Genomic DNA, 135,374 nt, shown 5'->3' with positions numbered 1-135,374 from the left:
TTCTGAACATAGCCATACTGAGAAATACAGAGAGAGTTTGGTGGAGCTGATAGTCTTAATTAGCTTTGTATCAACTCATTTGGCAATGGCTTGAATGTAACGGACGTTAATATAAAAATGTTACGCACTAAAGCTTTAACTTAACATGCTTATTTTAGACAACATGACTCCAGAAAAAAAATAATTTATGTTTACTAATGATTTTTAGTAATGACTACTAATGTAATCTTGATGTGTCTACTGCATCAACTTACCACTCTCTGTTAATACAACTTGACCTGTTAAGTTTCAACTTGCGTAAAAACGTAGATGTTTTTGGTAACGGGTTTGCACGCAAATTTCTAGTAAAGTTAACTAATTCGGGATAACAGTGTACCTCAATATAAAAATGGTCTATGAGTAAATGTCCTGTATTCAAAATTCTACGGGATAAAGTTAAAATGTAGGTAGGTATATACAAAACTATATATATATATTATTATTATTATTGATTAATATTTGTGATGCATCAACATGTAAGCAGAATTCAGATGTTCTAGCTTGAGGTGGAGCTAATATTTCCATTATCATCTTATTATATAGTATGGCATTATATTTTATAAGATGATTATGTGATAATGGATTGTCTGAATCTGCAAAGTTACAGGTATAGCTTTCAAATAAATGTAGTGCAGTTAAGATATAAAGGGGCATAAATTGGTTAGTAAAATGCAAAGATCTCAAAATTGTACAATAATAGTGCTGAAATGATGATTGAGTTGATTGACAGAAAAATAATTGGCAACTATTTTGACAATTGTTTTCTTTTTCGAGCAAAAAAATGCCTCATTCCACCTGCTGTTGTGAGGATTTGCTGCATCTCGCTGACCAATCTGACTATTTTTGCAGCGGAGTTTAGCACCGCCCATGACGGTTCTGATTGGTTTAAAGAAATGCCATTAAACCAGAGCACCTTTTCCTCCCATCCCCGAATGCTACGTGGAGTAGCCAGACCCTCCTTCAGCGTGCTTTGGAGGAGGATCTGGCAAAGCAAGACTACATCTTTCCCAATTCATTGTCTATGGAGCCGTTCCAGACTTTATACTTAATAATATCACAAGTTTGAGTTGAAGCACTCTAGTTTTTGGATTTGGAAGAGAGTTGTTCATGTTTACTAATATTTTTGGACTGTCTTAGACCATAGGAATAACATGGATGAATTTTGAAAATGGGCATAGTTCCCTTTAATGTCTTTGGGTTTTGGACTGTTGGTCTGACAAAACAAGCTATTCGAAGATTTCACCTTGGGCTTATAGAAATTGTTTTTTCATTATTTTATGTTGCCATGAAAAAATTGGTTGAGGCTATGTTCCTTCATTTGCTTGATGGTGATCTGTTGTACGCCTCTACCCAATGCTTGCATGGGCTGGATACGGTGTACCAATACACTCTGTGGTTTGTCACAGGCTGCAAAGCTCTCACTCACCATTGCACCCTAACCATTGCACTCTATGCCAGAGTTCAGTGGCCTTCATTGGCCTTGCACGGACTCACTCACTGGTACATGGAGTATTTAGTATTTAGTCCATCCTTGGTCTGCTCCCCTCTTATCTTTGTGGGTATAACTCACCCTAAACTAGTAACTATTGTTTGCGCTCAAATGAAACCCTCTTACAGTCTGTCACTAAGGTCTGCAACTGAAATGGGCAAAAAGACCTTTATGTTCTCTGCACCTGCAGCCTGGAACCACTTGGCTGATCCCAATGAGGGCATTTAAAAATGTAGTGAAGGGTTTGGAGGATCATTTAATTATAATTTGTAATAGTTTCCTCCTGTCTGTCTTCTTAAGCATATGATTCTGAGTTTGATTTGTGCTTTTTATTTTTTATTTTTTTATTGATTTTTGAGCTCCCTTTAAAAAGAGATTTTGATATCTCAATTGGACTTACCTGAAAAAAGAAAGAAGAAATAAAGAAAAAGAAAAAGAAATAATAAATAATACTTTTATGACTGAACAATTAGCTGATAAATTGAGAAAATATTCCCCAGATTAATCAATAATAAAAATAATCATTAGTTGCTGCCCTTGAGAACAGTATTTGAGTTACATTCCACCACTGCACACAGCAGAGTGCATGGATTCAAGCTTTGTGTCAATAAGCATGTTGAGGGCACTGGCTCCCTGCTCCCTGCTCTGCAAAAAAGTGAAAAGATAATTTTCTGATATGACTTTAAAAGTATCACATTTTTATTATCATTATAAATTCTTCACTATCTGTGATGGTAGGATTCAGGATATTGGCGAATTCTGCTCTTCACTTACAAGTCACACTATTTAACAGCATCAGGAAAGCCAAAACTGTAAGGAAAACTGAATGACGCAAGACGGTCTTTCAAAAGGGATTCCACATGGACATGAATTTTGAGCTCACAGTGGAGATTAATCTGGATCTAAGAGACTTATTCCATCATTTATGATTAAGCAAATTGGGGGGGAACCTCACCTACCTCAGCAACATTTCTGATTTAGTGGTCAAATAGATGGATATTGCCTCTATTAGTCCTTATTATTACTGTAAATTCTGCAATACCGCCAGGTCGGCTTGGTAGGGATTATGGACCATTATGAGCAGAGTGGAGACAGAGACAGAGATGCCTTCTCTACCAGATGTAGAGCAGGCAAAGTGGAAGTGCAGGGAAAAGGAATGTGACCAGGCTCCATATAATGTTAATACAGGAGACAGAGCTCTGATTCGGTACAACACAGTCCCATTCAGCTACACTTAACAGCATCCTCCATAACATCATCGCTCGCTTCTGAGAGCCAAATGGCTGGATTCACACACACACACACACACACACACACACACACACAGCTTGCCCTCCAAATACCAGTGCATTACTTCCCTGGCGCTCATTGACAGAGCTGCCACTCACCACGAAGATGGATGCTCCTCCTGGGACAATTCCAAACCTCCTTCATTGACTCATTTGTTTTGCTGATCTAACTACCTTTGAACACAACGCTGAGGTGAGTGTGTGTGCTCTTGAAGAGGGCATCAGTGTTTTGTGTGTTCATTTTTGTGCCAAAAAGTGACCACAAGTTCACCTCACTCTGCATTGGTAAAACACTCTCATGGGGCCTGCTAACAGTCGGTACAGAATTAGAAAGCCTACAACCAATCTTTTCTCCCTTTAAACTTCAAGTGATGCTCTCCCTCATTAGGTGCTTCAAAAATAAGCCCTGATGCTCATTTATGCATGTTTCCCTCCAAGTTCCTTGATTAAAAACATGTAAATGACTGGTCTAAATTCCCAGCTTCCCTGAGGATTATATTAACCTAAACAAGCCTTTAAAATTTGCATTTGCATTCGATTCGAGGAGGCTCAGGCATCCTCCAGCCACCAGTCTCTGTTCCACTTCACACCTCCAATAACATCTTCATCTCCTATCAGTCTCTCATTGGAGTGTGTCACGACCATGGACTACACACGCATCTCAGCAGACAGCCCTGCATTCATCACACACTCCCAGCCATGTCGATAGTCACCAGGCTGAGCAGGCTCATAATGAATTTGAAGAGTTGCACACCTATAGCAAAGTCATTTACTTTATCAGTCTGATAAAAGGAAGTGATAAGATAGTGGCTCAGCACTGTTAGAGTATCAGCCTCACTCCCTATTCATCTCACCAAGATCTACAAATGGCAAAGCTCATCCCTCAAGGCAGCTTCACAGAGTCTTTATCTGTAGAATTTAAAGAAGGGCTAATATCTCATAAGAACGTGTGCTTATGAAAACCATCATTTCCATATCATTATCAGCCTAAATATCTGACTGCCATACTAAGAGGCCTCTCTCTGTATCTATTCTGCTTCTGGTTCAGGAACTGCTGGGAGAATACAGGTGCAAATATGATTTGGGCCTATTCCTCTTATGAAGTTGACCCCCTGTAATTGACACAGACACACTGGCAATTTGATTAGCTTTTCCTGCTGCTTGAGGGCATTTGACCATAGCAACCTCATCGTCTGTTTCATGTACATAGCTCCACCTATTGGTGAAGTCAGGGAACAGCAAACAGACCAGAATAAACCTGAGTTGCCTGATTCACATGGAGTTTGGAATTTAGCCACTGGGCCAAATCCAAGAATATTTAACATGAAAGGCCACGGCTGAACCACACACCTAAACCAATTAATGATGCAGGATCATCTCTGCAGGAGCAAGGCTACATAATACATTTGGAAATTAATGTTTTTCATTTTTGTCGAGTGTTGCATGATCAAACAATAAAGATTACATTTCTTACATCTTTATTATTTCTTCTTTCTCATGCTACAATACTTTGCATGCCGATTTGGGTGTGTGGGTGAGCAGTGTATTCACAGCCAGCCAGTGTGTATGTTCCACTAAAAGTAGTTGATCCCGTTATTACAAAGAGAGCTGATAAGAGCCTCTTGAAACACTTGAGATAAGCTTGCTGGCTCAAGTGCACTGACATTGTCACCAAACATGCAAGGCATAGGAATACAAGTCAAGAAAAATGGGAGAAAAAACACACACAGTTCAAAAGTAGTAGTCATTCACAGCACCAAAAAAAGAATGTGCACAATAGCAAAACAGTGTGTCACATGAAGTGAAAATTACTGTACATCCATTCATCAAGATACATCATTAAAGCTGTCAAACATCAAAGGCCCTCACAGCTCATTCTTGAGAGACAACGATAGCCTCATTTATCATATTTGTTTGAGCAATGAGAGACAAGAGTGAGGCAAGATGAAAAAGAGACAGGAAGAGACCGAAGAGAGCGCTAAGTGTAAAAGCCAGATAAAGAAAAGGAAATTAATGTTTAAAGGAATAAAAATGAAAAACTTAAATAAAGTGGAATACATGAAACAACAGAAAGATGAACAGAAAAGACAGCAGAAGCATCTGAGAAACAAAAACACAAAAGAGAAATATAGAAAGTTTGTGATTAGATAGATCATATGAGAGATAGTTAATCAGCAACATCTCTGTTTGTAGTGGGACACCACCTGGACTGAGGCCTAACCCCTGAAGCTCTCCAAGCTAAGCATGCTGGTTCAGAGCTTCACACACCTGCATGCAGCAAAAATGTGCACAAAACACTATCTCCCGTATTATTTTTAATATCTGTATCGCTCACTCTCACCTTTATTTGACCTTGTGAGGCTTCCAGCACATCACTCACTTTAGTCCAGATTTATTATCATTTATCACTTTATTAACATGGGAAACATTTTAGGGGGAGATTGTATTGCTAATTTCTATCCAAATAATGCTTGTAAGAGGACATTTTTAAAGTTTATGTGGCTTGTGATCAAATGGTTTTTATATATCCCCAGGCTCTTGTATTCTCCAAATTGCTTCAATAAATAACTTGTAAGTCTAATTATGCAGCTATTAATTGCAGCCAACATGGAATGCCCATCAATCTTGTAACTTGAAAAAGTCTTTTCCAGCACAGCCTGGCAGTCCAAATAAGAAATTTGATTAGATTTTGCAAGCACGTATGGGGATTGTGTGTGTGTGCCAGTTTGTCATTATGTGTGCATGTGAGTGTGACTGTGTGTGTGAACATGTGCGAGTGCCCATGGAGGTTACAGCCAGATCACAGAAGAGAGAGCTCCATCCCAGCAGCTCTCTGCAGTCTGCTCTCTCTGCCGTCTCGTCCAGTTGCTATGGCAGCAGCAGTGAAGGCTGTATCCATGGCCAAAGGAGGAAGCTGGCATCCCCCAATAACAGACCTTCCACCCCTCCTTTCTCCACGTCTCCCCCCGCCAGGCTCCTGACCCGCTGGTGAACCTGCCTGGGGGTCGGAGGTCAATGGCTCAGAGCTGCCGAGTGACAGTGAGGGATGATGAGGGAGAGAATGAGAAAGAGAGGAGTTACACCACACAGATGGGGAGGAGAGATGAGAAAATGAAAAGATGAGACCAAATTTGATTACTATCAAGAGGTGGGGGTGTGGGTGGCGATTCCGCATTTTAGAAAATGGCTGCTGTTTTGCCCATTGTCTTTAAAATGGAGGTAGAATACTGATTGTGTTGGACTTTGTTTTTGTTCCATAATTTTAGTGTTGCGTATTGTCTTATGGGTGCATGTTGAGCTGAGGGGGTTTGAGGGGCAGGGGACACAGGAAGGAGACAGGCAGGTTGAGATGGGGGGGGATGGATTCACAATCACTTCCACGTTTTGGTTTATTGATTGTATGCATGTGTTGGGGGCACAAGAGAAAGGGTTTCTCTTCTTGACTGTGTACAACCCGTCTGGGGAGAGTAAAGGTATGTGTGAAGGGAGTTTAATGTTTAGTATGTAGTCAAAGGGGTTGATATGGTTGAGGGTAAAGGGGGGGGGGGGTCAAGTGAGTTGACCCCTGACTCTCTGCTTCTGAAAGGTCAGACAGTCTTAGGTTAGCTCAGAATACAACTTCCTCACCTTCAAGAGTTGTGTGGTTTTGATACCTAGGGGCCTTTTAAAGTATGCAGTTGTTCATCAGCATTTGTCAGCCGCAATTTCCCAAAGCAAAGATTTCACATCCTTCTACTTTTTTCCACTCAACAATGAAATGTGGTTTTAATTAAACTGGGTTTACCTGAACCTGTGCATTGAATTATTTTTGAAATAGTATTTAATTTCAGTGTGCGTGGCCTCACACATTGGTTTGGTAAAATCCTTAAATGATCAAGAAAGAAAAAGGATTCATGAACCCCACCTACAGACACACACCACCTGCAATGCTACAACCTGTGATCATACATTATCATCAACCCTGCTGCCAATATGAACTAGGAAATCACCCACTACTGCCTGAGATAAGCACCACAGTTTCATTGGAGAGCACAGTGGCTCCTTTGAATGCTGTGAGGATAACATTACCCCCTAGTGGCTAATGTTTGCAACTGCACCCTGAAACTCATGGGTATGAGTGAATGTCAACAGCCAACCATACAATCAATCTCCATCCTTGACACTCTGTGGTCCATACAGTAGCTATATGGAAGAGAGACTCTAACACTGCCTATTCCATCTGATACACGCAATATGTCAGCGCTATCAGACGTAACTATATAATTTTCGTCCATCTTTGTCATTATCATGGGCTGGTGTGTAGTGCAGAGTCAGTCAGGATGCTCAACCAGAGACCCACACAGTAGCAGAGAGGGCATGGCAGAGGGTGTATGTTTGTTTCCACACATAAACACACACACACACACACACACACACACACACACACACACACGCTCAGGGTGCTATGCAGACACTTACACAGTGTCTGCTGCATCTTTTTTTTCCTGCATGTTCTCCAGATGTCGTGTCCTCTTCGTCACCCCGTTCCTCCGCTCTGCTCCACTCGGTTCCCCCGCCCGGAGACTTGTCACAGCCCCTAACCGCATCAAGAGCACTGCTAGATTGGATATACATGATCTGTCCATCCATCAATGGAGAGAGAGAGAGAGAGAAAGGTTGTCTATCTGTGAAGAGTGAGATAGAGAGGAGAGGAATTGGGATGGAGTGTCATTTGCAAAAGACACTTAAAAAAGAAAGAACATTTAAAGGCAGACATATTCAGAAACATAATTTAAAATCATATTCTTACACAACGCATACAAAGTTTTTATAGGACAAATCAATATTCTCTATGCAGTGTAAGTGATCCTTGGATTCTCATTGCTGTTATTAGTCACTAATGTGATTAGTGATAATGTACTTCTGTGGAGAAGTGGACTGGTTGTGTTGCCCTTCTCCCTGAAAAAGGAAAGACTTCATCCGTGTCTTTATGTCCCCTCATAATCTGTCTCTCACTGAAGGTGTAGCTGTTGATGCTGAATCACGTCTCCATTTTTTGCTCCTTCCATTCTGTGAGCTGAATGAGCTGGAACACGTGTGTTATGGCCACTGTAAAATGTGTTACAATGTGGGCTCACATAGTTGAGACCTGTGGGAGCTGAGCTAACAGTTGATTTTTGTGATATTTGTTTGATATTTGTTTGTTGCAGAACATATTAATCAACCAAAGTCTGCCAAGAAAAGCTGAAATGTGTGATATGTGTCTCAGAATTTACCTTGAGGTTCCATATGTGTTTTGCATGTGAGCTATGACAATGGTAATTATGTTTGACATATTATAGGTTGTCAATTTAAATCAAAGTCTAATATTATATGTGACTATAGACCTTTGAGGGTTTCCACAGCAGCAAGTGAACATAATTCTGGAGATGCTACCTTGCCATCTGTAAGAGTGTAGATCAGGGGTGGCGAACCTGTGGCTCTTGAGCCATATGCGGCTCTTTGCCTGCTCCTGTGAGGCTCTTACTGTGTGGCTGGGGGCTGTGTCATTGGTTGATTGTTGTTTTTAACTTTTCTGAAACATACAGTATTTCAGATAAGTAAAAAAAAAAACACATTTGAATGCATCTGCCAATACTGCCAATACATTTGCCAATTATTTTAAAATGGAAAATAATGCAGCAGAGTTTTGATGACAGATTCTGCAACCTGAGGAAAAACAGCGGCCACAGATCACCTTCCTCGTTAACCCTTTTACTGCTGAATCCGACTGTTTGAAAGCCCCTTTAGTGACAAATGAGTGAGAGAGTTGCTTCGAGTGGCCACAACCGAGTTCAAGCAAGACCTGAAAAGGATTGTGGATAACAAAGACTGTCAGGTTTCAGAGTCAATCTAAGTGAGAAAAAAAAACTATGAAAACTGCTATGTATTATGACATTAGATCTGGAAGACACTGTTGCTGTTGTAGTGTGGAAGTGCATGTGTTGTGTGGCTTTTTGCTATGGTGCGTTTTTTTTTGTGGCTCTTTATACCTAACTGGTTGGCCACCCCTGGTGTAGATGCAAATGACAGACATGTTTTCTTCAGCTGTCAAATAAATGAATCAAAATGCAAAACACAACACCTGACTGCAATAAAAATAGCACTGCTCCAACCATGTCCACCATGTACTGTCATATATTTGTTTGATGTTGAATATATACTATACAGAGGGTTCAATCTGAGGTTGCCCTAACACTCTATCGTTTTATCTGGTGATATTCATCTATGTCTGCTCCTCTATCTTTTCCATACATTTCCAGGTGATGCGGTATCTCGAGCACATCTGCACACTTTCCTTATTCTCTCAGTCTCCTTCCCTCTCTCCTCTCCCTTTGTTTTTCCTCCCACCTGCCTTCTCCTATCTTTCCTTCCATTTTCATACTGACGCCCCCCACGCCTCTCTCTCTCTCCCTCCATCCCTCTCTCCCTTTCTCTCTGTCCCCTCTCCGCTCTCCCTCTCTCCGCTGTGCTCTGATGAATTGCCTTCCCCTCCCGGTGAACTCGACCGATAATCCTGGGGAAGCAGTAAAAGATCATCGATCAGCCCTGCAGACAGGCCCACAAGCCACAGCACAGGAACAACACGCTAACAACAAGCCTCTGCACTTGGCTCCCAGTCTATGTATATATGTGCATGTATGCGCAGGCATGCATGCATGTGTGTGTGTGTGTGTGTGTGTGTGTGTGTGTGTGTGTGTGTGTGTGTGTGTGTGTGTGTGTGTGCATGTGTTTGTATGCATGCAAGCATGCATATAGGCTACATTTGCACACTTAATGCATGCATGTAGAAAGTTGGACACAATACATAATTTGTAAAGTCTATCTATGACTGCTGGTCGTGTTTCATGTGCTATGTTTAGCTCAACAGGCATGTGTCACCAGCATGCTTAGCATACACCGAGGAGAGTTCCCTCTGCTTATCCTGCTTCCTCACGTGATCAGCCCCCTGCTGTGTGTCATCCACTTGGAATGTGTGCATATGTGCTAACGTGCATGTCTATGTGGATGTTTGTATGTGTTTGCCTCTTGAGTGTGTATGCTTGTCAGCATGTGTGTATAGTATTTGTATATGTATGCAGCACACACAGAGGCCATAAATCATCTGGCATTCTCCAGGCTCATCCTGAAGGAGAAGGGTAGAGAATGCACATGATCTTGGGCAAAGCTTGATGGCTATGAAATTGACCAATTGATTGATTGAAACAATTAATTTTGAACCATGCTTTTATAGCTGAGAAGCCAAGTGATCATTAGTTTGCAACAACCAAGTGAAGACAGCCGGATCTTTTTATAATTTCCACTGAAACATAGCAAAGCACTAGCTACTGCTCCAGGCTTAGGATAATGATAAGCTACCAGCTATTGGTTTAAGTTATATGACATGATATGATAGCTTGGACTGTGCAAAGTCATGTATGAAGTCCATTCGTCTTCATCATCCATTTTGCATAGAAAAATAAACCAGCTTGAGCGATTCAAGCACAAGGCAGCCAATGGTCATTATTCTATCCCCTTAAATATGACAAATGGAGGACTGCTTCTATTGAATCCCATTCTTTACATGCCATATTACAACGCACTGCTGTTCACCAGTGTGGAGGAGCTTGACCATAAAAAGCCAGTTGCTTGGAAAATAAATCTCCACTTTGACAACCGATGAACTGCTTTTCATTGAGGAAGCTCACCATTCATACTTTATCTCCCTTTTTATTTTGGAACTGTTTGTAAGTTGTCCTTCAATGCCTTTCTCTCTGCTGCCTTTGTTCCTAATGTACTGGCAAGGCTGACTTCATTAAGCCCTGTATGTGGCAAACACATTTATGTCCTATTTTGATTTTTCCTATTTCATTTTGCCTTGATACACCACAGCACTGCCACCAAAGCGGAAAATAAAGCCCCTTTCATGCTTAAAGCCATCTGCTCTTTGTGAGCAAGGTGACACCCTGTGGCCAAAGCAGAGAACCGCAGCTCCAGCTGAAATCCAGCAAACACAAAAGGAGGACCAGCTGACATACTGTACAATGCAACTTGTTCCCACCAGAGAGGTAGCCTACAATTATCAGCAATTTTGAAATGAGAGAATGAGTCCCATGTGGAACAAGAGCAAGGCATGCACACCACCCCACAACAAACCTCAAAGGACACCTGCAACAGGTATCTGAGGCATTTCGCAATAATGAGGAGGCGTTTCGGGCCATGATTCTTCTAATACTTGGGGAATGACTTAATGTGAGGGTGTGTGTGAAGGTACGTGTGTCCCTGTGTGTTTTCCTGAGAGTGAAACGCCACCATGGACATTGACAGATCGCAGGGGAATGTTCAATTGCAGGTTGTTGCGTCCTGCTGTCATTGGGCTCATCTGTCATAAGGCAAGGCTAGCTGGGAGGCAGGAGGAGGCAGGAGTGAGGGGCGTCACTCCTCCAGTAGATGATGATCAGACCGGGGCTCCTGCCAAGCAGGCTGCTGGCCCTGTCTTGCTCCTGTGGTCCCTTGGAATTCTTCACCTTCTCAGTCAGTTCCAGAGAAATAACACTATAGCTTTGATAACTAAGTGTAGACAGCACTATGAAGCAGACGGGGATTTTCCCACTTGAATACACTACACCTCTGTGTCTATATCTATCTATCTATCTTTTGGCCACAGTTGAGATTAATTTGGCAGCTCGGGGGATTATTTGGGCTGGATGTTGAGACATTTCTCGCTACAAATGCCACACACAGTTGCTCTGTTTCAGAGATGAGTCAATACAGAGCCCTACAGGAACATAACTGATCTGACCTGCTCTCTCTCTCTCTCTCTCTCTCTCTCTCTCTCTCTTGCTCTCTCTCTCTCTCTCACCACACACACACACACACACACACACACGTTTGCCTTACCTGTGTTGCACTCCAATAACCTTTCTTATGTCTTTCCCACATAACCATTTACTGTACTTCCTCATCCTTCCTTTCTCCTTAGTTTCTTCTTCCTGTAATCTGTTGCTGTCACACTGACACAAGGCCGCACTTTCACATGTGCACCCTCTACAGTCAAGGCTGGGAAGTGCCTTTGTTGTTACATGAGAACAGATACAAACAGGAAGGCCAATTACAGCCCAGCAGTCATCTATCTGTCAACCATTTGACAGGAACATAGCACAGCCAAATATATGACTCCCCCATAAATCATAGCATCTCACTATAACTAGCCTGTCTTGTGTGAGTAATTAGTAGTATCATGCAGAAGCATTTTGGTGTCCCGAAATGCCATTAGATCATTTTACTTTTGATTTTCAGTCACTTTTCTCCAAAACCCACACATTCAAATAGCCAAATGTTCCTGAAAATTATATGCATAAAACTGATTTAGGAGGCACTCAGGAAATCGATCATGCAACAGAATCGTTTAATGTTTAAGGAAGGGCCTTATGATTTGTGGATGTTGAAACAGAGTTCATATTCCACATTTGAAGATTAAAAAGAGGACCTTCTATTTTCATAGTGAGCCCTAACCGCCTTGTACCCCTTTGCAGCAGTCCCACCCCAAGAGCTCCATTGCTATTGCAGATGCTTTATGATGGGCAATTTAGCTTCAGCTGCTATCTGAGCCATCTCAGGAATGGACGCGCTTAGAATCAAGTGCAATAAAGCAGAGAAGGAAGTGAAGAAAAGAGAAGGGGGGGAAAAGAGCAAATAAAGAGAGACAACAAGCTTGTCTGGACAGCCCCTCTGGACAAAAGGTTTGGGGGTAGGGTGTCCTATGGACAAACACACACACACACACACACACACAAATAAACAAACACACACACACACACTTGGATAGACAAGGAAGAGGCATACCTGTTTGTTTTTACAGGAGCTTCCAAACAAGGCCAAGCATGCATGTGTGAGTGAATGTATGCACTCATGCAATGTATTTATAATGTGCACCCGTTTTTTCTAGGTCTATACATTACTGTGTGTGTGTGTGTGTGTGTGTGTGTGTGTGTGTGTGCGTGCGTGCGTGCGTGCGTGCGTGCGTGCGTGCGTGCGTGCGTGCGTGCGTGCGTGTGAAACATTTGGTCCTGCACCGGCAAGGCTTTGTTGAGTCTGCTGAGCCCCAGGAAATCTCCTGAGACGGGGAGACAGATTTACACCCTTTCCCCTGAGAGGGCTTTACAGCCTGGGACCCAGCAGAGCAATGGAAGGGCCAAGAGCGCAAAGTGAAGAGCAGGGTGATGAGACAGAGAGGGAGAGGAGAGGAAAGAAGGGAAGGATAAAGGGAGAGAGGACAGATGAAATATGTCAGAGATTCGGGGGGGGGGGGGGACTGTGATATCGATGGAATGCAACATGGCTGCTATTTGCTTGCTGCCCTTCGCCTCTACTCACATACACTCTTTCTCTTGTACCCTGTGTCTCTCACTCTCAATTTATTCCTACTGCTCCTACACACTCATGCATAGACATACATGCACAAAGAGAGGCCATAAATCTGCCACTGAGTGCTGCTGGGATAGAGACACCCAAGACAGTCTGATGCTGTGTTTGGAGAGAATGCAGATGTACCTGCCTCCAGCACATCATCCTCTGTCCCCCTTCCTCTCCCTCGTTCTCCTCTTCTCCACCCCTTCATTTTATTCCCTCGATCTCTATCAGTTTTCTGTCTCATGTTCTTAACCCCCTTCAACCTTAACTCGGCTCATCTCTCCTCCACTCTCCACTCCCTTTTCCCTTTGGTCTCACTTGAAGGACTGACGCTCTCCCACTTGGGGGGAACAAATCGCTCCAGCCGAGTCCCATGCCATTGTGCTGTGCTGAGACAAGGCTGAGCCAGAGGACGCACAATAGGGCGAACAGAAGTGGGGGGATATGGCTCACACTATAGGCAGGCACCTTGTGGGGGAATAATGTAACAAATACAGGGTCTATGCAACCTGTTTGGTGCAGTTCCTCTGTCTGAGAGCCAGTATCCATCATCCAGTGACAGCTCTAACTACCTGCTGAGTGATACCTGATGTCCTTAGATGGGCTACATTCACAGCTATCCACCTCTACATGATATGTCTGTGATAAAGACAGACAGCGACATCACAAAAGAAACAGGAAAAGTATTGAGTAGGTTTCATGTTCATAATGTAGAATGTTGATGGCAGGTGTAGGTTTTGAGGGGATCTATAAAAAGTGTCTTTGTTAGTCAGATAGCATAAAAACTCTATAACTATAGCTAATGTTTCAGCCCATCTGTATCGGCCGTGATGGCCTCCAGAAAAAACAGATCTACAAAGCCATGCACACGCCTTCCTATTTACACAGCAGTAACACCTATGCCTTGACAGTATCACAATCAGGCCTCACATATAGTCCCCCAGCAAAACACACGTAAACACATACCATCCAAACAGACGTGGCCTGTATGACCTGATTTACAGCGAAGTAAGCGTTTTAAGCCACACATCTCACTCCAACACCTAAACACCTGACAAGCCTCTCATAAATAAGGCTGGCCAGTGACTCCCACATAATTTACACCTTGGCTATCTCCTAAGCTAACATGTAACAGGTCTTCACTCCATTTTTCACCACCCAAAGCTCACCACTCACTGTAGAAGATAGAAGTGCAAAAGTTAGTCCAGAAGAAGGGGGCAGGGGAACTTCAAAAGCTTAGGAGAAAGGTCTAGATTTGGGGATGTGGTGCAGAGATTGAAGTTCTCTGGGTCTGGAGTCATGTGTGTGAGCATGTGAATGACCCTGGCCCAGGGCGTAGCCTAGCCTAGCCACAGCCCAGCTCAGATCAAGGCCCACAGCCAGGAGTTCCACTTCTATGTCTGCCATAAATCGTCCTGCCTTTGTCTGTTCTCTCTTTCACTGGCTGAAACTTATCCTCTTCCATTAAGAGTGATGGATCAGTACCTCTCAGGGCGTAAGAGACTCTGAGGTTACAGGTCCTTGCAAAGATTGTACTTTACACTGCAAATGTGAAAGAAATATACACACAGGCATACTTCCACATACGCCCCTAAACCAAACAGGCAACATGAGACATGAAATAAATTTCAAGGCAGGGATGGGAGTTGTTGAAGTTGTTTGATGTTGAAATAATTTCATAGCAGCTGATATGCATCTGCAGTGGTAATTCTTTGTAGAATGGGTACGAACAATGATGTATCTCTTCAATGTTTATGGTTCCAGCCTTGTGGTTTTTAATTGTCAGGTAACTCCCTTGGATTTAGCAGCATCTGTGCTCCCTCTGGTGGTTGCTCCCCGCCATGATCACTTGATATGTCTCCTCATAGTTAGACCCATATACTGTACATCTGTGTTCATTTAGTCTCAAACAATAGTCATTTAAAATGTACTACAAGATAACTTTCTGTGTCAATCATACATAACTTAACAATTAAAATGACTAAAGAACGCACTAATTTGTGTTTATTGTAATTAATATAGATTTAAAATTATAGACTACTGTTAAAATATAATGCATTATATCACTATAAAGACTGAATGCAATGTTTTTTTCCCAACCAAAGGAATGGCTAGGGGTATGAGGCTGTTTTCCTACTGCATGAGTGAGATAATAGTTTGGCAAGAGATTTGACAAAAACTTCTCCACATGTTGCAACAACGACCTCAGATCAGCAGCAGCAGTGTGTCTCTCTGTGTGTGTGTGTGTGTGTGTGTGTGTGTGTGTGTGTGTGTGTGTGTGTGTGTGTGTGTTTACTAAAAATTGTGTAATAACAAATCTGTTTTGCTAATCGTTAAATGGGGGTTGTTGAAAGATGAATAGCTTTATTATCATTGCAGAATATTTAAAATGTCAAAATCTGTACTATAAATTTGACTATTCTCTCATGAAAATAAAACTGGCCTCGCCCAGAAACGAAGCAAAATGCATTAGGATTCGTGGCAAACTCAGGAAATTGCCATATCCCTTATGCGTGAAAACAAAATTTAATGCCAAGAAAATTAAATGTTGTAGACCCCGAGCACGGACCAGATTCAAACAGGAGCGCATGAATATTCTAATACACAATAGTATTTGAGGACTGCGTGTGGTTGCTTCGGGCTGCAGTCGGGCTGAGTGATGTTGCCCTCCGGTGGTGAGAGTGGAAAACAGCAGCAGTGCATGTGAAGTCCATCAGCCAACTGAAAGATTCACTACTGATGCTCTCATCTGCTCGTTCGAATAGTACCCCATTCGTGTTTGAATGAAGCGTGTTTTTGATTTAGAGTGTGTGTGTGTGTGTGTGTGTGTGTGTGTGTGTGTGTGTGTGTGTGTGTGTGTGTGTGTAGTGTTGAGTGGCGGTTGTGTGGTGCGCATGCGCAGTGATCGGGTGAGCGGTGGCCTTTGTCTAAAAATGATGGCTTCATGCGCTTGCGCGTTGCTCCGCCGGACAGTGGAGGCACATAAAGCCTGGTAAATTGCACCAGGGCAATAAAATGGCAATAAAATGACAACAACAGTGCATTAATCCATCACCAGGGAGCGCTGAAGGTACTGTAAAGAGCTCTGGCTGAAGTCGGGAATGATTTCTAGGGTTTATCAGCTCTGCAGCGCCCATTCAGGATGCCAGGGGGCAGTGAGGAGCTGGGGAGGGCTTGGAGTCTCCCTCCCACTGGACTAGGCTTATATTAATCTCACGCAGGTAGGAAACAGTAATAAAAAGATGCAGCAACTTTATATGGAATGGTCCAGCTTCTTTTAATTAGAAGACAGAATTAATAAAAAGAAGGAATGGAGCTTTGATCTAACTAGGGGGTTGGAAATCCCCAGCTCTCTGCCTCTTTAGCTTAGCCTTATTTGGAGCACTTTTTTTCCATAACATGTTCTCACAAGGAGGCAGAGCTTCTCTGTTGTAGCAGCACCGCCCCTCTAGCTTGCAGCCTCCCCTCCGGCTCCCTGTGGCTCGTAGAGAAAGAGAGCTTTATTCAGGAGCACCTGGATTTATGTGGGGGAACAAGAATCAGCAGGTGATGGAAAATGCTGGCCCAGTAGGTTGGCTGTGGCCAGGGGGTTCTGGCGAGGTGGTAAGTGGACCCAGTGGGTCACACTGCCATTTCCTGTTTCTCTACCCTTTTACTCTCTTTTTTACCGTCCTTCTATCCCAGTCTGCTTCATCTACTGCCCCTGTTTCCTGCCAGAATCACTTCCTCCAATAGGAAACAGATGAGCAGCTTAGAGTCTGAGGTGGCCGTGCTTTGCCCTTTAAGTCATCAAGGCAACACATCTGACATACATTTTCACATAGTTGGGCCTAAAATATGCCTTTTAAAGATGACATTTTAAAGTAATGCAGCCTTGCTAACAAAAAATATCAAAGGATATTTCTCTTGGCCTGTTAACATCTTCATGAAACTTTCCTTCTTTTTTTTTTTTAAAGAAAATTGCTGCCTAAAGGTGAAATCATTCTCTTCAGGTTTTAACTTGGATACTAAAGCACTCATTGCCTGGTTTACCACTAACAACTGATTTTTTCTTAAAATTCAGAACGCACACAGAAAAACCTTTTAGAGAGAATCTGTGGTGCAAATATTTCGACCTCCTCTCCACTAATGAAACCACCAGCCGCTTTGCCGTCAGCTATTCCACAGAAACAGCATTCTAAACTGAACCAGGTGTGTACATGCCACAGTGGAGAGGTCAAAAGTGGAAACACATGATCCACCCTTTCGTCTTCATCCTGCTCTTCTTCCTCTAATAACAGATGCCTGGTAAAACAAAGAAAGAAAACTGTGCTAAAATGGACCATTAAACCTTGCAACAATGCTTGTGTAATGTGAAGCACAGTTAAATTAGAAGAGAGAGGGAATTAGACACATGGACAGTCAGGTAAAGTGGGGGATAGACAGCAACAGAGAACAAGGGGATAGGAGGTGTCTATGTTGTGGAAAGACATCTGTTTGGTCTGCTCTGCCTCCCATATTCTCTCACGTTTACTGGACCCCTGTCACATCGCTTTGCCTTGGTTTATTTCTGGCCAACATTTAAGATGAAGAACTCAATGTTTAGACATGAGCTGTTTGGATAAATCGGCTCGTATGTGTTACGGATCCTGTAAGTAAAGCCCTGTATCACTCCTGTGCCCTCAGAAGTATGACACCTCAGACACTTTATATTTCACCAAGATTCTACCATGAATCAGCACACAGACCATCCTCCTCTATTTCACTAAGTTTTATTACAAATGTGTTTACTGCTAATCAGTGTAATGGACTGGACTGTGAGCACTTAAATGTGTGTTTAACGTATATATCCTGTGGGCCTCGGGAGATGACGGGCCTTTACAAGGATGGTGGTTGTAATATTGAATTATAAAACCTATTCAAGAACCTGTCAAGAGCCCCTTTATTCAGTGTGGAGTAACATCTATGCCTTCTTTTATGTGTTAGATTTGTTATGCAACGTGGCTTTATAAAGTATTTATCAAGGCTTTATAAGCCACTAAAATTATAATCAGTCCAGGAGCCACCTCCAGCAGCAGACCAGGCCATGTAGTTGAAAGCTCTCTATTCTGAGGCCTGGGCAAGCCTTGCAGCATTATAAGTTCTGCCAGAGCTATTCCTTGTGGATCACTTGATATTAACTTCAACATCTCCTGTTGAAATAAATACTGCCACAGAAAATCCTAGGGATTTCATGGCCTCTCTGAACTCTAATCCATGATGGAAATAGAAAGGACTGAAACTTCATGTTCATTTGACATCCATACGATTAAAATGTAAGATTCTGTAGACAGATGTGATTTTTTTTTTTGCCTTACTCTGCCAACAGCTGGACTCTTCTCACTTGGTTATAAGCCTTGCATATTGGACCTCAGGCATATAATACTTCCCGTTCATATACAGTGTAACATTAGATAGTTTATGGCGCTGTATTATGTGGAGGCTGGCTATGGCTTGGAGCAGGGGCAGGGGCAGGGGCAGGGGCAGGAGAATGTTGTTGTCAGCGGTGGGTCAAAGACTGTCAGGGCTTAGGGCTGGCAGAAAGCCAGGCTGTGTACGTGTCTGCTCTGAATGTTAATGGATTAACGCTCACCACACATACAGCTAGACTGGGAAACCCAAGATGACTTTTAACGTGAAAGGCCGCCAAAAAGTCGCCATCATAAATTCAGGGACACATGCTGTCTGTAGCAGCGCGACAGTTAGGCATGTTTCCTCTGGGAGGTCAGGGCTGAGGGACTGTGTGATGGAGAATGGGGGAGCAGGTGGGCTCTACGTTGGCGGACCTTGCCTCTCAAGCCCCACAAGATATGATCAGAGTACACTGGCAGCTGTGGCCTTGCCTAAATAACACCCAAGGTATCATGTAGAGCAGGTACACCAACGCAGTTTCCACTGACAGACTACTGCTACTATGCTAGTCTTACTGTAACTTCACCCTCATTTACTTTACAACTTCTTGCAATCTGTATACAGTGTTTTAAACTCAGATCCTGCTGATTTAGCATTTTCCACCACAAGAAAAGCCCATTCTGTCACATCATTTTTCCCTTAATTGCTTTAACAAGTAACTTAGGCTTGTCTAATGTGAATTTCCACATGGCAAAGAGAGCAGCAGTTGTAGTGCTCAAACACTGTGCAGCGACAGCCACAATCACTGTGTAATTTAGCAGCAGGGGACAATGAGCTAATTTTGCAGGAGAGCATATACTCCCAATTTAAAATCAATCAAGATGCATTTGGTTTTTTAGGACCTCCACTTGAGCTGTGCTGTAAATAAGAGTTAGGTTTAAAGCTCACAATTGTTGTCTGCCTGCGTGGGGGGTCATTTTAAATCAACTGATGGATTCACAGCACATTTCACTGCAAAGTTTCACACACATTTTGACACTAATATGCCCCATTTTTCCTAATAATTTTGCTGCTGCACTGCAAGTAATTAGGTATAATTATGTCAGTGGATGATTTCTAGCCATTTATTGAAGAACTGACTTACAAGCAATCATTAGCAGCAGCATGGTTTTAAATACTTGAAAGAAAAACAAGTGGCACATGCAGGGACAGAAAAGTTATGGTGTTGGAATTTGTAATCCAATTATCTTATTCTAGTGAATAAAACACTGTGCTGTGGTTTCCTATGATTTTCTGTCTCCAACCACCGAGGACTTACTTAATGCCTTCAATCTTTCTTGCTCTCTCTCCTCTCTGCAAATTAATTTATGGTCTAATTACAGGACAAGCCTCCAGATATGAAGGAACACAAATCACTGGTCCTTACCAGATGGCAGAAAAACGGCACAGGATAATTGAAAATGTAGAAGTGGATCAATATTTAGAAGCCCAAGGTTACACGAAGTATGACAATACTATTAATATGGAAATATGATGCATTACATCCACAGGCAAATTGGTGTTATTTGATGGTGAATGAGTGCTGTCTGAAATGTTACTAGTGCTGGCTTCTCAATGACAAAGATCCCATACTAGCTTTATCACAGGTTAACCACTTCCATACACACCCTCGATTATCTAAAATGTACCGTTGCAGTCTCATGTGCATACCTCCAGCCATATGTGCACACTTACACGCATGCATACTGTTGGTCAGTGGTGTGCGGATCAGGTCTGGAGGTCCCCTTTCCACCAGAATGTACCGTGAAGGCTCAGAGCCCCACCGTGTCACAGACTACCTCTGGCCCACCCCACCCTCCTTTAGCATTTACCTCTGGCCTGTTAAAAATGATATCAGCTCATGGAGGGCAAGCATTAGCATTTGCATTTTATTGGAAGCACCGAGATTTAGAGCAGAGGATATATCAGCTCTGAGCAGACAGAATTAGTTAACAATGCATTACCTGCCTTTTATGGCAGCTATAACTCTTTCCCCTGGTGGGGAGAGGAGATGAAGGGAGGAGTGGGGGGTGAAGGGGAAATACAGCCAGCAGAGGGTTGGCGGGGAGAGCCGTGGCGCAGTAGAGGGGGCATTTAGAAGGAAGAAGCTTTGTCTATGGGCCTTTACTGCACATTAAGTGTGATAGCCACCAAAATTAGAGCATCACATCGCAATCACCTTCACACAGATCAGTGCACTGTGCGGAAAAATTATGCACCAGTCATCACTGCAGACTTTTTTCTCTCTGGTTGCAACAAGAAAATGGAGACACAGCTGTTGGGCAGCTGTGCCTACATGATCACAGCACGCGGAAAGTCCACATCAAATTACATCTGCCTCTGTCTGTGATACTCATGACTTACGACACTTTTAGAGAAATTTTTCACAGCTTCTCTGGGACACTAAAGACTACAAATCCTTTTTTCTTTCATATACAAGATACTCTGTGCTGTATATTATTTGTTTGCTGTTTTAGTGGTATTCTTGAACAAGCTGTGTAACAATGATGAGGCCCACTGCAGCAGTCCCTGCCATTGCCATAGCTCCCCCGACACTCATTTGGTGAAATGTGCTGCAAGACGCCCCAACTCTGCCGTGGGCAGTACCCTGAGGAACTCATTTGCACTAGATGTTACTGGTACAGAAGGGACTATGTTTGAAGTGCAGGGAGGCTGCTGTGAATAAATAAATAAATTTACACCAACAATGTAACTATATTTTAATACGTGATAATCATTGAGACAAAGCACATAGTACATTGCAAGACACACCTGGATAAAAAAAGGATTCTTGTTTATAATTAAAAAATACTGCAAGTTACATTAAAATATCTGTTAAATGTATAGGTATTCAAAATATCAAATCATTCTTCAGTGCAATGCCCAAAACCTATGCATAGGTCCTGAAAAGACAGACAGCTCCTTATTGACTGCCACACATACAGTACACACTCATTTTTAGCACGAGGCTTGAATCAGATCTCATTTAGATTTTTAGCTTCGGTAAAGCTTCACTCTGCACTCCGGTTGACCACGTAACCAGAACAGCCTCTACAACTGTATTTGCCACACACATCACAGGCAGAGCTCCCATGAGTGCCACTGTGGCTTTCCCAACCAAACCTACTGGCCTGGGTTTGTCAGCAGACAGCTCCAGGCTCCATAAAACAGCCTGATGCTCGCTCCCTTTGCCCAGCTTAATGGTCCCAGGGGCTGAAAATTTACTAGTGACCTTTGCATTCCATTTGGAGTGTAAAAGCCTTTTTGCTAGGAAAATTCCATCACTTTAGACGTAGCTGAGCAGCACTTTGTGTGTGTGTGTATGTGTGTGTGTGAGAGAGAGAAAGAGAGAGAAAGAGAGAGAGAGAGAGAGAGAGAGAGAGACACTAAAAGGCAGCAAAAAAGAAAAAGAGGGTGGTGAGAGAAGAGCAAGGATTAGATTCAACCTTCACTGCAGTTTATTACTCATACTGCAGTAGGGCCCCATTGCAGAGACACCAGTATTGCTTATGTGCTTTTGTTCCCTCGTTATATTCATTGAGTTACTTTTAAAATGAGAACAAAACTTTTCCTCACGTATTAAAGCATTAAATATTCTGTGCATTTGGTTTGTTATTCAAGCTGTTGTGGTGCTTACAATGAGTGAATATTTTTATGGCTGCATCATTACATCAAATGGAAGTGGGGTGCCTTAGTGGCCTGGGGATTTAAGGCGCCAACCATGCATGAACCATAATGTCCTCGGTTTACATCAGGCCTTTGTTGCATGTCATTCCCCATCTCTTTTTCTCTCTCCCCTCATTTCTATTGATTACTATCTCTAACTGCTTAAGGCATAACATGGCACAGACAAATTAAATCAAATCAAATGGAAATAATTATAAAAGTATGTGCATGTTCTTTATTTTAGACACATTCAGCCTGACACACTGTATCTGGTGACTTTAGAAACCCCACTAGACTTTAAAATACATCTGTGTGAGTTTGAACACAGTGATGTTAGTTGGTAAACACAACTTTAATTCATGCCCCTCTAAAAGATGCATAATATTCTATAAAGGCTGTTCAGAAGAGATTCATTTATGAATAGTTTGTGTTTAAGTAAGTAAGTAAAGTTTATTTCTATAGCACATTTAAAAACAGCTTGCGCTGACCAAAGTGCTGTACATAGCGCGCACAGGGTCATAAAATAAAATAAAATACACTTACAAATCAGTGATTTAGGCTAAAACGACATCAAAAGACAAACACTTAATTACAAACATAGCAGGATAAGACAATTAAGATGCCGGGAAGGCCAAATTTAAGTGTTTGAACTGTGAATGACTTGTATAAAAATGTTAGTTATGAGTTATGACTTTGCATTGGTGTTATTCAATAGTGCCATCTGCTGGGGGAGCGCAGTTGGTGCTCAACCAAGAAAAACAAACTGGTCTCATTTCAACAGAGGCCACATTAAACAGCTTTGGTCTCATATTTGTGACTTACATTTTATTATTCCCCCAGGACATATGGTTATTTTCCCCTCCTGATAATAAATTTCCTGATGTTGAGATAGGGTTTAGTGTACTTTATTTAATACTTGTTTCATCCAAAACATCAATGATTCATTATTACTTTTTTAAACTTCCCGGCTCACAGTAATTTATTTAATCCTAGGGTGTAGGTAAGTAACTTGTTCTGTCGGCAGGAGTTCCATTCAAATCCTAAAACAAAAGCCAACTGCCAGCAACTTTAACATTGAAAATGTTTATTAAAGGGTGCTACTGTACACATATTTGTAACATTTAGTCGACACAAGAAATAGTCTACTTTTTTTAAAAATTCTGCACCGGCAAAAACTGAGGACAAAGCTCAAGGGTGTGAAAGGACAAAATATATTTAATAAAAAAGGAAATTACCCCAAAACCATAATCTTAGTGATAAGGGACATGATAAATGTACTGTATGCATGAAAGGGAGAAGGTCACAGCCTTCATTTAGAAGGCTGATTAAAGCCAAAAAAAAAAAAAAAAAAGAAAAAAAAACCTCAGTCTGTAGACACTAAACATTTGGTCCTAAGAGTCCATGTTGGAAACCGGCATCCATCTTTTGTATAAGAATTGAGCTCTTGCCAGGTGGCAACTTCTTCCATCTGAAAAATGTAAATACTAGATGAAAATAAAATTACTCACCACAATAAAAGCCAGGATATGAATCATCTAATCAGAAACTGGTTTTAATGTTTCAAATCAACGATTTCAATGATAACAAATACTCCTAGCTAATTGCGGAGTGAATTTTTCCACTTTTCTCTGTTAATATAAAACTCTATCATAAATCACCAACAAGATCAAATACACCGTTAAAACTGCAGGGTTGTCATAGAGATTGGTCAATGGTCAAGAGACTTTCATTATTTAACCACAAGGTGGCAGACCCCAAAGACTGGTGATGAGTGCTGGTTTCATTCCATGTGGATACAGTGAAGATTGTCTAACTTGTGAACATGAGACTGGTCCAAATATAACACTGCAGTTTAAAAACAAAAAAAAATGGTTGAAAACAGAGCAACATTTTTTTTTGCTGTCCTTCTCTTTTACTGGTGACAGCGTAAAGAACTTAAAAACCACACGTTTACATATTAAACTTGGAAAGAGAAAAATAAAAAACGATATAGGATATCATCACTACATTAAGAGATAATTGGCCGGCATCATCTGCACATTTGCAAATTGAGTAGTTATGTCCTGGTAGAGAGGACAAACTGAAAAATCTACAAGAGATAAAAAGTTTGGTTTTTTTTATATTTTTTTTCTTTAAAGGAAGCGATTATGCAGTCAGGAAAGTGCTGCGGTGGTTGCTTCCTGAATATTGATACTACGGTTTTATCCTCAGTGGTGTTAGTGGGTTCTTACAGTAAAGAGGTGCACTGCCTGTAAAGATGTGATGATGGGGGTTGTGCACCTGCCATGGGGCAAGCTCATAGTTAGCACAGTTTGTACCAAGCTCTCAAGACTATGTTCTGACTTTTACCAGATGGCCATGTGCTCATAGATGCAACATACCTTACTGACACAACCGTATCTTGTAAGCACTAAAACATGTGTTAAGACATTAAAAAGAAGGTAAAAGAATACAAAGAGAATACAAAGACCGAACAGCAGAAACCCTCCCCAGTAGCATGTCACCCATGTCCACTACAGCTTCCCCTGTCCTCCAATGGGGCATGGGTGGAGATAACACGGCTGTGTTCGCTGTCTTTGTTGGACATGGTGAAGAGCAAGGATCGGAGGTTTGGGTGTGAAAAATGTCTGACTCAAGGCTGTCCCTGCAGTGGAGGTGGTACGGTTTCCTCCTGAGGTGATGCACTCATGCACTGACCACATCCTTCTCCTTCTTGTCGCTGTCTTCATGCCAGGTGAGACGTTCCTCATAGAACGCTATGACAATTTGTGGGCACTTATGATTGGCCTCCTTGGCAAGCACGAGATCAGCCTCATCAGAGTCTTTCCTGCAAGAGATAAAGACCAAAGTGTGTCTTTAAAAACTAGTTCAGAATTGTGAATCTCTGCAAAAGTTGGATATTACACTCAATAAAAAAAGATTCTATATGTAGTGTCTGTCTTGGAGCTTTTCAAAGATGGCAACTAAATGTTTTATATATTTTTATTAGGGCTGTCAGCATTAATGCATTTTTTTTTTTTTTTTTTTAAATCGCATGCCGCCATTTATGAATTTATTTTCACTTCACTCAGCTTCACATCGTGCCTAACAGGCTACTATTTCGACCCTTTGCCATACTTCCTCTAACACATCCTGCTGCTGCAGGCTGCAGGAATGATGGAGAAAGACAGCAGCAACACAATTCTGAATGGTGCTTTTTATTTTCCAAAACTCCCGGACGGGTCGAAAGTCATATGCACATTGTTTAAAGCCGAATTAAAATATCACTGAAGCACGTCAAGCTTGAGCTACCACCTACGAGCTAAGCATAGTAGTACAGTTAACGTGACTGGTTGATGCTGGCAGGCTCAGGCAAATCACTATTTTGGAGAGTGCTACTTGTCGACCTGCAGATGAAACCAAATCCAAAAAAAGTACTACTGCTCTTGAAAAATGGGTGGCAACTAACTGCAGACCTGTCAGCATCGTAGAAGACTCGAGTCTTAAAGACTACGGTTGGCATGTTCTGACCCGTCTTATACATTGCCGTCGAGGGTGACAGTAGTTTCACGCATACACAGCCTGTACGACACGGAGAAAGCAGCCAAATTGGAACTGCTGCAAAGGGATGCAAGATGATCACTGGACGTCAGTGAGTAATCAAAATGATTTAGGAGTTACTGCACACTATATTGACTCTAGATTCAAATGTGTGACTAGATTCACACATTTCTCTTTTGTTTACAGTAAATAAATAACAAATACAAATCTTAAAATCAAGTTCATAAAGTCACTTTCCTTGCATTCATTTGATTCCCAATCAAGATACACTGGTAAAAATTTCTTTCCATTGTTAATATGTACATAAACAGTTCTGAAATGCAAAATAATAGAATTTTAATCATGTGATAAAACATGTGATTAATCGCGATTAACTATAGAAATTCAACGATTAATCGCGATTAAAAAAAATAATCGTTTGACAGCCCGAATTTTTAGAAGTGTACATCATGAAAAAAATGGCCCTCTGTAAGCCTGCCAACTTTATAACTTCAATAAATAAAAATCAGCTGTCCTTGTAAAGGCCATTATAAAACCATTTTTTTTTTTTCACTATAAAAAAGGTTTTTAACAAGTCAGTGATATTTAAACCATCATTCAAAAATAATTGTTTTAAATTGTTTTGGTATTTGTGTACATTTTAAATCAGCATTTCATAAAATCCCTGTGTGGGATTTCTTTAACAGATGAGTTGGTTTGTTTGTGGTTTCAGGGCCCGAGCTAGCCCAACGGTGCCTAGCACAAAGTGCGAGGAACCTATTGCTTTTGTACAGATTATTATCATTAAAATGCGTCTCCACAAGTCTTGAGTGTCCACTTGTGATCGAATCTCACTTCCCTGCACTATATGCACATAAACCCGTAGTAAACACAGGGCTAATACGATTTAATACCAAAGTCAATAGTCCAGATTAAATTTAAAGTTTAAATTCCAGAGCAACATTGGGCCAAAACATGATGAACATGTTAACAAAACCTACCACTTCATAAGAAACATTAGATCTCCACACGAGTCAGTTGCTCCAATGATCTTCTCTGGCTCAAGTCCTCTCTCAAAGCCACGTGCAACTAGAATGTCATCCTGAAAGACAACGAAGAGAAAAACACATTTTTATAGTAATTCTTGCACAATTTTAACTAGCATAAAAATACACTCCAGGTAAATTATTTGTTTCACAGTCTCTCCATTTCTTAACCTACTGATTCAATATACATTTACTGCATGCCAAAGAAAACTAGTATACGTTTTGACAAATCAACGAAAAGCTGCTACAAGTGTGTCCTTGAAATGTATAAAAGATTAAAGTTTTTCTCTCTTCTAAAGCCCCTTTCTTTCCCTGAAATGTGCCAGGACATTTCCTGCATGGGGCCATGTGTGAATGGGAGCAGGGATATGCAGAAAATCTCCCCCACCAAGATGAGACACCAAAAACTGTTAACATACAAATAATGAGGTTTTAATCAAGAGCTAAGCTATGACTTCTAAGGGTGGAAAGCTACGTTTGACTCCCCAGGGTGCAGCACACAAAGCCTGAAAAGGGTGTCAACCTCACAAATGCAAGTCATCTAAACTGACTTTCAATGCTATTTAACATGTTTTTGAAACATGATAAAAACGACTGCACCAACACATTACATACCTCCTTCTTCTTCTTGGGCTTACTTCCACCCTCCTCATCATCATCAGAGCTTCTCTTCTTCGAGCTACTCGAGTCTTTGGAGCGTGCCAAGGAGGATGTGACTGATTTGCTGCCCCCACTGCTAGGAGTGGAGCTTCCACCACTGCTGCTGCTGCTTTTCTTGTACGTCTTCATGAATTCTGAAATAAGCTCAGGGCAGTCCAGATTCTTCTCTGGCTCCCAGGTGTTGTGCTTTCTGAGGAAGACCACAGTGCAGCAAGTCAGTACCAGTATAACCATAAGTCTTAATCAACAGCACTGATCAGAGATTATCTAATGGAAATAAACATTATAATATCAAACTTGATATCATCGGCAATGTCCATAACAACACAATGCATATTCTTATCTTTGTTTATTATTTCCTGGTCTTTAGGGCATTTTCTGAGCTTATTTGAATACTGTATCTGACTCAAATAGGTAGTGAATGCCCCTGCTGGCTTGGCTAATTAATTGCCAAGTAAGACTTACAATTAATTTTCCTTGGTGTCTAAGTGATAAACATTAATAACCGTTTTCCCATTTTTGTTTCAAGGTGAAACCCTCCAATGATGCACTCGAAATATATCAAATAATTGTGATATTTCATTACAACTATTGCCCAGCACAGGGTTGATGATGTAACGTTAGCTTGAATCTGTGGCGGTGTAAGTGCAAGTAACGTTAACATTACCGGTTAGCACACTGGCAGGGAAACAACTTACTCTGAATATCCTTTCCACTTCAGGAAGAACTCAACCCTGCCTTTCACCACCCTCCTGTCCAGCACCTTCTCCACCACATATTCTTCCTCATCAGAGGATGAGGAGTCCTCTTCGCGTGACTTTTTTCCCATAGCAAAGTTTGTTGCTGAACACTACGCTGTCGCAGGCCAATGGCACTTCCCTGTACAGGAAAACGATAGAAAGGCTAACGTTAACGTAAGATAATATGGATAATAATTTCTATCCGATACATTCGGTTGTATAACGTTAAGCGCGAAGCAGGCTTTGGTTAGATAAATACTATTGTATATTAACGAACGGCATAACGCTAATTATATTGTCGTTTATTCAATCTGCAACAGGCACGACAAATTTAAAAAAAAAAAAAAAAAAAAAAGCTAAACTAATTAGCGTGCTAAAGACCTCTCGGTAATTGTCCACTCTCAAAAATACTGAGGCGCTAACGCTAGATAACGTTATCCAAAAACGAATACGTGCACAAAGGAATGAAGATATGTTGTTAGCTAAGCAACTAGCTATTCAATGGGCATGATAGACAAACTTGCTAATCGAGGTAACGTTAGCCGGAAGCTAACGTTTCAACGAGCTAACGTTACACAACGTTGATACCAAATCGCAAATGTAGAACAATACTTGTAGCAGCATGAAGCACTGTGATGTGTTAACCACTTCTTACCCTTGGACGTGTAGACCGCCGATCTTGAACAGTTCACTTCAGGGATAACGCGTCTTTTGTGGTTATACGGTGTTCAAGGCTAACGCTGGGGCTACTTTAGCATCTAGCCTGCCCTGGATCACTTATGAAGGTGCTGTGCGTAGGCTAGTCTGTGCGTAGAAAAGCGCGCGTTAAAGGCGCACAATGAAAACACGCCCCTCGGTCAGTTGATGACCTACATACCTATCGTGATTATACCTTCATTTTTCAAGAGTTCGGAACAGGTTTATTGTAATACATTTACATTGTGTGTCTCGATAGAAAATGCACATTACATATAAAGGTGTGTATGTCAAGGTAGTGAAAGGTGTATTGGCGTGGCGTTGCTTCACTAAGAAAGGCACGGCTCCACCTCCACCCACATGTCAAAAAATCTGAATCATTTAATTGAATGTGCTATTTTCTGTGCATTCCGTCAGTGTATTTGTGGCCTTAGTATCCATTATGTTTTCACAGCATCGAGCACAAAAAGCCATATCTTACATATCCCTAAACACAACATAACATCCATTTTTTATCGTCGTGGTTGTGAGATGCACCGCCTACCTTCAGATTATTGGTCGTTGATTGTGACTGATTGGATTTGGACCAATCAAGATTCAACCAATGCTGACGACAGACTGCAGCGCGAACTACTGACCAATTGCTGTGTGAAAGAGGTGTTTCCTTTGCTATTTATTCTACTGTTGAGGAGCTGGGTTAGGTTCGACTGACGCAGATCACTTCTCTCCGGCCTGTTCACAAGTCTTCAAGGATTTGCTGCCAAGATGTCCAAAGATGTGAGTATTGCTTCGGGAAGCATATTATCCAATTTTCCTGCAAATTAGATTTCGATAGACTAGTTATTTGAAGCTATTGTGAAAAGGCTATGCTCAATGCGGACTGCGTTTTCATCATTGCTACCGCAGCTATGAAGCATTGTAAAGCCGCCATTTTATAGCAGCTGGGCCTCGTGGCCTTTTGTTCCTGCTGGTAGCTATGCACGAAATTCAGATATTTCACTAAACTCATGTATTCAGTAATACTATAAGAAAGAGAAACCCTACTTGAACGTGCATGCGTTTAGTGTTTGCATACAACTGCTGCTAAAATTACTCTATCATCAGACATGTCCGCTAACGTTAATGGCGGCGACGTCTCCTCCGCACTGACTCGATTTTTGATATGTTAACTAAGTTTGGATAAATACCGTTACTGCATTGTTAATTCTGGGGCGGCTTATTGTGGATATAGTCATTACCGAAATGGCACTCAACTGCTCCCGTAAGTGCTGGTGATTGTACCCTGATGCTAGTATCTTGCATTGTCCATTGTGTAGGTCCCACGTGAACCGGAGCAGCTTCGCAAGCTGTTCATTGGAGGTTTGAGCTTCGAGACCACAGATGAAAGCTTGCGGGCTCATTTTGAGCAATGGGGGAGCCTTACAGACTGTGTGGTAAGTGGCATCACCCCTTGGCACGTTTTTTGTATAGCATAAATGGAGAGCATGCATATGTAATTTGTGGGAATAATTGTATCTTAGGTCATGAGGGATCCCACCAGCAAGAGGTCCAGAGGCTTTGGCTTTGTTACATACTCATCAGTGGATGAAGTTGATGCTGCCATGTCTGCCCGTCCCCATAAGGTTGATGGAAGAGTTGTTGAACCTAAACGAGCCGTTTCCAGGGAGGTATGTTTGAGTCGATACATTTGACGAAACTTTCCTTGAGGAAATTACTTTAGCATGTAAAGGAGAGGCATGTGTAGTGAACAATGGCGAATGTCTTCACAGGACTCAAACCGGCCAGGTGCCCACGTAACAGTGAAAAAGATCTTCGTCGGGGGCATCAAGGAAGATACAGAGGAGTCACATCTTCGGGATTACTTCACACAGTTTGGCAAAATTGAGGTCATTGATATCATGACTGACCGCAATACTGGAAAGAAGAGGGGCTTCGCCTTTGTGACCTTTGATGATCATGATTCAGTCGACAGGATTGTCAGTAAGTACACGTTCTCTGCTACAGACTGAGATTTGCCTTTTCTAATGTCTTGAACGCCTACCTAATACGTTTTCCCATCACACAGTTCAGAAATACCACACAATCAACTCTCACAACTGTGAAGTGCGGAAGGCTCTCACACGGCAGGAAATGCAGACAGCAGGAATGGGTATGAGAGGAGGTAAACTTTTTATGCATTAACACAGATTAATCAATACACATCGCAGCACTTAACCTTATTCCATAGCTAATGGTTGTTTTTGGTTTAGGTCGCAGCAGCGGTGGAAGGCCTTATGACTACGACAGAGGCTTCAGTCAGGGTAAGACTATCTGATAACAGATTTGATTATTTAATACCAGTATAATATACAGCATCTGAAACCTGACACAGCATTTGCTTCTCTTTCAGGTGGCAGGGGTAGATATGGAGACGGTCCTTACAATTGCAACGGAGGAGATGGTGGTGGCGGCGGTGGTGGCGGCGGTAAGCAATTTTGTTGGCTTATGTGTGTGGTTTTTTTTTTTTTTTTTAATATAATTTGAAGCATGGCAATATACTGTGAATATGTATGTTGTAGGCTATGGAGGTGGTCCCGGTGGTCCTGGTGGATATAATAATGGTGGCAACCGGGGGTATAACCAAGGTTACAACCAGGGCGGTGGAGGAGGCGGTGGTGGGGGCTATGGAGGAAATGGAGGTTATGAAAGCAACGGTTATGGTAAGTGTTTTGGCTCCCCTTGACTGACTACTGTGTTCAAGATGTGGTTAACTAGTGTGGTTTTTTTTTTTTTTTTTTTTTTTTTTCAAATATCTCATAGGTAACTGTGGTGGTGGGGGCGGTGGTGGAGGCGGCAATAACTACAACAACATGGGTCACTACGACCCCCAGGCCTCCAACTTTGGCCCAATGAAAAACAACTTTGGTGGTGGTGGTGGCGGCGGTGTTGGCGGCAGGAACTTTGGTAAGATGGCAAAAGCAGATGGAAGGATGTATACTGTCATTTGGTGTAGTTTCTGTATGCTGAATATTTTTTATTTTCATTTCCAGGTGGCTATGGAGCTAGTTCAAACAATGGTGGATATGGTGGCCGTTCCGGAGGACGATTTTGAAATGTGAAGTAAGTATTTGATGGCATGCCTAGATTATAAATTTTATATCGTACAACCAGAGTTTGTAGTTGCAGGGACTCGTTAAGTGTAGATAAACATTAAAAAAAAAAAAATCACTCTGGATCTCAGGTCATACAAAGTCAGTGCACAGTTAACAATGTTGTTCCGTATTGTTCAACAGGACTGAGTACTTAGGAGAGGAGAGCAAGGAGAGGAGAGCAAGCGAAGTGACAGGGCAGCTGCAGGTTTACCTCCTAATCTGCTCAGCCAAACAGTTGTGGCAGGTTACAGCTGCTGCAAGAAGAGATGTACAGTAGATAAATCATGGAGGGTCTTCATTTAAACGTTGTTTTTTTTCATCAATGTGTTTATGGAAAGCAAGCATTCCAATGAGGTTTTATGTAGATTTTTTTTTTTTTCTTTAAGCCTGGTTTTTATTTGTAACTGCATCAAATCAAGCTGAAATAAACCATCATTCAGTTTTTTTACAAAGTCTTGTTAGCCTCTTGAGTGGTTTGGGAAAGGGAGGGTTCACTATTAAGATGCTGCACAATGTGGGATGAGGGACATTTTACATCAGCCAAAGAAATCCACCTGGGAAGCCCTGCACTAGTCACAACACACACCATAAATCAATGCCAATAAAATACTGGTAGAGGAATGAGAAGTGGTGCACAGATACTTCAATCATAAAGAGTCCATCACTTGGTACAGACTCTACCCTGAGTTCTGCAAAGACCAACTGGAGGATGCTAGCTTACATGCAAGTCTTTGAGGCTAGTCATGGAAGCCAGCTGAGGGAGAGAAGTAGCAAAACCATCGCCAGGATCATTGAAGCAGGGGAGAGTGAGAACAGAAGCCTGAGGCTAGCAGGCAGCAGCTACCAAAAGGCTTAAGTGCTGTCTGTAGGTAAGACCAGACTTCTCAACTACTGATAGTATGTCTTGCTTTTGTCATGTAGCTGGTAGTAAGTTGTGTAGCCAAGTAATGACAACTTATGTGCATCTTTTTTTATTATGTTGACTGGTAAAATTGGCCTCCTAATTGTGCATAGAGGCCCTACAACATTGCATGCTGTGAACATAAATCAACGCACTTTTTTGCAAAAGATTGCATTTTACTTATTTTGCATTTCTGCCCTCTAGGAAACCCACTACATGGTCTCGAAACCCTTGACTTCATTTCTGTGACAATGGCTCAGGTAAAAATAATCAAAACCTTGCACATCACTTTTCCCCCAAAGTTTTTTATTTTATTTAACAGATTTATGTTTCCACAGGTTCTTATTAATCATGTGGGTGCTGGAAGACTTCTTTTTTTTTTTTTTCTTTTTTTTTTTTAAACTGAAGACTGCTATGCAGTGTCTTATTTTTTTAATAAAGTATTTTTTTAAAGGTACTCAGGTGTGGTTCCAGTCAATTGTAAGAGCATTTGTTTGATTCATGTTAAAGTAATAACCACATGAACATGCAACTTCCAGTTGATATGCTTTCATTTGGTACAATCAGGCAGTATACCTTCTGTAAGGGTATTAAATAAGACTATCCCCACTTATTTAGCATTGCTCTCTCTTTTGCATAGTTGTGTGAGGTACTAAATAAATTTTACCATCGGGTGTCTGTTGTAGGGCATATTCATCTATTGAGTATGGCTGTCCATTTTCATCTCTTAAGTGAGAAAATACTTCTGAATAGAGGCCTGTAAGGCGACACTTAATAAAACCCAAGCTGCGCTGGAACTCAAGCCTTTCCTGTGCCAGGTGCTCTCTTTGGGCCTGCAGCTCGTTCAGTTCTCTTTCAAGGTGAATTATGCTCTCAAGCTTCCTTTTCCTGCAGTTCTGAGCTGCAACTTTGTTCTTCCCTCTTCGTCTAATGTCCCTCACCAGTGCTAGTTGATTGTCTGTTAGAGTGTACTGTGTCAGGAGTTCATTGAAGTCATCCACAGGTAGATTGATAATCTTCTCTGTGGGGAAGGGAATTTTCAACGACATGGCCCGCCTCTCATCTCGGCTCAGCGTACCTGGAGTGGAGTTACTTCCTTGTGGTTTTATATACATGTTATGTTGTGAGCTCCCTCTGCTGGACACTCCAGAGTCATTGTACAGGTTGCTCAGAGCAGAGGCCAGACCCTGCTGTTTCACTGCCCGAGGAGTCAGAGCATTAGGTTGTGACTGAGATAAAGTGGGTTGGGGTGAAAAATAAGGCTGTGTACCTGAGTGTAAATACAAGGAAGATTGACTCTGGTAGTCCATTGAGTAATGGATGTGTGCTCTTCTGGCATGCTCAGTCATGCTGTCTGGTTCACCATCACTATATGTCATGCCAATGTCTACACTCTGACAACCCGGTGCACCACCAACAGGATTATCTGGGGAGGCCAGAGGTGGACTAGAACCTAGAGACAGACCCGAGTCTGACTCTAGATCATCAGCTGAGCGAGCGTGTGAACTTTGTCCATGTGTAGTCCACAGCATGTGTCGACGTAGATCCTGAGAGAGAAAAGCATTGGCCCTCCTGTGCCCTTGACTGGTACCAGACATGTTCATCTGTTCCCTAAAAGCCATGTGTGATGGCTGTGTGTGAGAAGAGATGGGGAGCATTCTTTGATTGAGCTGAGCTTGTCCATACATTGCCTCTGTGTTGCTGCCTAGGCGATGACAGACAGGCACTTCTTCAGAGTAACATCCATCGTAAGTGTCTGCGGTGCCGAGCTCACAAGCAGCAGGAGGAGGCTCAGAATGTGACTGAGCCATCCCATATCCTCCCATAGGGACCATGGGCTCCATGGTTTGGTACTGTGTTGTTTCATAGGAGCCTTCACTGGGGACTTCAAACTCCTGTAACAAAAGTTATGACCGACAGCAGGTACATCAGTATACATGTCACACTGACAGCAATAAAATGATTGAAGACAATTATTAAATTTGCAAGACCTCTGAGTTAATTAGTGAAATGGTGTCTTTTTTGGCATTTCATCTGGCTCACTAGTTTGCCACCACTTTAGCATGCCACCCCTAGCCTATGAAGGGCTCTCATAGATGTGGTCAGGTTTCACCTGAAAACAGATGACTATTGTGCGGTGCAGGGGGCCGCAAGCAACATACAGCACTTGGCCCCTCTCACAATCTCTTCATCCTGCCATCACTCAAATGGGCCATTGTTGCCTTCCTCAGCTGTGTATTTGTTTTTCAACAGTTAGCAACACATGAGAAGTGGGAGATATGTATTTATTCCACTAGAATGAAACACGTTCTGTTTAGTAATTATAAATTAATTTTCATTTATGAACCATATTTTAACTGTTGTATTTCATACTCTTTCAACACGACACTGATAACTTTTGTCATTAATAAAATAAATATATAAAATACAGGCTGATATAGACTGTGGTGCACAAATGTGTAATTTTCTACAGTGTCCTCATGCATTTGTTAAAAAACCGTGGTGGAATGTAACGTAGTACATTTACTCAAGTACTTTACTTAAGTACAAATGTGAGGTACTTGTACTTTGCTTGAGTCATTTCTTGCCACTTTCTACTGCACTACATTTCAGAGAGAAATATTGTACTTTTTACTCCACTACATCAATCTGACAGCTTTAGTTACTTTAGAAATTAAGATGTTTTGCACACAAAACACATAGTTTATAGTAGTTTATAAAATACAATGTTTTTTATAAATTAAACTATCCAAAAATATAATCGCCTACAAGTGTAGCTAAAATGATTTGACTTTCAGCCCTTTTTGTCGTGCTTTTAATGCTCTTTTTAATGCCCAGTTTCTAAAGTGTGAGGCTTTTTCTGCATTGAGTACTTTTACTTGTAACAGAGTATTTTTACAGTGTGGTATTAGTACTTTTACTTAAGTAAAGAGTCTCAATACTTCTTCCACCACTGTTAACAATACAACCTGCACTTCCATGATAACACAGCATGAGCCATTGTGATAACACACAGTAATTGGCATATCTAAGACACACAACCTATAGTAACATTTTGCAATAAAAAAAAACTGACTTTTACAGTGCTCTCAGTGTGTCAGTGCTGAAGAGTTACCTGCAGCTCTGTGATGGCCATCAGCTCCTGCCAAGCCACATCCATCTCTGTGTCCTGAGGAGCTCCATGAGATCTGGCTCCAGGGAAATTAGTTGACATGGACACTCCACCACACAGCCTGCCTGGAGTGGCTAATACCTTGTAACAGAAAAGAAAATGAATTACTTCATTCACAAGTCTATTTTAGGCTTGATTATGTGTTTCTGTTTTCCTAGCTCTTAGACAGACGTACCTCACAGGTTCTCCTCAGAGGGAGAACATAGTTGGCAGTTGAACACATTCAGGAGAGGCTCTTGCTGCAAACGATTAACCTGGAAATTACACGGAACAGCAAATTGTCACCTACCCAGCCTCTAAACTTTGACACATCAGGAAGATGAAATACAAAACCGTTAAGTCACACCATGCTTTCAAACACATTTCTAATACATACAGTACATTACATATCTGTAGACCTGTCGGTGCTAAATAAATGACTGTTTGGGTGTTGTGTAGCTTCTTTTGGAGCACATGAAGGGTTCAGTTGAGTTGACTCCTCCCAACAGCTGTCCCGAGTGCAGCTATGCCGACCCCTGATAAGACAATCTGCGGGAAAACAGTGCTCTCTACAAGACACACTGGGGCCAGTGGCTGCTTTGGAAAATTTGGTGTAGGCCTGTGGCTAACATTTTGGCAGTAATCTTTAAACTCTTTTGGTTAAGCTCTGACAGTAGCCATTATTATTATATTTTTTTTTTTAAGTTTTAGCATCTCCAACTTGTATTTCAGAATGTAATGTTTTCAACACACAAATGAAACAGTGGCTTAAACACCAACAGGGAGGTGAACACTGAATACATTTTTTATGTATTCACTTGTCAAATGTACACCTGCGTACTGTATATTTATACTCACACATACTTGCACACGGTATGTCAGTGCCTTAAAAAGTCAAGCCTTTGTAAACACATAAGCGCATTCTGTTTTATCGGTTCTGTTGTTTTTTATTCTGAATCTGCTTGTTTAGATGTTTTAACCTGAAATAAAAAGCCTAACCAGGGATGGGGCTGCAAATTACCTACAGCTATACCTGTTGCGTTGTTTCCCCTTATGTAACAATGTAACTAACAATAAATAAATGGTAAGAGTCTGCCTTAACACTTAACTTTTGCATGGGCTAGAATAATGCTTTTATTCCCTACCTTTACAGTCCAAGGGTCACTTCAATAAATGTCATATGTCATTCCTAATACTTTGTTGATTCAATACATATGTTTTAATTTAGCGGGATTCCTCCCATCAATAAATGCAAAACGTGATGTCATGAAGTGGAAGCCTCAAGCTACTCCACTGACAATAATACAGAAACTGCTTTGTAGTTAATACACAGGGAGTGGTTGAAGGTACCTTTGAAGTTAGAATTATTTGAAATTTTAAAAAGTTATCAAAGTCAGGCTAATTGGAGTGGAGTATCACACTCAGATGTCACAGATTACAGTCTTGGTTCAATGAGTTTAGCCTTTGAAGAGCCTTAAATGGCCTGCATCAATTAAACTGTCTCTAATCTGAAAACAAAATATACATATATATTTGCAAAATGTGGTATATTTCGGTATGATATATGTATTTTTCAAGTAATTCTTTCTACTTGATGAACAAATGTGTTTTCTCATTTTTTATTTCAAGATTTTAATTACCTACTTACTGACCCTCAAAACTTTGTGCACTGAATTTGTAATATTGCTCATTATTTCAGTGGGCCCGTGTAAGGCTATTTGCTATCATCTACCATGTGTGAATTATTTTGTTATGTGTAAAGGTTCTGAAACATGGGGTTATATTTACTGTATCCTGCTATAACCGGCGTTGTGTTTCTTGACTGTAAGGAATCATAATTTACTTAAAACTACTCACTGGTTCAGTCAGTAAAATTAAAAAGTTGATAAAACAGTATGTCAAATTAAGTCAGCAGGATAAAACTTTGAATACAATTTGTGGATTTGTGGGAATCTATTTGTCTGTGTTATTACTGTAACTGTATTATTTAAAACTTAAATGGAAGCTTATGCAACAATATAATTACATTGTTTAATAGTTTAATTGTAGTTGTTACGCGGTGATGTGTAATGTCACATTATCTGAAGTGCTACATCTACCTAAATAAATATACTGCAATAAAGATTTAATTTAAGTGGGAACACTGTGACCTGCAGCATACAGTATAGCTTTACAATAGAAAAAGAAAAGATCTGATGAATCAGAAGAAGGAAAATGTGAATGAACATACCTGAGCAACATTCTCTGCTTCTTCAACAGGTGATGAGTGAAAAAAAATCTTCAGATGTGAAGCACAATCCTGGTGGTAAGAAAAAGAAAAAAAAATGAGTAAAAAGAGAGCTGTTCTTTTTCACATACAGTATATTGTGCTGTTGCTGACTTTTAACAGATCACAAGAAGTAAAACACACTAGGCCTCTTGCTCTATCTCAACTGTCTGTCTCTTTCTGTTCAACTACACATACAGCCAGCGGCATAAATGGGATGGCTCTGTGCAGCAAACGCAATCTTCCTGTAAAGCACCCACACCACAATTTTTTGCACTCTTGTATCCTTAATAGCACACTTGCACCCCAACCTCCAAATTTCCCTTTTGCCCACATGACAAACCACAAACCAACAGTCTGGCGTACAGCACGAAAATCATTCTGCCAGTCCACACTGAGGTAGGTAGATGTTTACAAAAATGAAAACCTGTAAGCAATTTTGATTCTAATTATGTAAAGACAATACACATAAAACAATCAGATTAAACAACTAAAAATGAGTGAAAACTAGCCGGATGGTTGTCTCTGTCTTGGCCAAACCGTACAAGAACTGTGTCCTTTCAAATCCTCCTAAACGAAAGGTATGAGAAGTAGGATGTGGAGCACCTGGAGCCGGCATTGCTGTGAGGGGCCTGTTCAAGCAGGGGTGGGTTGGAGGTAGGATTGAGACTTTAGTTTAGCAGAGATGGAATGTACACCCTCCAACAGGTAAGAAAGACTACATTGTTCCTCTATCTGGCAGAGCAACTGCCAAGGGAGAGAGAGGAGCAGGGGGAGAATGAAGGGGAGCGTGTCTTACATAGCAAGTGACCATTAAAATCCCTCACAAAAAATCCCCTCATTGCCCTGATCTCAAGCATTGTGAGCAGTGAACTCACAAAGGCTGTGTTATGTAGAACTGCACTATTGTGCAACAGCTTTCACACAATTACTGATAGTAGAGATGTTGCTTATTTACTGTACCATAGAGCAATTTATCTTTATGCACAGTGATAGATAGTCTGTCTCACAGCGACAATGATTTTCAAACTAATCAACATCACATTAAATATTCAAGACATTTTAAGCTCTGTAAAAGACCCCCTACTGTGTACACTGTGTACAACATAGTGGATAGATTTCCTTTTTAAAAGCATTTGTTGATTAAACCATTTGATGGAAATACTGAAATATGCATCTTGTTAATTCAGTTTCTGTGGCTACAAAATATGCTATAGCCTTCAGTCTTTGTAAAACAAGCAGATGTAAATTTATGTTTGTAGGATTACCTGGATTTAAGGGATTGTCGGTCCACTTTCTGAAAAGACAAGAAGTCTGCAGTAATTTGCACATCAAACAACTGCAGTGTGCAACAAATGCAAGTAGTGTATTTAACTAAGCCTGGCTGGAACTAATTATTTTTTCTCAGAAATGCAAAGCCGAAAACAGATGTCACAATCACTTTCTTCCTTAAATGAAAACTTATTTTTTTGACACTGTTAGACAGAAAATAAAATTTCTTAGAGTGGAAACAAATCTTCAATAAACTGCACCACACAAGTATACAGTAATTCAATTAACAAATATTCCAACTTTAGTACAAATACACAAAAATTGATATACAAACTTTCAATCAATTATGTTGTGTAAAGAACTAATTAAAAGTGTTCACCCTCTTTATTAACACATGTGATAAGTCTAAATGTATAAAATAATACAGATAAAAGTACAGTACAGTATAAAGGAGGGTTGAATATTTTTATAGTGGGTACATAAAAACTCTTATGCTCTATATGATTCACAGCAGCATTACACTTAAAAGAATTCAGACTTTCAGTAAGGCACTGTATATTCAAAAACCATGAGAACATAGAGGTTTTGTCTGGCCCATTACAATATCACATCCCACAGAGACATAAATCTCAATGTTTTCTTTGTCATTGTTCTAAGCTGGAAAAAGTAGGTGGCTGACAGAGTCAAGAAAGGTGAATGTCTACCAGGAATCAAAGAAGGGACTTCCCAACCCAAGTTCCTAGCACCCAGCCCCTGACTCAACCACTGCCCAAGCATGCCAAAGAGCACCCTGTTATTACTCCGACTACAGTGGTTTTGGATCTGGACACAGTTCCCAGGTCAACGCCCACTTTCCCTGTTGGTGTTTGTTTGCTTCAATTAGTCTTTGACATCTCTGCTTTCCAGCTTGCCTTAATTTAACCTCTCAGGGCTGTCAGCCTTTTCTTATTGTGCACCTCGGTGCTACGAACAACTCTACTTCAAAAATAGGCCGGACATGTTGGCTCGAAACTGCCCACAGTTGACTCACTTAGGCTTAAATTCTCTTAATGAGCATTAAGGTTGAGTATACTAGATGTGTTACATTTTCATGTGAAATGAATGGTTAAACATGTTTGTCTGTTTGGTTGTTCCCCACCTCCTGTATGTGTCCTGGTGTTTCCGTGGCTTAATTTGTTCATTAAAGATGGAGGAATGTGGCATCTTTGGTTAACATCCAAAAGGCTGTATCAGACATGAGCGGAAAAACCACCTCACTGCTAAACAAAATGAATGTGTGCCTTGGGTTGTGGTATCAAAAAGGGAATATTTTTGGAGTCAGCTTCTGGGAAAGAAAAAGAATAGAGAGGGCAGATGGAGTATTATTATTTTTTTCTTATATTTATAATCTAACTAGTCGTAATCTTAATCTGAAATGTAAAAAATAAGGAAATTTTACTTTTTTCCATCAATATTGAACTTCATAAAAACAACATTCATTGGACATAAAATGGTAATATGTGCAATTTCACATATTACCATTCTAATTTGTACATTTCTGATCTTTTTCAAATGAGAAATTATCTTTATTACACACAGTTCTCCTCAGAGCAACTGTAGATGTAGACAGAAATGGGATTCAGAGATAACCTTTCCATTGTTTTTCCTTAAAATGTCTGTCATGATGGTCACACATTATCACTACCTGAAACACAAGCAAATGAGGAACATAAACATGCAGCATCATTCTTCTGAATGTCTCAATAAGGCCTGCGCTTATCTCAAGATGTTTAGATTAAGATAACGTTTTTGTAAGAACAGTACTGTATTTCTTAATTATTTTCTGACTTTTTTTTGCCCCTTCATTTTTGTATTTATAAATTCACATATTATACAACTGGTATGGGGGGGGGGGTTGTATCAAGAAGATTTAACAGAAATAAGTACTTTTTCTAACTCAAGGGGCTGTGCAAGTGTTGTGTGTCTATACTGTACACAGGTAATTGCATAATGCAACAATGAACGTCAAGTCTGGTTGGTAATACAGACACAGAGAGGGAAGGTAAGGAAAGGAGGATGTTGGTTGGCGGAAGCTCTGCTTAATGCTGATAAAAGGAGCACTTGGTTCTTAGGAAGGGAACTGCTAACTGCTGTGGTTGCTGGCATAAGCTGAGAAGAGGGGAGCAGCCCATACTATCACACATTACTTAATTCTCTCTATCTATTGCTATGTTATTCATTTCTACTTTTTAATCTTTTCAAGCAATAGACAGGAATAATAATATATGGTAAATATTTGCTGAACTTTAAGCGACATAGTCTCTTGAACAGTTTTCTCACATCATGCGTTGAAGATTTCCTGAAATGTTTCTTCTCAATATATTCATTTATGATTAATTCTTTAAGATCCTTCAACTATGAAGTGTATACATTTTTTTGACATCTTACATTAGTGTGGTTCTATTTTTAAGCCAGCACCATTAAGTAACAGTCATTATATACTTTTTGCATGTTCATTCATCATGTATGTTGATTCACCGTTCAATTTTTATTCATCACCATCACCAACTCTGCCATCATCATCATCATCACTGTGATGGTTTTCAAATACATGTAAATGAATGTGTTTGACTTCTAACATGAGACAGCATGACATCTGAGCATATTTTAACCTATAAGTTTGAGCTATGTTCAAGGCGGCATAGCCTACTGTTTCCTCTGCAGTCGGGGTAATTTTGAAATCTTAGTGGCTGAATTGTGTAAACATAGTGCAGTATTGCAACATTTCATGGTTTGCCCGCAGGGGTGTTTTGAATGCATGTCAAAATAGTTTGTCTCTTTTCAACATACACTTTTTGCAGTTAAATAATAGCTGTACAGCACTTGCTTTCACTGCACAAATTCCAGTATTATTTAAAACTCAAGCCCAAAAAATATCTTACAGTAAGGCCAGTGATGTCATTTATGGAGTGAGATACAGGGAAATCCCCATCAGCCTGGGTTCCCAGATGCTTCCCAGAAGTGGGAACTAAGATAATTGGAGTTGGTTACATGTAGGAGGATCCTGAAAAAAGATGTTGATGAGTTGAGTACCAGCAAGCTAAAACAGCTGGTAGGCCTATGTGAATGTTTTTTTTCCTTTTTTTTATGTTACCATGCAGTCCTAAAAAAAAAGCAACTGCCTTCAGTCACCAAATGTATAATGGTTTATAATAATAATTTGGTTTCCCTATAGTAGGCTACCCATAGATATGTGAACACTGACATTACCCTCAATGGTAGACTCTAGTTCATAAGAATATGTAGAAAAGAGTCCCCGACACCATCACCAGGGAATTAGATTACATCTGGGAATTACAGAACAGATTCACTTTATGTTTAATTTTAATGATAAAAGGAACAGGGTTTGGGATAGTTGTAATGTTAGCAGAGGACAGAATAACACAGAAATAAGTTTCATGGAGAACAATGTTTGACTTTACCTGAGGGCCATTATCATGATGCAACTTTCCCCACTGAAGGGACAAAAGTGTTACAGATGCTGGTGAGTCTATATGTACTTTATAATTAGGCATATCCGTTCACTTTCGGTATTAATGAAATGTGTTTTTTTTCCTGGCTCCGCGCCCTGTGGTGAACTGCTCTTTGCCCTGTACGCATTACGCAGGGCCCTGCGTCAACCAATAGGAAAGAGCCTAATTTACTGTACGTGTTACGTAGCTTGCTGCTACCCTGCTAGCTAGTTGCTAACAAGGAAAAAGATGGATTCTCCCATACTGGTAATGTTAGCGCATGTATTCATTTGATACGGTATACGTGTCATTCAAGCTGTCAATTATAACTATTTCACACAATGATATGTTGTTTCTCGAAACGTAGCGAAATATGGTAATTTAGCTATGAAGTTAGCGTTAACTCGACAGGGAGCTAACTAAAGTAAACGGGTTGCCTGTGTTGGCTAACCCGATAGCCTCAGAGAAATTAGCTTCGTGTGTGTATGTGTTTGTTGGTGATGTGGAAGTGTCATGTCTTCCTTTTGAATTCGCGAATAAGCAGACATTTCTATTTGTATCACATTGGTGACTCTGACCGGATTAAGTTTGTTTCATTGTTTCATTCATCCCTTGTTGGCGCATCGGATTTTGACGTTACCAGTTCATTTTTTTGATTGTTGACTTCAAAATATGTTTGATAATCTAAGTTACTGATTAATGATACTTGCGTAAATTGAGTCAGTGCTTATGTCTCCTTTCTTAACAGGAACCGTCCTTGTACACTGTCAAAGCAGTTCTGATTCTGGACAACGATGGAGACAGGCTTTATGCCAAGGTATGATAAAGACAATTACAACAAAACTATCCTCATTAGTTAAACTTTTCTTATGCATTGGCTGAACGTCTTGAACGTCTCTTGACAAATAAATGAACCTTGTAACTAGGGTTGCAAAAGGTCGGACATTTTTCAAATCAGATAATTTCCCAGTAGGGCTGCGCAATAAATCGTTTTTTTAATGTCACCACGATATCAACTTACACAAAAAACACATCGCAAAAGACACTATACATATTGTAGTGAGTTGAAAGAGTATCAGTAGAAAACTGCACTTTAAAATGTAACTATCATTCTAAATGATAGTTACACTGGTGCCTTTTGTGTTCAGTTCAGTGTTCAGTAAAATAATGTTGGAAATAACTTCCTTTCAATTTATTTAATTCGACAAGCAATTTGTTTTATTTTAGCAGTTGACTAAAAGCAGCACAAAGGCAAAACTGAGTACATTTTAAAATACGTTTTATTTATTTAAAGTAATTTCGTTAACGTGATATTCAACAATGTTATCGCATATTTTCCATATATCTTGCAGCCCTATTTGCCAGCATCCCATTCAATAGGAATTCTGTAAAATTACAACCCTCTGCATTCTCCCATCACATGTGCAGCCTACATTACTGCACTGTCTGAGCCAAAGAACTACATGCTTTCAGGAATATATACACTATCGGTCAAAAGCTTGGAGTCACTTAGACATTTCCATTACAGACAGAATACCAGCTGAGATCAGTTGCATTGTTTTTTTAACCAAGGCAGCAGTTTTCAGATTACGTTATGTGCTTACATAATTGCAAAAGGTTTCTCCAATGTTTTCTCAGTTAGCCTTTTAAAATTATATCAGATTAGTAAACAGAATGTGCCTTTGGAACATTGGATGAATGGTTGCTGATACTGGGGAATGTAGATATTACATTAAAGATCGGCCACCCACTCAGATCAGCTGGTATTCTGTAATTCTATAATGGAGTGGAATGGAAATTTCTAAGTGACCCCAAACTTTTGAATGGTAGTGTATAATGGTTATATAATTATATATAATTTTTGTGATATGTCAGTTAACCAGTAGATAATAGCCTAAAGCAAAGATACTTTATTTATTCTGAAGGCAATTATTGAAAGTTCAAACATTCAAAGTACACAGATTATAACTTGTTGAAGGCCCTGAAGACCCACACAGGTGTTTTCAGTGAATGTGGCTGATTAGACCTCTTCCCAGGACTGTGTGGGTGTGTATAGACTGATTGATTGACATCTTCCTGAGTCTCATTAGCTTTGTTGCACCTGTTAGGGTGGGACAAATGACGGCTTTATCATTCTTATTGGTAGAAAAGATTTGTGACCTAATACATTTCCATCTGAACTCCTGGCCATTTCAACCAGAGCAGAGGTCTAATCAGCCACAATAACTGAAATCACCTGTGTGGGTGTTCAGAGGCTTTAACACCTTCTGCTAGATTTTGCTAGCGAGATGTTACCATGTGGGATGTAGCTTGATTGAGCATGCTAATTGAGAATTTTTAATTAATCTATTTCTATGCATTTTTTTTATTATAAAACATTTTTTTTTCTTACAAATGTGTTGTTGGCGGCTCAAATTTTCAAAGTACCTTTCCCTATTAGTTAACTTGCTAGCTAGCTAACTCACAACATGGCACATTTCACACCGTATCTATTTTACAAATGAATGGATTTATTTGGCAAACTAATTGATTATGTCTTATATGGTGAAAGGTTTGTTTCTATCTGCATCTGACATGGTAAACATAGCCTGAGCAAATGACTACTACATTTTGAGTCAATTCCACATACACTGTACCGATGCTGTAAATACTAGGGCAACAGCAACAGTGCTCTGTTTTAGGAAACTATTTCACATCTTTTTTTTGAAAAAATGTATATATATTTACTTGTTCAGTAAGAACGAATGAGCTCAGAACAGAATGAGAGTGTCAGAACAACGGGGGAAGTTGGAAAGTATTGAGAGATTGACTAATGCACTGTTGGTTTTGGTCTTTTTATTGAATTTATTGACAATAAGAAACTATTGTAAATATCGCCAGCCTTACCCTTTTTAATCAAAATTCAAACTAGTTAGTGTTTTTGGGTTATAGATTGATATATATCAACATATAAATAACGTCTTCACTTTAAATCCATCTACAGTATTATGATGATACGTACCCGACAGTCAAGGAGCAGAAGGCATTTGAGAAGAACATATTCAACAAAACACACAGGACGGACAGTAAGATGTGTTTACTACATTAAAGACTCACTTTCCTGCCTCAGTACATGTCTTATAACATGCATGGTTGCTTTTTGTGTGTACTTAGGTGAGATAGCATTACTCGAAGGCCTTACTGTTGTCTACAAGAGCAACATAGACCTCTTCTTTTATGTGATTGGAAGTTCCCATGAAAATGAGGTAAGCCTAATTTTAGGATTTTATAATGAACCATTCTTAAGTAAAAGGTGTAACCCAACTATTGAGCAATTTATGAGCAAAGTCACACAAACTACCAGGTCTACCAAAAGTTTTAATCCCATCCTTTCTCTTACAACTGGGGTAATGTTTTGAACTGTAGGAGATCAAACAGTAATTTGTGAATTGGTAGTTTCTGCAGTGTAATACAATATCCTGAAACAATTGCGCACACTCTTTTAATGAGTCTTAATGTCATTTTACACAGCCCATTCTGTAGTTTACATTTCCCAGTCCTTTAATATTTTTTAACTTTTCACCAACTGCAGTTTCGTTTCAAATGAATAGTTTGGCCTGCTGTCTTAGGGCCCTGACACACCAACCAGACGGCCGACCGTTGGCAGAAAAGCCAGTCGGACTGATCAGTCGGGTCCCGAGGTCCAAAAAATGCCTCAGAACACACTGAGGCGACGCCGACTTGAGCGTACGCTCTGCGCGTGCGCGAAACGTAATACGTCTCCATAGCAGCAGGCGGCGCTGCTCTGTATTGTTTCCATTAATAGAAAATGAAAACCGGCAGCTGATTGGACGAACGCGTCACGTGGTTCTTTTTTCTCCAGAAATTCACAGCCAGACTGTCATGGCGGCTTGTTCAGAATACGATCTCATATTGTACTAAAATAGTTCACCGAAACGTGTTTCTGAAAACATTTTAAGCGAGAAATAGGCCATGCAGTTGCTGAATCTGTCTTCATTTCAGATTGACAAAGGTCAGTTTAAAAGATTTTCGTCAGATTTTGAGCGGCTCATCCGCTCCCCATTTCCGGGTGAGTCCCGACTGCCCTGTCTCCGACTGAACATGTCGGGTTGGCCCAAATGAAGGCCGACGGCACGGGACACACAGAACAGACTCGAGTCATGGACCTCGCCAGACGGCCCGACGCCCGATTATCGGGCTGGTGTGTCTTCTCTCTTAAGTGATAGTTGAAGTGCCGTTACTTGGTATTTCTACATGTCACTTGTGGCGGTGGTGTTTTTTTATTTTTTGTTTGTGTTTTTTTTCTTCGATTCAGCATGACATTATTGTAGACAACAGATTCATGTTCAGTTTAAAAATAAATAATGGACCCATCATACAGATTTTTACTTTCATTAAAAAAAAAAATCTCAACAAGATAATGACCTTGTTTATATTGATCAGAGATGTTTGCCCTTTGTTTTAACTGGCAAATGTATTCTCTTTAGAGCTATTCAAGTGTCTCCTCACGGCTCAGATTATTTGGGATACCAGTGTTGTGGCATACAGTGCATGTTGAACTAATCTGTCTATATTTGGCTTTTATGATTATATAAAAAAATATTTTACCAAAAAATAATGCTTGTAATTAGAATTAATTTCATCCATTATAAAATAGGGTGTTATTTATACTCGATGTGTCTTTTATTTATAACCACGATAGTTGAGAGCCTGCACAGATGGATATCTGATGGATAAATTTGGCTACGGTAGAAAATATAAGAAATGATGTACCTTAAGGTCCAAAGAAAATATGTGAAAACCAGAACAAGTGATTACACACGTTATTTATGTTATTTGCTGAATGTTTTTTTTCCCCCAGGTGATAGAAAAAACAATGTGGGCTCATTAGACAATAATACAATGATAATCTAATATGTTCTTCTATTCTCAACAGCTTATGCTTATGGCTGTTCTAAACTGCCTTTTTGATTCGCTCAGTCAGATGTTGAGGTACGTTTTGGCAGCTGTTAATTATTCTACAACTTCAACTTTTTTGTACAGTCTATCTGATGTCTAGAAAGTTAAGCTTGACATGTATGCTTTTTTGTTACTCTGTAGAAAGAATGTTGAGAGAAGAGCTTTGTTGGAGAATATGGAGGGACTCTTCCTGGCTGTGGATGAAATTGTAGATGGAGGGTATGTACGAATTGAGAGGCTTGAAACTATTGATGCCAAGTCTTGTTAAAAAGACTACAGTGTTAGGACAGCGGGGGTTTTTTTTTTCTCTGGGATTACTATATGTTGGTTTGTCTCTGCTGCCTCCTGCAGGGTGATCCTGGAGAGTGACCCACAACAAGTTGTGCACCGTGTAGCTCTCAGAGTAAGCTCCTCTCCTCTCAGAAATATTCAACGCAGTTTGATGTTCGTTGTGTCGGATGTAAACATAACATAATTGTTCCTGCAGGGGGATGATGTGCCTTTGACAGAGCAAACAGTCACCCAGGTGAGAAAAACATTCCTTGCTCTTCTCTCTGCTATAAAGTTTAAAAGCTCCATTAGTTTATTGACTGTTAAAGCTCATTACTTTAGAATTAATGAATACAAGGGCATTGTTATAGCATCATTCTCCCCTACTCCTACTTTGTCACACGCCTCTAGCTTGTCAAATATTGCACTTCTGTGCATGACGGTGTACATGATTACTAATTATTCAGTGTACGGTGTTGGTAGCTAACAGTGGTTCCTGTATTGTAGTTCGAACACAAGTCTGCCTGTGTGTGTGAGCTTCTCTTGATTAATGTTGTCATTTAAGAGGCCTCAGACTGGCTATAGCCATCCCTCCTCTGGCCATGATTAATGGCGACACCCAATCCCTATACTTTATGGTTATGATTCGGCTTTCATGCAATGAATTAAGATGATTAATTGGAGCTTGCATATTTCTCTTCATTTACATAACTTGTTCACCTTCTATATGTACTTTTTTCTTTTTTTTTTTTCTTCTTTTTTTTTTAAACCCTTCTTCCCTTTAACCTCCTCAACAAGATACCACTCGTTTTTTCATTTTGTTTTATTTGATACTTTATCTCTTTCTGTTGCCATTCTTATACTGGCCAGTACAGTTTTGTTGTTGAAGTGATCTGCTTGGTCAAAACCTAGTTTTCCTCCACAGGTTCTTCAGTCTGCCAAAGAACAGATCAAGTGGTCACTTCTACGATAGTCACCCGTGCACCAGTCTACCAGTGAGCCACTGTCCAGTAAAGTCTTTGTGGCACTGATCTGCATACTCCTTTTCCTCTGATTTCCACTCCTTCAATCAAAGCTGTGAGGAGTACAACTGGCTGATCCAGTCGACACTCCCAAGGACTACTGCTCGACAAAGTTTCACTCCCCAATTTGTTTTAATTCTTTTTCCTTTAGGCTTTCATATGTGACATAATCAACACGAGCATAATATATGGTATACATTCCAGTACGAATACTGGCCTGTTTTGTTTGATTTTTCATTACAGCATCTCGGTGTTTATTAAACCAGCGTACCTGTCTATAAAACATTGATCATAGCCTGTGGCAACATTCCAACTGTCTCCTTGAACAAGAATTTTATCCTGTTTGATAGCCCCCTGTCTTACTGTACAAAGTATTGAGCCACTATATCATTTCATTTGCATGAATATTGTGATAAAGTGTACAACTAGTAGTGTAGTCATACCACTGATCACAGAGGTTATGTTTTGCATATATTTTGTCCGGGAATCTTCCATTCATCAGATACTTATAATAAATGTTTGTTGACACTGGTCTGTGAACTGCTGTGATACGTCTATATGTAGGAATGTGTAATTGTTGTGATCTGTAAACTAGCTTTCTTAGTAGTAATATGATTTGTCATACTTTTTATGTCTGCTAATGTAGCGGGCTTGTAAGAGATAGTGTTTCCTTATTTCAGAGCTGCCATGCTGTGTGCTCTTTGTTCTTCAAGACTTCAGCTAGAGCCAGAGACACTAAAGCAAGGGCTCCATCTCCTGGCATCTGCAGCGAAGTGCGAGGCTGAGGTACATAAATACTGTAGACAAGAAGGTAAAGAGGGGCTATGCCGCTTTGATTAGGAGCTTACACTGTACTGTTGCTGTGACATGGAGATACGTTTTATGGAGTCATACTTGATTCATTTCTGCTCTGTAGAGAGCCACTGTGTGCAGCATGAATTGTGTGCCTCAATGTATGCACCCCCAGCTTCACACACTAACCTCGTCTCATTGTAATGCAAATGAAGGATACACGAGCGAGAGAGAGAGAAATGGATGTGAGAAAGCGCACTACATCATGTTGGTACCTGATATAGGATGATAATTAATCTATCTGCATTCTTCCAGCTAGATAAACACATGTTCTCATGATGATTCGTTGAAGATATTTCTTGCTAGAAGAGATTTGTGTTGGCTGTGGAACAATCCAATCCAACCATGCCTAATTTGAACTACCTTAGGTAGCTGGTATTGTTACAGATGTGTCCCCTCCCTCCTTGTCTGTACTATCAGACACCACCTCCTACTGTACTTGGCATGCTGTGACATGTCTGTTGGCCTGAGTCAAAGGTAATTAAGCTACCGTTTGTTGCCTTTTCACAAACTGGCATAAAAACAAGTTTGCCTTTTTTCAATTTCTTTCTCGTATCTATATCTATGAGGCATTTGGCCTAGACGTCAAAGTTAGAAGCAGATGAAGTGAATGTTCTTGATGTAGAGATGTATATGGTCAGGAGCAGTTTGTGGAAAGGGCCATAAAGTGGTAATGTCAGAATGTAAATTACAGCATTTCACCTCTGTTTGCCGAACGTTAAAAGTCACACCTTTCACTGGCAAACAATCAGTTAAATCTTGCCTTTATTGCACCCTCAGTGAAATTTGATGGGCGCTGCTTTTCTCAATCACAGAAATGTTGGACAGAAAACAGCAGAAATGTAATGCAATTTAATGTGCACATACTGTAGGGTTTGTGGAGTCAAATTAAATTTTAGTTATTCTGGGCCTAACTAATAAATAGCTATCTGCATGTTGTGTATCAATCACAGTTAACTGCTGGCAGACAACAGCTGATACACAACAGGGCAACAGAACGTATATGTGTGGAAGCATGCATGTGGGTTGATGTTTTCACATAAAGGAGAGGAGTGTAGTCAATGAAACTGTTATGGGCTCTGACCTGTGGACCTATTGTCTTGGCTTTGCTCCAGTTTGATTCAGCCCTTGAATCTGTGGCTCTTTATGGCTGCATAGATAGCATGAATGGAGGCCATTGTTGATGCTACTTTCTAACCGTTTTACTGGAGAAAGAGCAGTAGGAATGAGAAAGGTAATCATTATAAATGGACTCCATTATCACACCAGTTTACTGTTATCGCACCAGTTTTCTGGTATAATGACGACAACTTCTGTCTCAGTATGTGGTTTCAGTAAGGGAGGGGAAACATGAAGGTTAAAGAGGACAAGGTTAGCAGAAGTAGACAGCAGTTAATGTGATTAGATGAGATCCCAGTGAGGGCACTGCGGGAAAGAGAGAGGGTTAAAACAGATCCCACCCAAGGCGCCTGTCCAGACCCTCACTTTTAATCTAGATAGCCCTGTAGCACCATCAGGGGCGCAGTGACTTGTTTTCATCTGCTAATTACAGTTGCACCATCATAAAAAAACAGCAAGGTAATTTATATTAATTATACAGGCATGAGTATAACAGTTTGAAACGCCATTGCTTGACATGCTGTACATAACATGCAGTAAAATTGTCAGAGACGTGTGGGCTAGAGCCTTGTAATTGATCGATGCATACAGTCAAAGAGTCACTCTCTTTCTCTTGTGTGTATGTGTGTGAGTGGACTGTGTGAATTAGTCAATAAATTATCATCATCTGTAAGCTTACAGAGTCTTTATGTCATAGTCAATGGGCCTGAGCACCCATCCAATGGCTTGCACTGCTGAAGAGAAACAACACTGGGGAAACCGATGACAGCATGTTGGATGCAACACAGTAAACATATTAAAGGAAGTGTCATTATATTGTCTGAGCAGGACAAAGGCCAAGACCCACATAATGTTTTATGACCCAGTGTATTAAAATTAACAAGGCCATTTTAGCTCTACTGCTTTCACATTTCATTTTCAGTAGATAATGCTTAAGACTTAACATAATGAATTTAACATAATGTCTGGAAAAACGACCTAAATTGGAAATCAGCCCATCCATTGTTGAGCTGCATTTATTCAGTTTTCAAAATAAACCTAGCCACCATCATATCTGCAGAATCATTGTAGACGTTACATAGCATTTCGATTTTAGGTCATTAAAAGCTGCTCAAAGTGCATGGGTTGTGTGTGTGTGAGAATGCAGAAAGCAAGTGGTATGGGCCCAGGCCTGCTCCCTTTGCCTCAGCAGCATCTCGGCAGCCTGACGTGGTTTATGGACCCAGTTGCCCCCTGTGGGTCTGTTTATGGATTTCCATAGAACAGAGAATCATGGCCACTCCAGGAAAAGCCAGCCAAAAACAACACCTCCACCGTTGCACTCTTTCCTGCCTTTGCCATAACTCAACATGCTTTTTATGTTTTCTGAAGAAAAAAAAAAGTATTCATAGTAATGACATAAGATGACTGTAAATTCTGATGCTAATGTTTAATTTTTTTGTTGTTGATGTAAGATAAAAATGTCACCACAAATGTGGCTGGTTTATTGTCTGTCGTTAGAGGTTGGTGAAAAGATTGTGGGCTTTGTTAAGGAAAAGCTTTTTTCTTTGGTTTGGAGTAACATAGCAGTTATTTTATGATACCTTAAGATTTATTACATGAAAATGTTCAACTTTGATAGGATAATGAAAGTACACCCCCAAGGGCATTGTTAATAGAGGAAGTATTCTACCTGATGTGTTTTCCCTCTGCTGTTTTCCCCACAGTTCTCTTGTGCCAGTGCAGTGCATTACTCTTTAATGAAAGCATGCTTTAGAAGACTGATAGTAGAAGCACTCTAGATGTGAAAATACTCTCTGGTCAAAGGTGGTAAGCTACTGATTGTGTTTCTCCGTGGTGAGATGGCAAAAGAAAATCCTCAAGCGTAGTTGCTGCTGCAGGTTTGCTGTGCTGCAGGGGCAACTCCATCATCCTCTGAAGCTGCACAACTGGGGCACATCTGGTTCGTGGATGGGCTCGACTGGACTCTGCCTGTAATCCAGAGGTTAGTGTGTAGCCGGGCGCCTGCCGCTGTCATGATGACAGTCAGAGGTTACTGGGTTACTGCTGTTATCAAACAGTCAACACTAAGCTTTCGTCTCGCAATGATGCAAAGCACTAAAGGAGGGTCATCCGTCATTTTCACTGTATACAGTTAACATCAGACATAGCCATGCTGGCCGTAAAGCTTTATGAGTGTTTCTGCTGGTGTTATTCAACTCCCACTGCTACCATCAGGGAAACATATTGTCTGTTTCTCTTTTTTCTGGCCTTGTTTAGTCTTGTTTTGCTCGTAAAAAAAATCCTCCGCAAGCCACTGTTTTACTACAGCATGTGTGTATGTAGTTTTGTGGCAGGACCAAAGAATGTTAAGAAAAGCATTTTCTGTTGCATAGCTCTGAAGCCTCCGTTTGTTCCCTCCTCCCTCTGTCATCTACTCTTTCTTACTTTCTCCCCTCCCTCCCCGTGGATTCCCCAACCACACCACAACACCGTTAACAGACGCAGCCCTGACAGATTTACTGCCATCGTCTTTCCATTGGCCGCTAGCGTGACAGCAGAGATTTAATGCTGCCTTCTCATTGGCCAAGACTTGACAGGTTAATTTATGGGTGCACTGTGATTTGATGTCTCCTGCCTTTGAAGTGAGTTACAGCTCTGTCGCTTATAGGACACAGAAATGGTGTCAGGTTGCAATCGTAAAATCTTAGCCCTGAAGGGAGGTGGCGCTTGAGTATAATAGTCCTGACGTCATGAGAGGAGAAGAGACCTTGTGAGCAAAGAGGAAAAACAGAAATGTGTGATAGGATAAAATGCTAGGTGTCTGTTCAAAATGTTTTAAATAGTTCACAAAATATTCTGCTAATGCCAAAGAGAGAAATCCAGTTGTGCTGCAATCTTTGTGCACGTCTGCGTGCATCCAGTTACATTTTGCCTCTGATTTGAGGTTTTTCTACCTGTATGGGAATGTGCATTTGTCTTCTTCTCTTCTCACATTCCACATCTCTAATGTTCAGCAGGTTTTTGCTTGACTTTGGGGTCAGAAGATCCTAAGTGACTGAGTAAATCACACATATATCTCATAGCTGATCAACAGCAGCAAACTGCCAAAGTTACTTTGGTGTCTGACTACTGTATCTGCTCACTGCAGCCCCAGCGTTCGTGCAACACCATCATCTATCTGCAGCCTATCTCTTCGTCAGCCTGACAGTTTACCCTGACAAGATCAAGAAGAGCAAGAGCGTGCAGGCCTGTAACAGCCTTGACCCATGGAAATCTCTAAGGGTAAAAAGCATGGCTGCCCCTGCCCTGTCTATCAACCCCAAGTGAATTCATGCTCCGTTTCCCTTGGATATCAAATCCCTCTCTTTACTCTTTCACTTCACACTTAAGGTCGTCTGCTCAAGTGGAAAATTGTCGAAAATAAAGAGACAGAGGAAAGCCCTGGACTTGCCTTGTCAAGTGGGATTGCATAATTTCATCAGAGACCTTCTCATGAACTTGATAAGTTGGGGTGACACACCTGCCCTCTGACAATGTGCCATGTAAGAGAGAGAAAACAGGTTTTACATCTTTAAGAGACATGATCCCTCTGAACTCAGAGGCATGATGGATAGTTTGTCGGTGTGTTTGAAGAGGTTGAGACAAATATACTTGTATAGACTTAACCATTTCACTGAGGTATTTTCTGTAGAGTCATGCTCTAGCTGTAAACCTTTGTCATTGTTGCTCTGCTGTTTGTAATATGGTTTTAATATATAATTGTAACTATTTTTCCACCGGCATCGTTAGCATTTTTTTTTTTTTACCAAATCTGCAGTTTTGAATTAATGAAAAATGGCTATTCTGATAAATTTATACTAGAGAAGAAATGTGTGGTTTTATTTTCATCTCTCCTGATATTTTTTTAAGTGTGTTTCTAGTATGTGAAACATAAAGGTTGTAGCTTCCCAGATAAATGTCTTTCCACAGTGTAGTGAGCATCCAGCACCTCCGAAGTCCAAATATGGACTCTTGTTGTGGATGGTTGGTTGAAGAAGCAGCTCAGTCCAAATGTGTACCAACAAGCTGTAGATTAATAGGGAGGCGTAAGGCCAAGGCATGTTAATGTACAGTTGAGGCCAAAATGATTAGCCCCCCAGAAATTATGGAACATTTTCCTAAAGATCTTCCCAATGTTTGTAGCATTGATAAAACCTGATATAATCAAACATTCACCAGTGCTATTTAGTAGCTTTTGGTACATTTTGGAATATAAAATACATGTTTAGGCTTGCTTTATGTCAAATATAGTGCAAAATGGGGTGGTCAAAAATATTAGCCCATGTGAATTTTTGCTTTTTAACCAATCAGCTTTCAAACCACACCTGTGCAGCCAATTGGCTTCCTAACAACACCTGAGCATTCAATCAGCGAACAGGGCACTTGAACACATTATTTAGAGGGACTACTTTTACTCACCATGCCAAAGACAAAGGAAATCAGTCTTGAGTTCAGAAAGAAGATAGTGGAGGCTTATGATAAAGGGGAAGGCTATACTGCCATTTCCAAGCGTTTCACAGTGTCTGGAACCGCTGTACGTTGCCTCATTACCAAGTACAAGGAGACAAATTCTGTAAGAAACAAACCTGAGCGTGGTCGTAAGCGCAAGATTTCAAGAACTCTGGAGAGGAAAATAGTCAGAAATGTCAGCAAGATGCCCTGGACATCTGCCAAGATGATTGTTGCTGACCTGGCCTCTTCTGGAGCTGATGTTTCAAGGAACACAGTTGTGAGGGCTCTTCATCGTGGTGGGCTTCAGGGCCATCATCCCAGAAGAACCCCTTTACTCAAAGAGCGGCACATCACAGCCAGACTGAGGTTTGCCCGTGAACATTTGAAAGGTAAAGATGAGTTTTGGAAGTCTGTGCTTTGGTCTGATGAGACTAAACTGGAACTGTTTGGGCACATGGATGTTGCTTATGTTTGGCAAAGAAAGGGACAGGCCTGCAACCCTAAGAACACAGTTCCCACAGTTAAACATGGTGGTGGGAGCATCATGCTGTGGGGCTGTTTTGCAGCCTCAGGCACAGGGAGCCTTGTTTGGGTGCATGGCATCATGAAAGAAGAAAATTATGTTGAAATTTTGAGGGATAATATGCAGAAATCTGCTCGTAGTCTAGCCTTAGGTCATCGCTGGGTCTTCCAACAAGACAATGACCCAAAGCATACATCGAAATTGGTCCGACAGTTCCTGAAGGATACCAAAACCAAGGTCCTGAAGTGGCCCGCACAGAGCCCAGACCTCAATCCTATTGAGAATCTGTGGCGGGTGCTCAAAGTGATTGTCCATGCTCGGAAACCACGCAAAAATCCCTCAGGAGACCTGTGCCAACCTAGTAAAGAACTACTCTAAGAGGTTGTTGTCAGTTGTGGCTCAGAAAGGGTACACTATTGACTATTAATGGCCAGGGGGCTAATAATTTTGGACGTCTCATTTTTGCCCTTTCTTGTTTCTTGTGTCACTATATCAATAAAATATCCTAATCAAACTTAGTGGACATTTTGTCTTTATTTTGGAAACAAATACACTATAAACACGTGTTGTTAATGATCATTTCCATGGAGAAATCAAGAGTTTTGTCTAATTTCATAAGGGGGGCTAATAATTTTGGCCTCAACTGTATCTGTCGAGGCTAAAGACACCTCTATTGGAAAGGGATTTTTACACAGTCGGCATGGTGTCCATCCTGTCTCTTTGTGAGCGCTATTACTAAAAAAAATTTAAATTGAGGCAGAAGATTAAGTGATGGTTTGAATTGAGGACTGGCAGTCCAGTACATTAGAAGATTTGAGTATTTCAGAAACTGCTGATCTACTGGGATTTTCACACCCAACCATCTCTAGGTTTACAGAGAATGGTCCAAAAAAGAGAAAATATCCAGTGAGTGGCAGGAAACTAAGGCTAGAATTGGCACGGGCTCTCCAACATTGGACAATGGAAGATTAGAAAAACATCTGCTGCAACATTCAAAGGGTAGAGTCAGAATTTGGCATAAACAACATGAAAGTATGGATCCAACCTGCCTTGTATCAACAGTTCAGGCTGGTGGTGGTGTAATGGTGTGGGGAGTATTATCTTGGCACACTTTGGGCCCCTTAGTACTAACTGAGCATTGTTTAAACGCCACAGACTACCTAGTATTGTTGCTGACCAAGTCCATCCCTCTATGACCACAGCGTACCTATCTTCTAATGGCTACTTCCAGTCCGATTACACGTCATGTCACAAAGCTCAAATCATCTTAAACTGGTTCCTTGAACATGACAATGAGTTAATTGTACTCAAATGCCTCCACAGTCACCAGATCTCAATCCAGTAGGGCACCTTTGGGATGTCGTGAAACAGGAGATTCGCATCATGGATGTGCAGCCGACAAATCTGCAGCAACTGTGTGATGCTATCGCGTCAATATGGACCAAAATCTCAGAGGAATGGTTCCAGCACCTTTTTGAATCTATGCCACTAAGAATTAAGGCAGTTCTGAAGGCAAAAGGGGGTCCAAACCAGTACTAGCAAAGTGTACCTAATAAAGTGGCCAGTGAGTGCAAGTGCACACCCTGAAGCCATCATTCATTTATTATTTACACCTGTACTTTTCCTACTGTGACATGTCAGAGGCGCCATTGGTCACAGGTTAAAAAGCTTTAAGCCTTTTTTCGAACCTCTGCTTCGCTGTTCCCCCTAACCAGTTTCTCTTCTCTCTCAAATCCCTCAGGCTTCGCTCCGTATGATTGAGCCAGATTGCAAAAAAATATTTTGAAGGTTCAGGTTGCAAGTTCTGACTTGACTGAAGATTAATTTTCATGTATGAATATTCATGATTTAAATGTATCAAAACACGCAAGTAGGCCAAACTTTACTTTTCCCTTGTTACCAGTCACATGGCTGATGGCTTTCGCTTCTCCTCCTCTCTGTGATACCATTTGTAGTACTGGGAATGATATGCAGAAGCTAATTAATCTTGTTGAGTTACACTAATTAGAAAAGTAGTGGCAGACATCTGAATATGGGACAGTTTGAAGCATGATATGACAGAACATTCCCCGTCGGAGACGTTTTGTTAAGCAGGTGGCTGGCAGGCATCCAGTTGGTAATTTCCATACATTTACTAGATTTTGTTAACGCTAACAGTACTACTATGGCACTATGGACACTGTGTAGACACCAACTTTGTATCCACTTTGGAGGCCATTTTGTCCAGCTCAGATTAGGGGGAAATGGCTGCCACTAAAACGCCCTTCACTTAACCCAGCTTTCTTTAATTCTAGATTACTAAAGTTCTCATACTGGTGCAGGATGCCTTTTGGTTATAAGGCAGACCAGAATTCAGCTACATACATAATTTATTTCTGAATAATAGCCCCTAGTATAAGAGAATATTACAATATTTGGTAATCATTAATAAGTAATGCATTCACACTTTCACTGCTCATTGTTTGACGAGAACTTTAGATTTATGGCAAATTCTTTCATATAATATCAAATAGTTATTATTGAGCAAGTGTGATAAGTCAAATTGATGTTTTTACATTTATGCTAACACACTTAGGTTAATATTAAAATGCATGCGTGAGTGCCCCCAATAGAGTTATGTTCACAGTTCATTTAATTTCATATACAGTTACATTTCTGCTTTACATTTCATTGAGAGAAAAACAGCTGTTGTGTTCTCATTTATTGTCAGGTCTTGATTGCCACTTGCAGTGAACACTCGACCTGTTCCTCTGTGTAAATGTTTGAGGAGGTGTTCACTGAGGTGTCCAGGAAAATGGGAGTAACCCGGACAGAGGAATTGAAATTTTAATGATGAGCAGCACCACCACGCTGATGGCCATTGAGCACCTCAGACAGCTTAAATATTACCACTAATTAACACAGAGAGGTGGGCTGTCACAGGCATGATGGATGTTCGGGGGTGGGGGTGGTGGGGGGCAGATCGCTGCTTTCAACCAACCAGTGATTCCTTTATTAATCAAAGCCTGAGATGAAAAGGCTCTCCCACACCTCGGGGAGAGGGAGATAGCAGGAGCCATTGTTGGGAGGGTTTCAATCATTCGCCGTGAGCCTGTGATGTATTTGATCAGGGGGCATCCAAACATTTGTAGGAGACAGAACATTTCTGCTGCTAAGTGCTTGTTTTTGTAAACCTTTGAACCATCCACATGTTTACAGAGCACAGTATGCACAGTCAACTGAGATTTACTGGTTCTTGGGAAAGTTTCTGTTTGGAGGACCTATTTTTTTTGTCCCTCTGACAGGAGAGGTGAGCATGTAGAGAATTGGCTATCACTCTTAAACAGCTCTCCTCCCTGATGGAGTGAGCCAGACTGAGCACAAGGCGGCACCCCTACACTTTACCTCTGGACTGACTCCATGAACAGTCTGTCTCGCAGAGATGATTTCAAACCTAGATGATTTCAGCACTTTGTGTATGAAGAGTGTTATCTCCCCCTCTCTGGTCTCCTCCCTATCTATCTCACTTAAGGAGGTCCATTGTTAAGTGCCAGGGGCCTGTGGGTGCTGTAAATCAGGCAACAGTGGGAGGGGATGTCTCTCATGGGGGAAGGCGCACACTCCCAGCAGCCTTCAGGCTGATCTCATCCTGCCTATCTTAATGCTTTAATTAAGGAACTGGTCAATAGCAAAGAGGAAGGTGCTAAAGGGTATGATCTGTACTTCCTAATGTACGACTGATGTTATGTCTGTTTGACTACCCAGTTTGACAATTATACTTCTTACCAGCAACATCTTTAACTAATTATATTTCTTAAAACAGGACTGACTGCTGTGTATAATTTTAGCAAGTTGTGCTAATGTGTTTTGATCTGAACAACTTTTACCTGATTTTTTTGTTACATTTCTTTGCAAGTTCCAAGTACTAGGATTCAACAACAGATCTGGGTCATCTATTTCCAACCAACTCCAGGCCATGATATCAGTGATTGGCTCATGAAAGAAGTGTATTGATTATCTTTAAGCCCCTGAAAACTACAAAGCACTTGGCTTTGCACAGTGCAAATACCATCAGTTTCCTTACTGTCTCAAGGAAGGTTGTGAAGAGACAGTAGCTTAGGATACACCTCCCTCTTGTGGTGCAGACAAGGCTTTGTATGATGTGTTAAAACTGTATTGCAATGTGTACTTATGCTTGTTGATTAATTGATGCTGATGAAAAGAAAGTATTCACTAACAATTTTCAGTATTAGTTAATTGTTTTAATTTTCTTATCAACCAAAAAATGTGAAGGCTTCTTAAATGTGAGGATTTGCTTCATGTCATTGTAAATTGAATAGGTTTGGTTTTGCTGAACAACGGTCAGAAAAAAGTTACTCAGTTTTAAGACTCTGGGCTCTGGTTCAAGGACAGTTGTCATTATTTCTGAAAATCTATTTATTTTGAGAAGTAGTTAGTAGATTAAAACAGGCTAATTTCGCAGCCTTATCTGAAACAGAATAGTAAATGCCTTCATGTCATACAGTATACAATGATTAATTGGCCAAATGAATGTGAAGACAGGATTTGATTCCCCTTTGGGCCTTGACCTCACTCCAGGTGTTTTCTACAAACTTGCCTCCCAAGACTCATTGTGTGCCATTCAATTGATTATTAAAACAACAGATTATTAACCTTTTATAGAAAGGGAGTACTATCTGCTTTTATCTCATTCATGTCAATCCCTTTTTTTATCCAGAGCACTGAACACTGGCCCTCATACAGTGATGGATGCCGTCTGCTGACAAGGTTGTTGCATTACATGTTTCTGAAATGTTTTGCAGTCTTTCTAGACTGGAGGATTCAGTAAGTAATGTGCCATTTGAAGACAACTAATTAAATTTCTCATTTTATGTCCTCACATCCACTTTTGCTATCTAGAAAACAAATAGAAAATCTCAATCCTTAAAAACATCACTTTAGAACCACTGTTGCAGAAAATTTGAAAGACATGCACTTGTTTAAAAAGTGTAACAGCTTTATTGAGACAGTTGGGGCCCTAAAACTCCGTTTACTACAGTATGATTGACCAAGTCCAAATTAATTTCACTTTACCCCTGAAAAGACAAAAAAGGTGGGGCTCAGATTTAAAAAAAAATATATATAAATATCTTTACCAAAAACAAAATGTATACAAGATCCTCCAACAAATACATGCAAAAGAGAAATTAAAAAATATGCTGACTAATCATAGCTGCTATTCTAAAAAGGGAAAGAGTGGCAGCTTTTACTTTACTCCTAATAGCAAGTTGAAGGATGACTTTTTCAATTTTTAGCTGTAATAAGTAATGATCAGACTAAGGATTATAACTTTGTAAATACTTTGATTTTCTTTTGAAGTGTAGGTCCCATACATACTATTTTCTACCCCTAATACAATTTAAATATATATTAACTTCGTAAAAAGTAGACAAGTCGGTGATGGGCCCCAAACTCCTTTCACATAATCTAAATGTCTGACAGCAATAGAAGTACCTGTCTACAATACAATCCATTACAATTGAGCTAACATCTTCTGTCCAGTGTTTACAGTCTGATTTCATTATACAGAGGCCTTAACAGAATATAATGTAGGTTATCGTCGTACAAAAAAAACACGTGGACCTTATATTCCCCTGTCCACTGCTCATCATCTTCATTGTAGATAATCAAGGTTAAACTGGAGATGAAATTACATGGCACTGTGTTCAGATCACATTCAGTCAGGTCAAGATGGAGGCGAGCTCTTGAAATCTGTGGATGAGTCTTCTCACCTGAAAACTGTTTGAATTCATCTGGGCACTGAATTAGACTAGTCAGCACCACATTTTCCCCAGTACCTCAGGTGAATATAACTTCAGGTCTAGGACTAGTTTTAATCCAATTGTGTGCTAATGCACTCTCACAAACTTCCAGGTGTATCTCAGGATTTCAGATTACACGCTGACCCAGCCTCACTTACGAAAATACTTTTGAACGGATGGACATCTTTCAAAGTCAGAAAAATCTATCAATGCTGAGCAGGGAAAAAAAGAATGACAGCAGTTTTCTAGGAACAGAGAGACAGTAGACACAATTCATTTATATTGAGGGGGTTATTACAGAAGCACCTATTACTGCAACAGACAGGTGGTTCCTACATCCAGTTATTATATAAACAAAAAAGCTCACTAACTTTGTTCAAGAGCATCAAAAATCTTCCTACAAAACCTGTCAGCCTTCTACTGTATTTCAACAGTAACCTATAAACAGTCAGGACAAAACCCCTCTAAAACAAGGTACAACAGTGAATATGTGAGCAAACAGTCGCTACACAACTTAACTAATACCAAGATTAGTTGAAAATGTTACATTTCAGGAGCATCTAGTTAATTTTTTAGTGTTTTTCCACCCGTTTGTACACATCGCTGTCCCCTGTCATTCAGTTTTACAGCTGGACGAATAGCAGTAAAAAATTATTTTAGATCCATTTAGATTGTGTGTTTGAAAAAAGGTGAACTACCACATGAAGTGAAAAACTACCAGTTTGCAGTTTACTATGTAATAAGCCCCTTTCATGTTTAGATTGGCGTTATCAAAAATGACATTAAATTTAATTTCAGATTACGCAGACAACACCTTGAGTGCTGGATAGGTGGCAGCACAGACCACATGTCTGCTGTGACCTGTCACTTAGAAGCAATAGCTGGTACTTCGTTAGTTGCATAAGGAACACAAAATGACAAAACCTTAACACTAAAAAGCTACACAGTTCTGTATGTGTGTCCTTTAGTGAACAGTCCATATGTAGTAGAGGGCAGCACTGGGGTTGATTGCAGGTCAACAGGATACCTAAGAGGTGCTGCACGATACACTGACAGTCCATGCAGTCAAAAATACTTGCAATCCCCTGGCAGCAATACCAACAAAAAAAAGAACCTGCAACCTGTCAGATAAAAAGAGACTTGCGTTTTCATTCAGTTATTGCCATAATAGCAAGACCTGTTGTCCAAAATCGTGAATTAGTCCTTCCCATTTTGTCTGTATAGTGAATGTAACAGTAGATTAAAAAAAACTACAAAAATCCACTATCAAGCTCTGTAAAAGAGCCGGCCAGAGCAAAGTAAAGTTTGGTTGTGTTTAAGCTAGGCTGTTTTTCTGGTTACAGTACTGTTGAGCTCCAACGCGAGACGTTTCTGAGCTGCAGACTGCGGTTTGCTGTCTGTAGGGTCTCTGGAAAACGGTGGGTCAGACAGTCAGACGGTTGTTGGAAGGCTGTAGGGGGCTCCAGGAAGCTGGATGGGCAGATGTGTCCTGTGAGTACTGGTTCTCCTCTTTGCTCATCCCAACTGTACATAGCCGTCGGTGTCTCAGTAGCCTGTCTGTCCGTGAGAAGTTCTGGAGGCAAAGAAAGACGTTTGTTTCAGTCAAAGTTAGCGGAACAATGCTACTGACGCTGCTAAAACAGATGGATTCGTTGAATGCGGTAAGATCCAGAATAATATGCAGAAACCTTGAAGTACATGTAAATAGGGCTGGGCGATATGGAGAAAATCAAATATCACGGTATTTTTGACCAAACACCTCGATGTTGATATTGCAACGATATTGTAAGGTTGACAATTGGTGTTTTCACAACTTATCTCCCACATTTAGATTTTAAATAAATAACCATCATAATGTGGATATAATGTCTAAGTGGTTAAAGGCAAATAATAGAACAGCTAGAACAGTTTGGTAAGTTCAGAAAATGACACCACTTTACTGTAATGCAGCCTTTGAAACCAGGAAAAGACTAAACTTACCATGTAACGATATTAAAATTCTTCAAAATCTAAGACGATATCTAGTCTCATATCACGATCTCGATATAATATTGAAATATTGCCCAGCCCTACATGTAAAGCATATGCGCTATGTTGAAACAACGGCGAACTAACCTGATTGCAGCGATCACACTGGTACGGCTTCTCTCCGCTGTGCACCCTCTTGTGTCTGTCCAGGTGGTAACGCTGAATGAACCGCATATCACATGCGTCACAAGCAAATGGCTTCTCTCCTGTGAACAACCACAGGCCGGCCATTTAGCAGAATATATCAAGACTCACAGCATATTTCACTGGATGCAAGATACTTTTAAAATTAATTAGTAATTATAATCTCTTTTTTGAGAGGTATGGCCAAAATAGCAGCACAATTATGTCACATGGACTAACACAGAACCAACATTCACAAAAAGAAGAAGAGTAAGGTTAGGTAGAAATACATATAAGGCATTATAACAAATTAAAAACATGCATACCATACATTAAACAATTGTAGCCACCCAATTTAGTTGTGAGGTTAGGTTTGAGTCTTTGTTTTTTGTTGTTGTGGTTTAATCCAAGCAGATGGAGCTTCAGAAGGGTGGATGCTGACTGAGGTCCACAGGCTGAATAGTGGCCTCTCTACTCGTTACACCAGCCTGTTTCCCATAATATAACCACTAAATGCAAAGGAGCGAGAATGGTCACACTGAAGTGAAGACGTGAGCTGTGAGTTCTCACCTGTATGTGTAAGTATGTGACGCTTGAGGTGGTAGCTACTCCGGAAAGCTCCATAGCAGTGGTCACAGATGAAGTTCTTCTGGACTTTCAAGGAACTGTCGTCGTCGTCCATATCCATTGGTGGAATTGAATGCTAACAACAATAACAAAATGAGATGAACGCGAACTGAACATCAACAGCTGATATTTGCACTTTTGCATGTATACTTACAAGTGTAGCTGTAACTATCCTTACCTCCACTTTAACTTTGCTGGATGACCCTGATTTTTTGTGTTTCTTCTTGGGTTGCATATTCTGGTTTGCCTGCATGTCCTTTCCATCCATCATTCTTGATGAGTGATAATCCCCGTCTTTTCGAATCAGCTTTTGGGGGAAGGAATGGTATTAGGTGAACTGCACTGGAGGCTAGCTTGCAATCAAGCAGCAAACACTTAGTCACATGTACAGGGTAACACTTTAACCCCTTTTAGAATTCATATGCAGTATATAAACACTGAATAAATGGTTTTTATTACACGGCTTGGTTGAATACTTAATTCTGATTGGCCAATCACGGCATTCTGCAGTTTGCTATTTCTGTATAACAGACTGTTGCCATGGACGGAGTCTGATCATTTTTAAATCAATAAAATCGTTTTTTTTTAAATCAACATGTGCTCACACAGTACCGTTGAAGCGCACATCACAAAGAGAGAGAGAGGGGGGGTGGTCCCACCACAGAATTAGAGCTATCGTTTTCCACCTTAGTTTTAAGTTTAGTTAAGTTTAATTTCACTGCAATAACATCTGTCTATTAACAACTTACACTTTCATCAGGAAAGCAAAAAAATAACAGAGTTAGAAATAACAGATTTAACTTTCTGAGTGACCCTGCCCAGTTCTCTCTCTCTAGCTTACCAGGGGTGGACAGCTCCCGGCTGAAGGATGGCCCATGTGGCTGTTGTGGGGTTGTCCATGGTGAACCTGGTGTCCATGGTGGTTGTGGCTGTGCTGCGAGTGGGTTTGGTGGCTCTCAGGACTAGACCTGTGCCCTTGACCCAAGGGGGACACCATCCTCTTCTGGCCTGGGATGTTGTTGGCTTGCATCAGGGCCATGCTGGACAGCACCGCCTCGCAGCCCAGCAACCCAGCCTGGCAACACAAACAACATGTCAGAGCAGAAAGAGCGGGCCGCAGGACTCCTCACAGAGACAAGGAGTCAGGGGAAGAAGAGAGAGAGAGATGAGTAATGGGAGTAACAGAAATGCACTGGCATCGGGATTGGGAATACAAACTAAAAACACAATGGTGAATCTGGAGATGAAGAGACTTCCACTGACCCATTTCATATGGTCTCGAACAGAGTTGTTGGAATGGTGTGTCATCGCCGTGGTTTGAATGCGTGTGTGTTTGGGGGAACAGAGGGGGCTTCACTTAGGATGAGGGGTAACAGAAGAGACCACACCCACCCAAATCATCAGGGGCCAAGCCTGAAAGTAGAGGCATGACAACATATGGCTAACATTTTTACATGCTTGAATCAGGAGCTGGAAAACCAGACCAATCTAATAAGTTTCACAAATCTGGATATATGACCAGAAATTTAGATCCAGTATATGTGCACTTTATCAGGCAAGTATGCCCCAATGGTTTGGTGCATGCCACATTTTCATGGGTGAGTAAAACGGTCAGATTGAGAAAAAAATGACATCCAATGGGGAAAATTAAAACAGTCAAAAAGAAAAAAAATACATCTGTGTAGGTATGATACATTGATCAAACAAATGCTTCATACATGGAGTGATACTGACGTGTATATATAAAAGACAAGTATCTAAAAGATGAGCTGCTGTTTGAGAGCAGCAAGGGTACTGTAAAACAGTACGCATTGTGTAGGCATCTTAAAATAGAATACAGGCAATGATGGAATGTTTTCTAAACTGTAGCTGTAGTTTGACCTAATAGAACTGTGGACGCTTTAAAGCATAATTGTGCAAATGTTAAATAAGTTCACATGCTTAAATAAGTCTACATCTAAGAAAGTTATATTGGCTTTGTCATGTTTCATAGCACAAACCAATTGATGAAACATTAAGGTAATGTATAGTTCAGAAGCTAGTTAATCATTATACAGTAAACTGCATTTCAGGCGATAAAATCTGTCAATGAGGATGCAGGTGATATTAACCCAATGACCTGTGGTGAATTGTACTGCAGGCCATTAAAGCATTGCATGTAAATGACTGAACACCACAAACTATTTCCTTGGAATAGGTATAGTGTAAAATAATTCATAAATTGAATATACATTTGTAAGAAACATTTTGTCTTGTCATCCATGTTTGCACTATTCTGAAGAGAAAATGTAGTTCTATTACTGTGAGCTTTTATGTTGTACTTTGATTATTTTATAAACTGTTGAACATCCAGTGCACCAGACTAATTTTAGAATTAAAATACCTCTGAAAATATCTGACTTCTTGAGCAGTTATTGCCTAATAAATTAGTGAGGGAGAAACATGAATTACTTATTTCATCCTTTAGTATGTGGGATAGCAATTTTAATACTTAGTGTGAGTGCTTCAACAAATTGTGTTACATTTAACAAACAGGAACAGTAGTGTAAGCTGTTACACTTACATACTTTACAATTAATTTGGAAAATAGGACTAACTCTTGGTTAGAGTTTAGCATTTAGAATGCATCCCAAACCTTTCCACTTAAACGATAGTAGAAAAAACAACTGCCTCTTATTCTGTGGTACACATGTACAAAACTAAAAATGGCAAGTCGCAATTTGGCCTTGCATCTAAGTGGGGGGATTATTAAATCCTTGGCACTGGAAAGCAGATTATTTGATATAAACACATTCATTTCCTGGCAGCAAGGCAAATTAACATAAAACCACAATGCAGATACCTCTTTATTGAATTACAGAGAATATACCATAAGTAGCATTATGATTATTGCAATTCTATATTGTTTTTTGACATCAAATAGGCTGTGAATACAAACATATAGCATACCGACCATGCATGAAAGCTTTGATAGTAAACAAACACTGCTATACATAATTTAATTCATTGTGAATAATTCTTATCTGTAAGCGTGTGGTTTTATGATCTTGCACACAGGACAAGTCGCTAGCTGGCTAGCTCAAGTGAGCTAGCTAGCGATTTATCCTAAAAACGTTAGAGTTTCTGTTAGAAAAGCGACTATGTCTGAACGGGACTAACGTTATATCTAGAGCACATTGGAAAGGCAGTTTGTATTTAGATACGACATTTAGACTAGCTATAGGTTTAAAAGTGTGACGCATGCTGAGAGTCTCTGCTGAATGAAACAGAAAAGGCTAACCTGCTAGCTAGCCAGTAGTTGGGGTTTTGGGGCAACTCTTGTATGACTGAACCCCCACCCCCCGCCAGACAACACAACAACAGCCAGCCAGCCAAGCAGGCAGGCAGGGCGTGCGGGCTCAGCGCCGACCGCTAAATTACACCTCCCTCACAGGCTACAGCTGTTAGAAACAGACACGTAGCAGATTACAAAACGTTTAAAGAGCCACGAGTGAAATTCTTTGGAAAAGTGACTGCTTACCTTTTGATTTTTAGAGTTTTGTAGGTTATTATTTCTTGTCGCACTTCCAATTTTTTCTCAGTTTACAAACACTGACAGGAAACGCCACCGGAAGTGCTCTCCGCAGCGAGTGATGATTGGCTAGACGCCCTGCCACGTGACTGAAGCGGAATGACCCACATTTACGGCCATAGTTGTGAGGGAGTGAAACCTTTTTATAATACATCCAATGATTGAGACAGAAACGTAATCGGCAACTATTTTGCTACTATAAGTAATTCTTCAAGTAAAAATTCCAAACATCTGATTTCTTTCCTTGTCTTACATTATAGTTCATGGACGATCTTTGAAGTTTTGTACTTTTGGTCAGGCAAAACAAGACATTTCAAGCCATCACTTTGGCATTTTTCATTGTTTTCTGATGTTATCCAGATCAGAGGTTCTCACATCTTCTTACAAGATGGGGAATATATCAGGGACCCCAAATGTATGTCCCTTGGAATAATTTGACGTAACCTATTTTTATTTTTATTTTTACATTTCTACAGTCTTAATTTTGTAAACAACACAAGAGAAATGTAAATTATTTGCACGTTCTCAACACAGTATACCCATAAAACAATGCAATTGACATTAATTCAATTAGCTGCAAGTAACACTGTGCCTAAACAAAATACCAATGGCAAATCAAGAGAAAAGGGCTAATTTGAAGTGCATTTCAGAACATACGCACACATATATCAGAGAAGTGTGAAGTGTTTTACTTTTAGTGCACACATAGTCTAAATAAAATGTGGATTCTGATTAAAGTATTTCAAATATACAATTTGTTAGATTAAAACATAATCCATGAACTATTTTAAATTTACAAATTAAAATAACCTTAAACCTTCATCGTTGAACTGCCTTTTGTATTTAAAAAATGTATGTCATGATCATTTAAATGAATGAAGAGTGTCACGGACCCCACTTTGAGAAATCATTTTTTATAAAACAAAACATTATTGAAAAGAATCACCAGTTGCAGCATGGAGTTGTGGACTATGGGGGATCAGCTGACATTAAGTCTCTGAATAAATGCCTTTCATTCAGAAACTTTATCAATGGTCGAAAAGTCAAATATAAAAGAATAGATCCCAACAAATGATAGGGTAGTAATTCTCCAGCGTTGCAAAAATGGTTTTAAAAAAAGTGTCTGGCAGACTGATTTCACAACAGTTGTTTAATTTATTGGAAATATTTCAAAAGAATAAAGACCTTCTATTTGTTTATTTATTCATTCATTCAGATTTAGTTCCATGGTTAGTATCTCTCCTTATAGATCACAGCTGTCTCAATTAAACAAATCACATCTTTGAGTTGGTACAGTCAAGTTGTTATACTTTCTGATGTTACAATGGAAGGCTTTGTACACAACAATTCATTTCAGATAGACAATATGTACATCCTATAAGTTGTTTTTCTGTGTTCACAAGTCCTTTCCTAGTCTTTCAATTTCGTCGAGAAAGAAGTCCATATCTTTCTGGGACAGCAGTGGAGAGAAAACAACCATGCGGAAAAAGTTGACCTTGTTTCCCAAAGGTTGGTAGCCCACCATCATAGTGCCTTCTTTTATCATGCGTTCCTTGATGACTGGAGCTACCTATTACCAAGAACAAAAACACAGAGTTATCTGTTTGATTCAGAAGTGTTGCACAGAAGTGGTAAATATTCAAAGATGGTGGCCTCCATGTTTTTTGACAAAGCATGCACACTACAAATAATTAAGAAGTTGAATCTGAGTCAGTCCACTGATGTAAAACAGAAACTTACTTTTGCCAGTCTGTCCTGGTAATCTTTATTCCCTTCCTTCCCTCTTATACTGGGTGGTATAAACCAGAAGCATACATTCACAAACTCCGGCTGTCCATGGAAACAAACACACACAGGTACTCAAGATTTTGCAAAGAGAAAACAACCCATTTTTCTCAGTATGCTTGAGATATTTACTTACCTCATGCAAAAGATGAAACCCTTCTCTTTTCTTCATCTGCTCCACCAGATACCTACCAGGAGAGATGTTACGTTTTCACTTTCTGTTGGCCTGGATAAGCTAAAGGTTTTGTTTTTAAAACAACTGCCTCTCATGCTGTGGTATTTATTTAAAAAAATGAAGATTTTAATAATAATGCTCCTGCTATACTAGATAGGAATCAATGGTTAGCCAAGATGAGGAAAATAAAGGGAATTAGATGTCAAAAAGTAGCCTAAAAGTATCTTAACCTTAAAAGATGGGCCAAAAATGTTCCTTCTTCCTTGATGTTTACATTCAGGAAAATCAACATCTAAATAGCCAACTCACTAATAAAGGGGTAAATTATTTTGACATGCAAAAATGGAAATAGATAAATAGCAGTGCTTTTAAATTAGGCCTCTTAAAGATTTGATCATTTTGAATGTACTTCTTGACTCTACCTACGCCAGGCTCATGTTGTGTTACAGCTGCATGCCTACCTTGCATGGACAAAAGCCCTGTCTACACGCTTGGCCAAGCCACTGGAGCCAACAGCTTTCCACATCAACCATAACTTCACACAGTCAACCTTGCGGCTGCACTGTATTGACTTATCCCCGAGATCCAGATTCACATCATAAAATTTGTCTTGCTGGAAGAGGTATGTGGCGTTAGCACTGTGGCACTTCTTCAACAAGTTCTGAGGACAAGCAGAAATGATTGATTGTCAAATATATTTTAAACATAAACCTTCAATATGTGTATCAGATAATGCTGTAGCCTCAAACCGTGGTATCCTGTAGCAGCAAGGCAGAACACTGCAGGCCAGCCGTCAGCATCTTGTGTGGATTCCAGGCTACTGAATTTGCTCTTGTCACAGACACAGAAAAACACCCGCCATTAGCTATGAAATGTTTATATTTTACATATGACCATATCTGCCCAACTGTGTAGCTCTACTCAGGTGCAGGCAAAATGTTGCCATCCTCATAATGAAAAATGTATTTTTCTGGCATGCATATTAATACCTTTCAACCCCTTTCATCAGATGTCTGTGTTGTTTGGAAAAGAGCACGCTCCCTCCCCAGGCAGCCTGAAACACACGACAAAACAGACAAAACTCTGCATGTTCTTAAATTTGAACAAATACAACAGAAGCTTGTCAACAGACATGGATTTAGCGTGCACAGGAGGACTCACATCTACATGCATCCAGAGCTTGTGTTTCTCACAGACATCAGCTATGTGGTCCAGTGGGTCAAACGCACCCTGCACTGTGGTCCCTGCTGTGCAGCTGACAAGCAAAGGCACAGCACCCTGGTAGTAACAAACTGAAAGTGAACAAAGCTTTCTTGCACTTGTTGCTTTCTGCTTCAACATGTATTATGATTAGTTATACCTCGTGGATAATCATTGTTAAAACCAATACAAGTGACCCTAAAACCACAACATGTTGTATTTGATATATCTGAGTGCTACACGCCAGTGAATTTACCTGAGATTTTGCCAGCTTTATCTTTTCATCCAGGTCCTCTGGAATCATGCGGCCTCTGAAGCGCACAAGAGAGCATAGAAAAGGTATTATTTTGACTATATAGAACCCTGAGATTCATAATGAATAGGGCTGCAACTAACAATTATTTTCATGATAGATTTTTTGATAATTGTCTAGGATATAAAATGTCTATATATATATATATTTCTTAGCATATATTCCCAGGGTAATGTCTTCAAATTGTTTATTTTATCGGATCAACAGTCCAAAAGATGTTCAATTTACAATGATATAAAATAGAGGAAAGCTGTAAATCCTCACATTTGATGAGATGGAACCATTTTTGGGCCTTTTTAACCTTTAAGCAATTAATTGATTATGAAAAGTGATGGGCTCATTTATTATCAATGGCTTTCGCTTTTATTATGAAAAATACATTACCCATCATCCACTTTCACCAAGATGATATTGTCTGTCCCAATGCCCAGAAAGGCAGCCCCTTTCTTCACAGAGTAATGGCTCTGGAAAAACAATCATATTAATGTAGAGACAAAACATATACTACAGTGTAATCTTCAATAAATACCTCCGATACATCATCATCCCCTCAGACATGCAGTGTTTAACAGCCATTCCTAACCTCTATAGATGTAAAGATGGTTAGTCGTGGGAGACCCCACAGCCCCTGGCTTTTGACCTCTGGGAAGAGTTGGTAGCGTGCAAGGTTCATGGCGTACATGTTAGAGATGGAACCTCCAGGACAGAAAAGACCATCCCCTTCGGTCCAGCCAACCAGCTGCCGTAGCCCTCTCAGAACCTCGAGCTCCATCAGCACAAACACCGGGGCCACCTCATAGGTGTAGCTGCAATTGACACACAAAATCTGTGATAAGATTGTAAGTATGAAACATATGATCACCCAATATGAATATAACTCTAGAACAGCAATATAACAATAATGAAAGCTCTCAGTGAGATCAACTGATACAGATTTTTCTGTTAAGAACCTGCTGTTCTTTGATAAAACCTTCATAAACACATAAACTAACAAGTATAACTGCATGTATGTCAACCTTTTTAAAAAAAAAAAAAAATACATTTACTTACATACGCCCCTATTCTGGGTAACACACACAGAGTAACGAATGATTAGTTACTGTTTTTCAGAAGGGTAGTTACTGTTTTTTTGAAAGAGTAACGAATAATTAGTTAATGATTACTTACTGATTGACTGTGATTCAAGCACTAATGATTAGTTACTGTTAAACAGACTGTGTGTGTGTGTTACTGTATTAATGGATCATTAGGAAATCTGTTCATGGGATTTATAGTAATAAAAATAATAGACATGATACAGGATGATTGTCATAATATTAAATGTTTTGAAACAGTGTTTTATTGTTTTATACGTAACCCTAACATGGTACACTCAACCACTTAACCACTCAGTATGATGCCTCACTTTATCTCCAGGTACGCACAATGCTTAACTAATGGTATTGAATGCTTTAATAATAATTTGTTAATGATTAACCACCACTCAGTACCAATGGTAGTGAAAGCTTAACTAATCATTCATTAATGATTAACCACTCAGTATGATATCTCACTTTATCGCCAGGTACGCACAATGCTTAACTAATGGTGGTGAATGCTTAACTTATCATTCGTTAATGATTAATCACTCAGTATGATGCATCACTTTATTAGCAGGTACACACAATGCTTCGGTAATAGCAAATAATGGTTAGGTAATAATTTGTAAATAAGTAGCAGCTAACTAATGATCAATCATTCTTTGGTCTTTAACTACCGCTCAACAGCGCACGAAACACAGGGTGGCAGGATTAAAGCATGCCCTGCAAGTGAATATCATTATTAAAATATATTATGAGAATCATCCTGTATCATGTCAATTATTTTTATTACTATAAATCCCATGAACAGATTTCCTAATGATCCATTACTACAGTAACACACACACACAGTCTGTATATCAGTAACTAATCATTAGTGCTTGAATCACAGTCAATCAGTAACTAATCATTAACTAATCATTTGTTAAAAAAAGAATGATTGATCATTAGTTAGCTGCTACTTATTTACAAATGATTACCTAACCATTATTTGCTATTACCGAAGCATTGTGTGTACCTGCTAATAAAGTGATGCATCATGCTGAGTGATTAATCATTAACGAATGATAAGTTAAGCATTCACCACCATTAGTTAAGCATTGTGCGTACCTGGCGATAAAGTGAGATATCATACTGAGTGGTTAATCATTAATGAATGATTAGTTAAGCTTTCACTACCATTAGTTAAGCGTTGTGCGTACCTGGAGATAAAGTGAGGCATCATACTAAGTGGTTAAGTGGTTGAGTGTACCATGTTAGGGTTACGTATAAAACAATAAAACACTGTTTCAAAACATTTAATATTATGACAATCATCCTGTATCATGTCTATTATTTTTATTACTATAAATCCCATGAACAGATTTCCTAATGATCCATTAATACAGTAACACACACACACACACAGTCTAACAGTAACTAATCATTAGTGCTTGAATCACAGTCAATCAGTAAGTAATCATTAACTAATTATTCGTTACTCTTTCAAAAAACAGTAACTACCCTTCTGAAAAACAGTAACTAATCATTCGTTACTCCTTCAAAAACAGTAACTAATCATTCGTTACTCTTTCAAAAACAGTAACTAATCATTTGTTACTCTTTCAAAAACAGTAACTAATCATTAACTACCTATTTTTTGTATACCTTATTGTAAAGTGTTACCACATTTTTTTTTTTAACTTAAAGCGTATTAATATTGTTTTTGGTAGATAGTGATGCTCAATCTGATAATAATAAAAGATCAATATTCAATCAATATTAACACCCCTTTGGCTCCAAGCCCTTGTGTGCACATGACTAATAAAGACATTAGAGACTGATTGATCCATCCCCTATATAAGGTTGTGCATATATGCTTTAGATAAATATTATGTTGACCCTTACAGGTTCGTGTTGAGAGCCTCAGTGAGGAATCTGCCTGCCAGGGCATGATAGTCAACTCCTGCAAACAGCTGATTAAAAAAACGTGGGTGACCTGAAAGAAACGAGAAAAGTCTCATCATGAAAGAAAACGGGTCAATCTTTTAAAATGTCTAAACTGTCTTTGGCAGTCTTACTTGTCTTGATGCTGTACTTGGCGACATCTTCTACTCTCTGTAGGAGCCTGTGCTGTGACTCTCCTGTCGCCCTCAGCTCCAGATCTAGCAGCAGAGCCAGCTGCTCCGGCTCTTTCCACTCACAAACCTGCAAGAAAAGCACATGGACATTGAGTTTAGCTGAGAACTCACTGTAATGTGACACCATTGTGATTTGAGGCTTTACAAGACCTTTTGCTTGACATCCGTGCCCTTGCAGAGCACCTCCTCCACAATAATCTTGAAGGCTTCATTCAAGAAGAGTTGCCCCGCTAAATTGTCAACAAAGGGCTCACTCAGGTCATGGAGATTAGCTGCTTCCTTCCCATTTATAGCTGGTTCCAGCCCGTTTGTAGCTGGTTCCAGCCCGTTTGCTGTTGTTAGATTCAGACTCATTCTTTATTGTCATAGAGGAAATTTGCTTTTACAGTCTGTAATCAATCAAACACTCAAAACAAGTAAAGGGTCTTTAAGACTGGCGGCAACGGCACCGCTGCGCTCTGAAACCCATTGTTTCCAATGCCTTGCGCGCCACGAAGGCGTTTCGTCTGGTTTCAAACCTTTTTTTGGTCTGAAGGCCTATTCTTATTTCACCCAGGATAATAGTAATTTCAATAGTCCTTGCCGCAGGGCTCAGCGCACATCAGCGTTGGCCCAAATTTTGAGCTAGGTTGGGCAGGCTGCGGGCCGCTGCGTCGAGCAAAACCAAAACGCTGTAGCGGCGCAGCTCAATTGAAACTGGGTTTCAGAGCGCAGCGGTGCCGTTAACACTCAGGGGGCAGAGGTTTAACATTTAGAAACAAGTTATAAAAAAACAAGAACATCAGAAAAACACAAGTCTGTAACTGTGTAACTGTGAATGTGCTATTTAAAGCACTGCCTTAAATAGCCCGGCCTCAATAGCCCGGCACACTATAACATAGCCTACAGTATAGGCAGTGAAAACTTACAGTTAGAAAGTTAAACGCATAAACAACCACTTCCAAAAGGCAAGAGTTACAAACAACATACATATATTGCACACTGTACTTACATGAGAATGGTAACATGTTTGCCATATCCACTCTTTTGAAAAGCTGGTGAATCCTGACCCCTCTTTAATTGGTTGCACTAACAAGGCAGACCGTGGAAAAATGGCTGCAGAGAAAAGGGAGAATGGGGTACAGTTGAAGTGGGAGGGAGTAAACCTTTGCTCCAGTTAAGTTAATCAGTGTCTTTTAGTTTGAAAACTCCGGGGTTGCGTTGTACTGGGGTTTTTCCATTTGCACTTCTGCCTGCGTGATTGCAGCCAGAGATGAGGGGAAATAATGGAAAAATCCATAGAGAATGTAGGCAGAAGAACGGTTCCAAGTCACTCTTCTGGCAAAAAAAGTTAAACGCCTTTAGTTGGATGGCTATATCATGTTGAAAGTATAACTAGTAGGCCTACATGTTACAGCTGAGTAACAACTCACGCGTAGCGACAAAAACAGCCGCTGACTCTCACGAATGAAAAAAGGTATTGTGCATTTAATTAAATGATTCTCATTAATTTCAACCTGTTTAGCCTACAACTTTATTTTCAAGAGTATCAGACTTGTAGAATTTTACAGAGAAGGAAACTCTTTGAGGCAGGAACTGTGATATAATAAGTTTATTCAGTGTAGTTGTGGCCAGGGCTGGGTTTTATAGCGTACAGACTGGTAAAAGTAATAAATAGGTGGGCAGTTAGTAGCCCAGAGGTTAGAAGCCCAAAGGTTGCCAGTTCAAAACCCTATATGGCACAAAGAAATTGGCCAAATGACAGCTTGCCTTGCAACCCAAAGGCATTCAGGTTTTGTAGGTATGGACATTTTGAGCATTAAATACTTTATTTCCTGCATTCTGGTCAATTTTAAGCACCTATTTCTACCATTTTCTGCATCATTACATTGCATTACATGTCATTTAGCTGATGATTTTATCCAAAGCGACTTCCAATTAAGTGCTTTCAACCCTAAAGGTGCAAACTCTAGACAACAATTAGTAAGTGCAAGTACATTAGCTTTAAATAAGCAAAACTACAAAGAGCCATATGAAAGTGCAGCTTCAAGAAAAAAGAAAAAAAAATACATATATATATATATATATATATATATATATATATATATATATATATATATATATATATATATATATATATATATTTAGTTGTCCCTCGCTGTGAGGGAGCAGCAAGCAGGTTGACTGACGCAGAGCGGAGTGGGTGGGTTGGGGTATAGGGTTTGACCATGTCCTGGATGTATGCTGGGGCTGATCCGTTCGTCATTTCATCAATTTATGATGGAAATGTCTTTATCTTCTTTCAAATATTTATTCTCCTGTAGATCAACTTTTCTCATTTAATGTTATCTCTGCTGAGTCAACACACATGTAGGCATGATTTACTCTTCCCACCTCTTTTGTAGCCATCTTTTGTTTGAGGAAGTATCCTCTTTAAATGTGCATGTGGCACTTACGTCAAGTCAATGACACATTCATTCATTTGGTTGTGGCACTGCTTATCTATCCTCCTTTGCATGATGTCAAGAGTCGATATCTCAAAAGACACATCAAGATGTAAGGTACATTTAATGTAACAGACCAAAATATGTAGAGCAATAGGGTACATGTCAGCATAACTGTTTTGACTCGTAATCATCTGTACACGAAAAATGAAATACATTTAAGGAGTGTCTTTTTTCACCTGCGTAATATTGCAAAAAATAGGCAAATCCTGTCTTAAAAATATGCAGAAAAACTAGACCATGCGTGTGTTACTTCGTGGCTTAACTATTCTTATTCCTTATTATAAGGTTGCTCCAATAAGTTCCTCAAAACTCTCCAGTTGATCTAGAATTCTGCGGCACGTGTACTGACAAAAAATTGATCATATATATCCAGTATTAGCTTCTCTGCACTGGCTCCCTGTAAAATACAGAATTTAATTTAAAATCCTTCTCTTTACCTACAAATCAATAAATGGTCAGGCACGGTTTAAGAGCTCAAAAACTGTCACATCCAGTTCCCGCTCTTAGTTCATGTTTTGTTTGTTTCCCTGATTTCCTGTTTTATTTAGTTAACTCATGGTCTGTCTCTGTTTCAGGTCACTTGTCTTCCCGTCTTTGTCTGCCTTCCTGCCTGTGTGATTATACTCTCCCTTCCCTAATGTGTGTCACCTGTGTGTAATCGTTTTCCCCTGTCCCAGTGTATATATACTCACCTTGTGTCATTCACTAGTTGCCAGATTGTTGTAGTACCTTGTGTGTCTCACTCTCCAGCGTTATCCCTAGTGTTTCTTTCGTATTTTTGACCATGTCAAAGACATGATGTCTTTTGCCTGCCGATTTTGTAACCTTCGCCTGGATTGTACTCTGTACAATAAAGCTCCATTACCTTTTACTCTCTGCTCTGAGTCATGCTTTTGGGTTCACTGTTGTTCCGTGACTAAAACTGTATTACTCCACTAGAACACTGCTCTCCCAGGATGCAGAGTTACTTGTGGTTCCTATCTCAAAAGAGGAATGAGAGCCAGAGCCTTCAGCTACCAAGCTCCTCTCCTGTGAAACCAGCTCCCAGTTTTGGTTCAGGAGGCAGACCCATCTCCACATTTAATGCCACATCCTTCCCCCTAGCCCTTGTCCCTCGAAACTGAGTGGTAAGGGGTAGGGGTGAAAACAAACCCCTATGAAATGAGACACCACTTGGTTACGTCGTCATACATACTTAGGTCTGTTTGCAATACATATTTCATACATACTGCATGGTGTGTTGTATATCTGTTTCAGTTATCACTGTTTTGAATGTCATTGATGTTCAGAAACACTTTCTTTGTTAACGAAAAGCTGCCTTTATTGCCCAATAAAGTAAACATAACGTTATTACAACTATTAGAACGCAGAAACTTTTCAGCCCGAAAGTGGATCAGCTGCCGGATTTCCTCATGCGTCCCTGTGATACAGGACGGTAAATGTAAAGCATGTATTGATGTCTCCAAAGCAAGTAGTGTTATGCACTGATATCAAACGAAATTCACTGCTAATGGAGTTTAATTAACACTGTAGAGATGCATGGAGTCCATTCAAGGCAGAGAAATGCGGGACTGTTGTGCAAATCATCAATGTAACGTTAGTATTAGCGTAGTGAACTAGCGATTTTTAAAAATGTTTCAATTAAGAACATGGTTGCAAATATATATGTGCAGGACTGTGTAGAGCACAAAACAAGACTTTCGTAATTTTGAAATCAATTTTAAGCCGAAAATACTTACATTTATGGGTCTCTCTGGTCGCCATTGTTGCCGGCTGCTCAGTGTATTCTGGGTACCCCTTGCTTGCAAGTAAGCTCGCGACTTTGCTTAAAACTAAGGGGTATCTACCATTGACATATATCTACCCCTTCTCCTTAGCCCTACCCCTCGATCAAAATGAGAATTGGGTTAGCCCTTACTCTCACATGAACGCGCAAAACTAAGGGGAAGGAATAAGGGGAAGGGATAAGACAGAGAAATGAGACGCAGCCTAAATGTCGCACTCTGTCCTTTCCTTCTCTCCTGGCCAGCGTGCGATACTGCTAAGATGGAAGGACGCTGCTCTGCCCACTCACACTCACACAGTGGTTAAGGGACATTACGTTTTGTTAAAATCTTGAAAAGATTCGCTACTCGGTCACAGGCTGCAACAACAAATTCAAAAAGGCGTAGGGGCCTTTTCTAGAACACTTTCAGAATTCCAAGTCAATTTATAGACACACCCCCCTTCTCCCCATTTTTACATTGGGTCGTTGAAATATCATTTTCAGTCATATAATTTAAAATGTTATGCCTTTTTTTCCGTCATCTATGTATTTATTTTACTTTACTATGTATTTACATTCTGTTCTCCCATTTTTCACTTCTTGCTATTTAACCTGCCTTCCTAATTTGTCCTTTACTGGAAGGAGAACCAAAATCCTTAATACAGACACTAAGAAAATAAAATAAACACCTCTTTAAAATATTTTTTATAAAACAAAACTCAGTTTTTATACTGTTGTAATTAAAGCTGTCATAGAAAAGTAGTATAAGTTGATCCTTGACTTTAGCCCAATATCTTAAAGGGCTTTACAATCTGTACAGCATACAAAACCCTCTATCCTTAGATAGAATAGACCAACATAGTAAAATTACAGTATGGACAATCTGGATGACAAAAATATAAATAGATTGTAAACAATATATAAAGAACCTTGAACAAAAGGCCTCAGTGGTACTTAATGGAACTGTGGGGTCATTCCATACTAAAATCTTCAAGTGTTATTTTTTCCTGATATGGAATGACAGTCTATATGATGAGAAACACACTCATTCTGAGTAAAAACAGGGTTTCAGTCCCAGCAAGTACCAGAGAGTTACGGCCTCAGTCAGTCTCCAACAGAGAGTCAATGCTTTCAGGTGGCAGCGCCCAGTCTTTCTGACTGAGCAGCGAGTGCAGGTGAGCAGCAGTGGCTTTTTCCCTCTGGCAGGTGCTCCAGTAGCGCAGCATGGCAAACACTCGCTCTACATGGAGCGAATGGTCCTCTACAATCTGTTCCAGCTTTACGGAGGGGATGTCCAGAGCCAGTCTGCCAATCTCCTTCCAAGATCTGCCAATGGTACGAGCCACGGTCATCAGCTGCTTCTCCTTAACTAAGCGAGAGCCTGTGCAATGACACAGAGGCAGATAAAGTAGGTGAAGGTCTCTACAATGTTTTAAAGGGAAAAGCTTTGAGTGTAGTGTGACCCACCTTTGGTGTAGATCTTTTTGGATGGAATGGTCTCTTGTAAGTCTTCTCTTTCTCTCTTTCTTGATGTTTCGCCTTTTTGTTGTAAATAGAGAAAACTTTTATATTTCACATGGAAATCTAACAGTATTTCACAATGCCATTGCTGACCATACTTAACAGACTTTGTCCTACCTGAAGACAGTGTGTTGACTTGCAGATCCTTAATGAAGCGAAGCCTTGGGAAGGTTTCCTGCAGGGCCGGGTCGTTCAGAAGTTCCAGCAGACCCCGCGCTGCTTCAGGACCTCTCTGGATGATGTGATCCAGCAGGTCTGTCACCTTCTCACTAGGAACACGGCAAGTTTTCACCTGCTGGTAGCCGTGAGCAGACAGCAGACAGCGAGAGTCTGCATGCTGCAGGACAAAATCGGCATCGGCACTGAGAATGTCTATCAGCTTGACCTTCTGGCTTCTGAGTAGCTGGATTTCTGCTGCTGGTTCCTCAGCCATGACTGAGTATCACTTAAATGAGAAATAAAGTGATTATGTATTCTTTTAATAGAAGCACACATCAAATCTGAAATAATTGCAAAACCAATTTTTGAATACAGTGTGGCAGTTCAACAAAACTCAGTTGTACTGCTTTAAGTAATTAAGTAAGTAGGTAAGTACAGTCATTTTCTGCCCAATATGTCAAATTCCTTTGTTGCTGATTAGTATAGGCTCACAGTATGGGAATCATGGGCTACCATTGCTTACATCTGAATAGAGGTTATGACCCAGCTTAAAAGACAGCTGAAGGGGTTTAAAGCCTCAAAAGATTTCGCATTTTATAACACAAGACTAGGAAAAATGACCCAGCAGACTCTCTTAATCATGTTTACATGAAAAAGTCAATTCATTGTCCTGCACAATACCTGCATAATTCCTACAAGACTCCTTCACGACTGCAACTGTAACTAACATGAATATAGAGATATAATATACTCACATCTATTTGAGGGACACTCACTATTTGAAGAACACTTCCAAAGCCACTATAGCAAGTCCTCTCCAGTGATTTGTTAATGACCAATAAGCAGCCAATCTGTCAAAATATTGCCTATATTAATATCTTGATGCAAGTAGGCTAACTGTGTCTACTAGCACAATTACTGATTGTTTGTGAAAGTAGGTAGCTTTGGTCATGAAGAATTTCAAGTGTTAATAGAAATACATAATTATCTATTTAAGTTCAAGTATAGAACGACTGATGTGCACTATCAATCTTCAGCAAATCAACAAGAGCTAAAATGGGCGTATTTATGTATATATATATATATATACACAATATAATATTCTAAGGGGGAGAACTTAATTCAAAATAATGTTTATATGTTTGTTATTTTAACACAATATTATTTACATTCTAAAACTACATTACAACAATATGTATGTGTCAGCAGTCCAATGCTCAATATCTGTATGTCTGGACTTCCTGGTTTCCTGCCGGCTACCATTCAGCGTGCACAGCCTCTGTTGTCGTCCAGCTCCAGATGCGCCTCACACTCTCTTACAGCAAGTACGGCTTTTACTGTATGTAAAAAAACAAAATGTATTCCCATAAGCCTCTCTTACCATTTATTGTAACAGCTGGAGTATTAGAAAAACACACGATCAAACAAAAACAGCTGTTTGCAGACAGACTGAAAACATATTTTCTTCTGTTTACATGATCACATGCACCATGCTCCTTTTACTCCCGCTGCTTTATCTTCTTTGTCTATTTTCGACAGACTGCATCCTAATGCCATGCATTACAATGCAGTGGAAAAATGTGTTACCACCAGCATTTCTTTTCTGTGTGCTTCCATCCAGTGGATGGAGGATTTAACTGCAGTAATCTGCCACGGCTGTGAGGATTTGGTGACATCTGGTGGAATTGATTACACATTGCACTAGTAGCAGAGCCGGTCTACCTAACCCTAATTAGAAATTATTTGAGATAGTAGTGAGGGAAGCACTCAGAGAGCTTTTATTCAAGGTAAAACTGTAATAACACAATGTTTAAATAAAGATAAGACTTTATTGATTCACGTTACGGCAGAACAGAGGCAGGCTATGAGCTTAGAAAGCAGATAAAAAACTATTTGAAAGAAACAAATAATAAAATAAAATAAGAGATTGACGGAATTATGAGTGAGATTAAAAAAAGCTATCAAAAACAATAATATGAAGTATATATATATATATATATATATATATTATAAATAAAAGAGAATATTGTGGCATATAATATGATAATACAAAAGTACAATAATAACAATATAGTAGCAATATAATATTGTTACATAGTGATATAAATATTATAATGCAATATAAAATGAAATTGTATTATAGATATGTTACTAATACTTGTACTAGTACTGCTCCTGAAAAAAAATAAAAAGATATATATATAAATGAAGAAGAGAAGAGAATAATGCTATGTCTAATGCTGTTTTGCTGAAATGAACACATATCCAGGAGACAAACACTGACTGTTGTTGTTATTCATTTAAATTGTTAAACTGTAAACTAAATGGTTTCTCTTCTTCTGGGCCTCGAAGCTCAAACATTCATGTCGACACCGAGAAACGTGTTGTTGTTCATACAGTGGAAGTGGAATGCTGTAGACATGGAAGTACATATTTGATAGTTTTATTTGAGCAGAAAAGATTCACTGAATGAATACCAAACAGAAGATGTGTGTGTGTGTGTGTGTGTGTGTGTGTGTGTGTGTTTGCAGGTACATGCATGGCCATGTGAATGATGTAGTTTAGTGAATCATTTCCTCCCCAGGCCTCTGACTGTTACCGAACAACAATTATCAGCCGCCACCGGTCACACGTCTGCTTAGCCTGTTTACTCAGTTTCTCTGGGAAATGACAAATCAATATCTTATTCCTGGACAGATATTTGCTTTGTGTGAGAGGAAAAGCCTCTTGAACCCATTTCATCCACACACAGTATACACTCTGAATCACTGTTTGTATTAGCTGTCTGAATAAATCCAGTTTTCTCTCTGCCTACAGTGGGAGGAAAGAGTGGAGAGAACCATCCTTTATTCTTATTGTTTATTATTATTACCACCCAGGTGAGACTGCTGTTTGAGACAATTCATCTACCTTAATGTATTTCTGACGACTTTATTATGCTATAAATTTGCATTATGTTCAGACTTGATCTTGAGAAGATACATTGTGAAGACTTACACAGTGATCTACTAATCTGAGAAAATATGCACATGGTGACACGCTGGTGAGCTTTCAACTCCAAATGCTGTATAATGTGCCAATGAAATGTGCACTTAGTCATTTTGCTTTAAATCACTGCAACACAAGTGGAGCATGTTCTGTATGGAATATGAAAATGAACCTACTCTGCCGCTGATCGAGCACGATCCCACTCATACTCTTGTGCTTTTCAGGCCCCATCGCGCTCTCTGTCAAGTGGTAAACTCCATTTGTATGTGCATGCTAGTGGTGGATGGTATAATAGCTTGGACACTCCACAGTGCTGATGGAGAATAATGCAGTTTCCTTATGAGTGACTCTGACTCCATTCTACAGACCTCTGCACCTGGAAAATTGGGATTTTGTAGAAGAGTGTGTGTGTGTGTGTGTGTGTGTGTGTGTGTGTGTGTGTGTGTGTGTGTGTGTGTGTGTGTGTGTGTGTTTCTTTATGCATGTATACAATTCAAGAGTGAGCCGGTGCAGCAGCTTATCTCCTCCGCGCCTTAACAATAAATTAGATTTACATGTAAAGTAACGGGGGGAATTGCTCTTACTGACCGTCTTTAGCACTCTGAACCGCAACCGACAAAATGAAATTGGGTCTACATTTGCTTTCACAATACACAAGTATGGACTTTTGTGTGGTTACAAAGAAACAATTGTGCACTAAAACGGAACTCCTTCACAAGAAAGAGGTGGTGAAATTCTTCATAAAAGAGACTTTTCTCCTTTGAATAAGCATCCACTTTACAAATAGCTTCAGACACAACTCCTTTGTTATATTTCCTTGAAACTTAGACTTGAGCCCACATTTGCAAGGATTCTACATGAAAGCTCCTCTCACAGAACTGGTATGGTTTTATATGATGAAAGAGGCTTCACCTTTTTGTATGAATAGACTCTCCTATGTAGAATTTTTTATTTGCTGTAGCTGACTGTAGTTCAGCTGGCACTCAGAGGCCTTAGAGACGTGACCCCCCACTCTCAGGGTGAATGGAGCAGCAGCGATGGGACAGCCATGCATTTGAGTGACTCTGACATGTCTGTTTGTTTAACATGCATTATATATGAAAGACCAGAGTGAAAGGAGGAAAGAGCATGGGAGCAGGGCAGCAGAACAGAGACAGGGAGGAAGAGAGAGTGGCAAAGGGAAGCAGCTGTTTACAGTGGAAACATACTGTAGGTGGAAAGCTTCAGTTTCTTGCAAAAAGAGGCTAAATTTAGTATTATGCACGAAGAATAAGTGCAAAGTAGGCCTCCATAAAAGTAGAAAAAGAGATTTCAGTAAGGCTCAACTCAGAGCGCCTAAGTAATGCTATCTGAGATGATATTATCCTAACTTTTAGAGGAAAGAAAGTTGTAATATGGTATAAAGGCAGGATAACCATCCATTATCATTCAGCACCATTATCATATGCATTCTCTCAAATTAAACATATATGAAGCTGTTATTCATTATGGGAAGGAGACAGTTTGCGGAGGACTTATAGGTTGAGCCCGTAATGTAATTGACTAGTCCATCAGCGCTGGTAGAAGTGTACGTAATTTAAGTGTGTGTGCTCCTCAGCACCCCTCCTTTAGAGAGGAAACTGAAAAATGGCAAATACAAAGGCATTTTCCTCCCTTTAAGTCTAATGAATGGAAAAGACAGTGAGTCTGACTGACACACACATTCTCAGACTGCAGCCATGGAGGAGCTGCTGGAGAAATTGGGTGAATGCAGGAGAAAGGGACTCTGTGTGTGTGTGTGTGTGTGTGTGTGTGTGTGTGTGTGTGTGTGTGTGTGTATGTGTGTATGTGTGTGTGTGTGTGTGTGTGTGTGTGTGTGTGTGTGTGTGTGTGTGTGTGTGAGTGCGTGCGTGCATGCGTGTGCGTGTGTGTGTTTTTAAGCAGGAGACTGTGAGATCATTACAGTTGAAGTCACTGGACTCGCGGAGAGGAAATTGTCAGATGATGTCAGTTCATTATACCTGCTGTAATTCAATGAAGTCACCCGTCAGAGTTGTGTCGAGACGCTGTTTACAGGATTCAGCAACCATTCAAATCTGCATCATCACATCAAATGCAAAGGAACAAAGTGAACCAAAGATGGGAGAGAGCAAATTGATGTGTGTCTACTGCAGTGTGAGTCAACCTCTAGAGGGAGCTCTTATCATTCTAAAGTATTATTTGAATCCCTCACTCATAGTATACCTTTTGGATAATTTCAGCCATAAAGCTCAGACCTGCCTCAACCCAACAGCATCTCTGTTCTTAGACATGAGACAACGCATGTAAATACATCGTGACCTCCCACATGAAACCCAGATGCAAAATGGACCCACACTGTGCTGGCTTTGGGGTCTGGTTAGGACTGTCCTAAATTATGTTCCCTCTGTGTGGGAACTGGATTGACCCTAGACTTTCTAAGGTCTGAATCTGAAAGTGTAATGTTTTCTGAGTACATCACACCTAACCTTTTGATCCAAGCGAGGGCCTCTGTTGTGACAACGACTGAACATCGACTCACATCTTCTATCTTCTAATGCATTTAGGGTCCTTGTGGATTTGCAGCAACATGAACAATAATGACAACACCGGACTGGTTTAAACTTACAAAGAAAAGCTGTGCTGAATGTGTTCCCACTGCTGTTAGGTTTCTAAAGAGATTTAATAAATAATTGTTACTCAAGTCAATTAGGGGACATCATCATTTTTACAGAATTCCCAGATAACAACTTTCTCTGTGGTTTCCTAACAGGTTCACCGCTCATTACATCACAAACATGATCCTGTGAATCTGTATTGCATATTGTGAATGGTTGTTATTTATAAGGCAATATAAGCAGTTTCATCTGTCACAAGAAACATTTCCAAGTTGTTCCTTCTGGTGTTTAGTTAATCACTGTATTTGGCAGTCTTAGAAGTGTCCATAGATTGGTAGTGAGAGGTTTGCAGATACTCTTGAAGTGCAGATGCACTTGCAACTGATCTGTCTGCAGTGACTATATTGCACCCAGTCATCATATTTTGAGAATGCACTGCCACCTGCCTGTGCCCCTATTCAAAGCTCAATAGTAATGGAAATATGACAAAATACTCAAGTGTTTGAGGTTGTATTATCTATTTATGCTTGCTGGTTACTTTAAAAGTGTGAACATAGATTAGTCTTTTGGTATTGTGTGTGTGTGTGTGTGTGTGTGTGTGTGTGTGTACTTGTGGCTGAATTTACCTGCATGCTATTTAGCTTGCTTATGATTAATGATTTTCTGAGGTCGGATACAGAGAACAAAAGCAAACAAGGTTTAGTTTTTCCAGTTACGTACTGCATGTGCACTGCACAAACAAAAGCACTCATCTACATCTACCTACTTATTTGAATTGGTAATATTTTTTGGGCTCCAATGAATAAATTCACAGAAGTATTGGTTTTATTTGTAGATTTCATGGGGAAATACAGAGAATAGAACGGAATCATTATTGAACCAACTGCTTTGCATTGCCTTCAGCTATATTGTGTCTTATTCCATCAAGTTAATATAACAGTAGTTTATATTATCCTCAGTGTTCATCATCAACTGAAAGAATCCCTGGAACTTTATTGATCTGATCAATACAGGAAAAACAGTGCTGTTTGTGACAAAATCAAACCCCAGGCAGTTAGTTTCTTTGCCGTCATAAAAATTATATAACCGAGCAAATTGTCTCTCATTCTTTCCAGTCAGCTACCACCATTACCTGCACACAATCATTTCTGTTGCACTTACTACATGCTAATATCCCCATTAGTGCTGGAAAACAGCAAATTTGACTGGGTTAAAGAAGTCCACTTAACATATGCTGGGTGTGTTTCTCCCTTATGCTTTTTAACAAATCCTGCTCTAGCTAAGCTAATTAAAGCACTAGGAGACAGGGGAGATGACTTTGAGTGATTTACGTATGTGTGAGTGTGTATGCTGTAGTGTTTGTGCGTACATCCAAAGCTTGGAGGTGGTGTCCCTGTCTCTGTGATTTTAAGAGTTTGTGACAGCCGTCACTCTCTCCTGCTGTGTTTTCACTGCATACTGGTGTGAATATGTGTATTTGTGTGTATAATAATTGGTGGCAGCCCAGATATGGTAGTGATTCACGTTTGAGTGTTGCGTCACACCTAACATCCCCAGCAGGAGGAAGTCTCCTTACCGATTCAATAGAAAAAAGCTTTGCTTGAAAGCCTTGGGGGGGGGAAAAAAGAGATGGATTGAAGGTGGAAAAAATATGTAATATATTTTTTATAATCAGATATTTTGGAGTATTTTATTCATCATTGTCTCCATATTTATTTGGAAGGCCCTCACTTTATGGCATTATTGAATTTTAATGACAGATGCTGATGCAGATATTTTTAGACCAAGTCGCTGATTGCTGGTATATTGTGACAAAATTCCATATCTGTAAATGTAAGTTTTATAAGTGTTTGTTCCAGAAATTGTTTCTCAGAATGGCTGAAAATCCTCAAAAATAACCAATGAATTTGCTTTAGTTGGGTTATACATTCTTTAAACCAGGTCCTAATCTTACCTTGCGTTGCTGGCACACCCTTGAATATATTTATATATGAAAAATCAATTAATGAATAAGGAAACCAAATAAGGGAAAACAGAGTTGCACATTGATGTGTGATGTGTTGAAGATGCAAGCTCAGGGGCCAGGGCTGGAAATCAGTCCAGGGTGGTCCCCTGCTTTCTAATCAGTGAATGCGTATGTGTTCCAGAAACTCAGTAGTAAAGACCATGAATGAGTAACTAAGCAAATACATAAATGTAAAAAATGTTTATGTATCACAGTTGTCCTGGCTGGTTAAATTTAAAAAAGGGAATACAAAATTGTATTGGTCTTCTTTGTAGCAGTTACATTTTCCTTGGCATGTGAGTGTGTGTTTACCTAGTCTGCACCCACACATATTTACTGAAAAACGGTATCCTTGCCATTCCAATAGATCTCCATGCTATAACCAGACAATCACTTAGTGTCTGGCTGTGGCCTGCAACCCACAGATTGCACTATTCCTCCCTTGGCTATGGGAATGGAGTATTATGCAACGAGTGGCCTACCTCAGGTCATTAAGATGCCCTCACTCAGCAAAACTGGCACATCTGCGTGTGCTGATCAGCCTGGCCCTGTGGTTGGTGGAGGGATGATAACTGCACGCTAATTAAAAAGCCATTCATTGGAGTGAAAGGCCAATTAAAGGCCTAATATTTGATAAGGCTCTCAGTTCACTCAGCAGCAAGCCCACCTGGGAAGTATTTATTAAATGTTAATGGAGACTGTAATTAATATCCAGGGTGGATTAATGTGCAACCGAATATCATTCATATTCACAGAGAGGGGGAGGGCGAGAGAGGAAACAAGTACAAGTGAGAGACAGATATGTAACTCAGTATTTGCTTTGGTAGGCTAAAGTGAACACAAGAGGCTGTTATACAGGATTGTCATCAATCCAGATTGTTGCTGCCGTGGAGCATGACAATTCCTTTTCCACAGACTGCAAAAAATTGTAGCAGAAATGTTCAGATTCCTTGTCCCAGTTCACATTTTCTAAATATAGCAGCCAGTTAGATCTTGATGTAGGGTGTTTGTGTCTTTGTATATTCACACTGATGAGCCACGTGAATAGTGCATTTGTGCATGTGTGTTTGTAAATGAGCTTTGTGTGTGTCTGTTGCTGTTTTTGTATTGATATTACGTTCTATATTTTACTGAATACTAAGTGTACAGGAACTAAAATGCAATATGCACAATGTAATACATAGGAACATAATGTAATGTAAAGTAATGTAATGATTTGACTTTCACATCCAAGTGCAAGGGACCCTTTGCAACTACAGAGTTTTCCTATTCAGCTTTTCCACATTGTAAAATCATGTTTTATCATGGAATGAAAATTAACTGTATTTTCCAAACTGCTCCTCTCCTTCCACCTTGTTTTCCATCATATTGATCAGAAAATGTCCTTTGACCAGGTTGTGCTAAGGAAACACAGAATTATAGGGCAGTTTAGATGTTTTAGGCCCCATCAGCTCCACACTTGGATTTCACTTAAATCACTGGTCATTTTGTATTATGGCGTGACTACACTTGTAAATTGGTAAAGTCATGATGCGGTCTAATGGCCAAAGACTCCTCACATATCTCTTCAACCTTTCCTATTGTGGCCAAAATGTAAGGCAAGGCAAGGCATGTTTATCTTTATATCACATAATTAATAAACAAAGTCAATTCAAAGTGTTTTATATAAAGCATTAAAAAACATGAACATACAAAACAAATACAACAGAAAGTAAGACAATGTATACATAAATATATAGATACATTTAAAAAATGAAATTGCAATAGATTGATAGACAGAATTACAAAAATGTCTTTAAAAAATCTTTATATGACCTCGGCAAAAACAGTGGCAAAGTTTTAGGCCTCAGTTTAAAAGTAAAATGAAATTACTCTTTAGGCCTCTATTATCACTTATTTCTTTCCTGACTGAACTGACATTGCACAAACTATAAAATACAAAATATCCATTCTATTAGTATGTAGTAGTTTGGCCCTCTTCTGTAAAGTCCCCGTCTGGTTTTGTGACTGTGTCAGTGTGTTCTTTTAGAGTGACTATCCTTGCATCTGTCCATCAGAAACTGCCCTCTATTTATACGTTTTCTTTTTAAAACGGTGTCCTCCTGGTCACTGAGCAGCACAAAGCTTGGGAGAGACACTCCCTGTGTTCCTTGGCCTCTCAACTGAGGACAGGCTAAGTTGAACTGTAGATAACGTACCTGGCAAAATGATTTCCCCCTAGAACCGGCCTCCTGCTCCACTTTTCTTTTTGCAAATAGCTTTGTTAACTACTGCTGCTTTCAGCCGAGACCATGATGATGGTTTTATTTTTATTTTTATGAGCTATTTTGGTTTACTTTTGACCTTGTTTACATCCCTTCTACAAGCCATTAGGAACTATGTAGTGTGTCTTCATTACAGATGGCTGCTCTATTAGCCAAGATTAATAGATATGGTCACAGAGGAAGTACATGCCAATGCTACTAAATATACTAAAGCTAACGATCTATTGGATTGGTGGCAGGATTAAGGTTACGGCTAAAAGTTGAGGTTAAAGTTACAATCTAAAATGGGGAATAGGGATAGAATTGGTAGTGTTTAGTGACTCTTATCCACAGTAGACTGTGTCAGATGTGGCAAAAAGGAGGAAAACAGATAATGCAGTGACCACACAAACACACCACACAAGTGATATTATCTTATCTGGTTGTTAATTTATTTCCTAGTGTGTGCGTGATCTTGACATGACTGACATATGGGCATACTTGTCTGTGTGTGATTTGTGTGTGTCTGCATCTCATGACGGATGATGTTGGCAGTATACACTGTGTGGGGGGAGAACTGACAATAATACTATGAATAATACACATGCCTTCACCTGTGTTATTTAAATGCTCCATTGATAATAAAGAGACACTGATCATGTGCTCTGTACCAGTGCACCTATATATTACTGTAGTTGCACACACTGGGCTTTTGGGGCATAGAATAGAGTGAGTGAATTTGTGTGTGTGTGTGTGTGTGTGTGTGTGTGTGTGTGTGTGTGTGTATGTGTGTGTTTAAATGGATTGGTGTTTGTAGTTCCAGAAAGTCTGCTTAAAGCTAACATTGTTTCATTTAACTAAATTAGAAGGCAATTAGCTGATTTATTGCCTTTTATCTGTCATTTCTTGAAATGTCATTCTGTTTACTGTAAGTCTGCAAACAACAGATTCAGAAGCAGCAAACCAGGCAGAGTGTTACATGCCTCGATTTGAGGAGAGTCTTAGGACCCTGTAGTAAATAGTGATCGCTTCAATAATAGATGTGTGTGTGTGTGTGTGTGTGTGTGTGTGGCTTTATTGGTCAATAAAATACTCAGGCCTGAGCTTGAATGTAAATGTATTTTTTCTGTGGTCAGTTAGTCGTTTGTGCATGAGTGTGTGTAGCAGTATTAAGGCCACAATATCCAGTAAATCAGTCAAACACAGCAGACAAAGAACTATGCTGAAACCTCACTGTAGAGCAGCTGCAGAGCTAAGATGGATGGGTGGGGGTGGGGGGACTATTAAAGGATATAAAGTAAGAAAAGGAGGGATGGCGAACGAGAGGAAATCAGCAGAAAACTGTTGAACGGCGCTCAGATCAATACTAATAACCACACAGAGAACACTTCCTCTCATCCCTAATAACTCAAACAGAGGAGGAGAGAGATGGAATCACACATTGTGAAGAGAGAGGAACATGGAGGCTGTTAGAGGAGAGGTGGAAGAAAGGAAAAATTAATGTGAAGTTCAAATGTGTCTGTTTTGCAATCTCTGTTGGCCTCTTGATTTCTCACTCTCTTTCTTTTTGTTTAATAAGAGGGCAGGGCGAACAGACGACCATGTTTGAGGCAGCACTTTATCACAGTGGAAACGCAGTGCCACCCATCTCCTCCTGCAGCCCTCACTGAGCTCACAGAGCTACAGTCATATTGGGAAGATTAGATGTATGTGTGTGTGTGTGTGTCTGTGTGTGTGTGTGGAGTGTTGGAGTGCCATACAATTTGTGGAGAATTAGATTTTTCTAAAAGCATCTCTCAATAAAAGGCTGCTGAATGCGTTTGCCCTAATGGCCTGCCATTTTATATTTCTTTAATGAAGTTACAGAAGAGGAGAAAATGGTCAACCCGCCGTGCTCCTCTACACACACACACTTTCTAAGCTGAGGTGCAGACATTAACCTCAGCTAATTCTGTGTGCCAGAGAGAAACTGAAGCTGCATAATGCTTACCTCTTCACACTTCAGCACACAGGGAAATTCAGTTTTGTGTGTGTTTCTCTCTGTGTGTTTTTTGTGTGTCTGAACATATCTGTGCACGTGACTACGTTAGCTAAACCTACCAACACTGTATCAAAGCATAATAATGTGATCCCGGCTTACTTTAGAGTGACAATCCCATTTCACCCAGGCTTCGCAGCTTTGGTGAAATTTCAACACCTTGCTCAAACTCAAACATATTCACGCTCTGTTGAGTTGAAACTTCCCCATGAGAGTGTGTCTGAGAGATAGAGGGGCAGAATAAAGTAAGGGTTTGTCTGATGTCAGATGAGAAAACAATGCACACATGCAGACATTTTAATGTTGCACATTGCCTGACAAGCAGAACAAGGAATCCAGTTTCTTCTTTTTGGTGCCAAATAAGAGAACCAAAGGCAATAGATCTGTCCAAAGCACATGCCTTCCCCAGTATGTTGCATGGTTGTTTGAAGAACCTCTTCAGATCATTTCCAACGAAGCAAGTGTGTTGGAAAGCGGACTTGTTGTGATTCCCAGATGGCAGACAGCTCATTGTCTGCTGCTACACACATAGAGCCAAATTTTAGGATAGAGCTTTCATAAGCTGGTCATTATGGTGAAACTCAAGAGCAGATGGCCCCCCTAAAGGCCTGCCTGGAATTTGCTACTACCACCACTATGACATATTGTCTGTAATATTTTCATGCATTACTTTGCTAGGTAATGACCCTAGGGTTTGCAAAAGCAAAAGAGATGATATGAATCTTCACTTAAAAAGCAATATGTTGCAATTAATTTGAGTAGTGTATGTGGTAGTGTTTATTATCTAGGCAATCTGCTAAAAAAAGGCCCTTGTACTTGTCAACTAACCCTGAAAGTTAAGATACTTTGAGGAAATATGTGACAAAATTGGAAACAACTCTGGATTATTTTAATTTTTTTTACGATTTGCAACTTTGAAACACTATAATTTGCAACAAAAAGAGATGTGCTCAGGCATAGCATCCCAGGTGTACTTTTAGGTATTGCTGTGCAACTAAACTGTTCCCCAGCACAGAAACAGGAAAGCACCTGAACTATATGACTCAATATACCTTGAACAAAGCTCACGTGTGCCAGGTAAGTAATTTGATCAAACCGAATGGTGCATATGAGGATTCCCTATTGATTTAATGAACATTTCACTGACACCTATTTAGTTGTCATCAGAGCAACCTTCTATAAGATATGTGCTTATCAATAGTCTGGCCTTATATAGATTTTCTCTAAGGCTATCTTCAGATGGTGCTATAACTTATCAAACTATAATGATATATCACCATCGACCCATCCTAATCACTTATTTAATCCTAAAACCTAGGCCATACCTCCATATTTTACAGCTCTTAATGGCCATATCTATCTATTCCTGCCCTTTATGTACCTTGATCTCTCTCTGACATTGACTGAGCCAAAGCTAAGATATGGCTGGTATTGGGTAAAACAATGTCTGGCCAACATGTTATTGATTTGGACAGTAGGTATTCACCAAACTTCATCTCATTGGCGATAAAAGGTTTTCCATGGATCACAAGAACATGCATGCTTGTGAAGAACCAATGAAGATAACGTGAGGAGAAATTACATGTTTCTGTGTGGAGACTGTGTCAAAATAATCAAAATAGTATGTTAGTTTATGTATATTTTTTGAGGGGTCAATGTTAAACCTGTCAATATCACAGTAAACGCAGCACTGCTAGCAGTCTAGCTACTTTTCTGTAGTCCTTGTTTGATGTTCAAAATATAAAGAGGATTAAACATATAACAAATTAACAAGAAGACATGATAGAGTGGAAATTGGTTATCCTATTGCCTTTATTGTCGATCTTAGTAGATATAACAATATTTAAGAGTTAAAAAAAGAAAGATGATGATATATTGGTCAACAGGCTATTCCTTTTTAAAACATGAAGACACAAAATAGGGATCACTCAAATATAAACAGCAATGTCTGAATGCTTTTGCTGATTTCTATGTACAGGGTTAAATACACAGATTGATCTGTGTATTTAATCTTCCTAGGATCTAAAGGTCCTAGGAGGTTTGTTTTTATTAGCCTATATAAACCCTAAGAATACATGTTCAAAGAAGAGCATGGGATCAGTTACCACTTACCAGTTTGTGCTTGGTTGGGCTGCAGTTGATACAGTTAAAATGATGCTATTGGGACAGCTTTAAGGGATTGAACAAGTCAAATTAAAAAAGATCATTGTATGTCAAGACTCATGCTGCACTGACATATTTGCAGTCATCTCATAGTAGAGAGGACATAGTAAATGAAAACATTTTCTGATTAAAATAAGAATAATTTTAAGTGATGGGGGCTCATGAGCAAAGGAGGTGCTGAGACAGTAAGCGATTATGGAAAATGTTTCTTTCCATGATGCTAGAATTGTATTCCTGTTTTTGTGAAGCATTTTTGAGGTACCAATGTCAGTGCTCCGTACAAAGAGTAACACTAAAGAAGTAGCCTCACTTGGCTAAATATAGACGAAAAATAATTAATAAGTCTAAAAAACTATTTAATCTCAGGAAGTCAGTAGTTTTGAGACACCTTTCCCTCCAGTTTTAACTTCCACACTCCAGCACTGTAAGTGGCGGAAATGCAACTTAACGTGTGTTGCCATTAAATGGACAAGAAGAACATGAAGAAGAAGAATTTGTCCCTGTTTGTGCCACCATGGCACCTGTTTGGTTGGCAAAGTAGCTATAGTAGTGATGGTAATGTTGACACAAAGAAACACTGGAAACGTTCTTTAACACCATATTGCCGAGGGAAAGGGAAAGTTTTGGAGACAAAGAGATACAACCCTCCCAGAGTAAGTCTGAATCAGAGGAAGGGGCGAGTGGGCGACCATATTCGCTTGTGTGACTATGCTAACAACGTAAATATGTATGCTAACATACAACGTTAGCGTTACTGTTTCCCAGGGTGCTGAGGAAAGCTAAATCCTGTTATCAATAATATTTTCAGCTTCGACAACATTTAAAACATTGGCAGCTAAAGTTGAAGTAAGTTTGGACTTGTGAAGGATGGCTGCCACCTCTTGTCATAATTTTGGTATCTAATTAATTTAAGGTCAGATTGGTGAAGTTGAGGCCGAGATGTGGGACTCTACAATGCCATAACATAACGTGGATGAATACAACTCTACAAACTGTAAGTTATTTTTCGTGATGTTTGTGTTGGCCGCCGTGCAGTTGTTGGACCTATGGCTGTGTTTGGTGTTGTCTCGCATTGCCACACCTATCTCCACAGCGCTGCATGTTTGGTGTGACTTGTGTATCTGTGGAAGTTGTATTTAATCTGCTGAGGAGTTCGTTGTAATGAGACCTTGGGCACAGTTACACGTTTACTGCTGTGTTTTCATTATTCCAAATACTGGCTTTGTATTAATTTGCACGTCTGAGTTGGCTACCTTGCCATCCATAAACGCTTGTGACTTTCTCTGTGTGAGAGATTCATGTAACTTAACCCTGTTAAACACAATGGAGTTTATTGGTGTTTGGCTACTATGGAAGCAAATTCAAATGTGTACAGTATTTTATATTACTTTTATTTTATTTACACATTAGACTTGCAAGGGTTTCACAGTTGTGAGTGTGACATTGTTATACTTTATTTGACCCTCACTTGGCGTCTTTTAGTCCTTGTGCCAAGAAATATGACTTTATACTTTCCACCTTCTGATCTCACTTACCTTCATAAATATGATGTGGACGCACGTTTTAGGCATATTATGTGTACTACTGTGCGTATTTGGTGGTCATCAGAAAGTTGAATGCCATCACATCTTGATATTGCATGTGGACATAATACTTTTGTTATCATCAAGGTTTATCATGAATAATTAAGGCTTCTCTTTTACTACAGTCTAATAGAAATACTTACATTTATTTGTAGTACAATAAATAATGTAGCCTAAAAGGTGGAGCTCTGGTCATCATTTCTATAGCCATATGATACAATATAAAAGTCAAATGGAATGGGCCAAGAAGGACTTTTATTTTGCATCTAACAGAAGGTGGCTAAATAGTCATTCTTAAAGTCATTTCATGTTTTGTATTTAACGTTGCGTTTGTGCCATTGCTTAATCTGAGGCTGTGCTTGTCATTACCTGTTGAATGTGTGGTGCTGTGCAAACTAATTTCAGTTGCGGATGAGTCCGACCTTGGCAACAGTCACATGACTGCACAGTGTTGTTGTTGACAGAGAGTGGTATTCATATAAATAATTCTGTAGACTCAGCTTTGTATTTGCATGTTTGAGTTATTTTGGCTAATCTGTCATTAGTAGACCTAAATGCTTGGGATTTTCTCTCTGTGACAGATTTATAGAACTAATTAAAAAACACATTGTTCACACAGGAAGACTTGCACGTTTTCACTGTTGTTTCAGTACCATGGACAGCAACATTGTTCTTTATTTGGCCTTGTTTTTTTTTCATCTTAGTTTGATCCTCAATTGATAAGTTTGTATGTGCACTGTTGAGTGGGCTATGTGCTGGTCATTAGGAAATCCCATGGTCATTAGTGCCTAAAATAGTCCTTTTTCATGGTAGACGTTTTGACTTGTCACAGCAAAAAACGCACAGGTGTCACTAATGATATTAATGATGGCTCAGCTCCATTGATTGTCCCATCAAACCACACCAGCAAAGCAGGGCCCTGAAACTAGCTCAACAAAATGGAATACAGTCGTTATGAATGTTTTTAATTATTACATGTGCTTTTCCTGCAAGAAATGATTTTAATTGAATCAAGGTTTATGATTAATAACTTTGCTTCTGTTTTACTTTTAATGTGATAGCTAAAATCAATTTCATTTATATTTCAAATTATTACAAGAAATAATGTAAAAAGGCAACATGGCTGAATTATTTTGTAATTCACTCATACAATACTATTGTATATATGATGGCCAGACCAAAGAGAAGATTTAGCTGAATGATTTGGATCTGTGTGTGTGTGTGTGTGTGTGTGTGTGTGTGTGTGTGTGTGTGCACTCTCACTCACATGTTTGAAGTGGGTGGGGACACGGGAACTAATGGTGACTTATTATCATCATAATTCAGCCAGGCAGGACAACTAATCACTGAGACCTCAGATAGACCAGCCACAGGGGTGATGGATGAAGCCAGTGTGTGTATGTACGTTTGTGTGTGTACGCATTGGTGTGTGTGTGTTTATGTGTGCGTTAGTGATAGATGGGTTGTGTGTGGGTCCTTTCACACTGAGATGTCTCCCAATCAGTCTTAATGATTACGCTCCATTGATGAGGTGCATTGATGAGAATGGGATTGTGGGTGTAGGGCGTGGTAACAAAACTCTCTGAAACAGGAAATAGACCCAACCAATATTCTTTCTACTTCAGGATGTGAAGAAGGTACATTTAAGACTAAACAACAAATCACTATGTGTCTGTTGCATGTGTGCTACAGATTAGTAGTTCTGTGTTTTTGTATGTGTTGGGTCTGCTGTCTGGCTTTAGCTCATGGAGGGCTGGACTGAGGCTGTTTATCACAAGTAACTCTATAGAGAGGAGTGTGTGGAAGCCCCTTCTGTCTATTCCTCCTCTGTCTGTGTCTCCATCCATCTCTCGGCCTCCTCCCTCGACAATGCCACTCATCCGTCTCTGGCCCAGTCAGGGCTGTTTACACTCATTTAGCTCCAACAGAGGTGCAGCCAGGGCAGGCTTTGAGGTATGTATAGGCAGCAGGTGAATAAAAGAGTAAACAGGACTTTGAAATAATAAAATAAAATTGTATTGACATTATTTTGGATTTATTTTGGATTCATAAACCTTGGCAGTAGGGCTGCTCGATTATGGAAAAAAATATAATCACGATTATTTCGGTCAATATTGAAATCACGATAATTTAACACGATTACTCGTTGACTTCTGGAAAGATGTTGCAATTATTGAACTTAAAAAACAGTGGAAAAAGTTAAATAAATCAACAATAAAAAAACACATACAGCTGTGAAATTTCCCTTAATACCTTTCCTATTTAAACTTTATTTTTTCATTCAGAACACAAGAGAAAATAAGAGTTTACTTGCAAAACGTAAGAGCTGAATACAGACATGAAAATCACTCACCTTTCGGCGAAATTCGCCGTTTTGAAACCAAAATAGGTGACCTACGTGAATCGTGTAGATTCGATGAGAAAATGTTTAGGGGGGGGGGTTAAGTACTCGGGCCTGGTGCCCGATTTCTGAAAACTAAAAACTAAAAATACTGAAAATGAAAAAGTCCACATGGGATTTGTTTTGATGCGCTGGATTTAACCAATCATCGAACTTCCACCTACCAATGAAACGAGTTCTAGCCAATCAGATGCAAAGTAGGGCGGGTCTTTGCCGAAATGCGAGAGTGCGGTGCCGGTATGGGTGTGGTCTCCGTGGTAACGCGGCTAAAAAAAAATGGTGGCAAAGTTTATCAAACTTGGAGCATGTAGATACAGCTTTAGTTGAGAAAGGAGTTAAAAACAAATGACGCAAATGGGACCATGGGATCATCTTTTTTTTGCCATGAATAAGTTCGGATTCGGCCCCAGATTTATAGAGTGGACCCGTCTTTTGTACACTTCCCCAGTTGCGTCAGTGGTTACTAATAAATGTACAAACAAAAATTTTTCTCTATCAAGGGGCACTCGGCAGGGGTGCCCATTAAGCCCCCTTTTTGTTTACAATTGCAATTGAACCACTCTCTCTGGTATTAAAATCCACACCTTTTCATGGTATAAATAGGTGGGGTGTTGAACATAAACTCTCATTATACGCTGATGACTTGCTTCTTTACATCTCAGATCCTTTATCATGCATCAATAGTATTATCAAAATCTTGCACAATTTTGGGGCTTTCTCAGGCTATAAATTGAATATCTCTAAAAGTGAATGCATGCCTGTTAACTCACTTGCCAGGATTATGCCTGACTCTGCGTTCCCCTTTCGCTTGGCAAGATCTGGGTTTAAATATCTGGGCATCAATATTGCACATAACTTTAGAGGACTTTTTGAAAATAATTTTACTCCTCTTTTGATTAAACTTAAATCTGATCTTCAAAAATGGAGGATTCTTCATCTAACCCTGGCTGGTAGGGTGAACTGTGTTAAAATGACAGTTCTCCCGAGATTCTTATATTTATTTCAATGCCTACCCATCTTCCTAACCAAAGCTTTTTTCAACAGATTAGACAAACTTATTTCCGGTTTTATATGGGATGGAAAAACCCCTAGGATTCGGAAAGAGTTTCTCCAGAAGCACAGGAAAGATGGGGGTTTAGCTCTCCCTAATTTTTTATATTATTATTGGGCAGCCCAAGTTCAAAAGATAGTCTACTGGATGCACTCATCAGGTACCACTGATTGGTGTGAAACAGAATCTAAATCCTGCACAACAACCTCTCTACAAGCCCTATTAACATCTAGCCTACCTATTAAAATAGCACAATATACATTAAATCCGGTTGTTCATTCTACTCTTAAAATTTGGACTCAGCTATGCCAACATTTGCAGTTAAGACAAGCACTTTTGCTTCAGAGCCCAATATGCACCAATCATGCATTCCTCCCTGCCCAACTACACTCTGCATTTAAACAATGGCAAGATAAGGGCATCGCTCAATTTGGTGATCTTTATATTGATGGTCTTTTTGCTAGTTTTAATGATTTGCGTTCTAAATTCAATCTTAATCAAGCTGACCTTTTTCGTTATTTTCAGATACGACATTTTCTGAACGCCCAAAGCCCATCATTTCCACATATTCCATCTAAGTCTCCTGCAGACTCTCTGTTTGAAGCTCCCCTCCATCTACAAGGTTGTATCTCAAGAATATATACAATTTTCATGTCTTTAAAAAGTGTAGGAACAGACAAAGTTAAAAGTAGATGGGAGAAAGAGCTTGGAACAGTATTCTCAGAGGAGTTCTGGAGCAATGCCCTCCATAGAGTGAATGGTAGTACCTCTTGTGCCCGATTGAGTCTTATACAGTTTAAGGTTTTGCACCGTGTGCACCTAAGCAGAACAAGGATTGCTTCTTTTAATCCTACTTTTGATAAGACCTGTATAAGATGTCACACTGGAGAAGCTTATCTGACTCACATGTTTTGGACGTGCCCTACACTTACTGTTTACTGGTCAACTATATTCGATACACTCTCTCAAGTATGTAACGTACAACTGAAACCTAGTGCTGAATTTGCTATATTTGGTGCTCCAGCTGATGAATCGAATCTGACTCGAAGGCAACTAAACATTATATTATTTGTATCATTATTATTATTCTCATCATATTTTGTACTATTACTATTAATGAATATTATGTAAGGCAGACTGTTCTGGGTTGGTCGGGGAGGGATTGAAAATGTAAAAAAAAAAATACAATCTCTGTACAAACAATAGCAATTGTCCTCGAAATAAAAATATAATAAAAATAATAATAATAATAATAATAATAAAAAAAAATGACACTGGGCATGAATAGAGGACAGGAGGAAACGGGTGGAGATATATATTATATATTATATATGTCTATGGTGGAGACGGGAAGCTGTTTAGCACTTGGTGTCTCAAATTGAGGGAGCCGGGTGCTTGCTTCTGCATAGCGGAACACGATTTGTCATTAACGATGGCCACTGTGTAAAAGCCATCTGAAGCCCAAACTGCCTTGACAAAGCTGTCCGTTTGGAATCAGCATGGCAGTTATTTAAACATAACAGCCTTGTCCCAGAGTTTAGACTTCTAGATATATGAAAAGATAAACAATGCAACGTTTTTAATAAATGTAAATAAAGCAGCTAATATCAACATGGACAAAATCATGAATGTACTAATTCACTGTTTTGATGATGACCTGGGCAAAGTAGTAAAGTTTAGTTTTCACAATGATTCATTGTAGGATTATGAAATGATTGCAATATGTAAATCCACATTGACTCTTTATTTAACATATGGTTGGAAGAAGTAAAAATGTATCCAAAACTTTTTAGTTTTTAAAGATTATGACTTTTATTATTGTGTAATGTCAGAAGGACTTTAACTGTTTTGCCAGTCAAATTAACTTTAATGAGTGCATATTGAAATATTACACTGTTGGTTGGCAAAAAAAGCATCTCAAAATGCATCATATTGATGCTTTAAAATATGGAATATTTAAAATTTTCTTCCGGGGGAAAATGCCCCCGGACCCCCCTAGAGGCTCCTTCTCACCTTTTTCACCCCTGACCCGTTTTCATACCTGCTGAATAATTGTTTTTCTCAATTATTCTGTTTTTGTGATCATTGGGAGCCGGAATCATGATCACAATTAAATTTCGATTAATTGCACAGCCCTACTTGGCAGTGACCAAGAGCTGCAGATACGCAAAAATGAGATGATGGCTGCTGCTTTCTTAAGCTTGCAGTTATTGTAACTAATGTAAGCAATGAAATTACACTGCAGAGATGATTTAGCACATGTCTGATAGGAGTTATTCTTAATATGGACATTTCCCCACCCTTCCTCTTTCCCTCTCCCCATCCCTTAGCAAGCAGTGAGGGCCAGCAGAACAGAGGAAGAGACAAACTGAATTAGTGTTCTTTTCATCATCCGTGACCAGCGAGCCGTCTGATAACCCTGATCTCATTATGAACGCTAATTGTTAAGTTCTCCCTCCTCTCATCCTATGTTCCTCACCATACACACATTTAGAACTAAAGGCCCATCTCAGTGAGAGGAAGCTTCTCTCTCTCTCTCTCTCTGTGTCTAAGTATTTACTTCCTGCCTGCTAATGGCACCAACTTCAGGGAGAGGTCCAATATCCACTTTTAGCATAATCATTCTGAGAGATTTATCGTCTGCTGAATGCAGTCTGGCAAATCTTACAGCTTTCACGTTTCAACCTCTTAGCGGTCTGTTTCCCCCAACCATCTCCATCCTGCCACCCCCCCGCCCCTTCCCACCCTCCTCTTCCCACCCTCCTCTCTTTTCACCCATTCTTGCAGACACTGTGTGCATGTTTGTGTGTGTGTATATATATATATATATATGCCTATGTGTGTAACTGCATATGTAGCTATTTACTTATTGCTGTATGAATATATCTTTATTTTTACTTTGGTTGATTTAGTATCTCTGTCTATTAGTCTTTCTCAAACATGAGTAAAGCCACATTTCCCCCAGTTTCCTTCGTAATACTTTAGGATAAACAACACATCTAGTGTCACTGGTTCAACTGGCTGAAGCCCTGAATATGGGACAAGAGAGCATAGGCCATGTTTTGATTATTGGTTTCCTCTATGTTCATGCTGTGAGTAATGACCACGCCTTTTAATGGAGGTCTTACCAGTGTCCTGCTATTAATTAAAGCTTGATTGGAAGAATAAATTAATCTAGCTGTGGTCTGCCCAATCAATAACCCATATGAGGGCTCCATTAAGCACCAAGGGCTGAGCACTCTGCATGTGATATGTGTGTGTTGAAGGAGTTAGGGGAGTCAAATGGGCCACTTATATTGCAAGTGATTTTCACCTCCATTAATCATAACAACCTCATCAAATTAGTGTGTGTGTGTGTGTGTGTGTGTGTGTGTGTGTGTGTCCATCCAACTCTGCATGTGTTTTCCATGCAGCAGTATCTTGTAATTTTATTTTTTAACTGTCTTGAATTGATTTTGGAGTTCTTTGTATAGACATTGAACAGAGGGTATTTCGCACACATAAGTCAGGGACTCTGACATTTTTCACTTGAATCAGTGAAAACCTTTGTTATAAAACAAAGTAGGGCTGGGCGATACGGCCTAAAAATAAAATCCCCGATTTAAAAAAAAAAAAAAAAAAAAGAAAATCCGATTTAAGATTTAAATCGATTTTTTTCTCTCCCCCTACTTAAAATCAATCTGCAGATGACAAAGAAATTGTTCAAAACAAGTTTTAACTTTATTTTGTTTTGACTCATACACACACACACATGGGGTATACCATTATGATTATTCATGCCAATTTTGTGGAAATATAAATTGGTTTGAGTGTTTTCCCTACCATTGTTTTTTTTTTTTTTTTTTTGGGGGGGCGGGGGGGTAAAGCTGTTTTCATACATACAGGTAATTCACTTCTCGTTCCTCGCTAAAAGTTCAAATCATTTTAACGTTATTGCGCAACCTTGCCCCTATTTTCACCTGTTGCTGAGTAACGTACATTAACATCCCATGGTCTCTTGAATGTAGCATACCTGTAAAAACAAACATCGAAGAGGAGCTCCGTGCTACAGAGCGGCGATTGCTAGTTGTTTAAGCCGCTACAGACCTCCGTCACAGCTCGGTCGTATCAGCGGCATTTAGTAGATGTGTTGAGCCGCAAAAGAGTTCCTCAACACCGCCTCTGGTGCCCCGCATGGTGCTCCTTCAGGTCAGCGGTAGCTGGTGGTTCAGTTATCTGAGAATAGGTGACTCTCAGCCGGGGACAGAGCACCCCACGAGCTGCCGGTCATTTCGGTGGAGATTACGGTTAAGTAAGTAATGAAACGACTAGTTAAGAAAATAATTAATGTTAGTCCCTGTCGCTGCCATGTTGTTTGTGTATCTCTATGGCAAACGCGCGGGGGGAGGGCTGAGCCCGTTCGGAGCTATGGGAGCCCAGAGGGGAGCGTCGGCGGATGTTAAGGAGCAAATTGATTTTCATTTAAACAAATCGACGTTAACTACACATTCGAGTTAATCGATAAAATCGATTTATCGCCCAGCCCTAAAACAAAGGCAAATGGCATTTACACATAAAGTTCACTCAAATGAAATGCTAATCCAGAATCCAGAGTCGGTTTAATATGCAGGCCCAACTTTGGCATAATAATTTTGCTGAGCAGCTTCATAAAGTTGGCAAATATCATATTGACTAGTGCTGAATTTTCAAACACAGGTGAGAAGAGTTAGCCTATATTTAAAGTGATATAATTTGCAGGCTTTGATGTTCTGGCATCCTCTCAGATTGAAAACCTATCAATACATTCCTGTGAAGACTGTACGTTTTTGAAATATAATTAGGTGTTCCCATGTTTTAAAATTAATTAGACTTACGCAATGAGAGTACATGGAATAGTTTATTGGAAGATTGGTGTATTAAAGCAAATGCATGTTTGCATTTTAATTAGGCATGTGTATTACATATTCATACATAATTACATTGTCAGTGCCCCACGTTTCCCTAATAATATTGTTAATAATAAAAATAATAACTGCAATCACCCATTTACATTTTGAGTTTCAGGAAAAAGCCATGTGGTTGTTGAAGCTAAATAGGATTTATGCCCTTAAGAACATTATTTTTGCTTTGAAAGGTTAATCTGCTTCTTCTATCTTCTGCATTATGTTGGCATTTTAGCCTGAGGATGGCAAGTAGTGTCCAACATGGAAATTGTTCACCCTCAGTAAACTTCATGGTGATCCCCCACCCACTACATTTATTTTTCAGGTCCAAGTTAACATTGTGGCCTTATTTTGGTACAAGAGGAAAGGTCAGTTTATTGTTAATAAACAAGTTATTACGTGTTTATTTCTAAGGTCATATGGTAAAATTTAAATAATTTATTTAAAATGAAATAACTTATTTCACCAGTAAATTGTTAAACGACAAAAAGAAGAATCACTGAATGCCAGAAGGGTACTTCACAACAAAAGTGAATGCACCATTAGCTTACGAGGTGCAATTGAACACACCATTAAGTCCTGTCGGTGTTGTTTTTCCGACAACTCCAACTACGGCTGTGGCCATAGTGTCTCAAAGTGCAGCTAGTCTTCTCTGTGTCTTTAGCTGCAGGCTGTTGTGCATCCCAGTGTTGGAATCCTTTCCTGTGAAATAAAGTCACACTTTACACCGTTTAGCTGTTAGCATTTTAACCGTGTGTTACAAAGAGCTAAGACAACCTGGGCTCGTTGAACAACAAAACAGCTTCTTAAGGCTAGCCTTAGCAGGTAACATTATTGGTATTGGCCTCCTCTCCCTGCGTGTTGTGTTTAACGTGAGAATGAGACCTGAGCTGGCCTGGATGGGTACCTAAGAGGGGTTGTGCTGTGTTAAACTGACTCACCCAGCCACTGTGTCATTTCGCGTTCCGGACCCGAGCCTGCTAGCTTTTGGTGTCTCCCTCGTCGAGACGGCCTACCATTGTGATGTGCCGCTCCAGCTAGATGAAGTGTCAGGGGGTTGCAAAAATCATCATCAAAAATGTCATATTTTTGGGACAAATAGTATCCATATTCTACCGAGCAGTTATAGCTACATCTTGCCCAAAAACAAAGTCTTGGACCCACAAATGACCAACCAGTATCACCATACCTGTCAGAGCGGGGCTAAAACTGGATAACTCCACACTTTATGTGCTCTATGTATAGTAGGACAGGTAAACATAATATATACACTATGAAAATATTTATGTGGACAGAGACAAAGTAAAATTTACATTCAGTCAGTCCTTTGTATCATTTCATGCATTTTGAGTAGCTTCAAGGCTGGAATGATAAAAAAAGATAGAAACCTAAATGACTCACAGTTTTCCAGTTTCTTCCTGAGTAAGCACAGAATTTTCATTTAGCTTTAATACAGAGTGTTTGATCATTTTGACAGGGACTGATATTTTTTGTTGCACAGATTTATTCCATATAGCTACCTCTTGTCTCTCGACTTTTCTTTCCTAACACTGTGAATCATTCTAAGCTGGTTCAACTTAATATGTAAGTTCCCCTGCTGCCTTAAAAATGTGAGTTAACTAACTTGAGAAAGCATAAGTAACAATAAACTTAAAGTGCTCATATTATGCTTTTTTGGCTTTTTCCCTTTCCTTTATTGTGTTCTATATCTTTTTGTGCGTGTTATAGGTTTACAAAGTAAAAAAGCCCAAAGTCCACCCCAAAGGGATTTACCATCTTCAACAGAAAACAATGTTCACAAACTGCTCCAAACAGCTCTATTGTAGTCCAGCCTTTACCTCCGTGACGAACGTGCGTCACTTTGTAACACACGTTATAATGCTCGCCTAGCTGCTAGCTTGGCACGCCCTCATACTCTGCAACTGACTAGCTTGCAGTGCTTACCTAGCTACTGCGCATGTGCAACTCCCAACAAAGATGGTACAGAAGTGAGATGTCTCACTCTGTAGCTAAAACAGAGAGCTCAACACACAGGGTGAAAAGAGGAGCTGCAGCAATGTGCAGTACAACAAAAATATAGCGTTTTTTGAAAATTAAACCACATAAACCTATTCTGGTGCAACCTCTAAATACAATTATGAACATGAAAATGAGCATAATATGAGCACTTTAACATATTAAGGTAAATTAACAGCTGTTCAGGCTCACTGACAAACATTACAGACAGATTTGCTTTCCATTTCCATTTTGGTGTAGTGTAAAGAGGTAGGGACTGAATTCAATACTAACCTTATCTTAATTAGCATGGTTTTAGTTATTATGAAATGAACCAACTAGGGTTGTGCAATTAATCAAAGTTTGGCTCGGCTAATAATCACAAAAACAATGTAATCAAGAAAAACAATTATTTTGCACATTACGTTTTGCAAGTAAACTTATTTTGTCTTGTGTTCTGAATGACACGTGCACTTTCGCCCCTCCCAAAGGCTAAACTCACTCAGCTAATAGTCAGGTAGGTCCCGTTTGTGGTATCTGGTGGCATTTAAAAATCAGCGTGAGTAAAGATGGCAGAGCGAGAGAAGCAGCATTTGGTGAGCAAGAAGGCGAGAGCAAATTCCGTTGTCTCGGAACAGTTCGTATTTGAGGAATCTGACGTGAAGCAGAAACACATCTCCAAGATTTGCTACACGGTGGTGTCTGCACCAATGAGTAATCGTGTTAAATGATCGTGATTTCAATATTGACCAGAATAATTGTGATTATGATTTTTTTCCATAATCAAGCAGCCCTACTAACCATGACTTATGTATTGAACAACTGTTCATCATGTATTTCTTCTTCAAAACTTAAAAAAATAAAGGTCTCTGGACAGTTCTAACTCTCGCACAATGCATGCTGGTAGGGATGCACCGAATGTTCGGTAACCAAAATTATTTGGCCGAAAATAGCAAACAAAGCACTTTTGGTGTTCGGCGGAATAAATGATAAGGCCGAACAAATTTTACCGAACAATTACATTTTTGATGAAGCGATCAAATATCAACCAGCGTAGAGTGAAAGGTGCGCACGCTTTATAAATGCAGCAAACATGTCGGCAGTGTGGATGTTAGTGAGGGCTAGACTAGGACTGCATAAACTTTGGCTGAGTTCGGTTTCCAACTTCGCCCCCAGGTGTGTCTGTCAAAACACGAATGGAGACTTCTCCCTTTTGATACATTAATGAATTAATTATAGGACTTGCAGGTCTCAAGGACGCACACACGCGATCGTAACCGGCTAATTATCCTCTGAACAGCGGCATAATGTTTAACATTACACACACACACACACACACACACACACACACACACACACACACAGGTCTCATTTGGATATGCATTGGACTGTTTCAGCATGAGAGCTCGCACAGATTGGGACTAGTCAGACACACAGAAGTACAAACCCCAAGCAAACAGCAGTAGGTGTTTGTGAATGAACTCTTTCTTATGGAGTTTTGCAGTGCTTGTTAGTCTGCTAAATTGGTTTTTTACTCCTCTTTTTAATGATTAATTTGTTGTTGGAGATGTTTTCCTTGTAGCCCAAAAAGACTAATAATCAAAATCCCTGCTCTAATTTCATTTCAGCATTTTAAATATGCCTCACACTGTTTCCTGATGCAAATAGAGATTTCCCCCTCTCTCCATTCTTTTCCTTTGCTCCGCATTGAATTCCATTTCAGAACAAAGAAACCAATAAACCAGAGTCCATCTTGGGCCATGCATAAATGAATTTCTTACATAAAGATGCCTAAAAACCTATTCCTCCTCTACTGTTTCCCATTTTGCTTTCCATTTTACTCTCTCTTTTTGTATTGTGCATGAATGTGTGTGTCGGTGTGAACATCTACTCGCTATTGTGTGGCATCCCCGGTTTAATGGAAAACCTTGCTTGGTTTCCTCTACCTCATTATTTGATAGACCAGATGAGAAATAGATTTATGATTCCGATTAATAACGTTAGCCAGAGTTCATTGTTTCCGCCAGTCAGCCGAACAACTTCATATCAGTCCCACTAATGCGTTTGAAACACCAGTGCTGTGTGTTTAATAATATCGCTGTTAGAAAAGTCATTCATTCTCATTTGAGCAGCAAGTCTCATTTGGTTCGATGTAGTAGCTCTCCACCTCACCAATCCTGCAGAGACTATGGGGAATACCAGGCAAATGAAGGATAGAAATAGCAATATGTCTGCTATCGCTGTGCAGAGCTCCAAGAGCCTGTGTTGTAATATTAAAATAAAATATATTGATTGAAGATTGAAGACTTTATGGAAAACAGATTCAAACTAATTTTACTCCCAGTGTGCACAATTTATCCATGTGTTCCAACTTTGTACTAATGTGTGTGCATTTGTGAGTTGAGATTAGGGTTGTGTATTAAGGTTCTCATTTGCAAGGTCAGAGTTATATATTACGTCTGACTGTAGTTAGCCCAAAGTTTTTCTTGTTGAGGTCACATGCTTTGGGAGACGGCAGGCCCCAGCTACAGCTGTGAACAGGGGTGTACTCTAACAATAAATGAATGTGGCAGCAAAGGAGCTAATCGGCCAAACAGTGCTGGTCACAACGGGACACCAGCAACCCTTAATCATCAAGCTGCAGCAAATTAATTACCACAATCATCTACCTACGGCAAATTAATTATCATAATCAATCACCACAAATTAAACTGGGCCTTAAAATAGCCCCGCAGTCAACTGGCAATCAGCACCTCTGGCCCGCACCCAGGGCGTGACGAACACATGCAAGCAAATACGCCTTCACACCTCGGAAGAAAAACATGAAGAGGTATATACATAGTACATATCAATACATGCACATACCAAATCATAAACACACCCACACCTACAGATTTAATGGGAAGAGAAGGACGTGAGACTCATTTAACAGCAAATGTCATCTAGACAGCCCACTTAATTAGAGCTGCAGAGGGGAGAGGGGACAAAGGTGTGAGGGTGGATTAAGAAAGGAGATTGGAAAAACAATGTTCAATTGAGAAAATGAAATAAAAGAAAGTGATCACTGGGAGTATACTGGCATCAGTTCAACTCGAAACTCTGCCCCCCCTTAAAAGCAGTGAAACTGAGCAAAAATCGTGAAATAAAAAAACAAATTAAATTGCACTTCTGATTAGGGCTGGGCGAGATATATCGATATTATATCGATATTGTGATGTGAGACCAGATATCGTCATAGATTTTGGATAAAGCAATATCGTAATATGGTAAGTGTTGTCATTTCCTGGTTTTGAAGGCGGCATTACATTAAAGTGATGTACTTTTCTTAACTTACCAGACTGTAGCTGTAGGCCTTTACCCACTTAGTCATTATATCCACTTTACTGATGATTATTTATTATTTATTATTTAATTCTTTTATCTAATATTTTGTAAAAGCACCAATTGTCAACCCTACAGTATTGTTGCAATGTCGACATCGAGGTATTTGGTCAAGAATATCGTGATATCTGATTTTCTCCATATTGCCCAGCACTACTTCTCATAATTAATTAGTGATACATTTTAGCAGTTGAGACATGTTGTATCAGTACAGGGCTTCAGAGCTCTAGGCTATACAGTATGTGGTGTAGGAGTGAACCCTGGAGAGAAAACAGTTTCATGGGACTTACTGTGAAGTATGTGTGATAATGACAATCTGTACAACAATCCAAGTTTTTTTTCAATGTACTGTGTATTTAGAAAAATGTTTGCCTGTGAACAGTGTACATTTGTCTTTGATATACCAAAACCAAAAACAGCTTGTTAAAATTGTTAGCATTTCTCGGTAATAGGTACTTAAAGCTGAATGGGTTAGTTGGAAATATTGACATAGTTAATGTGCTGATTTTATTGAGTAGATTCAAATAAATTTGATTTCATTTAGTGGATATATTGTTTTTTAACTGAGTCATCAGGTCTATTGACATTTGCAGTGTTTAAATTGTTGAAGTTGCCACGTCTCATCTGGGTGTATATTTCATACATTAGAAGGAAGTACACATCTGTCCCATCCTCCTCTACTGTTCAGTATTACACCGACCACATATCCTAGGTATGTCCCAGGCAGGTTTATTTCATTAACAACGCATTTTTTTTAATGTTTAGTTCTCAGCTACACTATATAAAGCCAGATCCATTTCCAATCCTTGCTTTCCAGGTAGACTGTAAAAAAACAACCCATTGCGCTCTATTACATCACTGAAACCATTTTCTAATGCACAGTATTAGAAACCAGTGAACCACGAAGCAGCACAAACAAGTAAATCGCAGCAAGCAGTCTCAATTAATGATATCTACACTGACAGGTCATGCTGGCAAGTGATGCGAGCAGAGATGCTTTTGGTGAAAAAAAACTATTTCAGTATTGCAGGTTGACAACACTTCTAAAGTGCTGCTGCTGGTTAAAAACAAAATTTGAAAAATGAAATGTGTGTGTTTTGTTCATGGTAGGGATAAAGAGAGACCGTCCAAATTCTGTACAAACCTTCCTGACACAGAAATCTCACATTGATATTCCTCTCTCCCTTCATATAGATGATATTAACAGAAATCATTAAAGCAACACTGTGATGAAGGCTATATTTTCTTAATGCAGAGCTGTCTTACATATATTAAGATTGCGTTACTAACGTCGATATTATTTTTATTTTTTGACTAACTGTACACTTTGCAGTCATATATTGTTGGATATAAACATGAAAAGATGATAGGGACATTCTTTCTTCTTGGTCACTGAACAATGTATTTGGTCGAATTTGTCTTTGTTTTCTATATTCAAGAGTTGAGAGAGAACTCAATAACGCTCAATAACTTTCTTATCAACTTTAATTTATTTTTAAGTTTAAGTTTTTGTCTGATTTTCTTTGCAGTGCTTTATAAAATTATAAAGAGTATTAGAAGTAACTGAGAGGGAGAGGCTTGTGTCCCTGTGTTATCATCACCAATATTATAACTACACAAGGGCTGAATCAATAATACAAAAAAGAGACAAACTACTGGCTATCAAATGGTAGGTGGAGATTTGGTGCATCCATCCATCCATCTTCGTCCGCTTATCCGGTATCGGGTCACGGGGGCAGCAGCTCCAGCACGGGACCCCAAACTTCCCTTTCCCGAGCCACATTAACCAACTCCGACTGGGGGATCCCAAGGCATTCCCAGGCCAGGTTGGAGATATAATCCCTCCACCTAGTCCTGGGTCTTCCCCGAGGCCTCCTCCCAGCTGGACGTGCCTGGAACACCTCCCTAGGGAGGCTCCCAGGGGGCATCCTTACCAGATGCCCGAACCACCTCAACTGGCTCCTTTCAACGCGAAGGAGCAGCGGCTCTACTCCGAGCTCCTCATGGATGACTGAGCTTCTCACCCTATCTCTAAGGGAGACGCCAGCCACCCTCCTGAGGAAACCCATTTCGGCCGCTTGTACCCTGGATCTTGTTCTTTCGGTCATGACTGATTGATTTGGTGCATAACGTGTTTTAATATGTCTTATGTGATTCCCTTGAATTTACTGCTCTGGTGTGTTGCACCATATTGAAAGGTGAATCATTCTGTGCCAAAGGAACCAAGACTCTATTATTCAGTACTCTTTACAATCCCAAGAGCTGCCCATGGATGACTGTGTACAGGAGATCCTCCTCCATCCTGTCTAACCTCCTTTCTAGCCCATCCCTTCATCGTGTCTCCACCTGCTTTCCCTTTTCTCTGTTTCCTCTGACTCTTTCTCACTGTATGTTTTACAGCTCTCTCTTTTTGTGTCTGTCTGTCCCTCTTTCTTTATCTGTGTCACTCCCTTTTTGTCCCCGTCATTCTCTGAATATCTGTCAGTCCTCTTTTCTTTCTGCTATCTGCCTGGCTCTGCTGCTCTCTTGGAAACTGAGTAGACACTGTTCAGTTCCTGTGGGACCCGGACTTAGCCATATTGCGTGACACCCTGATGGCGCCTAAAGGCAACTTAACACGCACGCACGCACCCACACACACACACACACACACACACACACACACACACACACACACACACACACACACACACACACACACACACACACAAGTAGACTTAATGCAAATGTAATATTACTGGTGGTAAATGTAAGTGCAGTTTTATTAAAGTTGACTGTGCATGTGTTTGTGTGCTATTTTGTGTTTTATGATGTATATAACTTTTGGCATGCATGCATTTTCTGTGTGTCTGTGCATGTGTGTGTCCAGGATTAAAGGGACTACTTCATTGTGTGTGGTGATCCCTTGATGGCCTTTAACCCTCATCTGGGCATGCTCCAATACCACAGTCTGATTGGTCTCAAACTGTCCTGACAGGAAATCCATCTGAGTGTGTGTGCATGTGTGTGTGTGCAGAGAGGGATGCATCTGGATGACAGCTAAATTGAATGCTAGGGCCAACAAGGCCACAGGATCACAATGAGAGAGATGAGGACAACACTGCGCAGAGAGCGACTGGGAGAGAGATGCTGGCATTCAGCCCAGGAATGATAGAGAGACAGTTGTTGGGGTGTGTGTGTGTGTGTGTGTGTGTGTGTGTGTGTGTGTGTGTGTGTGTGTGTGTATATAATTGATTGAGTTTTAATGTGGTCCCTGATGAGGAGTCACTGACATCAGGGGGAGGAGAAAAGAGGAAGGAAGGAGAGGAGGAGATAGGAAACAGTGTCTTCTTCAAAGCGAGATAAAAAAAGATCGTGCACACTGCTCTGTCCATGGATCTTTTTTAAGCTTTTGTCCTGATGGCTTTTTCGATGCATCTGACACTCAACATTTTCATACAAGAGTGAAAAAAGTGTGCTTTTTCTTTATTCGTCTTCTTCCGATTGTGGAAAGTGAAATGTAATTTATCTTTATTAATTTGGAGTTGAATGTACCTCACGTCTTAATAGCATGTTATGATTGTATCTGGTCTGTCTTGACTCGAGACTCAAGACTCGAGTATATTGTAGATAAACGCACCATGTCTGCTGATCCTTAAAAATTCTTGAAATCGCTTGGCCTAATTTCAGTTTTACTGCATCTTCAAAGTAATTCCAGTGTTCAACATAATAACACACAAAAAGCCTATTCTGCATCTACAAATATGAGTTCAGTCAGTTTATGCCTACCATACACTAGAAGACTTTGAACAGACTTTGAAAAGACCAAAGTCTGACACCACCTCACATCTAAAGACAATCATCTCACATCTAACATTAAAGACTGGCGATCTTGCAGGGTCACAAATTTAGGGCTGCCCCCTCTTAGTCGATTAGTCGACTAATCGGTCGTTTTGGTCTTAGTCAGCTAAGATTTCTTTAGTCGGTTAGTCATGTTGTATGCTTTTTTCATACTGAATGACTTATTTCCAAGAAACGTATGAGCACATCTCTGGTAAACACAAGAATAACAGTGGTGCTTTTGCATGATTCTTTGCGGAGAAACTCAGATTTACAGATCTGTCGATTAAATCAACTAATCGATTAGTCGAGACAATTGAATGAGTGTTAGTCGACTACGAATTCCTTCAATCGAGCACAGCCCTACACAAATTGCAAGACTACAACTAGATTCGTTTTGAAAAATGTAACCAAGCTAGCTAGCTAGCGCTAGCGTTAGCTGGTAACTTAAGGGAAAGTTTGCAGATTTTCTGTTCTGCTCTACATGCAGATGAATGGCGGCAGTACCCGGAGGTCCGTGTTTATCCGCCGGTAAAACTCCCATTGGATGACTCGCTTCAGAAGGGTTGAAAATCTTATCCTATCTAATCCTACTTTCCCTCTTTAGCGTTTAGCTTTGTGCAACGCCATAGAAACCATAAATAACCTGTTAAATAAATTCCTGTTCGGTGCTGGAGGGAGCGCACCCATTGGTCGTTGACAATGTTCACATGATTTAACTTTGCTACCAAGACTTAAAATTTAAGATAATATCAAACACGTTTGATTTTGTCGGAACATCAAGATGGGGAAAAAGACTGACTCAGACTGAGTTTTATGACCACCTTACACCAAACGATTGAGACGACGGGAGTACGCCCCAACTCTAGCAAGACTCTCATGATTTCATCTCGATATTGGAAATAGCAGCAGCAGCTACTGAACATGTTTGGACTCTTTGTGGCAGGTGACAGTGGCCATTTCTAAGCTAATGTTGCCAGCTAGTGTTGCACCAAACTGACTCCTGACTGTAATAGGCACAAACAATGTCACTGGCCCGAACGGGCTCAAATTGCCCCACATACTTTTTTACTGGCCCCAGGCCATCGCGCCATTGCTTATGTCGAACACTGGTCATAAATGTAAAAGGTCTTTATTTAAACACACCTTTTTTTTTCCAAATGTATCTCTTTTTAACAATTAGTTAATGTCATCAGAGGCAAAAACCAAAAGTTCGATAATCTCTAAAACCTGCATATTACTCCTAATGCTTACCTCTACATTGACACCATCTACAATCGCCTGTTAATCATATTTTTGGCCATTCAAACTCCCATTTGACTATACATACCTTTTTTATTCTATCTTGCAAAAAAGTGAGGAACATCGTCTCTTAGGATTTTTCCAAAAATCAAGTAACAGAATCAGACAATGGTTTGTATTTTTTTTTGTTGTTGTTAATGTTTGAGGTTCTCTATGAATAGGAATCATTCCTTCTTTGTACTTTTGGCTCGTTAGTGTATGTAGGTGCATTATTTATGATTCAGGATTTTCGTGTGCAGTTGAGTGTGTTTTCTGTGCATCTTTACATTTTGAAACTATTAACTGTAACACATCAACAACGCTGTAAAAATGAATTGTGTGTGTAGGTGTGTGAGTACATAAGCGTGGTTGTGGTTATGTGTATTACTTGGTAATAATGCAACACTGATGCAAGCATACACAGTTTTTTTCATCACAGAGTTGTTGATGTGTCAGGTGAAATCCTCGGCTCGAACGCCACAGAGATTTGGGCATGTATGCCAACCAAACCTAAACTCTGAATATTTGCAGAGGTTTGTTTGATTCTGTTAAGCTTATTTTATCCACTAAATTTAAATTTATATAAAAAAAATATATGTATAATGCTATAATGCTACAAATGCAGGTTTTTTCCTTATTCTATTATTTGTATTTGGCCTTTTGCCCTCTGTAGTGAATCACACTTCATGTGAGAAGGTACTGTATATAGCTCATAATACTGCTAATGATTACCAGTTCTGGCCTTCCTTTTTTCTCATGTTAACTCACAGCTTCATTGTGAAGTAGATCTTTCTACAGGAGGGAGACAACTGCATTCTATAAGCAAAACCACTGCCTGACATTTTTTTTCAGGCATTTGCTGCCAAATTTGCCTGTGAATGTGTCTGATTTGTGTGTTCACCGCAGTTCACCACAATTTACAGTAAACAGCACTCTACACAGATTCCTGTCTTAAGCTTGGTTAGTATTCCTGTGTGTGATCTCTCTCCTTGCCCTTTCTCTTTTTGCTCTCTCTCCCTTTTTCCTGGGTTGTTAGTAAGCGTCCAAGGTCAACCACTCCACTGTTGAGCTGAGCTTTGGTACTGACACAGCCCTTTGATGCTCTCCGAGAGAGAGAGAGAGGTGGAGAGAAAGAGAGTGAGAGGGAGGAGGAGAGCGAGAGAGGCATGTAAGGTTGGAAGGAAACAGAAGAGAGAGGGATAGAGATATATTGGGAATGAGAGAGGAGAGAATGGAGGAATACAAAAAGAGAAGAGAGGAATAAAATTAAGTTAAAAAGAGGTGGAGGCTAGAAAAGAGAGATGGTTTGCGGCAAGAATACCTGCACACAGACACACAGCAAAGGCTAATGTTTATTTGATATGGGGCTGGGTATGGTTTGAAATATTTTGATACTAGTGCCAATATTTTACCAAAGCAATACTAAAACAATACTTACTTTAATACCATGCTAAATATAAACACATTTTCTATAACACCCGTTTTTATTAAACAAAGAAATGACACTTTACTTTTTGGAAGAAAAAATAGCATATTCATTCTTTTACTTAGTAAAATAACTCATAATAAGCAACAGAATAAACACTGCCTTGTTCAGTTCCATAGACTCAGTGGTTTTGCTGCAACAGCCTCATTTGGACTGAAATGACCAGCAGCTGGTGGCTAATATTAACAAACTTTAAATAGATATTGCCATGGAGCCAACTCTATTGAGTTAATTTCTCTGACTTTATGACTTTCTGTTACCCTGTAACTGCCACTTGTTATTACATTCCAACTGTTGAGGATCACTTTAAATGTTGCAGTCATACAAGAACTTTTCTGAAATTAAATAATCTAAAATTGGCAAAACTTTAAATTAAACATGGAACTATCTGATCAAAGACTATATCAACAAGATTACAAATCTGTTCAGGCATTCATTCAGTTTTAAGTACATGGCAGTTTTTGATACTATGGGCTATGGACTCATTTTGGTCGATACAAAAAAGTATTGAGGTTTGATTCCCAAACAATTATGGAAAGGACATGGTTTGAATAGTCTGAGTGACAGAAGACATACAGATAAGAGAACAACCCTTCCAAAGAGAGGCATCCACTAATAATTTTTCGTCCTCTGTAATGTACTATTTTAGTACAATGAAAATGGCAAAACAATGAGTGATAGAGGAACAGCAATGGGAGGGTTGTGAAAAAGAGAGCAACTGGGAGTGAACTGAAGTGGTAGAGATAAGAAGTGAGCAACTGAATAAATGAAGACAAGAAGTGCAAGAAGTACAAGCGGGAATAGTAAGGCTAAGGCAAACAAATGGTAGCCATTGTGAGTGAGAAAGAGAGACCGGTCATATGGTATATCTGTGGGTGAGGCCCCTGCCTATAATAGTGTATTAGCCTGTGGCTGATGTATGGAGAGTTGTCAGGGATATGAGGTTTAGATAGGCCGCAGTCTGGGTTAGATAGAGTTTGTGTAATGGAATCCAGTCCCATATCACTAGCTATGGGCCAGAGAGGGTGGGGGTAATTCAATTGCCCCCTTCCACACCTCAGAGAATAGTGTGAGGCTCAGGGATAAAGGATGGACTCTTTTACAGGTGAGTGCGCAAGGGAAATCTATCAGTCAATCCAAATGCTGTTTTCATTCTGATAATTTGTGGTCCAGTACAGTGCGATCACCTTCTTAAATGACACTGCAATCGATTTCCATTGTGTGAGACCTTCAAAGGACCTCACATCGACTTAATTCTGATTTAAATACAATCAGAATTTCATCCCTCTCTTAATCCAAGTGTTTAACCCCTTGTTCTTCTTTTGAGCTTAAAACACATTCAACCCCAAACAAACCATTCCTAAAGATCAGTAGCTATTTCACTTCACTCTGGACCTCTGCAGGTGGATCAAACACAAGACACAGATATTAAAGTTTTGTCAATGCTAGATACACCCAAAGCATTTGCTCAAAGTTCCAACAGTAATCTTATTTTCATTTTAACGTGCTTTACGAGCTTAGAATTGCAATAAGTAAGTGGCTACGTTCACACGTTACTTTTTGCATTCCTGTGAGCAATCAATAACACTATTTTCAAAAGGCAAGTGTTGTTGTTGTAAAACAAGATTATAATCGTTCAGTGACTGTTACATTTGACATAAGGGCACAGGTAGAATTTAACAGAGCGAAGGCTTCAACATTTTGTGGTGGATTGCGAACTTTCACACTTTGGTGACCAGGGGGAGATATTAAATAGAGCGGCTTTGTATACATTTCTGTCTGGAGCAATGATTACATAGTAGACATCTATTTCATTAACTCTGCCTGCTTCTTCACAGGATAAAAAAAATGCCGGATAAATTAATTGTTGCAGTCTCTGGTCTTCCTGTTTTTTTTATTATTCTTCAAATTGAGAGCCGTTGAAATGGGGGGCTGCATGGTGGAAATTGTCAGTATGGATGATGGATAACGAGAGAACATTAGGTTTGACTATTGGTTTAGATGTTGGGTGAAATTGAACCAATCATGCTAGCTACACAAATTGTAATTATATTGTTTCTCTTATTATACACAATTGTTAAAATGACAACTCATTAGTCAGCTTTAGCAATCAAGGCCTAAAGCTGCCATTGTCTGGCTGGAATTGTGCACTGTTGGCCAGTGATGGTCACACTGTTTTCTTGTTTGATGTAAAAGCTTTTGTTGAATTAAACAATATTATGGACTAAACAGTGGATGTGTGCAAGTGTGCGCCAACAGAATCCAACAGGTTTTACTTTTCAGAACTGAGAAAAAGGTGAAAGCAATTAAAAGCCACTTTGGTCAAGGATGCAAAGCTATTTTGAGATGCACTTGTTGAGTGACAAAACAATTTGGCAGTAACACACCATTGTGACAGATGGATAGACTGACAAACCGTTGTAGCGTGGCTTCATTTGGTCAATTCACTTTCATAATCACACTTGTTTCTGAGAACTGGCACAACGCATTTCAGAGAATTATATTCCTGTTAATGTGATGCCAGATGAGGCTCTGGGAGGATTGTTTTTTAAGGTCATTCAATTTGTATTTCATAGCACAAGGTTAAACGAGATGAATGTGTTGATATTAACAAGGATTAACACTCCATGCATTTAATACAAAGAACACAGCAGGGAAGTGAAATGCTGTTCTTTGAAGTACACAATAACATGCAGTCTATAACTGTATCACATATTTTTACTTTAAGCCTGTTCGTCAATGCGCTGAAACACATTCACTGAGCTTGTCATTTAAAGGAATAGTTCTACATTTTGGTAAAACGCTTATTTATATTTCACCTACTAGCACTTTTAAAGCTCACTAATTAAAACATTATGTCTCTTAAGTTGCATTTTTAAGGGGTTTTATGTGCCGGACTGTTTCTTGGAGCAGTGACTTCCTAGAGTCTCTGCTGGTTGCCTGGAAACCTCAAGGTGACTGTAGGATGTTGTTGCCTTCAGACAGAGACAGGCTGCTTCAACCTGTTTCCAGTCTTTATGCTAAGCTAAGATAACCAGCTGCTGGATGTAGCCCTATATATCGGACAGCCCTATATATCGGACAAGTTTTAAGACTTTTTAACTGTTTTAAGAGACATTTCTTACTCACCAAACGAGTCAGAAAATGATTTGTTTATCAAGATCTTCACCATTTCACCCTTAACCCACTAAAAAGACACAGTGGGTTTATATAGTCAATCAAGATTCAAGCAGGGCAGATTAAGTTCAGTGTGTTGTCTGTAAACACTGACATGTTTTCTAACTGCCACCAGGCTAACAATGATAATGTAAGTTTAAATTAACTACACTGGTTGGAATATTCTCAAACTGTTGAGAAAGTTGGAGCAAATCATGTTGAGACCCTTGCTGCAAGCAGCATGAGTTGGCATATTCTCATAATAAAACATAAAGGTTGTATGTCGAGAGGCAGAAAAACATCTGCTCTCTAATAAATTTGAAATGAAAACCTCTACATTTGTCTACTGAGGTTTCTCATGCGAGCAGTTGGGCAAGCTGTGGGGCACAGATTAAAAGCAAAACCAAGCCAGAGTCTTTGCTAGAAACTCTGCTGATTGTATTACTGTAGCAGACGGCATTTATAAGTAATGCCTTGGGGATAGGCAAACCTGGCCTAGTAGGCTTGTCACATTGAAATGTGTGACTGTTTAAGTGTGTGCATATTTGAGACCCGAGAGGATGACCAAAAGAGATTTCTTCAGGATTTCCTGACATGATTCCATCTTCTCTGCTGTGTTTTTCTTCTGTTCTTAAAGTCTATTGATGTGGGTAGACCCTGGCTGTCCCCTATTATTGTTATATTGATCAGTGCCACTGCTATCCCTTCCCTCCCCTAAATATTCCCATGACACACCACTCTCCTGTCTTTGACCTCCACCCTCATTTTACCTTTCTACTCTGCTGCTCCAACCTCTTCTCTGCTTTCTGCCCTTATCAGCTCAGTGAAGGAGAAATCAGTTTATGATGATGGCTAGGGGACTATCTGCTTCCACAATAACTAGACCTTATTGTAACCCCATAAAACTCTGAGAAAATGGGTGGTTGGTGATATACAGTGCTGTACAGTGTAGCTTACTCTGCATTTCCCCCCTGGCTTATGTGAGTGTCCATGTGTGTTTCTGCATGTGTGAATGCTACTTTAGGTGTTTGAGGGAAACTGCTACTATTGATGTTAAAAAAGAACTTGAGAAAAGTCAAACGTGCAACAGAGGGATGGAGTGAGCTTTAGGAAAGAAGACACTGAGAAGGGAACGCACCCACCCACACACACACACACACACACACACACACACACACACACACACACACACACACACACAAACTATACGCAACTACTTTAAATGCCATCTGTCTTTGTAGTGGCATATTGGCAGACTATATAGAGGCAGAGCTTTCCCACAGCTTTACAGATATCTGCTTGAACACTTGAACTCCTTTCATGGTCAAACAGTAGGCTACTGAAAAGTGATCCACTCAAACTCAGACAAGTGTCTGTTGGGTGCTCTCCAGTGTATTGTGTAGTGATTCAAGAGAAAGGGCAGACGTCACAGAAAGATCTTACAGTGGGTGGCATGTGTGTGGGAGAGGCAGACAGGCAGACAAAATAAATGAGAATACACATGAGAGAGTGAGCAAGCAAGCACGGCATTGCATCCTTGCCCAGTTTTTCCTAAAACATAATCTGACAGCGTGTCCACTTGAGCTACGTTTTCCTCTGCAAGAGAAAACCAAACAGACTCATAGAGGTGTGCTGTTCGCAGACAGTAAGTCTCCCTGGACCAGATCCATCAGCTCATTGACTTCAAAGAGGGAGAGAAAGATACCTTGGCTACGTGGGCTCCTCTACCACCAAGCAAACTCCTCACTGGAAAAGAACAGGTCAAAGCTGCTGACGTTACCACAGAGAGCAGAGATACTATCTGATTGGATGTGGAGCAGAGATATGCTAATTTGATTAGACAGCAAGACAGAGGGTTGCGTGAGAATATGGAGATTCACAGACACCTCAACAGAATGATTTTGGCACACCGTGAGTGTGGAAGTGTGCATGCATTACATGTGAATAATAAAATAACTGCAGAATAGCTGGAGTGACTCTGCAGAAATGCTAGATTTTATTTGTTTGGCTTTAAGGGCTTTAAACAGAAGTCACTAATGTAGTTGTAATTGCCCTTTACCAACTTACTCTTAAGATTCATTCAATTTTGTAGGGCTAAATGCAGATGATTCCAATAATCAGTCAAGATGCTTGAATCTCATTTTATCAGTCCAATCACTGCAATTTCTTTTCATCTATTTCATTGTACACAGAGCAAATTAGGATAACAGCATGCACACTAAAGGTCTTGTCTACTACAAAAAAACTGTAATAGAAATAGAGAAGGGTAGCGCAATGCAGAGCAGTGCGACTTGTTTCTGTTCGCTGCTGTGACACTCTCAGGTCCAGTGCTTAAAATCTAACCAAATCAGCTAAACTACTTTTGAATCAGACTCTGGTGCAACCTCCTGTATCACTGGGCAGCATGATTGACCCTTTACAGAGCTGCCAGCATTATTGTAGGAAAGATGCTCCGTGGTGCACTAGGATTTAAAAATTGAACTATGAACGCACACTTTTTATTCCTTTTGAATGTTTTTTTTTATATAACAGATGATCAACAAAGAACCCCCCCCTTCCTGAAAAGGACATGTCATACTTACTGTACATTACTGAGAAGTTACTTTCCCAATTAGTTGTAGTTGTGTGTGTGTGTGTGTCAGTGACAGTGACAGTGACCTAGCAATTGACTTACAGGCCATTTATACCCCATTCCTGTCAGAAGCCATTGGTGCGGGTGTCACACAATCAGCAAGGGGTGTGAGTGTGTCGTAAGAGTGTAAGCTGTCCTACGGTGGGACGAGGGTGGCGGAACTGTTTGTCACTGCTATGGAGTGTTATAGCCAGAGGGAGGGACACAAACGTACACACATAAAGGGATGCACATCTGCTGTGTAAGACCTAGGATAACCTGACAGGACACATGGGCTGCAACCAAGTACAGTGTTTATTAACGTGAAGCATTTGGGATTTGCAATCTTCTTATCCAGCTGTATCAAATATGTGCTGATTGTAAGTACCTTAAACACATATTAGCTCTGGTATGATTATGTAGCCACAACATTATGGATGAAACATCACATGAAGAGTTGTTTTGGCAATATGACTAATGTTAGATTCGTCTAAAAGGTTCAAATCCTGTCGTTCCTCATAAGTAATCACCACTAACATCAGCCATTTAGCATGACCTGTTCATCCATCTTTCATTCCAGCATTAGCAAATGAATGATGAAGAAGAGGGACAGGCTTTTAGAAAAGGAAGAGATAAACAAATACCCAGAGGTGACTCAGGGTGAATTGTAATTTGAGGCTAACAATCGGAAGCCATGCAGATAAGATAAGTAGTCTATTCCTGTTCCTAAATGGCTTTCAGTATGGATAAGTGGAATTTACTGCTTTTTAACTCCCAATTACATGGTTAAACATTTACTGTAGATGACTGGTATGAGGATGGCATTTTTTTTTTCAACCAATTACTACCCTGTACAGTTTACAAAAAATCCCATATACACTTTTATTATGAGAACATTTGGTTTTGACGCACAGAGTGAGGTGGCAGAAATAAAATGCTATAAATGCCAGGAGAATAGACCTCTGTACAAATCTAACAGTTCCTTCTCTTATATTATTCTGATACTGATCTGTTGCCACTGGAGAAATATGAAATATAGTATGATTAAAAATGCTGAAGGTTGAGGAAGTCTCTGAGAGTTCAGCATAGGGTGACATCATTATTTTTTGTATGTGAATATTAAAATATATGGTGGCCGTTAAACTAAATAGGGATGTATTAAACATATAATGCTCTAATGAATTAGTGGTTCAGGGGAATCTGGCTTGAGGCTGCTGGGTCTCAATAAGACTCTGATGGGATAACTTTACAGATATAAAATAAAGTTACACTGAGCTGTGTTAAAGGGTCATTTTATATGTAGCCTGCATGGCTGACCAGGCACCAAGGCTTATTACTTTTAATTAGCCCTAGCCCTTATGTCTTTTAGCTGCAGCGGTACTATTTCTGTCCCTCTGTCCCACTTGCAGACTAACCTTTTGCACTGCCAATAAACATTAAAGTTGACCACCCTTAAACTAGAGGCCTGTAGTGAAGGATGAAGAGGAAGATGTTATGATCTTGAGCATCTTTTCCAGCTCTCAGCGAAGGCGGTTGCTTTTTTTCTCCCTCTCCCTCCCAGGCCTACCCTGCTTGCTATCTTGTCTTGTGTTGTCTGTTGTTAACTTTTTAGAGACTCTCCCTGCAAGGCTCTACAAATACCTAAAAATCATGGAATTGATTAACTGGTCTCTCAACGCAATTGACACTGTATTCTCGAGGAGGAGCACTGGTTCGGGTGAGCCAGCATGTCCTGACGGGACGTTTGCTGAGGGGTATACAATGGACGGCTGGGAGAAATGGCGTGTCGTGTGTCTCTCTGCTCTTTCCGTGGAGGACGTTGAGGATATCTACCTATTTGGAACCCTGATAACTGGAATGTTGCTGATTGGAGGATGCTTCGCTCTGGTTTATCGAAAAATTGGAAAGACTTTGGTAGCTGTCCAAAGCCCAAGGAAGCTGCCTGGCCTGACTGAAGCTGTCGAAAAAGCGATCAGTTCGCAAACTGGAACTATTAATCGCGTGATGGAAAACAACATGGTAATGACCCGCGGCTTGGATACCATCATGAGGAAGGTCATGGATTTGGAAAGAAAAATTGACCAGTTGAACAGTTGAACAGTTGAACAATAGAATGTATGTCTAAATTAGAGCAGCCATTCGTGTAGACAAAACAAATTTAATCTTTCGGCTCCCTTATCCTGAACGGCCTTGCTAAGGCCGTTTCTTGGAACAAACAGTCACCCTGTTGGGGCTCTGCAAGCGAGACTCTCTTGGTTCCTCCCCCGTCTTCCCCACTGCCTGCTGATTGTCGTATCGGTTCTGGACTGTTCAAGGGTGTCACCACGGCAACGTGCTGTGTTATCGCTATAACATTCTGCGGACTGGGACACTAGTGGGACTGCCAGGCTGTGCGTTTCTCAGCAGGCCAAACTCCCCCAACCTACCCCCTCCCCAGTCCCACGCCTTCGCCGCTAAATGTGCAACTGTACATTTATGTTATGTTATGTTATGTTCAGCAGTGCAAATGTACTGCTTGTGTGCTATGTGCTGAGGTGTTTTTTCCTGTTCCCACACTGTTCTTATCTTTATGAGGATAGTCTGAGAGTTGCTTTTTTTTCCCTCTCCTCTCCTTCATGTCATGCTGTATCTGTCCCTGCTATGTTATGTTATGTATGTGATTATTATTATTATTCAGTCAACTAATAAGCAAAATACCAGTGCAACAGTGCAAATATACTGTTTGCGTGCTTTAAATGTGCTCCTGCGAGAGTTGTGTTGAATGTTTTGGATGTAAAGCGCTTTGAGCTGCACTCTGTGTATGAAAGGCGCTATACAAATAAAGCTATGATGATGATGATGATGATCTGTATTGGACTTGAATGAGGCCTTGAGCCAATCTAACAGGGTTGGTTTCTCATTATAAGGGCTCTTTCTATCCTAAAGTATCAAGTTAATCTAGTTTTGGGGATTTAAATCTGGGGTGACTCCTTGCAGCTGCAAAATGTAATAAGTAATATGTTTATTAGTTGAATAATATATTTAAAATTACCTGTCTGTTTCACTTTGTATCCAATGCAAACTTACATTTGCAATTTGCAATACACTGAAAGAGTTTGTAAAGTTAAAATAACGCTTTAATTTGATTGAAAGTACTGTATGCCTAAAGCAAAGATTTGGTTGCTTACCACAGCCAGCTTCACTATCTGTGTTTGGCTGAGACAGACCTGGAGCGAAACTGAGATGGATGGGCTCCAGACAGCTCCAGACACACATACAGATACAGTTACACATACACTGATACAGTGTCACACACACACACACACACACACACACACACACACGCACGCACGCTAATCTGCTCTCTCAGAACCACTTTGTATTGTAGTAAAGCACAATTGGCATCCATACAGAGAGTGTGTGTGGGAAGACTCAATTTCTTTGTTTTTCCTCTTCCAGGCCAACATGTCAATCCTTCGTTCTAAAGAGAGAGCACATAACTATATGTCTGGTGTGTGCATGTGTGAATGTTAAAACAAGGGTGGGTGTTTAAAAGTCAGATCCCTTAATTGCATCACTTGCGTACTGTCTAACTGGGCCCAAAGTAAAGCTAGCTCTGTTTCTACAGAGCCTACGCACACTAAGTGCAAACCTTCTCCCACATCTACTTTGTGCATCACAACCAGTGTGATGTCGGCAACTACAATCCCCAGGATGCAAAAAGAAAGTATTTTGGCAAATTTCTGTGTTTGTGTAATGTGTAGAGAAACAATCCGAGATCAATAGAAAACAAGGGAGGCAGTAAATAGGGAAAATGGAAGCAGAGAGAATTACCCATAATATGTAGGCCTATGTATTTGTTGTATGTTTGTACAGTATGAACAGCATGGATGCTCTCAAGGCTGCAGCACGTTGGTGCCGTCTCTGTGTCTTATAACTCAAACATGGTCATAATTTCACTGAACACTGCTGAGCATTTCTGTAATCAGTAATCAGTAGCTATAGTGTACGTTTCAAGCCGAGTTTGTGTTCAAAGTCAAAATCCACACTTCCCCTGTAACCTGGAAAGGAACAGTTGTCTTCTCGTATTAAGCCAGTTCAATCTTGGTACCCGGAGAACAGATGTTCAGTCTGTCAGTTATCCATGTGTTAATATCAAGGGAGACTTTCCTCGAGTGTGAGGATTACTGTTCTGCTTGGATAGGCCCAGCATCGCTGACAAGGCCATCTGATCAATAGTAGAAGCGTAGACGCAGATGCTTAAACATTCATTAATACTTTCACTTTAATATTGATCTTTTTCCCCAGAGCTGAAAATGGCCCGCAGCCACAGACTTGTAGTCTCTACACAGTACGTCAACCACAAAAAGATGATTATTTAAGTATGAAATATCACAGTTTGAGCATGGATGCATTATGTATAGTCCCACTCGAAGTGAACCAGGTGTCACGGTCTGATTTGTAAGATACCCAGCACAGTTGTGATAAGAAGATTTATTGCAAACATAAACTGCTGCAGATGATTACAGCGGAGGATATGATTTATGCCTCCTTCATTAAGGCAATCAGCATATTTCCCTTGGTGTGACACACTAACACACGGATGAATATTCAAAAACACACACACACACACACACACACACACACACACACACACACACACACACACACACACACACACACATACATGCCTACATTAAATGCATGTGCATAAGCACATACACAGCATGCACACAGAGCAGTTGCTATAATTGTGTCGAACTTTGAAAGCTGCTCAAAACATATCTCTCTCCAATACTCCCTTCTGTGTGGAGCTCTTTAAATATGTACCAACCACCCGAGGCTCGAACAGGTACACTACACACACACACACACACACACACACACACACACACACACACACACATATACACACACACACACACACACACACACACACACACACACAGAAACACACACACAGAGGCACTCAAAAATTCCTTTGTGAAAATAATGAATGAAATTATTTGTTATTGAAATATTTTAGGAATTTAAGGGAGACCTGCTTGTGCTGTCGCTGTAATGTTTCATTGAAAAAGGATTAACCAAAGTTGCAGATTGATTTGCTAAAATGTATTAGGTTGTCATCATAGACCATTCCGATTATCTTAAGATCTTTTCTTCTTTGATCTTTGATTTTGGACCCAGAGGTTTACTCACAGCTTTTTCACAGAGTTAGGTCAGGGGACTGGAATAGTCATTATGAGAGAATATTCTCTAGCCAGTAAACCATTTCTTTGTGGATTTGGAAGAGTGCTTTTCTTTGTTGTTTTCCTGGAAGAAAACCTCAACCCAGTTTTAACCTCAAACAAGATTCCCAGTACCCTACAATCTTAAACATCCACTACAGTATTTCGCTGGGGATTAAACTCTTTGCTTGATGAGTGTCCTCCTTCTTTTGAACCAGCAGTGACCTCTATTTACAATATGTGTCATCTGACCGTACAAGTTCCAGTGTCGTTAAGCAAACTTTACAGGCTCATTGGAGACATGGTGACCTAACTATTCATAGCAGCTCTGCAACTTTGATCCTTGGAAAAGTGTTTTAACTCATGAACTGTCCTACTTACTATGTACGAAAGCAGTATGCTCATATCCTCTTCCAGACAGGTTGATTACATCTCCAGTCATTTCACTTTTCTAAGCTCCTAATTTAAAAAAGGAAATTGGCATTTTCAAACATTCATTTGCACCCATTAAGCAATTCACTGGAATATGGGAGATATAACTTTTTTGAACTGTTTTTGAAATTTCTTTTTTCCTTTTCTTTTTGTTACAAACACGACACTTACTTAGTCTCCTCTACTCATTTCCTGAAACAAATAAGTTTCATTATGAAATAGGGGTGGGAATCTCTTGGCACCTCACGATTCGATTCGATTCCGATTCAGAGGCCAACGATTCGATTCTAAACCGATTATCGATGCATCTCGATGCAACAAATTTTTAATGTACATTTCCATGCGTGATTTAAAAAAATATACATATAAATCTGAGTTTGCTACTCAGTTTGCTAATCACTTCCTAGACAAAGCAGCTAGACAAAACTTAGATTTTGACATACCTGTATATTTGTCACACACAAGTTTTAATGAAATGTTTTGTCTACTGAGGTTTTTGTTTGGTAGTCGTTCCATGCTTAAGCCTTAAACATGCTTGTGAAAGTCACCTTCTCTCCCAGTAATCTTCCATGTCAGAGGCTCAGTCATGTTTAAAGGTGGATAATTGGCTTCTTAGAACATGAAACATGAGGTGGTCAGATGTAATGTGATAAAGTAGATGAACAGCCTATATGTGTTTTGCCTAATTATTTTATGTATGTCTTATTAGATCATGTGTATATATACAAAAAAATGTTTTTCCTTTTGGCCATTTTTGTGTGTTTTTTTCTGCCTAAACTCTAAGTTGTTTTTTATGTCTATTATCCCATCCTCTTTCAGTCACTCTGTTTTCTGATTTGTAGTCGTCTGGAGACAGTAACTTTTAAATAAAAATCAACACATAAAAAAAACAAAAAAAACAAACAAAAAAAAATCTTAAATAAAATAATCGATTATTAATTTGTCAGAATCGATAATCAAATCGTTCTAGAGAGAATCGCGATGCATCTAAGAATCGATTATTTTTCCCACCCCTATTATGAAAGCAATAAAGTTAGATAACAGTTCTGGTATACTTCACAATTCTGTCATGTATGTCTGTCTTTGTCTTTCACATTTACCTCTTTCCAACATTTATTGCTAAATTCAACTACAGTGTAGCAAACACGTACATCAGCATTTCAGTCCCCTTGTAGACATTTTTCTCCTTTGCATTTTCAAAACGAGACCTTTCTCTTGATAAAATTGAAAGCACCAATAAACATTGTATTTTATTGACCATTTCAGAGTCGGACATCCCCAACCATGCTAACATAATATATAAGCACAGAGGGACCATATTCCTGATCTGATTTGGCAGCACAATGGCCTTGTTGTTCATTTCACTGACAAAATATCTGTCTTGTTGTTCAGTGCAGAACTTGATTTTTATCATACAATACAGTGTGTATCACTTCGGTTGTTGTCAGTTTACCTTTACAGTTGTGAAATATATGTTCTTTCCTCATATCTCATCTTTACCAAGGGGCGTAGTCCTCAGCTTGACAACATACACAAAACACATCACAGTAAAAAATAAACCCCACACAAATCTGTTGTGTCTGTCCAGCTCAGTTGTTTAGATTCATCCCCGTGGCCTTCAGATGTGGTGGAAAGGAATCTGTCCAGCTAAGTGCTTAGGCCAGCACTATCTGGAATGAAGGTGGTCTCCTCTCCCAGGCTTTTGACTGATGCTCTTAATGAGATACCCTGGTTTGGCTAAATTGTCAAAGCTTTTATTTCCCTGGTGTGCTGTTGAGCTTGTTTGTTCACGGCCACACTATTTCATGGTTTTATGTGGGTAAAATTACACTGGTATTTCATTGAGCCTGTCCACCCTCCCGATCAATCATCCCATCATTCTGTTACAGTCGTACAGTGTTTGTGTCATGCACACACACACAAACACACACACACACACACACACACACACACACACACACACACACACACACACACACACACACACACACACACACACACACACACACACACCATAAGTCATCTCAACATGTTTATGGAAGAAGTTAGATCAATATAGGCAGCCAGCCTCTGGCCATCAGGAATCAATACTGCAGCACATAGTGAGAACACAAGTCAAGAACAAAGCTGCCATCATAACACACAAACTGCATGCACATACAGTATAGTGCAAACACACACACACACACACACACACACACACACACACACACACACACACACACACACACACACACACACACACACACACACACACACACACTACTGCCATGACCAGTGAATGATTGCTGTGGTGCTGGGGACTGTGTGATAAGGGATCCATTTGGAACTAAACTCAGTCCTGGCCTCCGGTGATCCAAAGGGCAGACACATGAAAGGATGAGTAAACTGCAATGCATCCCTTCCATATGTTATTTACACAGTGAACAGGCGCAATGATGTAGTTTTCATTCATATAAAAAAATATAATTCATCCAGAAGAAATTGAAAAGTTTAATAATTATGCTATAAAATGGGATATTTGCCAGCAACTGGTGCCCGCTCTAAGTAAATGTTATTTATCCATTCAGCTTTTTTAGCCACGCTGGCGACACGACTTAACGGATGGCAATGTCGGTCTGTCAGTTAGGGCTCGGTGCCGATACTGACATTATTAAGCAGATCGTCTATATATGTGACCGATCCATACAGTTTCTTTCTGGATGAATTGTAATAACTTTAATAATAACAACTCATAGAATGGTTAACATGTCTGTAAATGCTTTCATTTGCTTTCAAAATAATAGAATAATTACATCCATATGAAGATGGAATAATTTATGTTTTTTTGCTAAATATTTTAGGAATGCATTTTTTCATAACCTAAGCTGTGGAGTTAGCTCACTGTGAAGTCAAGTTGAGGAAGCTGAGTTCTTTCTGAAACGACTTTATGCCACAGCTCTCTGTTGGCTTATAAATAGCACAACAAACCTCACCAAAATGTTTACCTGACTTAAAATGAGAGGCAATCCGTCTTCTAGAAACCAGGCGTGCTGTTTGTAGAAGGGGGGAGTTGGTTTTGGTGGAAAGGGAGGGAGAGCAGGAAAATATACTGTGAAAAAAAGCAATTAGGAGATAGAGAGGCAAAAGAAAAAAAAAATCTATTTTGGACGATTTCAAACAAGCTTGTCACAACAGTGCCAGAGGACTCAAGCTGTCTGTCTCACCACGTTGATACGCGTTAGCACACACACACACACACACACACACACACACACACACACACGTCAGTCTGTGTGAGTTCCTGTGACAGTAGGATCAGTCTGCACCCCACAGGCTGTAACCCCACGAAAACCTTCTCAAAACACTTTAATTAAAACGTCTCCCACAATTACAGCACATCCCGATGCTTTGACCTTCACACCCCCCATGAATACTGTGTCATGCAATGTCTCTCTTTCTCTTTTCTCTCTCTCTCTCTCTGTCTCACACACACACTGTTGCTGTCCAGTCAGAACGTTGCAGTTTTGTGTGCGATAAGTGACATGTTGTTTTGATAATGATTTTATGCCAGGTAATTTTAAACCAGCGCAACTTCCTGACATTTGTGTTTGAATGTGTGCACTGCCAAAAGTCTTGGAGTAAAGTGAAAAGATATGCAACTGCAGTGAAATAATTCTACTGGCTGAGAAATAACTTAAATGGTAAGACCAGTTTATTACAATTGGGATATTATTTTCATACTGTTGACATCATTTGTTTGTGCGAGGATCATATCACCAACGTAATTGCTGCAATGTGGAAACGCGATGACATCGCTACAACACTGAGGCAAAACATGCTTTAAAGCTATAGCACGCGACTATTTTATAATAATTAACTTCCGTTACATACAAAGAGTTGATACAAAGCTCCACAAAACTCTCTCTGTATTTGTCAGTGTGGCTAGGTTTAGAAAATAGTGTAGTCTGGCGACATTCGAGCGCAGCAGCTCGATCCTCCGTGTTCTCTTTGATTTGATGGGATAAACGCTACTAGCGTGGAGGAGGGGTGGGGGTGGTGCGTGATCACCGAAGGCTTGTGTCATGTGGATGCTTCAGTTTCATCATTACTTAGAATTCCTCATAGGGGTGACAGAAACTACGCACTACAGCTTTAAGACGATCAGACAGGTTGTTAACATATCAACATTTTGGCCAGATTATTTAGGCCTAAACCTTTTTATTTGAAGGTTCAACTGGAATTAACTTGTATGTGGGTATATGAGTATTACAATGGAGTATTAGTTAGTCTGAGTAGTTGCAGGAAGTGGGAGGAATTATTTTCAGGTGCCCCTGGTTACAGAAGTAAAAGTCCCATTTATTTTCTGTACAGAGAGGTAGGCTACTATCAGTTGGAGCACTTTCAAGGCTTGGATGGACATGAACTCAGATGAACAACTGTGTTAGAAAAAAATCTGGTTCTTTGTTAAAACGTCTCCGATGTAACAATCACTTAGCTTAATGAGCCAAAATTTTGCTATTCTGTACTTCCAGAACCACCGGCCTCTCCCACTTCATTAATTTGTAGGAATGATGGCCACGGCCCAAACTAAGACCCAATAAAAACTAAAATGAAATTATAAATAAGACCCAAATTGTAGTAGACTAGAATTGCCCTTTTAAAACTTAAGTGACATTATCTTATTCAAGACACTGTTTTGTAAAAGTTACCAAGTTGCCCTGACTGTAAGATAAATATCTTAGCCCTTCTGGTTCACTGTGTAGATTACATTACTTATAATAATAATAATAATAATAATAATAATAATAATAATAATAAGATTTATTTATATAGCACCTTTCATACACAGAATGCAGCTCAAAGTGCTTTACATTTGGAACATTTAACACAATAATAGAGAATAAAAATAAAAATAAAAAATAAATATATATATATATATATATATATATATAAAAAATATAAAAATAATAATAATACATTTGAATTTATATACAGACGTTAAAGGAGCACAACGACCAGAAAATTGGCACTTGTTAAGATGGACAGTATTTTTTTGCAGTGTGTACATCAAAGAACACTATCTCTTAAGGGTGCTTCAGGACACTTGACTGAGATTGCTGTTGTATTATCTGGCACAGTGCAAACTTAAGTTGAACAATCTGCTGCTGTATTTTGCCTGTTCAGTGCTTCTCTGGGCAGCAATAACAGAGCAATAAAAGAGAGCCACTGCCACACCAGGAGTCTCACATATATGGATATATATATATTATTTTTTAAGATTATTTTTTGGGCTTTTCTGCCTTTATTTGATAGGACAGCTAGGTGAGAAAGGGGAGAGAGAGGGGGAAGACATGCAGGAAATCATCACAGGTCGGATTCGAACCCTGGACCTCTGCGTCGAGGCATAAACCTCTCAGTATATGTGCGCCTGCTCTACCCACTGAACCAACCTGGCCACATATGGATATTTAAAGTGCCCATATTATGAAAAAATCACTTTTTCTGGGATTTGGGGTGATATTTTGTGTCTCTGGTGCTTCCACACACATATAAACTTTGAAAAATGCTGTTTAGAGTGAGATACGGTTTCTGAACGTGTCCTGCCTTCAGTCTCTGGGTGAGCTGTTCAAAATCGGCACGGCTTGTGACGTCACAAGCCGAAACGAGCAGGCTAACCGCAACCATTAGCTCGTAGCGTTAGCATGCTAACGCTAATGCTAACGCTAGCATGCTACCTCGTTCTCAATAGCAAAGCACTGCTACAACACACACAAGTTCACCATAATCTACAAAAGAACTACTTACATGTGCGCCCTCATTTAGAAGTCTCCCAGCTAATCCTGCCTTGTAACTGACCGAAGTTGTAGAAACAGCCTTTCTTTTACTGTCTATGGAGCTAGCTAGCTGACATGATCTACATCTGAGCTACTGCGCATGTGTGAGTGCAATCAAAGATAGTACAGAAGAAGAAGAAGAAAAGAGGTCTCACTCTGTAGCTAAAACAGAGACCAGCTGAGAAGAGGATCTGCAGCAGTGAGAGAGAGCACTGCAGTACAACACAAATATGGTGTTTTTTGAAAATGAAACCATGTAAACCTATTCTGGTACAACCTTAAAATACAATTATGAACCTGAAAATGAGCATAATATGGCTGCTTTAAGATAAATGTATTGAAATCAGAAAACAGCCATAGGCTATAAGACAAACACACATATAGTACAATACACACACACACACACACACACACACACACACACACACACACACACACACACACAGGGCAGCTTGCTGTGGGGTAAAAGATGGACATGATGTGCTGGGGACTTATCTGAAATGGGGAATGATGATGCCGGCCAAGGCCCATGATTGGTTATCCCATTTAGACCAAAGCCTGTGATTGGTTGTCTTATCGGACTGGCTCCCATCATGCATCACATAGATTCATCTGTTCCTCCGGGTCTGCTCAAGTTGGACCAATCCATCTCTCCCTCCATCCTGCCTTCCTCCGTCCCTCCCATTACTAATCTGTCCTTCTCCCTTCATCTTTTCCTTCATCTCATTGCCCTCACTGTATCACCCGTCTCTCCCTAGCTTTATGTATCTATCTCATCACCATCCTTTCAGCTGCTTGTACTTATCCCTTGCTCATTCACCCTCCTCCTGTTCACCATCCTCATTTACTTATTTTTCTCCTCTTCCTTCATCCCCTGCTCTATATACCTTTACAATCATCTTTCACCCATGTCCCTCATTTCCTTCCAGTTCTCCCCTCTTCTTCTTCTCTGCCAACTCTCCTCCCGGTACTGCACAACTCATTTTTCCTCTGCATGCTGATAAACTGAAGGAATGATTATGTGGGGCCATTTAT

General features: G+C 39.9%; 7 protein-coding genes and 1 long non-coding RNA gene across 26 annotated transcripts; 3 read left to right on the top strand and 5 right to left on the bottom strand.

Moving 5' to 3' along the window:
* Positions 1–23,369: 23,369 nt before the first annotated feature.
* cbx5 (chromobox homolog 5 (HP1 alpha homolog, Drosophila)) lies at positions 23,370–29,215 on the bottom strand. Its single transcript, XM_031283032.2, has 5 exons — positions 28,923–29,215; positions 28,226–28,406; positions 27,483–27,717; positions 26,823–26,923; positions 23,370–25,129 (listed from the first exon to the last, which is right to left on the bottom strand). Exons 2-5 carry the CDS (start codon positions 28,354–28,356, stop codon positions 24,988–24,990), a joined length of 609 nt encoding a protein of 202 aa, XP_031138892.1. The 5' UTR covers positions 28,357–28,406; positions 28,923–29,215; the 3' UTR covers positions 23,370–24,987.
* A 279-nt stretch (positions 29,216–29,494) lies between these two features.
* Positions 29,495–33,429, top strand: hnrnpa1b (heterogeneous nuclear ribonucleoprotein A1b). Of its 6 annotated transcripts, XR_004102112.2 has the most exons (12): positions 29,495–29,740; positions 30,280–30,396; positions 30,484–30,630; positions 30,733–30,943; positions 31,029–31,124; positions 31,213–31,263; positions 31,353–31,429; positions 31,521–31,662; positions 31,763–31,906; positions 31,993–32,062; positions 33,200–33,255; positions 33,334–33,429. XR_004102112.2 is itself a non-coding variant. In XM_036008202.1 (11 exons), the coding sequence occupies exons 1-10, from the start codon at positions 29,729–29,731 to the stop codon at positions 32,052–32,054; spliced, it is 1,059 nt and encodes a 352-aa protein (XP_035864095.1). In that variant the 5' UTR covers positions 29,495–29,728; the 3' UTR covers positions 32,055–32,062; positions 33,200–33,302. The 6 variants fall into 6 exon arrangements, 5 of the variants coding, with proteins under 5 accessions (XP_035864095.1, XP_035864096.1, XP_031138851.1 ...); XM_036008202.1 differs by lacking the exon at positions 33,334–33,429 and having other exon boundaries at positions 33,200–33,302; XM_036008203.1 differs by lacking the exons at positions 33,200–33,255; positions 33,334–33,429 and adding an exon at positions 32,236–32,542 and having other exon boundaries at positions 31,029–31,112; positions 31,353–31,418; positions 31,522–31,662.
* nfe2 (nuclear factor, erythroid 2) lies at positions 32,404–38,653 on the bottom strand. Of its 3 annotated transcripts, none has more exons than XM_031282938.2 (4): positions 38,377–38,653; positions 36,343–36,421; positions 36,111–36,248; positions 32,404–34,890 (listed from the first exon to the last, which is right to left on the bottom strand). In XM_031282938.2, exons 2-4 carry the CDS (start codon positions 36,388–36,390, stop codon positions 33,610–33,612), a joined length of 1,467 nt encoding a protein of 488 aa, XP_031138798.1. In that variant the 5' UTR covers positions 36,391–36,421; positions 38,377–38,653; the 3' UTR covers positions 32,404–33,609. The 3 variants fall into 3 exon arrangements, with proteins under 3 accessions (XP_031138798.1, XP_031138816.1, XP_035864094.1); XM_031282956.2 differs by lacking the exon at positions 38,377–38,653 and adding an exon at positions 36,544–36,913; XM_036008201.1 differs by lacking the exon at positions 38,377–38,653 and having other exon boundaries at positions 36,343–36,912.
* Positions 38,654–43,287: 4,634 nt separating this feature from the next.
* On the top strand, positions 43,288–49,966 carry copz1 (COPI coat complex subunit zeta 1). Its single transcript, XM_031283038.2, has 9 exons — positions 43,288–43,442; positions 43,924–43,992; positions 46,159–46,240; positions 46,329–46,420; positions 48,112–48,167; positions 48,276–48,353; positions 48,486–48,537; positions 48,622–48,660; positions 49,330–49,966. Exons 1-9 carry the CDS (start codon positions 43,425–43,427, stop codon positions 49,375–49,377), a joined length of 534 nt encoding a protein of 177 aa, XP_031138898.1. The 5' UTR covers positions 43,288–43,424; the 3' UTR covers positions 49,378–49,966.
* A 10,940-nt stretch (positions 49,967–60,906) lies between these two features.
* LOC118496442 lies at positions 60,907–61,508 on the top strand. The gene is made up of 2 exons (XR_004899009.1): positions 60,907–60,971; positions 61,111–61,508. It is a non-coding gene; the product is annotated as an uncharacterized LOC118496442 (long non-coding RNA).
* A 170-nt stretch (positions 61,509–61,678) lies between these two features.
* znf740b (zinc finger protein 740b) lies at positions 61,679–68,590 on the bottom strand. Of its 3 annotated transcripts, XM_031283014.2 has the most exons (7): positions 68,493–68,590; positions 66,236–66,385; positions 65,814–66,047; positions 65,151–65,279; positions 64,916–65,048; positions 64,310–64,428; positions 61,679–63,767 (listed from the first exon to the last, which is right to left on the bottom strand). In XM_031283014.2, the coding sequence occupies exons 2-7, from the start codon at positions 66,278–66,280 to the stop codon at positions 63,618–63,620; spliced, it is 810 nt and encodes a 269-aa protein (XP_031138874.1). In that variant the 5' UTR covers positions 66,281–66,385; positions 68,493–68,590; the 3' UTR covers positions 61,679–63,617. The 3 variants fall into 3 exon arrangements, with proteins under 3 accessions (XP_031138874.1, XP_031138881.1, XP_035864097.1); XM_031283021.2 differs by lacking the exon at positions 66,236–66,385 and having other exon boundaries at positions 68,493–68,571; XM_036008204.1 differs by lacking the exon at positions 68,493–68,590 and having other exon boundaries at positions 66,236–66,404.
* A 1,084-nt stretch (positions 68,591–69,674) lies between these two features.
* On the bottom strand, positions 69,675–76,329 carry csad (cysteine sulfinic acid decarboxylase). Of its 3 annotated transcripts, none has more exons than XM_031282859.2 (14): positions 76,207–76,329; positions 75,366–75,550; positions 75,156–75,282; positions 74,983–75,073; positions 72,600–72,822; positions 72,401–72,480; positions 71,960–72,014; positions 71,665–71,781; positions 71,493–71,557; positions 71,253–71,334; positions 70,965–71,164; positions 70,465–70,516; positions 70,284–70,373; positions 69,675–70,113 (listed from the first exon to the last, which is right to left on the bottom strand). In XM_031282859.2, exons 1-14 carry the CDS (start codon positions 76,229–76,231, stop codon positions 69,940–69,942), a joined length of 1,566 nt encoding a protein of 521 aa, XP_031138719.1. In that variant the 5' UTR covers positions 76,232–76,329; the 3' UTR covers positions 69,675–69,939. The 3 variants fall into 3 exon arrangements, with proteins under 3 accessions (XP_031138719.1, XP_031138729.1, XP_031138739.1); XM_031282869.2 differs by having other exon boundaries at positions 75,366–75,547; positions 76,207–76,328; XM_031282879.2 differs by having other exon boundaries at positions 75,366–75,529; positions 76,207–76,328.
* A 3,825-nt stretch (positions 76,330–80,154) lies between these two features.
* On the bottom strand, positions 80,155–82,716 carry zgc:174906 (uncharacterized protein LOC571548 homolog). 8 transcript variants are annotated; one of them, XM_031282901.2, is made up of 5 exons: positions 82,528–82,708; positions 81,902–81,997; positions 81,105–81,432; positions 80,934–81,005; positions 80,155–80,847 (listed from the first exon to the last, which is right to left on the bottom strand). In XM_031282901.2, exons 3-5 carry the CDS (start codon positions 81,418–81,420, stop codon positions 80,567–80,569), a joined length of 669 nt encoding a protein of 222 aa, XP_031138761.1. In that variant the 5' UTR covers positions 81,421–81,432; positions 81,902–81,997; positions 82,528–82,708; the 3' UTR covers positions 80,155–80,566. The 8 variants fall into 8 exon arrangements, with proteins under 8 accessions (XP_031138761.1, XP_031138785.1, XP_035864098.1 ...); XM_031282925.2 differs by having other exon boundaries at positions 82,636–82,675; XM_036008205.1 differs by lacking the exon at positions 81,902–81,997 and having other exon boundaries at positions 80,934–81,002; positions 81,102–81,432; positions 82,528–82,716.
* Positions 82,717–135,374: the final 52,658 nt, after the last annotated feature.

Source organism: Sander lucioperca, chromosome 12, assembly GCF_008315115.2.
Source record: "Sander lucioperca isolate FBNREF2018 chromosome 12, SLUC_FBN_1.2, whole genome shotgun sequence".
NCBI lineage: Eukaryota > Metazoa > Chordata > Actinopteri > Perciformes > Percidae > Sander > Sander lucioperca.
The sequence above is the reverse complement of the archived record's forward strand: the minus strand, read 5'-3'. Positions and strand labels throughout refer to the sequence as shown.

Excerpts from the sequence above, each read along its gene's own strand:
- nfe2 (XM_031282938.2), bottom strand. The coding sequence starts at position 36,390 with ATGTGTTCAACTGCCAACTATGTTCTCCCTCTGAGGAGAACCTGTGAG. Across the intron at positions 36,249-36,342 it reads CTCTGAGGAGAACCTGTGAG|GTATTAGCCACTCCAGGCAG; the intron begins GTACGTCTGTCT and ends TTCTGTTACAAG. Across the intron at positions 34,891-36,110 it reads TGGCCATCACAGAGCTGCAG|GAGTTTGAAGTCCCCAGTGA; the intron begins GTAACTCTTCAG and ends CTTTTGTTACAG.
- csad (XM_031282859.2), bottom strand. The coding sequence starts at position 76,231 with ATGGCAAACATGTTACCATTCTCAT. Across the intron at positions 75,074-75,155 it reads CAAGTACAGCATCAAGACAA|GTCACCCACGTTTTTTTAAT; the intron begins GTAAGACTGCCA and ends CGTTTCTTTCAG. Across the intron at positions 72,481-72,599 it reads CCATCTTTACATCTATAGAG|AGCCATTACTCTGTGAAGAA; the intron begins GTTAGGAATGGC and ends TTGTTTTTCCAG.
- hnrnpa1b (XM_036008202.1), top strand. Across the intron at positions 31,430-31,520 it reads GCGGCGGTGGTGGCGGCGGT|GGCTATGGAGGTGGTCCCGG; the intron begins AAGCAATTTTGT and ends ATGTATGTTGTA. Across the intron at positions 31,907-31,992 it reads TGTTGGCGGCAGGAACTTTG|GTGGCTATGGAGCTAGTTCA; the intron begins GTAAGATGGCAA and ends TTTCATTTCCAG.
- zgc:174906 (XM_036008205.1), bottom strand. The coding sequence starts at position 81,420 with ATGGCTGAGGAACCAGCAGCAGAAATCCAGCTACTCAGAAGCCAGAAG. Across the intron at positions 81,003-81,101 it reads CAACACACTGTCTTCAGGTA|AAACATCAAGAAAGAGAGAA; the intron begins GGACAAAGTCTG and ends AACAAAAAGGCG. Across the intron at positions 80,848-80,933 it reads CAAAAAGATCTACACCAAAG|GCTCTCGCTTAGTTAAGGAG; the intron begins GTGGGTCACACT and ends GTCATTGCACAG.
- copz1 (XM_031283038.2), top strand. Across the intron at positions 43,993-46,158 it reads GAGACAGGCTTTATGCCAAG|TATTATGATGATACGTACCC; the intron begins GTATGATAAAGA and ends ATCCATCTACAG. Across the intron at positions 48,168-48,275 it reads TCGCTCAGTCAGATGTTGAG|AAAGAATGTTGAGAGAAGAG; the intron begins GTACGTTTTGGC and ends GTTACTCTGTAG.
- cbx5 (XM_031283032.2), bottom strand. The coding sequence starts at position 28,356 with ATGGGAAAAAAGTCACGCGAAGAGGACTCCTCATCCTCTGATGAGGAA. Across the intron at positions 27,718-28,225 it reads AAGTGGAAAGGATATTCAGA|AAAGCACAACACCTGGGAGC; the intron begins GTAAGTTGTTTC and ends GGTCTTCCTCAG. Across the intron at positions 25,130-26,822 it reads CTAATGTTTCTTATGAAGTG|GAAAGACTCTGATGAGGCTG; the intron begins GTAGGTTTTGTT and ends TATCTCTTGCAG.
- znf740b (XM_031283014.2), bottom strand. The coding sequence starts at position 66,280 with ATGACACACCATTCCAACAACTCTGTTCGAGACCATATGAAATGG. Across the intron at positions 65,049-65,150 it reads CCAGCAAAGTTAAAGTGGAG|CATTCAATTCCACCAATGGA; the intron begins GTAAGGATAGTT and ends TATTGTTGTTAG. Across the intron at positions 64,429-64,915 it reads TCACATACTTACACATACAG|GAGAGAAGCCATTTGCTTGT; the intron begins GTGAGAACTCAC and ends GGTTGTTCACAG.